Consider the following 144,179-nt stretch of genomic DNA (forward strand, 5'->3'; position numbering starts at 1 on the left):
TGCAGAAGTACATCCAGCGCTTCAACAACGCACGCCTCAAGATCCCCAAGGTGACTGAGGAGGCCATCATCTCAGCTTTCTCTGACGGAGTACGCGATGTCAAGATGAAGGAGGAGCTGGCGATGCATGAAGACCTGTGCACTTCCTTGGAGCTGTTCAACTTGGCAAACAAGTGCGCCAGGGCTGAGGAGGGGCGTCTCTCCCTCCTCGAGCTGCCTGCCGCAGACCCAAAAGAGAAGAAGCTCAAGGCCAAGGATGTGAAGCGCAAGGGGGCTGCAGTGCTCGCGGCAGAACCAGACACCAAGCGGGGCAGAGATCAGCCCGAACCTCCCAAGGGCAGCCGGTACTGTGTGTACCATGACCTCCACACCCACAACACCAACGAATGCCAAGAACTCCGAGCCATGCGTGAAGGAAGGATCGGCCGTCGCCCCGACTGCGGTGACCGGGGCTACGGTCGAGGAGGAGGAAGAAACGCAGGACACTGGGAAGACCGTGGGCCGCGCCAAGGGTGGCGTGATCAACCTCGCAAGGATCACTGGCAAGACCTGCCTCGCGAGAGAGGATGGAGAGATCAGCCTCGCAAGGGAGACTGGAGGGATCAGCCTCGCGAGGATCGCCCGCCAGGCAACGCAGGCCTCCCACCGCTGCCGCCGCAGCCAAGGAGAAATGAGGACCGCCATCAGGACGAGGAGGCTGGGGGCTTCCAGGAGCCGCGCGCGATCGCCTGCATCCTGGGCGGAGCTCAAGCCCCAGCCTCTTAGCGCATCTTCAAGCAGTTCGCCCGCGAAGTGAACGCAGTACTCCCCAGGCTCGAAGCCACATGCCCTCTCAGGTGGTCGGCGTGCGCCATCACGTTCAGCTCAGTAGATCAGCTCAAGTGTGCGGCAACAGCCGGAGTCCTCCCGATGCTTTGTTCCCCAATCATCAGCAACGTGGTGGTCACCAAGACCCTCATCGATGGCGGGGCAGGGCTCAACGTCCTGTCCGTGGAGACATTCAACAACCTCCAAGTGCCCTACAGCCAGCTTCAGCCAACCAAGCCCTTCTTTGGTATCACCGACGGCTCCACGGTCCCGATTGGGCAGGTCCGCCTCCCTGTCACCTTCGGGGCACGCGACAACTACCGCACCGAGCTCATCGACTTCACGTCGCTCACATTCGCCTGTCGTACAACGCCATCCTTGGGTACCCAGCGCTAGCCAAGTTCATGGCCGTAAGTCACCACGGCTACAACGTCCTCAAGATGCCAGGAAGCGGCGGAGTCATCACGGTGCCATGTGAAGAGAAGGACGCGGTGTGTTCCCTGGAACGAGCCTTTCAGGCCGCATCACTGGAAGACCCGGATCGCGGAAGCAGGAGGCTTCCTGAGGCCACCCCAAGAAGAAGAAGACATCGTCCGGCTCGACCACTCAGGAGGCAGGCCCCTCTGGGCCCGCGCCTGCCTAGGGGGAGCCTCCCTCCATCGCATAGGAAAGCGCGCCCGGCGCCCTCCTCAGGCAGGGCTCAGGGGCTCTCCCCTGGAGAGCCACCGACCTAGCCAGGGTCATGAAGGAGGCGCTTGGGCACCACATGGAGGCATGCTTTGAAGCACGTTTCCCTCAAGAAGGAGCAAGGCAAGGAGATCCAGACCCACAGGAGTTTGTCAGTAAGGCCATTCAAGAGCTATAGGAGTCAAGAGTCATGAGAGGCGCCCGCCACCTACCAGCAGTGGCCCCCCATCCAGGCGAGGATGGTGCTGCGCGTCTGCATCGACATACCAGGGCTCAACCGAGTCATCTCTCTGGAGCGCCTCTAGCTCTCGCGAGTGGGGCGCTGCGGAGGTCCACCCCACAGCTACGTTCGCATGCCTTACGGCTTGCCGAACGCGGCTGACGCGTACCAGCGCCTCATGAGGGGCATCACGGAGGCACGAGAGGCCAGGCGTTCCGCAGCCCTGGCAGAGATGGAGATGGCCCGCGAGGAGCCGCCAGCGCCTCCGGAGCCTCCCGAGGCCCCTGGGCCTGGGGGCTCGTGAGGATCGGCTCCCGCAGCCCCCCGAGCCTGCTACACCAACACCCCTTCGTCCTCAACATCATCAGGTGACATCTTTCAAGTTTTACTTCCAGCTGGGAGCGCCCCCAGGGCTGCATTATTCCCAGGCCGCGTGGGTCTGTCCCCGCGGTGTATATCCCTTTATTCCATGTTGTTAGCTTACCTTGTTGGGGTCGCCCCTCAGGCTGCATCACCCCCAAGTCGCTCGGGCCTGACCCAGTGATCTCCGCATTCCCAGCATCTATTCGAACGAATCCACTCCTTCGTGGCTAACGTGTTTTATCTAGTTGCCTACTCAGCTGACGCCAACTAACGGAACTGCTCCCTAACGGCACGACGCTTGCGCATGGGTCCGTCCCTGCAATGCCGACAAACCTGGATGGCTGAGCTCTGGCCGTGGCAGCCCCGCACAGCGTCACCTCGTCAAGCCTTTCGTGCCTCACTACCCCTCGGAAGCAACCAATGGCTGACCGTCAATTGTATAGCAACCCCTTGCTTTTTTCTATGATGGACCTGCAGGACCTCCTGAAGGAGCTGCATGAGGCGAGGCTCTCGTTGTGCCTCCTTTGCTCTCGTCCGCGCGAACCGCTTGCACGTTAAAGGGGGGTGCCTGAGCATCGCGACTCAGGGCTCCTACTGGCTCTCCAGCCCTCACCCTCTGGCCTTGACCACGGCATCACGACCTGGCATACCAGCGACGGCTGAGATTCGCTCGAGGGCTGGGACCCGAGGATGTAGAGCAGAAAGGGGAGCTAAGGCGAGGGGGAGGAGACACACGAGGACCTCGCCAAGCAACCCCGCTCCTGCCCACGCACGGACCCGGCCACACACCAGAGAGCGGCCCCTGATCCTTGAGATAAGTTATCGCCCGGAAGCGCCAGCTACCGTGGCACCATCCCTGCACCTAATGCTATCCCTTGTTAGCGACGCCACTCCCCTTTCTCACCAAACGACGGCTGCTTGGGCGCCAAAGGGGACCTCCTGAGCATCGCGACTCAGGGGCTCTTATCGGACTCCGGCTCGCTCACCTCCTGGCCTTGACCACGGCATCGCGACCTGGCATACCAGCGACGGCTGAAGCCGCCTTGGGACTAGGACCTGTCGACGTAGAGCACCAAGCCCTCGTGAGGTTCGAAAGGGAGGACTGAGCTAAGATGGAATGAGCAACTCGCGCAATTCTACGACAAGTGCTATATATACAAGACAGGATCACAGGCACCTTACAAGCCCCAACGGGACGCGTTTTTGATTCCTCGCAGGGAATGGATCCTAAAGGGACACAAACTACGCGCGTCCCTGCAAAAGACGCCATCATCAACAGTGGGCCGTCAAGCACCGACGCCAACCCCATCCAGATCAGAGTTGGCGGGGGCTCGTAGTTGTCGTTGCTCGTCTCCGGAGTCGCGAAGAGCTCGCCGGAGTCGCTGGAACCTCCGACGCCTCCACCACCTGAGGAGCCTCCAAGGGAGTGGGTGGCGTGCCCAGTCCTCGTCGCAGCAGGGCCCTGGCCACCTTCCCCGGGGCAGCACTCCAGCCGGCGCCCGCTCGCATCGAAGACCTTGAAGAGCATCACCGAAGCACTGTCGTAGTCCAAGTGGATCGCGAAGACTCCCCTTGTCTTGCAAACCCGGGCGATCTTCCTCCAGCCGCGGGTCATGTAGACCTCGCCCGGGGCGACGACCGTGACCTCTGCCTCAGTCGCGAGGGTGCTGCAGCTGGCATGCTGCAGCCAGAGCTCCAGGGGCTCCCCCTGCAGGATGATGGAGGCGAAGAAGGGAGGCAGGCGAATCCAAGACTGAAGAGGAATGGCGATGTGGAGCACGAACTCTTGGGAGGAGCCCTCGGTGTGGACCCCAGGGGGGACGACCCACACCTTCGTGACCCGTCGGCGCCGACGACGGCACCGCCCATGGCGGTCAGCATCAGCTCCTTCGGGGCCCTCGACGTGGGCGTGCAATGGAAGCGGGAACCCCGACGGCGCCCGCTCGCCCCAAGGCCTCGGCACCACCTGAAGGGCCCCTTCGTCCGGGCCACGGGGGATGAGCCGTTTCTTCGGCGGGAGGGGGTCTGGCCCCTCTCGGGGAGCCTTTCCCTTCTCTGCCGTCGAGAACCGGCGGATTGGAGCCATCGCGGCAAGACGGAGCAAGGATCGGGAAGAAGGAGAAGCGAGGAGGAGTGGACTGGAAGGGCGCGCGCCGTCCCGTACTTATGGCCGGCGAAGGCCAACCGCCGGCCTCCACTATCGCAGGTAATCATGACCCGTTTTTGCATGCAGGGACTTGTTCCATCCGTGTAGTTGCCGAGGCGTCGTGGGGAAGTGGAGACGCCCATGTCCAATCAACCGCCACGCGGCGCCCAAGGCCGCAGGCTGTTAGGGCCCGCGGCGCTTCGCTCTTGCCCTTCCGCCTCCCTGCACGGCCAAGTCCGGGCGCGCCTTGGGCCCGGGGGCTACTGTCGGTGTTCTGGGAACGGGGGTCCCCAGACTTGCCTGCCTGCGGCCTGCGGCGTGGCTCAAAGGGGGGCCCAGCACGGCCCATCTTCACCAACACAAACCCAAGACCCTCGCGAGGGGCCAAGCCTCGCGAGGCGGATGACGCGAAGCTTCCTCAGGCACGGCCTCGTCAGGCTGGCTCACGAGGAGGCGGAGAGATCAAGGCGGAGTACCTCACGAGGTGCCCATGATGCAAGCCATGACAACTCAAGGCGCCAGGCGGGTGCCAGCCCGCGCAGCGTCCTCCTTTCCTCTTTGGTGCAAAGGGGGCAAGCGCAGCCGCGGAGTACCGAGGCATCAGGCAAAGGTTGCCATTTCGGTGCAACGAGACCAAGACCAGGAGGACTACGAGACGGAGGTCACCGTGGAGCCCAAGACGGTGTCATCACCAGAGCTTTGCGCAGGCGAAGACTACTTTTGTCAGGATAGCTGATACTTGCTGTCCCCCTTCAAATTAGCCCGCCATTGTTGGCTCCCTTCCCGCTCAATATTTGGGAAGAGGACCAGGGCCTCTATAAATAGGACCAGCCACCCACACAGCAAGGGGGTTCCGGTTCGGTAGGTCAGAGAGAGAGAGAGAGAGAGAAAGGTGGCTGAACTCCTCCCAGCAGTTCGTCGCCTCAGCCAAGAACAGACCCTCGCGAGGCTGTTCTTCCTTGTATTGTTCATCATCACCAGCCCAAGAGGCAATCCACACACCGCACACTGGAGTAGGGTATTACACCACAACGGTGGCCCGAACCAGTATAAACCCTGTGTATCTTGTGTTGTTCTTTCCTTAGTTTAGATCCTAGCACGGCGGAGGGGTGCAGGTAGGTAGGAGGCAAAATCTCCGCGCGCACCCTAGTGTTCGAACCTCAAGGGTCTGCCGGAACCCGAAATCCGACAGTCTCGGTGACGTGCTCTTCGAGGTCCGCCTCCGCCTTATCCACTGCTGCCATCCTGGACTTGGCCTTGTCCAGGCGGGCACGGTGAAGTGCCTGAAGCTTGTGGAAGCTGGTGCTCATGCTTTGGAGGAGCCACTCTTCCTGGGAACCGCCTCCACTGACGCTCGGTCCGTCAATGACCTCAAGCCCAGGGGGGGTAAGCACCTCATCGTCGAACATCTCCCCCTCGGTGGGCGCCGTGGTGCTCGCCGTCCATGGGAGGTGTCATGGTTTTGCCACGGCAGATGTCCTAGAGAAAGGACTTAGTCGTGGAGCCATTGCTACGGGTTAGCTTGAAGGGGTTAAAGCGGACACAAGGACGCAAGAGAGTTTATACTAGTTCGGCCCCTTCAATGAAGGTAAAAGCCTATGTCTAGTTGTGATGGAATTGATGGGTGTTTCGATGACTAGGGAGCAAATAAGCTTCGCCTATGTCTCGAGTTGTTGTCTGTCCTTGAACCGCCGCCGGGTCGTCCCCTTATATACATGGGTGACGCCTGTCGGTTTACAGAGTCCCGATACCGGCTCATAGATGCGTCCGGTTCGGTCTCCACTATTCCTAACTTATAGCACAAGTTACATACCGACGCCGGTTTATAGCTATAGGCCTTAAACTGATTATGGGCCTTTAGCCCTCATCTGCCCTCATGGGCTTTTATCACACTCAACTACTGATGAAGTTAACCCGGCTTGTCCTGGGCGGTTTACGCCCAATAGTAATATCCCCAACATTAGGCCCCAAATTGATTTGAACAGGTTCATGTCAATCCTTAGCAAAAATCTTCATCTTCAACATCTTCTTGTATTTTTTTGAACCGTCGTGATGTCATCTTCTCTGCTCGCAGTAGACCGGTGTGACGTCACTGGTTATAAAGAACCTTATCCTGTTAACAAGCCTGCGACAATTAAGGCCGCAGCTTTGTTTCCAAACTCGCGGCTCCTTGATTCTCGCGCCTGACATATCCCTTTCTTTATAAATAGGACCGAAGGGTCATTTCCTTTCTCTTTCCCTCCGACCCCTTCTGCTTCATCTTCCTCGCGTCGCCCAGCTTCGGAGCTCCGCCGCCACCGTCGACCTCTGCATCAACCTTGGCCGCTGCATCAACCTGAGCACACCAGAGCATCGCGGCGACCTTCCGCTTCTTCCTCAGCTCCGGTAAATCTTCTTTCCTTTCCCCCTAAGATCTGTTCTAGGGTTTCCTCGTTCGTCGAAGTTCATCGAGACTCTGGCGCTGTTCTTCCTTTGTTTCTTCTTTAGTCCATGAATAAAACTTCAAACCTGATGTATTCTCCGTAATGGCTTATCTTCTGTTACCAAAGCAAACCTTTATGCGCATAAAACACTGATCTGGTCCCTTGTGAATTGCTTTGAGATTGACCTTTTAGGTCTAAATCCTTTTATTTTCCTGTCTTACGGTAGATCCAAAATTTCACTGCGACCTTATGAAATCTGTTTTTGCCTTCCTTAGTCATTCTTGCCTTAGATCTGTATCCTCTTTACCACATAGGCGGTTCACCTTTGAAAAAGCAATCTATCATATATCATTAGTCCCCTTGTTGAACTGCCGGGATGCTGTTGCTTCATAAACCCCGGTTTAGATAGATCTGCTTCCGGTTTAACATTGCATATATCAATGTACTTTGTAGATTTCATCATGGCCAAGCAAGTGTATGAGTGCAATTGGGTCCCTTCTCGCATCACAGAGGATCAACTGGACGATTTAGTCCTGATTGGCGCCTTGGGAAGCAAAGACACCATCCATTGGAGGGCTCCTGGCAAAGAATGCCCCCCATACCTCAAGAAGGAGAGGTTGTTGTTTTCGTAGACCACTTAGCCCGGGGTTTTAAACCGCCTGGTTCTAAATTCTACCAGGATGTTCTAGCTGATTTCCAACTCCATCCGCAAGACACTGGCCCCAACTCTGTTACAAATATGTGCCACTTCCAAGTGCTCTGTGAGGTGTTCTTTCAAGAGGAGCCCACAGTGGAATTATTCAGAGATCTTTTCCATCTAAACCGCCGTACTGAGTTTACTGATGGCTCTAATACGGAGTTGGGTGGCATGGCAATTCAAAAAAGGAAAGAGGTCACATACCCTCACGCCAAGCTACACAGTCACCCCAAGGAGTGGAATTAGACATGGTTCTACTACAAAGATACCTCCCCTGCTGGTGAGAATCCCTTGCCTGGCTTTTGTCCGGAGCGGCTCAGCAATACCCATCCTTTTCCTCAATGATTGACTGCCCAGGAGAGAAGCAAATATGCTCCTCAGCTGTCAAAGCTCAGAGCCTTTATGGCCAACGGTTTAACAGGGGTTGACCTTGCTCGCTGTTGGATATCATGGAGCATACTGCCCCTTAGTCAGCGCTCCGGTTTGATGTGCGAATATACTGATAGTGTGGATGACCCACTGCGACATTCAAGACTCCAGCTCTCCAGTGAAGAAATCACAGAGGCTGTGCGTAAGATACTGAATGAACCGGAGCACATCTGCGCTAGAACCGGCCTGCTTCCCTTCTGTGCCACCAACAAACCGCCAGCTGTAAGACTTTGATTTTTCTCTTTGCTGAATCTGTTATTGATATGTCTGGTCATTGTTTTTAATATCAGTGTCTGCATAACCAGGGCAATGATCCGTTTTGGAGCAAAAAGCTGCCGCAGGAGAAACCAGAGAAAACAGATAAACCAGAAAGAGCAACCCGGCAAAAAACTAAAGCTGTGAAGAAGACTGCCCATCGGAAAAGAACCACTGCCTCTTCTAATCCGGCCCCTGATGACGAGGTGGATAATCCGGACTTTGAGGTAGAGCTTGACTCACTTGGTTTATTTTTCATGCATCTTATTGATGATGATATTTGTCAGGATGATGCCGAAGCCAGCCATGCGGATGTTGCAGAGGTAATTATTCTCTCTTCCGATTCAGAAACTTTGCCTTCACAAAAAATCCGTCAGGCAAACCGGAAAGTTAAATTTTCTCATCCTCTTGCTTATTTGGATCCTAAACTTCTTATGAAGACTCAACAACACGAAGCTCGCCGCACCACCCGGCACAGCGGCCAGGTAGTTACCTCCGCCGGTTTACCGAACAGTCCGGTTCGGAAACGTCATTCCGAGGTCTCTAATTCGCTTGTCAGTGCTTGTCCTAAAGCGGGCTGCTTTCGTCAACCTCTTAATCCGTCTGACTCCAATTATCAGGTTATTTCCCACTCATCTTCTAGCGAGTCGTCGGCTACTCAGCTCCCACCGCTCAAAACGGTGCTTGGGTAAGCTATATTTATTGTGATGTTAGCAGTATATTGCCTTAGAACATATGCTGTATTTAATTTTGTTATTCTTCTCAGGGCCAAACCTAGGCCGAGCAAGAAGGCCCGCCTGGATAAAGCGGCCAAAGAAGATGTCATTCTTGAACCAGGCACCACACCCAATCTTGAAGCGACTATTCCTGAGGATATTCCCAATGATCCACCGCAGCCAGATGATGATCTTAGTGCTGAGGAAAGACTTACTGATACCTCAGGTCCTATCCATCAGCCCATAGGTTCCCTCCGGGTTGAAAGCTCCATCGGTCCCGCAAAACCTACTGACAAGCCAACAGCTCCAGTGCAAACCGGCGGTACCAATGATGATGAAGTTGTCATTACTGGCACTGGCCATACTAAGCCAAGCAATCCTATCGCTTTACCCAAACATTTTGCCAAGGAAGAATTAGCTGCTTTTGGCAAAGGCAAGTGGAATGCTAATCTGACGGCTTACGCTGCTCTGAACGCCCAAGATATCCATTCCGGCTATCTAAACCGGCTGTATACCAGCCGTGACTATGAAGCCGGTCTGGTTAACATGATGAAGGATAAATATGAGGTAGCTTCCATATGCTCCTTCCTGCTTGTATGCTTTCATTCTTGCTGACTCTCCTAGCCCCTAAGGGCCGATTTGAAATATCCTTTCAAACCGGGACTTAATAATATGAATCTTGATACTTTGAAATTTGCTGATGTAGTCCCCAAGGGCCGGTTCAACTTAGCGTAGTTAAACCGGTACTTTAAGTAATTGAAACTGCCGCATCAGAATACATATGATCAAATAGCCATTAGCCCCCAAGTGCCAAGTTGAATACTTGTATTGAGCTTGGGACTTTGTAAACAATTGAAAGATGCAGATCGAATATGCATTAGCCCCCAAGTGCTAAGCGCATAACTTGTTATGTGGTTGGTACTTGAATCCTTCTACCGATTTGTTGAAACATATGTCTGTATGCCTGCAGGCGGAGCTGAAGGCGAAAGAAAGCCAAGTCATCGATCTGCGAGAAAACCTGAAAACCCAATAGCCTGAAACCTCCAAGGAAAAAGAGGAATTGGCCAGTGCCTTAAGCGCCATGGAACAACTTAAGGAGAACTTCAAGAAGAAACAGGCAGATTGGGCCACTGAAAAGTCCGCTTTGATCAAACAAGCCGAGGATGCCGAGGCTGCACTGAAACCAGTGACGGATGAACTGACCAGCATAAAGCGGCATGTTCATGCCATGACCACTGCTATCTTTGGTAAGCCAGCTTGCCTTCTGAATTGGTTCTGCCTTCTTACAGAGTCGCCGGTTTATTAACCTTTTATGGTATTTCAGGGACACGCATTGGTCACTTGGGGTCAGATGTGCGGAAGAAATTGAAATCCACCTATACCTTGGTTGAACAATTGTATACTGGTGCCGAGCGGATCATCTGTACCACGTCTCATAACAAACCGGCGCCTACTTTGATTCAAGATACTTTGATGAAACTGTCAGTGCTTCCTGCCCGGGTTGAAGAGCTGAAGAAATCTGCTGCTCAAACCGGTGCAATCAATGCTTTAATCCGAGCAAAAGCCTGGGTGCCGGATTTTGATCCTATTGAAGCGGCTCAAGGTTATCCCAGTTTGAAGGAAGACGGGTCAGAATTTGGTGAAGCGGATCTGCGAGCCATAAACCGGGAGGTACGTCCGTTAGCTTGTCAATTGGCTGAGGAAGCAGATTTGTCTCATTATCAAGCCCAATATGACAGCCAGAACAAGCGAATAGCTGCACCAATCCATGAATCGGAAAACCTGATCCCTCCAATCCGTAAGCATACTTACGCTCCCGATATTGACCCGTCTTCGCTAATCCATGACGAAGCTGTTTTTCAAGCATTGATGGGAATCGACTGGACAACTGTGGATTTTCAGCCACTGGGTAGAGAAACGGAAGCTGAAGCGGCGCAGGATGACCCACAACCATCGGGCCAGGCTGGTGGCCAAGCTTAAACCGGAAGCCGGTTTTAAAACTGTCTCTCCTTTGTGCAAAACAATTATGTTATTATGGGCACCATGTTGCCTTGTAATAGGCTAGCTGATACCTTTGATGTTGATATGCCTTCGCGCATAACTTGTTCTTCCTGTGGTAATGAACTTTCCAAAATACTTTCTAAAATAAGAAATTCGTTAAGTGCCACCGCGGTTGTACCATCAGGCGGAATATGATGTTTGTATATATAAAGTCAAAACATCCAAAACAAAATTTTAAGTATATGATCAAAAAATTTGAGATACATAATATCTGCCACCATTGAGTGTGAAGTTGGCTTGGCCAACCTTGAAGCGGAGCTTTTGCAAACCCACACTGTTGGAGGAAATAACAACTCCTGTATATGTATATGACACTGGTTACCATGTAAACCGTGCCGGGTTATAATGAACACCGTGTTACTCCATAAGAGGATGTTAACAACAAGGATCAAACCGGACAAATAGTCTCCGGATTGACGTGAACTGTGTTCCGTCAATTGATTGGTTAAAAAACTTTGTCGGTTTAAAGAACACAATAAAAAGCAAAAAAACCCCTTTCAAAGAAAAGTATGAAGCAAAAGCAATGAAAAAAAACGTTTGCCAAAAAAGATTTATTTAAGCTGATCAAATGGCGTAACCATGGCCAAACATGACCAAGCTCCCGTTAGGTGTAACTATGGTTCTAGTTAGCCAGGTTCCTAAGTGATTCTTGTGGCATTTTATGCCGACCAAATGGCGTGGTCATGGTTCGGGTTCGACCAAGGCCCCAAGTGATTCTGTGGCCTTAGGCCGATCAAGAGGCATGACTGGTTCAGACATGACCAAGTCCCCAAGTGATCTGGTGGCTTTCGCCTATCAAGAGGCATGGTATTGGTTCGGACACGACCAATCCTCCAAGTGATATAACACAATGCTTTTAGCAAAGCGAACTCAAGGGGTAAACCGGAGGCCGCTTTAGAGCAACTCCGTGTAACCTCACATGATGTAAAAGAACAGATACCCCGCTTTAGCTGAGGTTCCGGTTTATTTTACTTAATCATAATATATACATTGTATGTACATAAGTATAGCCAATGGCTCAGGTATAGTAAGGCCGAAGATGAGCTATATTCCACGGCCTGTTAGTCTCCTCCTCTGATGTACGTGAGTCCTTATGCTCTCGAATATCGATCAGATAGTACGACCAGTTGTGCAGATTCTTGCTGACCATGAAAGGCCCCTCCCAAGGTGGGGATAGCTTATGCATATCAGTCTGATCTTGGATGAGCCAAAGCACCAAATCTCCTTCCTGGAAGGCTCTGGTTCTGACTCGGCGACTGTGTTAACGATGAAGATCCTGTTGGTAAATCGCCGACTGGGCGGCTGCGATGTCACGCTCTTCATCCAACCGGTCCAAAGCATCTTGTCGTGCTGTCTCGTTGTCCGCTTCAACATAAGCCGTGACACGAGGTGAGTCATGACGGATATCACAGGGGAGAACCGCCTCCGCTCCATAAACCATGAAGAACGGTGTGTATCCTGTTGATCTGTTGGGTGTTGTATTGATGCTCCATAACACAGATGGTAATTCTTCTACCCAACAACCCGGCGTTCTCTGCAAAGGAACCATGAGCCGGGGCTTGATGCCTCTCAAGATCTCTTGATTAGCTCTTTCTGCTTGACCATTGGACTGTGCATGTTCCACTGATGAAACGTCGAGCCGGATGTGCTCCCGTTCGCAGAACTCCTTCATAGCACCTTTGGATAAATTGGTACCATTATCTGTGATAATACTGTGCAGAAAGCCAAACCGGAAAATCACCTTTTTGATGAACTGAACCGTCGTGGCCGCATCACACTTGCTAACAGGTTCTGCCTCCACCCACTTTGTAAACTTGTCCACCGCCACCAGGAGGTGGGTCTTCTTATCTTTGGACCTTTTGAAAGGCCCAACCATATCTAGCCCCCAAGTCGCAAATGGCCAAGTAATTGGAATCATCCTCAATTCTTGAGCCGGTACATGAGCACGTCTTGAAAACCTTTGGCAACCATCACATCGTCTGACCAGATCCTTCGCATCAGCATGAGCAGTTAACCAATAGAAACCATGGCGAAACGCTTTGGCCACCAAAGACTTTAAACCGGCATGGTGACCACAATCTCCTTCGTGGATCTCCTGCAAAATTTCACGGCCTTCTTCAGGAGACAGGCAACGTTGAAAAGCTCCTGATACACTGCAATGATGCAACTCACCGTTGATGACAGCCATGGACTTGGATCGCCGGATTATCTGTCGGGCCAGAATCTCATCTTCTGGCAACTTGCCCCGGTTCTTGTACGCCAGATAAGGAAGCGTCCAATCCGGAATAACATGAAGAACTGCCACCAATTGAGCCTCCGGATCAGGAATGGCCAAATCCTCTTCACCAGGGATCTTCACCGACGGGTTGTGCAGCACATCCAGAAAAACATTGGGTGGGACCGGTTTGCGCTGAGAGCCCAGCCGGCTTAAAGCGTCTGCTGCTTCATTTTTCCGCCGGTCCACGTGGTCCACCTGATAGCCTCTGAAATAACCCGCAACAATATCCACCTCACGACGATATGCTGCCATGAGTGGGTCCTTGGAGTCCCAAGTGCCAGACACTTGCTGAGCCACAAGGTCCAAATCAACGAAGCACTTAACTCGACTTAGATTCATCTCCTTAGCCATCCGAAGACCATGGAGCAAGGCTTCATACTCAGCTGCATTGTTAGTACAAGGGAACATTAAACGGAGAACATAACAAAACTTATCACCTCATGGGGAAGTTAATACGACTCCAGCCCCCGAGCCTTCCAACTGCCTGGATCCGTCAAAATGGATGGTCCAATACGTATGATTCGGCTTTTCTTCAGGTACTTGCATTTCCGTCCAATCATTGATGAAATCAACAAGTGCTTGAGACTTAATCGCTGTCCGAGGCACATATTTCAAACTGTACGGCCCCAGCTCTATAGCCCACTTTGCAATCTGGCCAGTTGCTTCCCGGTTCTGAATGATATCTCCCAAAGGAGCAGAACTGACCATCGTAATTGGGTGCCCTTGGAAGTATTGCTTAAGCTTCCGGCTTGCCATAAAAACTCCGTACACCAGCTTCTGCCAATGCGGATACCTTTTCTTGGACTCAATGAGTACCGCGCTGATATAATAGACTGGACGTTGAACTGGATGCTCCTTACCTGCCTCCTTTCGTTCCACCACAATAGCCACGCTGACCGCACGAGCATTAGCAGCAACATATAGCAGTAACGGCTCCTTGTCAATGGGAGCGGCGAGCACAGGCGGATTGGCCAATTGCCTCTTTAAGTCCTCAAATGCTTCATCAGCAGCAGAACTCCAGACGAACTGATCCGTCTTCTTCAACATCTGATACAAAGGGATCGCCTTCTCACCAAGGCGGCTGATAAACCGGCTTAACGCGGCAATCCGGCCTGCCAGGCGTTGAACATCATTGATACACTTCGGTTTAGCCAGGGAGGTGATGGCTGTGATCTTCTCCGGATTAGCCTCAATTCCCCTGTTGGACACCAGAAAACCCAATAACTTGCCCGCCGGTACACCAAAGACACACTTGTCCGGATTAAGCATCATCTTGTACGTCCTTAGGTTCTCAAAGGTTTCCTTCAAATCATCAACCAGAGTCTCCTTCTCCCTGGATTTAACCACGATATCATCCACATAAGCATGCACATTACGGCCAATCTGCTTGTGAAGACAATTTTGTACACACCGTTGATAAGTTGCCTGGGCACTTTTGAGCCCAAAGGGCATAGACACATAGCAGAAGGCTCCAAAGGGAGTTATGAATGCCATCTTCTCCTGGTCCTTAACTGCCATTTTGATCTGATGATAGCCAGAATATGCATCCAAAAAACTTAAACGCTCACAACCCGCCATAGCATCAATGATTTAATCAATACAGGGGAGGGCAAAAGGATCTGCTGGACAAGCTTTATTAAGATTTGTGTAATCCACACACATATGCCAGGTGCCATTTTTCTTAAGGACTAGCACCGGATTGGCAGGCCACTCAGGGTGAAAAACTTCAACAATAAAACTAGCTGCTAAGAGCCTGGCTACCTCTTCTCCAATCGCCTTGCGTCTTTCTTCGTTAAACCGGCGGAGGAACTATTTCACCGGTTTGTATTTAGGATCCAAATTAAGTGTGTGCTCAGCGAGTTGCCTCGGTACACCTGGCATGTCAGAGGGCTTCCATGCAAAAATGTCCCGATTCTCACGGATGAACTCGATGAGCGCGCTTTCCTATTTCAGATCCAAGTTGGCACTAATGCTGAACTGCTTGGACGAATCGCCAGGTACGAAGTCAACAAGCTTAATTTCTGCTGCCGATTTGAACTTCAGGGCCGGATCATGCTCCGTAGTTGGCTTCTTCAACGGAGTCATGTCCGCCGGATCAACATTGTCTTTATAGTACTTCAACTCCTCGGTGGCACAAACCGACTCTGCATAAGACGCGTCTCCTTCCTCGCATTCCAAAGCGATTTTGCGGCTTCCGTGAACCGTTATTGTCCCCTTGTGACCCGGCATCTTGAGCTGCAAATACACATAACAGGGCCGAGCCATAAACTTGGCGTATGCCGGACGCCCAAACAGGGCATGATATGGACTTTGGATTTTCACCACTTCAAACGTTAATGTCTCCGACCTGGAATCATGATCATCCCCAAAGGCCACTTCAAGAGCTATCTTACCAACGGGATATGCTGATCTGCCATGCACTACACCGTGGAATACGGTATTGGACGGTTTGAGATTCTTATCTGTAAGTCCCATACGACGGAAGGTCTCATTGTTGGGTTTCGTAGTAATTTCAAAAAAATTCCTACGCACATGCAAGATCATGTGATGCATAGCAACGAGAGGGGAGAGTGTTGTCTACGTACCCAACGCAGACCGACTGCGGAAGCGTTGACACGACATAGAGGAAGTAGTCATACGTCTTCACGATCCAACCGATCAAGCACCGAAACTACGGCACCTCCGAGTTCGAGCACACGTTCAGCTCGATGACGATCCCCGGACTCCGATCCAGCAAAGTGTCGGGGAAGAGTTCCGTCAGCACGACGGCGTGGTGACGGTCTTGATGAACTACAGCAGCAGGGCTTCGCCTAAACTCCGCTACAGTATTATCGAGGAATATGGTGGCAGGGGGCACCGCACACGGCTAAGGAATAGATCTCAACGATCAACTTGTGTGCTTCTGGGGTGCCTCTGCCTCAGTATATAAAGGAGCCAAGGGGGAGGGGGGCGCCGACCAAGGAGGAGGGCGCAGGAGGAGTCCTACTCCTTCCGGAAGTAGGACTCCCCCCCAATCCTATTCCAACTAGGATTCCCAAGGGGGAAAGAGGGAGAGGGGTGGCCGGCCACCTCTCCTAGTCCTAATAGGACTAGGGGAAGGGGGGAGGCGCGCAGCCCTTATGGGCAGCCCTTTCATCTTTCCACTAAGGCCCATGAAGGCCCATATGGCTCCCGGGGGGTTCCGGTAACCTCCCGGTAACCCGGTAAAATCCCGATTTCACCCGGAACACTTCCGATATCCAAATATAGGCTTCCAATATATCAATCTTTACGTCTCAACCATTTCGAGACTCCTCGTCATGTCCATGATCACATCCGGGACTTCGAACAACCATCGGTACATCAAAATGCATAAACTCATAATATAACTGTCATCGTAACCTTAAGCGTGCGGACCCTACGGGTTCGAGAACAATGTAGACATGACCGAGACACGTCTCCGGTCAATAACCAATAGCGGGACCTGGATGCCCATATTGGCTCCTACATATTCTACGAAGATCTTTATCGGTCAGACCGCATAACAACATACGTTGTTCCCTTTGTCTTCGGTATGTTACTTGCCCGAGATTCAATCGTCGGTATCCAATACCTAGTTCAATCTCGTTACCGGCAAGTCTCTTTACTCGTTCCGTAATACATCATCTCACAACTAACATATTAGTTGTAATGCTTGCAAGGCTTATGTGATGTGTATTACCGAGAGGGCCCAGAGATACCTCTCCGACAATCGGATTGACAAATCCTAATCTCGAAATACGCCAACCCAACATCTACCTTTGGAGACACCTGTAATGCTCCTTTATAATCACCCAGTTACATTGTGACGTTTGGTAGCACCCAAAGTTTTCCTCCGGTAAACGGGAGTTGCATAATCTCATAGTTACAGGAAGATGTATAAGTCATGAAGAAAGCAATAGCAACATACTAAACGATCGGGTGCTAAGCTAATGGAATGGGTCATGTCAATCAGATCATTCAACTAATGATGTGACCTCATTAATCAAATAACAACTCTTTGTTCATGGTTAGGAAACATAACCATCTTTGATTAACGAGCTAGTCAAGTAGAGGCATACTAGTGATACTCTGTTTGTCTATGTATTCACACATGTATTATGTTTCCAGTTAATACAATTCTAGCATGAATAATAAACATTTATCATGATATAAGGAAATAAATAATAACTTTATTATTGCCTCTAGGGCATATTTCCTTCAGTCTCCCACTTGCACTAGAGTCAATAATCTAGATTACACTGTAATGATTCTAACACCCATGGAGCTTTGGTGCTGATCATGTTTTGCTCGTGGAAGAGGCTTAGTCAACGGGTCTGCAACATTCAGATCCGTATGTATCTTGCAAATCTCTATGTCTCCCACCTGGACTAGATTCCGGATGGAATTGAAGCGTCTTTTGATGTGCTTGGTCCTTTTGTGAAATCTGGATTCCTTTGCCAAGGCAATTGCACCAGTATTGTCACAAAAGATTTTCATTGGACCCGATGCACTAGGTATGACACCTAGATCGGATATGAACTCCTTCATCCAAACTCCTTCGTTGGCTGCTTCCGAAGCAGCTATGTACTCCGCTTCACATGTAGATCCCGCTACGACGCTTTGTTTGGAATTGCACCAACTAACAGCTCCACCGTTTAATGTAAACACGTATCCGGTTTGCGATTTAGAATCGTCCGGATCAGTGTCAAAGCTTGCATCAATGTAACCTTTTACGGTGAGATTTTTGTCACCTCCATATACGAGAAACATATCCTTAGTCCTTTTCAGGTATTTCAGGATGTTCTTGACCGTTGTCCAGTGATCCACTCCTGGATTACATTGGTACCTCCCTGCTAAACTTATAGCAAGGCACACATCAGGTCTGGTACACAGCATTGCATACATGATAGATCCTATGGCTGATGCATAGGGAACATCTTTCATATTATCTCTATCTTCTGCAGTGGTCGGGCATTGAGTCTTACTCAACTTCACACCTTGTAACACAGGCAAGAACCCTTTCTTTGCTTGATCCATTTTGAACTTCTTCAAAAAAATTTCAAGGTATGTGCTTTGTGAAAGTCCAATTAAGCGTCTTGATCTATCTCTATAGATCATAATGCCTAATATGTAATCCAGAAATTTCAAGGTATGTGCTTTGTGAGGTCCTTCATTGAAAAACTTTTATTGAAGTATCCCTTTATGCTATCCAGAAATTCTATATTATTTCCAATCAGCAATATGTCATCCACATATAATATCAGAAATGCTACAGAGCTCCCACTCACTTTCTTGTAAATACAGGCTTCTCCGAAAGTTTGTATAAAACCAAATGCTTTGATCACACTATCAAAACGTTTATTCCAACTCCGAGAGGCTTGCACCAGTCCATAAATGGATCGCTGGAGCTTGCACACTTTGTTAGCTCCCTTTGGATCGACAAAACCTTCCGGTTGCATCATATACAACTCTTCTTCCAGAAATCCATTCAGGAATGCAGTTTTTACATCCATCTGCCAAATTTCATAATCATAAAATGCGGCAATCGCTAACATGATTCGGACAGACTTAAGCATCGCTACGGGTGAGAAGGTCTCATCGTAGTCAATCCCTTGAACTTGCCGAAAACCTTTTGCGACAAGTCGAGCTTTGTAGACAGTAACATTACCATCAGCGTCAGTCTTCTTCTTAAAGATCCATTTATTCTCAATTGCTTGCCGATCATCGGGCAAGTCAACCAAAGTCCATACTTTGTTCTCATACATGAATCCCATCTCAGATTTCATGGCTTCAAGCCACTTTGCGGAATCTGGGCTCACCATCGCTTCTTCATAGTTCGTAGGTTCATCATGATCTAGTAGCATGACTTCCAGAACAGGATTACCGTACCACTCTGGTGCGGATCTTACTCTGGTTGATCTATGAGGTTCAGTAGTATCTTGATCTGAAGTTTCATGATCATTATCATTGGCTTCCTCACTAACTAGTGTAGGTGTCACTGAAACAGTTTTCTGTGATGAAGTACTTTCCAGTAAGGGAGCAGGTACAGTTACCTCGTCAAGTTCTACTTTCCTCCCACTCACTTCTTTCGAGAGAAACTCCTTCTCTAGAAAGGATCCATTCTTAGCAACGAATGTCTTGCCTTCGGATCTGTGATAGAAGGTGTACCCAACAGTTTCCTTTGGGTATCCTATGAAGACACATTTCTCCGATTTGGGTTTGAGCTTATCAGGTTGAAGCTTTTTCACATAAGCATCGCAGCCCCAAACTTTAAGAAACGACAACTTTGGTTTCTTGCCAAACCACAGTTCATAAGCCGTCGTCTCAACGGATTTTGATGGTGCCCTATTTAACGTGAATGCAGCCGTCTCTAGAGCATAACCCCAAAACGATAGCGGTAAATCAATAAGAGACATCATAGATCGCACCATATCTAGTAAAGTACGATTACGACGTTCGGACACACCATTACGCTGTGGTGTTCCAGGTGGCATGAGTTGCGAAACTATTCCACAGTTTTTCAAATGTACACCAAACTCGTAACTCAAATATTCTCCTCCTCGATCAGATCGTAGAAACTTTATTTTCTTGTTACGATGATTTTCAACTTCACTCTGAAATTCTTTGAACTTTTCAAATGTTTCAGACTTATGTTTCATTAAGTAGATATATCCATATCTGCTTAAATCATCTGTAAAGGTGAGAAAATAACGATATCCTCCACGAGCCTCAATATTCATCGGACCACATACATCGGTATGTATGATTTCCAACAAATCTGTTGCTCTCTCCATAGTACCGGAGAACGGTGTTTTAGTCATCTTGCCCATGAGGCACGGTTCACAAGTACCAAGTGATTCATAATCAAGTGGTTCCAAAAGTCCATCAGTATGGAGTTTCTTCATGCGCTTTACACCGATATGACTTAAATGACAGTGCCACAAATAAGTTGCACTTTCATTATCAACTCTGCATCTTTTGGCTTCAACATTATGAATATGTGTATTACTACTATCGAGATTCAATAAGAATAGACCACTCTTCAAGGGTGCATGACCATAAAAGATATTACTCATATAAATAGAACAACCATTATTCTCTGATTTAAATGAATAACCGTCTCGCATTAAACAAGATCCAGATATAATGTTCATGCTCAACGTTGGCACCAAATAACAATTATTTAGGTCTAATATTAATCCCGAAGGTAGATGTAGAGGTAGCGTGCCGACCGCGATCACATCGACTTTGGAACCGTTTCCCACGCTCATCGTCACCTCGTCCTTTGCCAGTGCCCGCTTATTCCGTAGTCCCTATTTCGAGTTGCAAATATTAGCAACAGAACTAGTATCAAATACCCAGGTGCTACTGCGAGCTCTAGTAAGGTACACATCAATAACATGTATATCACATATACCTTTGTTCACCTTGCCATCCTTCTTATCCGCCAAATACTTGGGGCAGTTCCGCTTCCAGTGACCAGTCTGCTTGCAGTAGAAGCACTCAGTTTCAGGCTTAGGTCTAGACTTGGGTTTCTTCTCCTGAGCAGCAACTTGTTTGCTGTTCTTCTTGAAGTTCCCCTTCTTCTTCCCTTTGCCCTTTTTCTTGAAACTAGTGGTCTTGTTAACCATCAACACTTGATGCTCCTTCTTGATTTCTACCTCCGCAGCTTTCAGCATTGCGAAGAGCTCGGGAATAGTCTTGTTCATCCCTTGCATATTATAGTTCATCACGAAGCTCTTGTAGCTTGGTGGCAGTGATTGGAGAATTCTGTCAATGACGCAATCATCTGGAAGATTAACTCCCAATTGAATCAAGTGATTATTATACCCAGACATTTTGAGTATATGCTCACTGACAGAACTGTTCTCCTCCATCTTGCAGCTATAGAACTTATTGGTGACTTCATATCTCTCAATCCGGGCATTTGCTTGAAATATTAACTTCAACTCCTGGAACATCTCATATGCTCCATGACGTTCAAAACGTCGTTGAAGTCCCGATTCTAAGCCGTAAAGCATGGCACACTGAACTATCGAGTAGTCATCAGCTTTGCTCTGCCAGACGTTCATAACATCTGGTGTTGCTCCAGCAGCAGGCCTGGCACCCAGTGGTGCTTCCAGGACGTAATTCTTCTGAGCAGCAATGAGGATAATCCTCAAGTTACGGACCTAGTCCGTGTAATTGCTACCATCATCTTTCAACTTTGCTTTCTCAAGGAACGCATTAAAATTCAACGGAACAACAGCACGAGCCATCTATCTACAATCAACATAAACAAGCAAGATACTATCAGGGACTAAGTTCATGATAAATTTAAGTTCAATTAATCATATTACTAAAGAACTCCCACTTAGATAGACATCCCTCTAATCTTCTAAGTGATTACGTGATCCAAATCAACTAAACCATAACCGACCATCACGTGAGATGGAGTAGTTTTCAATGGTGAACATCGTTTATGTTGATCATATCTACTATATGATTCACGCTCGACCTTTCGGTCTCCGTGTTCTGAGGCCATATCTGCATATGCTAGGCTCGTCAAGTTTAACCTGAGTATTCTGCTTGTGCAAAAACTGGCTTGCACCCGTTGTAGATGGACGTAGAGCTTATCACACCCGATCATCATGTGGTGTCTGGGCACGACGAACTTTGGCAACGGTGCATACTCAGGGAGAACACTTCTTGATAATTTTAGTGAGAGATCATCTTATAATGATACCGTTAATCAAAGCAAGATAAGATGCATAAAAGGATAAACATCACATGCAATCAATTTAAGTGATATGATATGGCCATCATCATCTTGTGCTTGTGATCTCCATCTCCGAAGCACCGTCATGATCTCCGTCGTCACCGGCGCGACACCTTGATCTCCATCGTAGCATCGTTGTCGTCTCGCCAATCTTATGCTTCCACGACTATCACTACTGTTTAGTAATAAAGTAAAGCATTACATCGCGATTGCATTGCATACAATAAAGCGACAACCATATGGCTCCTGCCAGTTGCCGATAACTCGGTTACAAAACATGATCATCTCATAAAATAAAATTCAGCATCATGCCTTGACCATATCACATCACAACATGCCCTGCAAAAACAAGTTAGACGTCCTCTACTTTGTTGTTGCAAGTTTTACATGGCTCCTACGGGCTTAAGTAAGAACCAATCTCACCTACGCATCAAAATCACAACGATAGTTTGTCAAATAGACTCCGTTTTAACCTTCGCAAGGACCGGGCGTAGTCATACTTGGTTCAACTAAAGTTGGAGAGACAGTCGCCCGCAAGCCATCTATGTGCAAAGCACGTCGAGGGAACCGGTCTCGCGTAAGCGTACGCGTAAGGTTGGTCCGGGTCGTCTCGTCCAACAATACCGCCGAACCAAAGTATGACATGCTGGTAGGCAGTATGACTTGTATCGTCCACAACTCACTTGTGTTCTACTCATGCATATAACATCAACATAAATAACCTAGGCTCGGATGCCACTGTTGGGTTTCGTAGTAATTTCAAAAAATTTCCTACGCACACGCAAGATCATGTGATGCATAGCAACGAGAGGGGAGAGTGTTCTCTATGTACCCAACGCAGACCGACTGCGGAAGCGTTGACACGACGTAGAGGAAGTAGTCGTACGTCTTCACGATCCAACCGATCAAGCACCGAAACTACGGCACCTCCGAGTTCGAGCACACGTTCAGCTCGATGACGATCCCCGGACTCCGATCCAGCAAAGTGTCGGGGAAGAGTTCCGTCAGCACGACGGCGTGGTGACGATCTTGATGAACTACAGCAGCAGGGCTTCGCCTAAACTCCGCTACAGTATTATCGAGGAATATGGTGGTAGGGGGCACCGCACACGGCTAAGGAATAGATCTCAATGATCAACTTGTGTGTTTCTGGGGTGCCTCTGCCTCAGTATATAAAGGAGCCAAGGGGGAGGGGGGCGCCGGCCAAGGAGGAGGGCGCAGGAGGAGTCCTACTCCTTCCGGGAGTAGGACTCCCCCCCAATCCTATTCCAACTAGGATTCCCAAGGGGGAAAGAGGGAGAGGGGTAGCCGGCCACCTCTCCTAGTCCTAATAGGACTAGGGGAAGGGGGGAGGCGCGCAGCCCTTATGGGCAGCCCTTTCATCTTTCCACTAAGGCCCATGAAGGCCCATATGGCTCCCGGGGGGTTCCGGTAACTTCCCGGTAACCCGGTAAAATCCCAATTTCACCCGGAACACTTCCGATATCCAAATATAGGCTTCCAATATATCAATATTTACGTCTCGACCATTTCGAGACTCCTCGTCATGTCCGTGATCACATCCGGGACTTCGAACAACCTTCGGTACATCAAAATGCATAAACTCATAATATAACTGTCATCGTAACCTTAAGCGTGCGGACCCTACGGGTTCGAGAACAATGTAGACATGACCGAGACACTTCTCCGGTCAATAACCAATAGCGGGACCTGGATGCCCATATTGGCTCCTACATATTCTACTAAGATCTTTATCGGTCAGACCGCATAACAACATATGTTGTTCCCTTTGTCTTCGGTATGTTACTTGCCCGAGATTCGATCGTCGGTATCCAATACCTAGTTCAATCTCGTTACCGGCAAGTCTCTTTACTCGTTCCGTAATACATCATCTCACAACTAACATATTAGTTGTAATGCTTGCAAGGCTTATGTGATGTGTATTACCGAGAGGGCCTAGAGATACCTCTCCGACAATCGGAGTGACAAATCCTAATCTCGAAATACGCCAACCCAACATCTACCTTTGGAGACACCTGTAATGCTCCTTTATAATCACCCAGTTACGTTGTGACGTTTGGTAGCACCCAAAGTGTTCCTCCGGTAAATGGGAGTTGCATAGTCTCATAGTTACAGGAACATGTATAAGTCATGAAGAAAGCAATAGCAACAAACTAAACGATCGGGTGCTAAGCTAATGGAATGGGTCATGTCAATCAGATCATTCAACTAATGATGTGACCTCGTTAATCAAATAACAACTCTTTGTTCATGGTTAGTGTAAGTGCATCTAGTGCCACCCCTAGTTGGTTTTGGAGTATTGACGACAAACCTAGCTGAGGGACTAATGTGTTTGTGAGAATTGCAGGAAAACACAGGTAGAAGTCCCTCATTGATTCGGTTTTACTACCAGAGATGACCCCTAAAAATGTACGAAGACATTGAAGACAATGGTGGTTTATGAAGATATTCATATTGAAGACAATGACATGAGAAGACTCCCTATGAAGCTTTTGGAACTCGAAGACCTAGATCCTTCGTAGTTTTATTTCATTCATGTTGTGTCATAGGAACCACCGTACTGTTAAGTGGGGTCGAAGAGAACCAGTCAGAATGACTGAAGTGATGCCTAATTCAAATCCTATCTCTTCGAGCGAAGACTTTGAGAGAAAATCTTGTCCAGAGTCAGACAAGTCAGCTTTACTTGTAGCCCAAGTAAAGTTGCCGTGTGAGTTCAAAATTCGACCGTTGGTACACGTGTCAGTTCCTTAGTGACCCAGGGTCATTTCGGACAGATCAGGTCGGGTTGCCAAGTGGCTATAAATAGTCCACCCCCCACAACCATAAACGGTTGGCTGCTCAGATTTCAGTGCACGGCTTTTGTCGTTTGAGAGCAACCCACCTCGAAGCCTTTGAAAGAAAAATTCCCAGTGAGGAGAAAAGCCCTAACCACCCAGAGCCAGAGTAAATTGGGCATCACTTAAGTCTTCGTGTCTGTGTGATTTGAAGACTTATTACACTTGAGGACTGTGCATCCTCCAGACGGTTAGGCGTCGCGCTCTGAGCATCCAAGAGAAATTGTGGATTGTCAGTGAACGAAGTCTGTGAAGGTTTGGGAGTCTACCTTGAAGACTTACCTGAGTGATTGGGCGAGGTCTGTGTGACCTTAGCTCAAGGAGAAAACGGTGAGGACTGGGTGTCTTGGACTAACTAAGTGTCCTTGACTGGGTGTCCGGGACTGTGTGTCCTTTGGTTTAAATACCTAGCCGCTCCAACCAGACGTACAGTTGTCACAGCAACTGGAACTGGTCCAACAAATCATTGTCTTCAACGCGTCACTGGTTTCATCTTCACTTCCTTTCACTTACAGTTATTCATTGTGAAGCCATTGCATGCTTGCTTTATCTTTTGTCTTCACAACATGAATGTATGATCTGTTCGGCTTCATAACTTCTTCCTACCTGATCCTTATTACACTGAAGCTGTTTGTCATTGCGTCACTCTATTGAATACATGACCATGGCTGGCCTAGTGTAATCTAACTTCCGCTGCATAGTAATAGGCATAATCTTCACTGTTTGTCTTCATAACTCTCACGTTTTGAAGACTTTCATAAAAATCGCCTATTCACCCCCCTCTAGTCGATATAACGCACTTTCAATCAATTGGTATCAGTGCTAGGTGCTCCCTTGTTCTGTGTGATTCGGTTTAACAACCTGGAGTTTTAGTTATGTCGACTGCAGGGATAATCAAAGTCTCCGCTGCTTGCCCTGTCTTCGATGGAACTGAATATCCCTACTGGAAGAATAAGATGCGCATGCATCTTGAAGCCATTGACGTCGACCTATGGTATGTCGTCGAAAACGGCGTTCCCAAGGCTGGAGAAGGTGTCACTGCTGCTGATGTCAAGAAGTTCGTTCAACTGGACTCTACTGCCAAGAATATCATCTGTGGTCATCTGACCAAAGGACAGTATGGCCGTGTGAGTGCCTTGAAGACATCCAAACTGGTCTGGGATTGGCTCTCCAAAGTTAATGAAGGCATATCAACCCAGAGAGATCAAAGAATCAGTGTCCTTCGCAATCTCTTCAACCGCTTCAAACGAAATGACAATGAGAATGTCTAGCACACCTTTGATCGGCTCACTGACATCACAAATGAGCTTCAAGCCCTCGGCGCTACTGAGATCACCAAACATGAAATCGTCAAGACGCTGCTGAGATCACTTGATAGTTCGTTTGACATTCTGGCCCTGATGATTCAAGAACGTCCTGATTTCAAGACACTCGATCCGTCTGACATACTTGAGAGGCTCAACACACATGAGTTTCAGCTTTCTGAGAAAAGAGATATCTACGGTCCAAACTATGGGCGAACTCGTGCCTTGAAGGCAAAAGCTGTCTCCTCATCTGAAGAAGAATCTGACTGCAGTTCTGATGATCCTGAAGACATTGGAAGAGAACTTGCAATGCTAGTGAAGAAGTTTCAAAAATTCACCAAGAAGAAAGGCTTCAGAAAATCTTCACGATCAAGCTCAAGGAATGATGAAGCTTCTGCTCATGACTACAAGAAGAAAACATGTCACAAGTGCAAGAAAACTGGGCACTTCATCTCTGAGTGTCCACAGTGGGACTATGAGAACAGAAGGAAGAAGAAGAGCAAGGAATATGATTCTGACGACAAGAAGAAGAAGAAACACTCAAAGTCTTCTTCCAAGTCTTCATCAAAGTCTTCATCACACAAGAAGAGCTCATCTGGCAAGGCGCGTGCGTTTGTAGGCAAGGAGATGGATTCAGAGGAGGAATCCGCATCTGAGGAGGCAGAGGTGGAATCTGAGGAGGAGTCTGATTCTGGCACTGCGAGTCTGGCTACAGCATACGTCGCCAAGTCCATCTTCAACACGAAGTCAATAATTGCATCACCGACACCGACGCAAATGACAAGAACGACTCCACTCCTACCTACTGCTTCATGGCACGCGGTGCCAAGGTAAACACACGAACCACTCGCTATGAAACATCCAGTGACGATGACTCTGAATGTGATTCAAAACCTAGCTACAAAACACTTGCTAAAATTGCAACTGAACAATAGAAAGCTATGGAACATATTCAAAAACTGTTAGACAGAAGCGATGATCTGTTGGGTGCTGAAATGACTCGATCTGAATCCTTAATTGAAGACATAAAAAACCTTCACATTAAGTATCAGGAACTTGAAGATCGTCATGATACTCTCTCAACAACTCATGAAAAGCTTTCCTATGACTATCTTCAAAGGAAGCAAGAACTCGAGAAATTGAGGGTGGCTCATGAAGATCTTCAAAAGGAAAATGAGTCAATTCGCGCCGAACAGATCAGTCCCGCTCAGGAAGGATTTGAACCACCATGTCTTAAATGCATTGAGCGTAATAATGCTAATTCTGTTGCTGAATGTTCCACTGCTACTACTGTTCCAATATCTTCAACTGTTGATGTGGCAACTAACCCCTCTGCTGAGGATACCACTACTATTGCTGATGAGAATGCTAGGTTGAAGACATTGCTTGAAACAGGGATGTACAAAAGTCTGAAAGGGCATCAAACATTATGTGATGTCCTTAAGAAGCAGATTCTGAACCGAAACCCTAGGAAAGAGGGTGTTGGGTTCGTGAGGAAAATCAATGCAGATGGCTCTTACTGGAAACCTGAGCAGTACCCCAAAACTACATGGGTTGCTGCAAAGGAACTTTTAGTAGATCCATCCAATTTATCTGGCTTCACTTGTGCTAACCCAATTATCATTGATGAATCCTTTGATGCAAACTATAAACTGTTTAAGAATCAGAATGGTGAAGTGTTTGCCAGGTACATTGGTACTAACTGCAGGAATGGACCGGCTATGAAGAAGATCTGGGTTCCGAAAACATGTCTGGAAAATCTTCCTGTGAATGTCTTCATGACACCTCACTTGAAGAAGACAAACCTCAGTCCAAAGGCTTCATACAGACAGAGGACTCACCTGAGTCACACTAACGCAAATGTTTTGCAGGGAAACCATACTCAGGCATATGAATGTGAGAGCGGTTCATCGAACCGTCATATTCATATGACCAAAAATTATTCTGCTTATTCCTATGAGTACTATTGTCCACCTGCAAGACTGTTTGCTAAGGCTTCAAAGCCAAAATTCTCAGATGCTGCACTTAGACTTATTGCTTCTAAGCCACCCTTGAAGATGTGGGTGGTTAAGAAGGCTTAACTCTCTTTTGCAGGGAAAGGTCTCCAGCAGAAAACCAAAATCTTCTGACGCTATTGCTGGGGACCTTAAAAATCTTGTAGGGCGCAAGATAAATTGCCCAAATGGCATCATTATGTACTTCGTTCCTGAATCGCATGCTACTCTCCCCATTAGTCCTAATCTGGATCTAAGTTTTCATAACCCACTGGTTCGTCAAATGTTTATGCTTCACAACACTCTTCGTGAAGCCTATCCCCCTAACTGCACTGTAGGGTACGATACCAGCGACTTCAAAGTCTTCAGAATGGATTATTGACAGTGGGTGTACAAATCACATGACTGGCAGAAGAAGCCTTCTTATGGACTCAACTTTACGTCCATCCGACAAGAGCCACATTACATTCGCTGACACTGGTAAAAGTAAGGTATTGGGTCTAGGTAGAGTTGCAATCTCAAAGGATCAACACATGGATAAAGTCATGCTTGTTGAATCCCTTGGCTTCAACTTAATGTCTGTCTCAATTCTTTGCGATTTGAATATGATTGTAATGTTTGGCAAATATCGCTGCCTGGTGCTAATGGAATATGAAAAATCTCTAGTGTTTGAAGGGTATAGGAAAGGTGATTTGTATGTGGTAGATTTCTCAGCAGGACCACAACTTGCAGTATGTCTTCTTGCAAAAGCTTCAGAATGCTGGCTTTGGCATCGAAGGCTTGGGCATGCTGGCATGAGGAACCTCCACACCCTTGCGAAGAAAAAGCACGTCATAGGCATCGAGGGCGTCAAGTTTAAGAAAGATCACTTATGCGGTGCCTGTGAAGCAGGGAAGATGACAAGGGCAAAACATCCTTCGAAGACAATCATGACTACTACACAACCCTTTGAACTGCTTCACATGGATCTTTTCGGTCCCACTCACTACTCAACTTTTACTACTTCTGCATGCCTCTATGGCTTCGTAATTGTTGATGATTATTCTAGATATACTTGGGTGCACATAATCCTTTACAAGACTGAAGTGCAGGATGTCTTTAGACGCTTCGCAAATCGAGCTATGAACAATTTTGGCGCCAAGATAAAGCACATCAGAAGTGACAATGGCACTGAATTCAAGAACACTGGCCTTGATGCATATCTGAATACCTTGGGCATCACACATGAATTCTCAGCTCCATACACGCCACAGCAGAATGGCATCGTCGAACGCAAGAATAGAACACTCATTGAGATGGCCAGAACAATGCTAGATGAATACAAGACTCCAAGAAAATTCTGGACTGAAGCCATTGATACTGCATGCCATACAATCAATCGTGTTTATCTTCACAAGCTTCTAAACAAGACATCCTATGAACTCCTAACTGGCAAGAAGCCAAATGTCAGTTATTTCAGAGTATTTGGCGCAAAATGCTGGATCAAGGACCCACACCACACCTCAAAGTTTGCACCAAAAGCACATGAAGGTTTCATGCTTGGATATGGAAAGGATTCGCACTCCATAGAGTCTTCAATCTCTTCCACTACAAAGTGGTTGAAACAGTGGATGTGTGATTTGATGAAACCAATGGATCACAAAGAGAGCAATTGCCAAATGTGCTAGATGAAGTTCCAGCAAATGAATCAATCAAGCTTATGGGAACTGGAGAAATTGTACCTTCTGAAGCTCAACCTGAAGAAGAACTTATCATCTCAGCACCTGATCCACATGAAGACAATGCTCAGCCTGAAGATATACCTTCAAATGACCACATAGATCAGCAAGAGCAAAGTCTTCGCCCCACACACCCTCGTGTTGCAAATGAAGTACAAATTGACAAAATACTGGACAGCATCAATGCACCTGGTCCACTCACTCGTTCAAGGGCAACTCAGCTAACAAACTTCTGTGGGCATTTCGCATTCGTCTCAATATCAGAACCCAAGAAAGTTGAAGAAGCCTTCATGGAACCTGAATGGATTCAAGCTATGCAAGAAGAGCTTCAACAGTTTGAGCTGAATAATGTATGGGAACTGGTTAAGCGTCCTGATCCACGGAAGCACAACATAATAGGCACCAAATGGATATACCGCAACAAGCAAGATGAGCATGGTCAAGTTGTCAGAAACAAAGCTCGTCTAGTTGCTCAAGGATATACTCAAGTGGGGGGCATTGACTTCGATGAAACATTTGCTCCTGTGGCTAGGCTTGAAGCCATACGCATACTGCTGGCCTATGCAAATCATCATAACATACTTCTATATCAAATGGATGTGAAAAGTGCCTTTCTCAATGGCAAGATTGAAGAAGAAGTGTATGTTGCACAACCACCTGGCTTTGAAAATCCAAAACATCCTGATATGGTATACAAGCTCAACAAGGCACTGTATGGCCTCAAACAAGCCCCCAGGGCCTGGTATGATACACTCAAGTACTTTCTGAAGAGCAAAGGCTTCATACCTGGTTCCCTGGATCCCACACTTTTCACGAAGACATATGATGGTGAACTGTTTGTGTGCCAAATATATGTGGATGACATTATCTTCGGCTGCACCAATCAGAAGTATAGTGAAGAGTTCGGATATATGATGCAAGAGCAATATCATATGTCCATGATGGGTGAGCTGAAGTTCTTTCTCGGTCTTCAAATACGGCAACAACGCAATGGCATCTTCATATCTCAAGAGAAATATCTTAAAGAGTGCCTGAAGAAGTTCGGTATGCAAGACTGCAGAGGCTTCACAACACCAATGCCAGCCAAGCATCATCTGGGTCCCGACGACAATGGTAAAGAGTTCGATCAAAAGGTATACCGCTCCATGATTGGGTCTTTGCTTTATTTATGTGCATCTAGGCCAGATATCATGCTTAGTGTTTGCATGTGTGCTCGATTTCAAGTGACACCAAAGGAGTCGCATCACTTAGCTGTGAAGCGAATTCTTCGATATTTGGCTCACACCCCAACTCTAGGATTATGGTATCCAAAGGGCTCAGAGTTTGATTTAGTTGGATTTTCGGATGCTGATTATGCTGGTGACAAAGTTGATCGCAAGTCTACATCAGGCACATGTCACTTTCTGGGACGATCACTTGTATGTTGGTCTTCAAAGAAGCAGAACTGTGTATCACTCTCCACTGCTGAATCTGAATACTTTGCTGCTGGATCTTGCTGCGCTCAGCTTCTGTGGATGAAGCAAACACTCAAGGATTATGGCATTCATCTGAAGCAAGTGCCACTTTACTGCGACAACGAAAGGCCATCAAGATTGCCAACAACCCAGTTCAGCACTCGAAGACAAAGCACATTGAAATTCGTCATCACTTTCTCAGAGATCATGTTGTGAAGGAAGACATTGATATCATACACGTCAACACTGAAGAGCAATTGGCAGATATCTTCACCAAGCCCTTGGATGAGAAGAGATTTTGCAAGTTACGGTGTGAGCTAAATATCTTGGAATCCTCAAATGTCCTGTGATCAGGCACACATCCTAACACTTAAGCATATTGATGACTTAGATGTGCAACACACGAAGTAGCGTATATCTTCAAACAATGAAGACATACATTCTTAGTGTGAATACATTAATGTGGAATTTGACTTCGGAGCGCCACGATAATTGTGCGCCGTGTCTGGGTCTAATACTTCCTATACGGTGGGTAACGCCACCACCAAACGTTCCATTTTGAAGTGTTTCTCTCATGGCGTTACCTCTCAATGTCTTCACAATTGGTTTGGTTTCATTCTCAATATGTCTTCATGATTATCTTCACTGCGTTGATTATGTGGATACATATGTACTGATGTTCTGTCCTCTACAGCATTCACTTATAGCTATGTCTTCTTGGTTGAATCTTTTTGAACTAAGTGAATGTGATCGGACCCTAACCTCTCTATGCTTTCTATCTCAAACTCTATCTCTCCAAGTCATATGCATTCTGTTGAAACTGTCGAATGTCTTCACTGTGTCCTTGTCAGCCGAAGACATTGAGACAACCATAAAAGTCCATTTTTTAATGCTCATTCCTCCACATAAGATCCGGAGAAGCAGGAACGACCGTCCGACAATTTAGGCGTGCGTGGGACATGGAACAAATCCCAATCTTCCTCTAACTGACCACGCGTGCCCCAAATGTGAACCGCCAGGGGCACCTGGGTAATAGCACAGTGCCTCCTCTGAGTGTATAAATTCACACTGACCGCGTCATTATCTCCTTCCTCCACCCTCGCACGAACCCTAGCGCCACCGCTAGCACTCGACGACGCCGGCGATGAAGCGCTTCACTGCCGCAACCTCTCCGACGCCGTTTTCACGTCGACAGCGGACATCGCTCTCTCCGCCGTCGCCGTAGGTGTCTTCCTTCGCCAAGTTAGGGCACGGAGGATCGAACTGCTCGGCCTCAACTCTCACTTCGTCTAACAGTTCCAAGTGTGAGTACTTGCAGCATCACATCAACTCGCCTGAAGCCAGTTCTTGCAAAAGGAAGCCTTTGAAGCCTTTGAACATCTTGAAGCCTTCCAAGTTATTCATGGCTTCAGAAACAGCAGCAAGGAAGGGAGGCAGACAGCGACGTGGTGAAACGTCCAAAGATCTTCCTGATGAATTGGCAGAGATGTACAAAACTGATCCTGAAGAAAGCTATGGTCAGCGCAAGACACGAATCCAATGGATTCGAAGATATTGGGCAGAGCAATGGTTCCACTACCGCTTCGTCACTCAGGAATATGCGGAGAAGTGCGCCATCCAGAGACCGTGGGGAGATGTATTATACAAAAATCTCGTACCCAGGTCCAAAGACGAAGCCATTGCTCAAGGCTTCTATCCATGCATGGTGAGAGGACCACAGCCAACTGAGGCACATCCGTCATCACTTCTCTGGTGCCGTGATGATAATCTCTTCAAGCGCAACTTTCAGTTTGCACAACAGTCAGCGAAGATAAACAAGAAGAAATTTGGGCTTGACTTCAACCCTGGTCCCTCCTCACCAAGGGCAGATGGCACACGCAACACCGATCCCAATATCATTGGGCCGTATGCCAATCTTGCAGGCCTCATCACTCGCATCCTAGTCCAAGGGACTGCTGTGAATGACCCTCCAGCAGATACTGAGTCAGATGACGCCCCTGCTGCTCCGAAGCCAAAGCAGAAGAAGCCAAAAGCTCCAAAATCTTCAAAACCAGCCGCTTCTCCCAAGATCGCAAGAGTGAAGCCTTTAGCAACTGCACCTCCTGAAGCCAGTGTGCAGTCAGAAGGCTTATCACGAGTGTCCAAGCCCCAAGAAGCCAAGAAGCCTCAGCCACACACAGGCAAAGAGCTCACATCTGCTGACATTCTGCGCTGCGAGGCCATTGATCTCTCAAGCGATGAAGATCTTGGAGATGATGCTCTTGAGCAGCTCATCAAGAGCAAGGAGGAGGCTGAAATCTTCAACAATCTGCCTCTGTTTGATGTCGCCATCATCCACAACTTCATCGATGAATGGTTTGACACACCAGACATAAGCTTCAATGATCTGCAGCTACCCATAGGCCTCAGCGTTGCCTTTCAAGGTGCAATTGCTTCAGAACTTGCAATAGCCCAGCGAATTGTAGAACTGAAGCAGAAAATTGATCATGAAAAGGCTCAGTTCAAGAAGCACGTGGCCAAGCTCAGTGTGCAAGAAGTGAAAAACTTCAAGATCATGTTGCACGAGCTGAAAGAGAACTTCCTGAAGACGCGTGCCGAAGCTCAAGGCTCGCGAGAACGCATGAAGACTTTGGCTGATCGTTGCGTGCAAGCCTACAATGAGGCAGAAAAGCGCAAGGCACTTGGGCGTCCCGGCATTGACCCCAGGATGGCCGCGAAGAAGAAAAAGAAGGCGGCTGTGCCCGAACCTGAAGCGCCAAAGTCAGAACCTGATGCTCCGATTGTCTTCCCCGCTGCAACGACTGGCTCGAAGCCAAAGAGTCGATCAACCGCCTCACAGCACAAGAAGACACGGACTGCAGAGGCTAAAGCTAAGAAGAGAAAACATTCTGAAGCCTCTCCTTCTGAACCCATCATCAAGAAGCGCAAGACCAAGAAATCTCGGGCTGCTCCCACAGAGCCCCTGATAGTTGAACCACTCTGCGTCCGCTATCCTGACGCAGACCGTCAGTTGACAGTGCATGAGCTTGCTTACATAGAGGCTCCGCACGCTGAAGACATTCCAGCAGCCAACCCAAATGCTGCTGAAGACATTGGTCCCCAAGACAATGTGCAAGGTGATGCAGCCCTTCCTCAGCTTGAGACAAGCGAACAGATCAGTATTGGTCGTCCATTGACGCCAATCACACAAAATGCTTCGTGGGAAGATCGCCCACAGGAGGAAGATGAGCCCCAACCCAATGCAACTCCACCAGCGCCTACACTCCATAGGCTTCGCAAAGGGCCAAGGGCTCAGGCTGCTGAAGACATTCCAGCTGCATCAGCCGAAGAGCAAGCAGAAATACCACAAGCTCCAACTCCCCCGCACCAACAAGAAGCAGTTCTCAAGGAGAACGTGCCTGAAGCTGAAAATGTTGAGGCTGCCACAAACAACGCCGAAGCAAGTGTGGAGCCCTCCCCAACAACAGCTTCAGAAGACACCGAAGCTACTGCTCCTGAACATTCTATGCCTGTGTCTGCTGCCGGACCACAATTCAACTATCATATTGCGCACAGGCCCCAGGTCCAGAAGCCGATCCCACGATTACCAAGGTTCCCAGGTCCTGCATCAGCTCCTGGTTCCTTCAACATCAACGGCTTCAGGGCAGATAACACATTTTTCGACCGCTCCAAGAACCCTTATTCAAGGGAACGGATTGTATCAGATAGGTTCTGGAACCATCAACAGCGCAGCTATTATTCATGCATCCTTTACAACCAAGGCCGCATCTTTCCTCACAAGCGCCTTGAGGTTGAAGCTGTTGCTGGTCTGCCTGGTCTGGAAGAAGCACTGGATTGCTTCAAGCAAGTGGGTTTGCTGCCATTTATCACTGATGAAGAGCACTGGAACGAAGAGCTTCTGCTCCAGTTCTATGCCACTGTGCATATCAAAGGCTATAACAGAGATCCGAAGACATGGATTCTGGAGTGGATGACAGGCAATATCCATCATGAAGCCAATGCTTTCGACCTAATTGAGCTTACCGGCCTTCCCACTCCTGGCGAATTCTTTGAAGAAGGGTGCCAACTCCATGCTGAAGCAATTGAGAGCATATTTCAGCGTCCTGAGCCAGATATGAGTCAGATGCTCTCAATGATGAAGCCATTTCCTCCAAATGCACCCTATCCAACTAGGTTCTTCGTTGAAGACTTAGGTACCTGCCCAGAACAATATATCACATCATACGGCGGACTCTCTGGCCAGTCAAGGGACACTCTCGATATGCAACGATTGATGGTGCAATGAAGACTCTCATCTTCTGCATTCTTCACGGCAAATGCTTCAATACACAGGATCTCTTCATCCGTCAATTTGCAGCGTCTGCTTCAGAACTGTTTGGATTAAAGTTTTATGCTCCTTGGGTTATGAGGCTGATCAAGCTTCACTCTACAATCTCCTATCAACCCTCAACCCGCAATCATAGGATATTTTTGCCAGATGTGGACACATCTGCTGAAGCAATATATCCAGAGCCGGCCAAGCAACCACTAAGTCTTCAGAATGCAAAACACCAGAGCTTCACTCAAAATATTGAAGGTGTTGAAGCTCTCTCCCGAGTGTATCCAATGGCCGGCACCACACGTGCCCCTGCATCAACTGAAGCCACCAACAGCACAGCTGCAAAGAGACCCAAGAAGCACGCTCGTGCACTCAATGACAGAGAGCTTCTTGTGGCTCTTCACCAAAAGCAAGATAGGCATCACGACTGGCTCAAAAGGCAGATGAGAAGCATCATGCAAGACGTCAATCGCATCAGAAATCTGGCAACCAAGAATGCATTTGTCACACACGAGACCTGTCGCCGCACTTGGAAGGGCCTCACTATGATGTGCCCTGAAGCTGAACTGCATGAGGATGGCTTCACAGAGCACTTCAAATTTGACTCCACGCCTCCAAGAAGAGCGGTGATGCGCAGCACACCATCACTTGAAGAGTCAGAGTTCTGTTCTTCTGCTGCCACCGTGTCTGCCCGGATTATTGAAGAAGAAGACGACGCGACATCATCTCCACCTGCTTCAACGCGCGTCGAATCTGCACCAAGCTCGTCTGCACCACCGCCAAACAACTCCACCAACCCTGCTGCGCCTGGGAACGCGTAGAAACCTCTATGTCTTCAAACCTTTTTGGTCATCACTGACAAAAGGGGGAGAAGCATATGATGGTTATAGTCTTCAAGCGGGTCACTATGGGCGGGTGCCTTCATATTTTGCTACATTTTGCTTCGTGCTTACAACTCCCGTTTTTTTTGCTACATTTGCTTCATTGAGTTGTAACACTTAGCCTTGATGGTCGTCTGCTACCTGTTTGTCACTCCATTTTGCGAAGATAAATTCCGCACTCATCTCATTCTGCAGACGTCCATTATGCATGTCATTATCTTCATATACTTTCACATGCATAGTGGATTGTCATAAGTTGAAGTGGATCTCCACAAGTACAACCTGCCATGTGCATTTGCATTCAAGAAGCAAATTACTTATATGCACATCTTCAGGGGGAGCCCTTGGAACTTATGAAGACAATTCTTTTACAATTTCACAAATTATGTTTCCCGTTGAAAACTTCAACTAGTTTGTCATCAATCACCAAAAAGGGGGAGATTGTAAGTGCATCTAGTGCCACCCCTAGTTGGTTTTGGAGTATTGACGACAAACCTAGCTGAGGGACTAATGTGTTTGTGAGAATTGCAGGAAAACACAGGTAGAAGTCCCTCATTGATTCGGTTTTACTACCAGAGATGACCCCTAAAAATGTACGAAGACATTGAAGACAATGGTGGTTTATGAAGATATTCATATTGAAGACAATGACATGAGAAGACTCCCTATGAAGCTTTTGGAACTCGAAGACCTAGATCCTTCGTAGTTTTATTTCATTCATGTTGTGTCATAGGAACCACCGTACTGTTAAGTGGGGTCGAAGAGAACCAGTCAGAATGACTGAAGTGATGCCTAATTCAAATCCTATCTCTTCGAGCGAAGACTTTGAGAGAAAATCTTGTCCAGAGTCAGACAAGTCAGCTTTACTTGTAGCCCAAGTAAAGTTGCCGTGTGAGTTCAAAATTCGACCGTTGGTACACGTGTCAGTTCCTTAGTGACCCAGGGTCATTTCGGACAGATCAGGTCGGGTTGCCAAGTGGCTATAAATAGTCCACCCCCCACAACCATAAACGGTTGGCTGCTCAGATTTCAGTGCACGGCTTTTGTCGTTTGAGAGCAACCCACCTCGAAGCCTTTGAAAGAAAAATTCCCAGTGAGGAGAAAAGCCCTAACCACCCAGAGCCAGAGTAAATTGGGCATCACTTAAGTCTTCGTGTCTGTGTGATTTGAAGACTTATTACACTTGAGGACTGTGCATCCTCCAGACGGTTAGGCGTCGCGCTCTGAGCATCCAAGAGAAATTGTGGATTGTCAGTGAACGAAGTCTGTGAAGGTTTGGGAGTCTACCTTGAAGACTTACCTGAGTGATTGGGCGAGGTCTGTGTGACCTTAGCTCAAGGAGAAAACGGTGAGGACTGGGTGTCTTGGACCTAAGTGTCCTTGACTGGGTGTCCGGGACTGTGTGTCCTTTGGTTTAAATACCTAGCCGCTCCAACCAGATGTACAGTTGTCACAGCAACTGGAACTGGTCCAACAAATCATTGTCTTCAACGCGTCACTGGTTTCATCTTCACTTCCTTTCACTTACAGTTATTCATTGTGAAGCCATTGCATGCTTGCTTTATCTTTTGTCTTCACAACATGAATGTATGATCTGTTCGGCTTCATAACTTCTTCCTACCTGATCCTTATTACACTGAAGCTGTTTGTCATTGCGCTTTCACTCTATTGAACACATGACCATGGCTGGCCTAGTGTAATCTAACTTCCGCTGCATAGTAATAGGCATGATCTTCACTGTTTGTCTTCACAACTCTCACGTTTTGAAGACTTTCATAAAAATCGCCTATTCACCCCCCCTCTAGTCGATATAACGCACTTTCAGTTAGGAAACATAACCATCTTTGATTAACGAGCTAGTCAAGTAGAGGCATACTAGTGATACTCTGTTTGTCTATGTATTCACACATGTATTATGTTTCCAGTTAATACAATTCTAGCATGAATAATAAACATTTATCATGATATAAGGAAATAAATAATAACTTTATTATTGCCTCTAGGGCATATTTCCTTCACTCATAGTATAGGATGTTAATGCTGCTCCCTCCATCCATGAGCACCTTGGTGAACTTATAACCTCCCACCTGAGGCGCCACCACCAGAGCCAACTGACCCGGATTATCGACCTGGAGTGGGTGATCCTCTCTGCTCCATATGATTGGCTGTTCAGACCAACGTAGATAACGGGGTGTGGCCGGTTCAACAGAGTTGACTGCCCGCCTATGAACCTTCCGGTCTCGCTTGTCCAAGCTAGTGGTAAAGACATGGTACTGCCCATTACTCAACTGCTTTGAGTTGCTTTGGTAACTTGACTGTTGCTGTTGTTGGTTGTAACCACCCTGGTTGTTCTGACTATTTTGACCATTATGTCCGCCCGGATTACCATTAAATCCTGAACCGGAACTTCCTCCACCGTAACCCGGCCCGGACCCTGAGCCACCGCCAGATCCGTGATCGTACCGGAAATTATTAGAATTTTTGAACACCTGCATAATAAAGCAATCCTTCGAAAGGTGGTTTGCTGGCTCCTCCTTCGTCCCATGTCTTGGACAGGGCTGGCTTAGCAGATAGTTCAGGCGGTTTGGGTTGGGGTTGGGCGCTCCACTATGATTTTTCGGCCTACCCTTGCGCCGCTGGCCATTGTCCTGTACGTTGGTATTAGCCACAAAATCCATGTTGCCATCCGCTTTACGCTTGCCTCCTCCGCCATTGCCTACCCAGTGATGCTGCTGACCTTTGGAGCTGCTATTCTTTCCCCTTCCCTGTCTTGTCATCATCAGATTCGGGATCCTTGGTACTATCAGAATCAGCATATTTTACCAAAGCGGCCATGAGGGTCCCCATGTCGGTGCAATGACGCTTCATCCATCCCAATTTCAACTTCAGGGGCCCAACCCGGCAGTTGCCTTCTAGGGTTAATACTGCGGTGTCAGCGTTGATGCGGTCTGAGGAGTGCAACACTTGTGAAACCCGGCGCACCCAATGAGTCGTTGACTCTCCTTCCTCCTGGACGCATGCAGCTAAGTCCACTATCGACATAGGCTGTTTACAGGTATCCTTGAAATTGTTCATAAACCGGGCTCGTAATTGGGCCCATGAACTGATAGAATTAGCGGGCAAGCTTTTTAACCAAGTACGGGCCGTTCCTTCAAGCATCATGGTGAAGTATTTCGCACACGCCGTGTCATCCACATCAAGCATCTCCATGGCCATCTCATAGCTCTCTACCCATGTCTCTGGTGGTTGATCCGCCTTATAATTTGGTACCTTGCGTGGGCCTTTGAAATCCTTGGGCAAGCGCACGTTGCGTAAAGCGGGGACGAGGCAAGGCACCCCCAAAGAACTAGAAGTAACACCAGGTTCGATCGAAATGGTTGGACGAACCGGCGTGAGCTGCCGAGCCTGATGCTGTGCGGCTAATTCGGCCTCCCTACGCGCACGGGCCCGGTTCACCACTTCCTGAGCGTCATCAGCACCACCCATTGGGTTGTTACAACGGGGTGCTCCGCGTCGTTCATTACTCGACACTGCTGGTTCATCCATATGTCTGCTATAGCTCCGGCTTGGACGGGGGGTCGAATGGATTCGGTCGCGGCTGTACGAGTACGCCCCCTGTTGGGCCAAAGCTGTCCTCAGAAGTTCCTTGACCCGTTGCGTCTCTACTGCTTGCGGCGAGTCACCTTCAACTGGAATGGCCTCCAGTCGTGCAGCAGCGGCAACAAGATTGTCCATTGGGTTGGAGTAGTGACCCGGAGGTGTTAAAACATCCCGAGGTATAATGGTGTTTTGACGAGGCGGGTCCATCTGACGGGGCTGAACCGGTGCACCGGTCCCAGGGGCTTCTGCCAGGTTCCCCTCTAGCGGATTACTGGCTCTTGGTCCTGGAGTGTTGAAAAGGTCTCTGGCCTCGAAAACCGGAGGTAAGCGGGACCGGTGCTTCCTCCTCATGACTTCATGCGACGCGCTCTGGTCCAACATAAGCCTGTAGGCCTGTGCGTCTAAAGCGGCCCGCTCTGCGGCCATCCTGGTGTCCTCAGCCGCCAGATCCGTTTTGGCCTGGGTGATTTGTTCCTTTACCTTTGCAATCTCCGCGTTCTGAGCGTCCTGATCTGGCAGATTAACTTCTGCCATAAGCACAACCAACGCATCAAATAGTTCTGATAGAACCTGAGCCGGTGGGCGCACAGGGCCTCCCGCCCCGGCAACCGTTGCCGCTGCTGAACCGGAGATCGTTGCCGCGGCTGTCGAAGAGTGAAGCGCTGCTTGTGTTCCGGTCATGAATATTCCAACCTGGTTAGGCAGATCAAAGGGGTCCGGAATACTGTCGCCATCGGAATAGCTCTCAATCCGGCCATCTTGTAGCTGATAAAGAGATTCGGTTTCTCCGGTCGAAGATTCGTCACCGGAACGAACGACAGTCGCCCCGCAAAGCTCCGATCCATCCTCATAACTCCCTCCATGGATCATTCCCATGAAGGCATGCTTCATGGCCGGTTTAACCCGGGCGGATCGCGTACGCTGAGCCGTCTCGACGAGGTCGGTGCAGATGTCCGGCTCAGGGCCCGGTTCACCGATCTTGCCAATGAAAACGTGAATGCTACCAAAGGGGACCCGGTACCCGTACTCAATTGAGCCGACCTCGGGGCCCCAGCCTGCGTCGTCGATGTAGAGTTTGCCGCGACGACTCTTAGTCATCCGTCCTACAGCGTAGCCCTCGAGTCCTTCAAAGCGGCCCTCCAAGAATCGGAAACCATCGTGCGATATCCCCAAGGTGGGCGCCAACTGTCGTGGTTTTGTCACGGCAGATGTCCTAGAGAAAGGACTTAGTCGTGGAGCCATTGCTACGGGTTAGCTTGAAGGGGTTAAAGCGGACACAAGGACGCAAGAGAGTTTATACTAGTTCGGCCCCTTCAATGAAGGTAAAAGCCTACGTCTAGTTGTGATGGAATTGATGGGTGTTTCGATGACTAGGGAGCAAATAAGCTTCGCCTATGTCTCGAGTTGTTGTCTGTCCTTGAACCGCCACCGGGTCGTCCCCTTATATACATGGGTGACACCCGTCGGTTTACAGAGTCCCGATACCGGCTCATAGATGCGTCCGGTTCGGTCTCCACTATTCCTAACTTATAACACAAGTTACATACCGATGCCGGTTTATAGCTATAGGCCTTAAACTGATTATGGGCCTTTAGCCCTCATCTGCCCTCATGGGCTTTTATCACACTCAATTACTGATGAAGTTAACCCGGCTTGTCCTGGCCGGTTTATGCCCAGTAGTAATATCCCCAACAGGAGGTGGACGAACAAGTCGTCGCCCACCTTCAGATATTTTCCCGAGCCAGAAGCGACGGAGGAGGAAGGCTGGTCATTGACCACCTCATCCTTGGCAGCGGCCTTGCTGGCCTCCCCGGCAGGCCCCTTATCGTCCCTCTCGGCACTGGCCTCGCCAGCCTCCCCGGCAGGCCCCTCAGCGGCGTCCTCAGCAACGTCCTTGGCGGCCTCCTCAGCGGTGATCTCGCCGGCCTCGGCCACGGCCTCTCTGGCGACCTCTCCGATGACGGTGTCCACGTCCTCCCAGCCCGCCGAGGAAGGATCTGGGTACCGAGAAGGAGAATGAGGCGAAGTCAAGATCAAAATTTGAAAGAAGAAAAACGAGCGAGAACGGGAGGCAAACAACTCACCTGTGCCAAGCTGGGACGGAGTGGCCCCCTCCCCACCGACATTTAATGTTGGCACGGAGCCGTCGGCGCCCGGGTTCACCTCCTCCTCCTCCATGCGCATGGGCTCGGTGCTTGGCGCCCTTGCCGGGGACGCCCCTCGGGGCGGCGTGGTCGATGGGGGCGGCATGTTGGGGGTGGCCCTCAGTGGCTCCTCCTGCTGCCGTTCTCCTCCTGCAATCATGGCAAGGTCAGCACCAAGAAATCGTGCCCCAGCACACGTCAATGGGGAGCGAGTGATGAATGCACACTGGGGGCTGCGCCGGGGGCTGCTCTCCACCACCACCAGCGGTGTACTCGAGGTGCCCGCCGGGGGCTGGCCGCCCGCTGAGGCCTTGGCCCTCTTCGCCACCCTCTGGGCCAGCGTCTCCCTATCCCTGCGAAGATGAAGACAAATCAAAAGAAGTGGCATGGTCCGAGGGGCGGAGATGACAAAAGACGAGACACTTACTCATCCTCCGCCTCTTCTTCCGCGGCCTTACTCTTCCTCCTCGGGCTAAGAGACCCGAGGTCTAAGAAGACCTCCGTTTCGTCACCCGCGGGAGGAGGGGAAGCAGGTGGATTTCGGGGACGCTTGGACGGAGAAGGGGTGATACGTTCATTTTGCATCATTCTTTTATATCGATATTTATTGCGTTATGGGCTGTTATTACACATTATGTCACAATACTTATGCCTATTCTCTCTTATTTTACAAGGTTTACATGAAGAGGGAGAATGCAAGCAGCTGGGATTCTGGGCTGGAAAAGGAGCAAATTTTAGAGACCTATTGTAACGCCCTCGATGCGGCAATATCTCCCACGTGTTGAAGCACGACTTAGAGGCATAACCGCATTGAAAGCAATGTCGCAAGTGAGGTAATCTTCACAACAACCCATGTAATACAATAAGGGAAAAGGATACATAGTTGGCTTACACTCGCCACATCACACAAATATCATAAATAACATTACATTCATCCAAATACACTCAAGGTCCGACTACGGAACCAAAATGAGGATAAACCCCAAATGCAACATAGTCCCCGATCGCCCCAACTGGGCACCACTACTGATCATCTGGGAAAGACACGTAGTAACGACGAGAGTCTTCATCGAACTCCCACTTGAGCTCGTTCATATCATCTAGAGCGGTATCATCGGTCCCTGCATCTGGTTTTGGAAGGAATCTGTGAGTCACGGGGACTCAGCAATCTCACACCCTCGCGATCAAGACTATTTAAGCTTATAGGGAAGGAAAAAGGTGTGATGTGGAGCTACAGCAAGCGACTAGCATATATGATGGCTACCATACACAAATGAGAGCGAGAAGAGAAGGCAAAAGCACGGTCGAACAACTATGATCAAGAAGTGATCCTAGAACAACCTACGTCAAACATTACTCCAACACCGTGTTCGCTTCCCGGACTCCACCGAGAAGAGACCATCACGGTTACACACGCGGTTGGTGCATTTTAATTAAGTTAAGTTTCATGTTATCTACAACCGGACATTAACAAATTCCCATCTGCCCATACCCGCGGGCATGGCTTTCGAAAGTTCAAATCCCTGCAGGGGAGTCCCAACTTAGCCCATCACAAGCTCTCACGGTCAACGAAGGATATTCCTTCTCCCAAGACAATCTGATCAGACTCGGCATCCCGGTTACAAGACATCTCGACAATGGTAAAACAAGTCCAGCAACACCCCCCGAATGTGCCGACAAATCCCGATAGGAGATGCACATATCCCGTTCTCAGGGCACACTCAGATAGGTCAAGCTACGAGTAAAACCAGCCCTCGAGTTACCCCGAGGTGGCCCCGCAGGCTTCCCATTTCGGACCAACACTCAAGCGAGCACTGGCCCAGCGGGTTTAATAAAGATGACCCTTGGGCTCTGGAAACCCAAGGGAAAAAGAGGCTAGGTGGCTAATGGTAAAACCAAGGTGGGGCATTGCTGGAGGAGTTTTATTCAAGGTGAACTGTCAAGGGGTTCCCATTATAATCCAACCGTGTAAGGAACACAAAATCCGGGAACATTACACCGACATGACGGAAACTAGGGCGGCAAAAGTGGAACAAAACACCAGGCATAAGGCCGAGCCTTCCAACCTTTACCAAGTATATTGGTGCATTAAGATAAAGAAGATAATATGGTGATATCCCAACAATAAAAGATGTTCCAACAAGGAACGAACTCCAAATCTTCACCTGCAACTAGCAACGCTATAAGAGGGGCTGAGCAAAGCGGTAACATAGCCAAACAACGATTTGCTAGGACAAGGTGGGTTAGAGGTTTGACATGGCAATATGGGAGGCATGATAAGCAAGTGGTAGGTATTGTAGCATAGGCATAGCAAAAGAGTGAGCATCTAGCAAGCAAAGATAGAAGTGATTTTGAGGTTATGGTCATCTTGCCTGCAAAAGTTCTCAGAGTTGCCTTGATCCTCGTAAGCGTACTCAAGGGCTCCTCGATCACGTACTCGTCTCCCGGCTCTACCCAAGCAAGAACAACAGCAAAAAGGAACACAATCAACCACGTGCAATGCACAAACAACATGATGCAAACATGGTATGATATGCTGGATGTGATATGTGATGCATATGCATGAGTTGGAAAGGAAATGATTGAACCTGGCCTCAACTTGGAAATCCAAGAGTGCCACTAGAAAGGGGAGTTGATTTTGGTTGAAATCGATATAAAGATCACCGGAATCGGATGCACGGTTTGGAAATGGCAAGCAAAACAAATATGGCACCGGTCCGCGATTAACAGCAAGTAGCCTTCTAAATGCATCAAGATAAATAAGCTACTGCACTCAGACATGGCAAAAAAAATACATGACAGGGATCCACTCATGATGCTTGACAAAAGATGAACACTGAGCTATGGCTAATTCACTCATTAACAGGTTCAAACAAACATGGCAAAAGTGCAAATGATAACAGGTTTCAGACTTAGGGAAATTAACAGCATGTCAGGAATTTATCATCAGGAAGCAATGTTTATAGCACGATAACTACATGCTACAGGAACATATCATGGTAAAGCAAGGCATGGCATGAAGCTACTCAAAGCATACAACAAAAGCCCCTTAGTGATCATGAGCCAAAAGGGATCAGAAAATACAATTGCAAGCATGTGAACATAGCAAAAACATAAACATATTCAGACTTAGCGAAAAACTGGAGCATGGCAAAACAGATAACGAGTAGGCATGTTTACGAGCTCGATGCACTCATTACGAGGCATTGCATGACAATCTTAGCATACAGCCAGCAAATAGACATGGCATAGAAGCTAGACATGGCAAGAACAACATCATAGCACGCACGGATCAACAACAACAAGCTCGGCAAAATTGCAAAACATGTTAACAATCTGCCAGGAACATTTTATAGCAAAAGTAGATCTCGATTGACTCAAGCTAGGGTCCTCCATAATTGCAAACAAAGACATGTATGGAGAGAGCACAACATTATCTACAAAACATCCTTACTGATCATGCTCAAAAGAGGCACGGATCACTAGGAAACAACATGAACATATGGCATAAAAATAATGACAGGGCAAGGACTTAGTGAAATTCGATGTCCTTGAAATCAGCATCATTGAGTAAGCTACTTTGCATGCTTGTGCTAGTCACCACAAAGATCACAAAAATACATGGCATACACCCCTGTAAAGATGGCATGTCATTCTTCAAAACACATGTAGAGCTCAGGATCATAGCATGCACACATTAATCATGGCAAAAATGACAGAAGTGCATTTGCTGAAACAGATCTGAAACTATCCTCACATAGCCCTCTTCCAACAGCATTTCGGGCATCGAGATGAGCTCAAATGAAAATGATGCAATGAGATGAAATGATGTACTCGTCGAGACGAACATTTTGATATGCTACACGCACGAATCGGAGCTACGATGAGGAAGTTATGATGCATGAAAGATTGCAAAATAATTAGGTTTAGGAGGGAAAAAGTCAACCGTGCGGATCTCAGATCCAGATCGGGCATTGTAGCTTCACGCGACGAGGTTCGCCGGAAATGGCCGCGGCGGTGGTCGGACTTGCCGAGGAGAGGAGGGGCTCCCCGGGGCACCGGGCGGCGAGGGCGGCGGTGCTCGGGGAAGCCGGAGCGGGGCGGCACCGTCCGGTGAGGAGGCGGCGGTCACGGTCGTCGACGCCGGCAAGGGACGCGGTGGCCTACGGCAGAGGGAGCGGCGGAATGCAAAACGGACAACGGGGAAAATGCTCGGATGCATGAGACAAACACGTATGTAAATGCAATGCACATGATGACATGATATGAGATGCATGACAAAGACAAAACACGCGGAGAAAAAAACCCGACAACGAGGAAATAACATAACTTAGTGCCGGAAACGGCAAGAGTTGGAGTACAAATAAGGTAGGTTACATCCGGGGTGTTACAACACTCCACCACTACGAAAGGATCTCGTCCCGAGATCTAGGACTGGAAAAACTCCGGGTACTCAGAACGGAGGTGATCCTCGCGTTCCCAGGTGGCTTAACGGTCGGAATGATGTGACCACTTGACTTTGAGGAATTTGATAGACTTGTTGCGAGTCTTGCGCTTAGTTTCTTCAAGAATAGCAACGGGGTGGTAACGATAAGAAAGGTCTTCTTTGAGATCAATGTCTTCGAAGTTGATGGTGCGATCAGGAGTCTTGAAGAACTTGCGGAGCTGAGAGACATGAAACACGTCGTGCATGTTTGCAAAGTTGGAGGGAAGCTCAAGTTGATAGGCGAGATTGCCTCTCTTGCTGATGATCTTGAAAGGACCCACGTATCTAGGGGCAAGCTTCCCTTTGATACCGAAGCGACGAGTACCTTTCATTGGAGAGATGCAGAGGTAGACATGGTCTTCGATCTCGAAAGCCAAGTCACGATGCTTACTATCATAGTAACTCTTCTGGCGCGATTGCGCGGCTTTGAGATTACCACGAATGACTTTTCACATCTCTTCTGCCTCTCTGATCAAGTCATTACCAAGAAGTTGACGTTCACCAGTCTCTGAATAGTTAAGAGGAGTACGGCACTTCCTGCCATACACAATCTCGAACAGGGCCTTACCCGAACTCGCTTGGAAGCTGTTGTTGTAGGAGAACTCGGCATATGGAAGACAATCTTCCCACTTCATATCAAAAGAGATGACGCAAGCCCTGAGCATATCTTCAAGAATTTAATTTACTCGCTCGACTTGGCCACTAGTTTGAGGATGAAAAGCTGTGCTGAAACGGATGTTGGTGCCCATGGCCTTCTGAAAAGAATCCCAGAACTTGGAGGTAAAGATGCTGCCACGATCTGAAGATATCAACTGCAGAATGTCGTGCAGAGAGACAATCCGGGAGGTATATAGCTCTGCCAATTGAGCTGCTGTGATAGATTCTTTGATAGGAAGAAAATGAGCCACTTTAGTGAGCTTGTCGATGACAACGAAGATAGCATCATTGCCACGCTTGGACTTTGGAAATCCAGTCACGAAGTCCATCTCAATATGGTCAAACTTCCATTCTGGAATGGCAAGAGGTTGGAGGAGACCAGCTGGTCGTTGGTGTTCTGCTTTCACTCTTCTGCAGACATCACATTCATTCACGAACTGAGCAATCTCGCGCTTCATTCGAGTCCACCAATATGACTGCTTGAGGTCATGGTACATCTTTGTACTTCCAGGGTGAATAGAGAGGAGTGAATTGTGAGCCTCGTTCATGATGACTTTATGGAGGTCACCTTTAGGCACAACAATGCGATCCTCGAAGAATAGAGTATCCTTGTCATCAAGACGATAGCACTTGTACTTGGGTTGACTCTTGGCAATCCCAATCTTGACCTTCTTCACCATAGCATCAAGAAGTTGAGCCTCACGAATCTGATCTTCCAAAGTAGGAGAGACTTGGAGGTTGGCGAGGAAACCTTGAGGAACAACTTGCAGATTGAGTTTGCAGAAAGCTTCACAAAGCTCTGGTTGGTAAGGCTTGAGAATCAGACTGTTGCAGTAAGCCTTCCTGCTCAATGCGTCAGCAATTACATTGGCCTTGCCTAGAGTATATTCGATACTTGGATTATACTCTTGAATCATCTCGACCCAACGAGTCTGCCTGATGTTGAGATTAGGCTGAGTGAAGATGTACTTGATACTCTTATGATCAGTGAAGATGTCCACTTTTCTTCCCAATAAGAGATGTCTCCAAGTTAAAAGAGCATGCACAACTGCCGCCAACTCGATGTCATGAGTGGGGTAGTAATTTTCGTTGGGCCTCAACTGGCGAGAGGTATAGGCCACAACTTTCTTCTCTTGCATCAACACTGCACCAAGACCTTGAAGAGAAGCATCACAAAAGACCTCAAATGGTTTGGATTCATCAGGAGGAGTTAGAACTGGAGCAGTGACTAACTTCTCTTTCAGGGTGTTGAAAGCGATGTCACATTCAGGCGACCATACGTACTTCACATGCTTCTAGAGAAGGTTGGAAAGAGGCTTCGCGATCTTAGAGAAGTTCTCAACGAACCTTCGACAATAGCTTTCAAGACCATGGAAGCTGCGGAATTGCTTCACATTCTGAGGTGGTTCCCAATTCACAATTGCAGACACCTTCTCAGGATTAACCGCTATGCCCTTGGCAGAGATGATATGTCCAAGCACTAGTAGAAAAAGGGTCAAATGTGAAGCACATTAGTGCCGGTTTGAATTTGAGCCGGCACTAATATGACCATTAGTGCCGGTTCCAACGGCTAGGCGGGCGGGCATCATTAGTACCGGTTCGTGGGCAACCTTTAGTACCGGTTCATGCCACGAACCGGTACTAATGAGGCCAGTGCGGCCGTTGTCAGGCTGGGGCCCCCACGAAGACCTTTAGTACCGGTTCATGGCATGAACCGGTACTAGAGTTTCTTAGTAAGCTGATTTTTAGTCCCACCTCGCCAAGAGAGAGGCAGTATGAGCGGTTTATAAGCCGTGAGTGCAGAGACAATGACGAAGAGGCGCAATGCTCACCTGCATGTTGATTAGCTTCAAGCCTTTCGGAATAGCATATATTGCACTGAGCTATGTGCAGTAGAGTCTACACTATTCCGAAAGGCTTGAAGCAAATTAACCAGCATGCACCTATTTTTTATTTTTAATAACTTATTTGAACTCCGGACTTCTTGTGTTCCGTATGCAGCATTCAAAGCGACGTCATCAACGTCCAACATGTTCTGACATCATTTGTTGTTTTTAAGTCATTTACCGAATTGTTTAAAGAGCTAAATGACCGTGAAATTGAAAATCTCGACAAAATGAACTGTGAAAATGTTGAAATTTAGCATGGTATCATCATTTCACCTGCATAGCATGTGCGAAAGAGTAGAGAGGGTCACGGCAAAAACTGGACGCACTTCGTGTACAAACTGGACAATCTCTTTCGGAGTATCAGGATTTCGGACGAGAACTCATCTGTTACACGGGCACTTCAATGTTTTTTAAACTTATTTGAACTCTGTAATTCTTTTGTGTTCAGCATGCAGCATTCAAAGCGACGTCATCAATTTCCAACATGTTCTGACATAATTTGTTTTTCAGTCATTTACCGAATTGTTTAAAGAGCTAAATGATCGTGAAATTGAAAATCACTACAAAATGAACTCTGAAAATGTTGAAACTTGGCATGGTATCATCATTTCACCTGCATAGCATGTGCGAAAGAGTAGAGAGGGTCACGGCAAAAACTGGACGCACTTCGTGTACAAACTGGACAATCTCTTTCGGAGTATCAGGGTTTCGGACGAGAACTCATCTGTTACACGGGCACTTCAATGTTTTTTAAACTTATTTGAACTTCGGACTTCTTTTGTGTTCAGTATGCAGCATTCAAAGCGACATCATCAATTTCCAACATGTTCTGACATCATTTGTTTTTCAGTCATTTACCGAATTGTTTAAAGAGCTAAATGACCGTGAAATTGAAAATCACTACAAAATGAACTCTGAAAATGTTGAAACTTGGCATGGTATCATCATTTCACCCGCATAGCATGTGCGAAAGAGTAGAGAGGGTCACGGCAAAAACTGGATGCACTTCGTGTACAAACTGGACAAACTCTTTTGGAGTATCAGGGTTTCGGACGAGAACTCATATGTTACACGGGCACTTCAATGTTTTTTAAACTTATTTGAACTCCGGACTTCTTTTGTGTTCAGTATGCAGCATTCAAAGCGACGTCATCAATTTTCAACATGTTTTGACATCTTTTGTTGTTTTTCAGTCATTTACCTAATTGTTAAAGAGCTAAATGACCGTGAAATTGAAAATCACTACAAAATGAACTCTAAAAATGTTGAAACTTGGCATGATATCATCATTTCACCCGCATAGCATGTGCGAAAGAGTAGAGAGGGTCACAAAGAAACTAAATACAGAAAAAAACTACTCAGAAATAAATAGAAGAAAATAAATAAAGCAGAAAAGAAAAAACTATATAAAAATTACTCAAAAATAAATAGAAGAAAATAAATAATGCAGAAAAAAACTCTATAAAAAATTACTCAAAAATAAATAGAAGAAAATAAATAATGCAGAAAAGAAAAAACTATATAAAAAATTTGTTGGGGCGCTGCCCAGTGGGCCTGCCAGACCTAGGGTGTGCAAATGCAGGCCCAGAAGGGCCAGCAGACTCACAGGGCAGCGCACCATAGTTAGGCCCAGAAGCCTGCTATATAGAGAAGTTCGAAGGAGTAGCCGCGGCTGGGTTTATAAACCAGTGCGGCTGCCCTTCGCTTGGCGAGGTGGGACTAAACATTATGCACCGCAGGTGGCAGCGCACAACCTTTAGTACCGGTTGGTGGCTCCAACCGGTACTAATGATTGGGCCTTTACTACCGGTTCGTGGCATGAACCGCTACTAAAGGGGCCGTTTCCCGCCCCTTGGCCTGGCGAAAATTGGCCTTTAGTACCGGTTGGTGGCTCCAACCGGTACTAAAGACCCCTCCTATATATATGGCACTGACGAAAAATTCAATTTCATCGACCACCACTTCTTCTCAATCCAACTTCTTCGCGCGACATCGCCGCCGTCACCGCACCCGTCGCCCATCGCGCGCCGCCCTCGCAGGCCCCGCCGCCCCCGCCGCCCGTCGTCGCCGTCACCACCGTCGCCCCCGCCACCCGTCGTCGCCGTCACCGCCGTCGCCCCCGCCGCCTGTCCCCATCGCATCGCCCGCTGCCGCCCGTACGCGGCCGCCCCCCGCTCGTACACACACACGCATACACACAGACAGACAGACACACACACACACATACACACACACATATACACACACAGACACACACACACATTGTTTTTACTTATTTTCTATTTTCTGTTGTTTAGATTAATGTTAGATAAATTACGTAGATAATAATGTTAGAATGTTAATGTTATATGAATTATATGGAAAAGATGTTAAATATTAATGTCAATTTTAGATGAATTAGCTAGATATTAATTAGGTATATATATGTGAGATTTGAACTAGTTGAATTAATATAACTAGTTTATTTTTAGTATGAAAATTAATAGAACAAGTTTATTTTTAGTAAGAAAATTTAGGTATATGGGATTTGATGATCTAATCAAAATATTACTATATAGAACTACCTACTTTATTTTAGTAAGAAATTAATAGAACTAGTTTATTTTTAGTAAATGCTTAGTTGAATTAATAGAACTAGTTTATTTAGTTGAATTAATAGAACTAGTAAGTGTTTAATGCTTCACCTATATATGAACATATGTTAGATATTAATGTCAAATGTTAGATGAATTAGATATAAATTATATGTTAGATATATATTTAATTTAGTTATATGAGATTTCATTATCTAATTAACATTTTATTATATAGAACTAGCTACCTTATTTTTAGTAAGAAAATTAATATAACTAGTTTAGTTGAATTAGTTGAATTAATTAGTTGAACTAGTTAGTTGAATTAGTTCAATTAATTAGGTATATTTTTCGTAGGTGCTTAGTTGAATTAGTTCAATTAATTAGTTGAACTAGTTGAATTAACAGAATTAGTTGAATTAATAGAACTAATAAGTGTTTAATGTTTCACCTATGAACATAGGAATGTCGTCTGACGACGAACACGATTTCATTATGTGCGAATACTGCGAAGACCGGCGCGGCCCGTGCGGCAGAAATTTTCTAGTTGATGATAGACGCTTCAGCATCAAGCTGGATGAGAACTTCGAAGTGTATACAGTAAGTCACAACGACAAGTCTTTTTTCGTAATTAAGCATGACTTATGCTTCATTTGCTTCAACTTTTAATTTTAATTTTTCACTATTCTACTAGCGTATCCCCTGCCATGCAAGAATTTTTGTCTTGGATAAGATAGGTTTCAGTCCTAACGAAACTATGGAGGTAAAAAGAGTTTACTTGAAGACCGAGCATGGTTATACCATCAACGTCAAATTATACAATGCAGACACATACACCTATTTTGAATGCAAAACTTGGCAAGCACTATGCAAGGCTTATGCATTTGAGCCTGATATGGTTATCACCTTTGATATTCGTCCGGAAGATGATATTGAAGGTAATAGAGACATCTGGGTCGATGTGCAGACGCCTCCAGTTCTACCATTATGTGAGTTTCTCAACCATATTTATGTCTTTGATATGAGATTATTTGAACCAGTTGAATAATTAATAGATCTCAATTTATATTGACAGCTTACTTCCAATCAAGCAAACATGTCCGGCGCTTGGTAGACAGGACCGTCCACTGTCCAGGGGCTGAACTAAACTGCAAGGAGAAAAGTCATTATGTTTCATGGCTTAAGGATCTTGATGCTGTCAAGACAAATTTCTTTCCTGCACTTAGAAATGTTAGTACTCAAAACGTGCGACCAATAGTGTTCGTACTGAACTACGGTCACATATATTTAGGAAAGATGGTAAGATTTGTACTATTTCTCCTCAGTGCATCTTTTGCATACATTATTTTTTAAGCTAAACTTCATTGCTAAGTATGTTACTATATGATGTTCTTCAACAGGGACTCCCGATGAATGTTGTGCCTGATTGGATTGAGACTAAAGGTACCATGAATATTGTTAGCTTACGGCCAAGATATCCTACAATGCACTTTAGTGCATTCAGGATTTCTAATAGCGAGGAATGCTTAATAGTAAAAGACTGGAGCAAAATTGTGAACGATCACAGAGAAGTACTAGGGGCAGCTATCAGAAGCGCAACCCACGATTAGGAGACAGGTTCATCTGCATGCTCCGATATGATGAATCAGCAAAGCTATACATGTTCTATGCTATTTTACCTGAGAGAGAGAGCAGCAGGAGTGATTAATTAGCTAGTTCATGCTCTTAGTACTTGTCCTCTCATGTCCGTGTTCTTCATCCTGAACTTAATCTCAAAGAGTGATTCGCTTTTGTGGTGTTATGAACGCTTATTATATCATTACCATGTTGAACTCGATGATATCTTTGCTATGAAAACTGTTGCTGGTGATGATATATATGATGCAAGAGTTTTCATATTAATATGATGATGATGATGATGAGTTATTATATCATTTATGAAAGAAACTGCGTATTAGTTTCAACTGGATGGATTCTAGCTAAGTGATCAAGTATATGCCATATCCATATTACCTCGATCACTTAATTAGGTGATCAAGTATATATAATATGGATATGACATATACTTGATGACTTAGCTAGGATCCACGCATCCAGTCAAACTAATCTGCGGTACATTCACCTAATGATTTAACAACTCATTATAATGTAAAACAATCACTAAATTAAATTGAAAACACAAAATTAAAGTAAAAATAAAAAATAAAACCAAAACACACCCAAACATTTAGTACCGGTTGGTGTTACCAACCGGTACTAATGTCCTACGCGCCCACGGAGCTGGCTCGTGCCACGTGGTTGCCCTTTAGCACCGGTTCGTGCTGAACCGGTACTAAAGGGGGGGCCTTTAGTGCCCACAATTTAGTGCCGGTTATCGAACCGGCACTAAAGGGCCTTACGAACCGGTGCTATTGCCCGGTTCTGCACTAGTGAAGGTAGAGAACATCATCGAGCCAAAACTCACACTTTGGAAACTTGGCATAGAACTGATGTTCTCTGAGCTTATCGAACACCAAACGCAAGTGCTTGGCATGATCTTCCTTGTTCTTGGAAAAGACCAAAATGTCATCGAGGTAGACCAAGACGAAGTCATTTGTGTAGGCGTTACAGATGAAATTCATCATGCGAGAAATGTTGGCGGAGCATTGACAAGGCCGAAAGACATGACAGTGTATTCATATGAACCATAGCTTGTTCTGAATGCTGTCTTGGGGATATCTTGTTGACAAATGCGAATCTGATGATAGCCCATACGGAGATCAAGCTTGGAGAATACTTGAGCACCTTTGAGTTGTTCAAACAGCTCGTTGATGTTGGGAAGTGGGTACTTGTTCTTTATAGTCTTCTTGTTCAATGGACGGTAGTCGACACAAAGTCGGTCCGTTCCATCCTTCTTCTTCACAAAAAGAACACCACAACCCCATGGAGAAGAACTTGGTCGGATGAGACCCATTCTCTCTTGAATATCGAGTTGCTTCTTCAGCTCCTTCAACTCTTCAGGTCCAAGCTTGTAAGGACGTTTGCAAACAGGTTCCGTGCCAGGCTCAAGATCGATGATGAATTCAACTGGCCGGTGCGGAGGCTTTCCTGGAAGCTCTTCTGGAAAGACGTCTTGATATTCGCAAACGACTGGAATCTGAGAAATGGCATCCAACTCACCCTTCTCATTGAGAGAAAATAGTCGGATGGTATCATCACGAGCGGCAAAGACAATTACATCCTCAGACGAATGAGTCAATTGAATCTGCCTGGCAGCACAATCAAGCTGAGCCTTGTGCTTAGAAAGCCAGTTCATTCCAAGAATAAGATCGATATCCGAGTTACCGAGGACCATTGGGGAAGAAAGAAACTTATAGTCGCCCAACATGATAGTAACATCTGGAACCTCCAAACTGGCACTCAAACATTTGCTGGGAGAAACGATATCCATTGATTTACCCAAATGAGAAGAAACGAATTCATTCTTGGCAAAAAATGACTTTGACATGAAACAATGCGATGCACCATATCAAAAAGTACTTTTGCAGGAACATCGTTAACAGGAAGGTTACCCATAATCACATCTGGCGAGTCCTTTGCCTGAGCTGCGTTCAACAAGTTGACCTTGGCGTGCTTGGGGTTATGCTTGACCACTACGGTACTGGAAGATCTCACAGGACGAGGAGGAAGACGCCTCTGATTGAAGCATTTGTTGGCGTAGTGACCCTTCTACTGACACTTGTTGCACATGACCTCTGAGAGAGGACGGTGATACGGAGCACTTGATCTTGGAGCTTGAGACGAAGTCTTGTTCTGAAAGCCTGGGTTGGGTGGGTGGGAAGATCCATTGCCACCTTTTCTCTTCTGCTGATAAGGCTGACAGAACGGAGGAGGAGGCAGCCAATACTTTTGCTGCTTAGAAGCCACTTGAGTTGAGGAAGAAGGAGTTGCATCTCTGACTCGCTTCTTGGAAGCATCGCACTTGAGTTGAGCAGTCTCTTGCTTCATTGCCATATTGTAGAACTCATCGTACTTCTTCGGCTCAAAAAAGGACGAGAGCTAGTTAAAGATCTTCTCTGAGGCCACCCCTGAACTGATAAATCGTGCTCTTCTTGTCAGGGACGTCTTGCTTGGCAAAACGAGTGAGCGTCTGGAACAGAATGTTATACTGGTAAACAGACAAGCTGCCTTGCTTTAGGTTGCGGAATTCCTCACGCTTGCTCTCAACAACACTCTGAGGAATGTGATGAGCTTTGAAGTCTTGACGGAATTCATCCCAGGTAATCACACGGCCTCCTCTGGAATCTTTGTATTGCTGAAACCATTCTGCAGCTTGGTCTTTGAGTTGGAAGGAGGCAAACTTGACAAAGTCCTCAGGCCTGACATTGCTGCACTCGAAATGCTTGCAGATATCCACGAGCCAATCATCAGTGTCTGAGGCCTCGACACAGTTGCTGAAGGTCTTTGGCTGATTAGCGAGGAACTGGTTGAGTGTAGCAAACTGATTCTGATTGTTGCCATGGCCATGATTCCCTTGGTTGCGCTCTTGCAGAATTTGCATGATCAGCTGCGTGTTTGCATTGGTAGCGGCCATCACAGCTTGCCATGCCTCCAGAGGTGGAGGTGGTGGTGGCGGATCCTGATTCTGATTCTGACCCTTAGCAGGAGCCATCCTGAAGAGGGTGACATCCGTTAGCATCTTGACAGACAAATATTTAAGCTGAATCAAATGGATCAAAATTGCACATATAGTCTTCACATCCAAACAAAATGAACGAACACATTCCAATCGACATGGTCACACTTCCATAAATTGAGAAGCCACTTAGATAGAGGTAGAAGAATAAAACAACAAGGTACGGACAAGAACAAATACTTAGTGAGGATTACCCAATCCCAAACCAAGTATTCACGGAAGAAATGCTAGAGCTACAGAATTCCCACCTATGAAACTCCCGAACCTTTCCAGTTATGCAATCAGGTGTTGGGGATACAGGGGAAGCATAATATCTCACCCAAAGCTAGCAAATCCTACATCCAGCTGTATCCATCCTTCAACAAATAACCAAGAAAACTTCGGAAATCATTTACCTCAACCTTCGAAAAGCATTCGTTATACAAGTTATGGCAATACTCCCGAACTCCTGCCCCAGTACTGGGTGGCATCGAGGTTATCTCACCAACAACTGCATAAAAGAGATTTTTGATGTCGGCGAAACTCAGGTATTCCAGAATCTCAACGATAAAATTGTGACTACAACACCTCGGAGCTCAACTCCTCGGGACACTGCCACAACCCCTAGATGTCAGGAGGCACCAAGAACAATGTTCTCGTCACAAAACCATCGGAACGATTCCAAGATACCCGCGTGATCCTAATTTTTTTAGTGAAATTTGAGAAGAGAAGAGTAAAAACTCTACGTCAAGATGCCTCGCCAGAGCGACAAAGGGACTGAGGAGTAAAAAGAATTCCTAACTCTCCGATATATATAATCCTAAATGACTCAAAACATCTTTCTAGACTCAACAACGCCAATGATTCGATCAAGCAGGGGGCTCCCAAGGTCGGGGGAAGCTCTGATTACCAACTTGTAACGCCCTCGATGCGGCTATATCTCCCACGTGTCGAAGCACGACTTAGAGGCATAACCGCATTGAAAGAAATGTCGCAAGTGAGGTAATCTTCACAACAACCCATGTAATACAATAAGGGAAAAAGGATACATAGTTGGCTTACACTCGCCACGTCACACAAATATCATAAATAACATTACATTCATCCAAATACACTCAAGGTCCGACTAGGGAACCAAAATGAGGATAAACCCCAAATGCAACATAGTCCCCGATCGCCCCAACTGGGCACCACTTCTGATCATCTGGGAAAGACACGTAGTAACGACGAGAGTCTTTATCGAACTCCCACTTGAGCTTAGTCATATCACCTAGAGCGGTATCATCGGTCCCTGCATCTGGTTTTGGAAGGAATCTGTGAGTCACGGGGACTCAGAAATCTCACACCCTCGCGATCAAGACTATTTAAGCTTATAGGGAAGGCAAAAGGTATGATGTGGAGCTGCAGCAAGCGACTAGCCTATATGGTGGCTACCATACGCAAATGAGAGCGAGAAGAGAAGGCAAAAGCACGGTCGAACAACTATGATCAAGAAGTGATCCTAGAACAACCTACGTCAAACATTACTCCAACACCGTGTTCGCTTCCCGGACTCCGCCGAGAAGAGACCATCACGGTTACACACGCGGTTGGTGCATTTTAATTAAGTTAAGTTTCATGTTATCTACAACCGGACATTAACAAATTCCCATCTGCCCATAACCGCGGGCACGGCTTTCAAAAGTTCAAATCCCTGCAGGGGAGTCCCAACATAGCCCATCACAAGCTCTCATGGTCAACAAAGTATATTCCTTCTCCCAAGACAATCCGATCAGACTCGGCATCCCAATTACAAGACATCTCGACAATGGTAAAACAAGTCCAGCAACACCGCCCGAATGTGTCGACAAATCCCGATAGGAGATGCACATATCTCATTCTCAGGGCACACTCAGATAGGTCAAGCTATGAGTAAAACCAGCCCTCGAGTTACCCCGAGGTGGCCCCGCAGGCTGCCCATTTCGGACCAACACTCAGAGGAGCACTGGCCCAGGGGGGTTTAATAAAGATGACCCTTGGGCTCCGAAAACCCAAGGGAAAAAGAGGCTAGGTGGCAAATGGTAAAACCAAGGTTGGGCAATGCTGGAGGAGTTTTATTCAAGGCGAACTGTCAAGGGGTTCCCATTATAACCCAACCGTGTAAGGAACACAAAATCCGGGAACATTACACCGACATGACAGAAACTAGGGCGGCAAAAGTGGAACAAAACACCAGGCATAAGGCCGAGCCTTCCAACCTTTACCAAGTATATTGGTGCATTAAGATAAAGAAGATAATATGGTGATATCCCAACAATAAACATGTTCCAACAAGGAACGAACTCCAAATCTTCACCTGCAACTAGCAACGCTATAAGAGGGGCTGAGCAAAGCGGTAACATAGCCAAACAACGATTTGCTAGGACAAGGTGGGTTAGAGGTTTGACATGGCAATATGGGAGGCATGATAAGCAAGTGGTAGGTATCGTAGCATAGGCATAGCAAAAGAGCGAGCATCTAGCAAGCAAAGATAGAAGTGATTTTGAGGGTATGGTCATCTTGCCTGCAAAAGTTCTCAGAGTTGCCTTGATCCTCGTAAGCGTACTCAAGGGCTCCTCGATCACGTACTCGTCTCCCGGCTCTACCCAAGCAAGAACAACAGCAAAAAGGAACACAATCAACCACGTGCAATGCACAAACAACATGATGCAAACATGGTATGATATGCGGGATGTGATATGTGATGCATATGCATGAGTTGGAAAGGAAATGATTGAACCTGGCCTCAACTTGGAAATCCAAGAGTGCCACTAGAAAGGGGAGTTGATTTTGGTTGAAATCGATATAAAGATCACCGGAATCGGATGCACGGTTTGGAAATGGCAAGCAAAACAAATATGGCACCGGTCCGCGATTAACAACAAGTAGCCTTCTAAATGCATCAAGATAAATAAGCTACTGCACTCAGACATGGCAAAAAAATACATGACAGGGATCCACTCATGATGCTTGACAAAAGATGAACACTGATCTACGGCTAATTCACTCATTAACAGGTTCAAACAAACATGGCAAAAGTGCAAATGATAACAGGTTTCAGACTTAGAGAAATTAACAGCATGTCAGGAATTTATCACTAGGAAGCAATGTTTAGAGCATGATAACTACATTCTACAAGAACATATCATGGCAAAGCAAGGCATGGCATGAAGCTACTCGAAGCATACAACAAAAGTCCCTTAGTGATCATGAGCCAAAAGGGACCAGAAAATACAATTGCAAGCATGTGAACATAGCAACAACATAAACAGATTCAGACTTAGCGAAAAACCGGAGCATGGCAAAACATATAACGAGTAGGCATGTTTACGAGCTCGATGCACTCACTACGAGGCATTGCATGAGAAACTAAGCATACACCAAGAAAATAGACATGGCATAGAAGCTAGACATGGCAAGCACAACATCATAGCATTCACGGATCAACAACAACAAGCTCGGCAAAATTGCAAAACATGTTAACAATCTGCCAGGAACATTTTATAGCAAAAGTAGAGCTCGATTGACTCAAGCTAGGGTGCTCCATAATGGCAAACAAAGACATGGATGGAGAGAGCACAAGATTATCTACAAAACATCCTTACTGATCATGCTCAAAAGAGGCACGGATCACTAGGAAACAACATGAACATATGGCATAAAAATAATGACAGGGCAAGGACTTAGTGAAATTCTAAGTCCCTGAAATCAGCATCATTGAGTATGCTACTTTGCATGCTTGTGCTAGTCACCACAAAAATCACAAAAATACATGGCATACACCCTTGTAAAGATGGCATGGCATTCTTCAAAACACATGTAGAGCTCAGGATCATAGCATGCACACATTAATCATGGCAAAAATGACAAAAGTGCATTTGCTGAAACAGATCTGAAACTATCCTCACATAGCCCTCTTCCAACAGCATTTCGGGCATCAAGAAGAGATCAAATGAAAATGATGCAATGATTTGAAATTATGTACTCGTGGAGACGAACATTTTGATATGCTACACGCACGAATCGGAGCTACGATGAGGAAGTTATGATGTGTCAAAGATTGCAAAATAATTAGGGTTAGGAGGGAAAAAGTCAACCGCGCGGATCTCAGATCCAGATCGGGCACTGTAGCTTCGCACGACGAGGTTCGCTGGAAATGGCCGCGGCGGTGGTCGGACTTGCTAAGGAGAGGAGGGGCTCGCCGGTGCGCCGGGCGGCGGAGCTCTGGGAAGCCGGAGCGGGGCGGCGCCGTCCGGTGAGGAGGCGACGGCCGCGGTCGTCGACGCCGGCGAGGGACGCGGCGGCCGATGCGGTGGCCTACGACAGATGGAGCGGCGAAGCGCGCCGGCGCCGAGGGCGATGGCGGCGGGGATCCGAGGAGCGGGCGGCGTCGGGCGGTGGGAGGAGCCGGGCCGGGAGGGCCGGCGCTGGGCCTCGCAGGCCCGCGGGGTCGACGGCAAAGTCGGGGCCGGCTCGGGACACGTGGCAGTCCCCGGTTGGCGGCGGCAGCGATGTCCGGCGCGCTGCGCGGGAAATTGCTAGGGTTAGGGGGGAGGAGACCCGGGATTTCGAGGAGGGATCTATTTATAGAGGTAGGAGGAGCTAGGAGGCTCCAAATGAGGTGCGGTTTGCGGCCACGAGATCGTGATCGAACGCTCTAGATGATGGAGGAGGTTTAGATGGGTTTTGGGGCACTTTGGAGGGGTGTTGGGCTGCAACACACACAAGGCCTTTTCGGTCCCTCGGTTAACCGTTGGAGTATCAAACGAAGTCCAAATGGCACGAAACTTGACAGACGGTCTGCCGGTAGTAAACCAAGGCCGCTTGGAAAGTATCGGTCCAATCCGAAAATGTTTAACACCCACACACGAAAAGAGATAGAAAGGACCACCGGAGGACATAGGAGCGCCGGAATGCAAAACGGACAACGGGGAAAATGCTCGGATGCATGAGACAAACACGTATGTAAATGCAATGCACATGATGACATGATATGAGATGCATGACAAAGACAAAACACGCGGAGAAAAAACCCGACAACAAGGAAATAACATAACTTAGTGCCAGAAATGGCAAGAGTTGGAGTACAAATAAGGTAGGTTACATCCGGGGTGTTACACCTATTCTACACAGCTCCAAAAGTCCTGAAACTTCACGGAAGTTATCTCCAGAATATATAAAAAATATTGGGCGAAAGAAGTTCCAGAGGGGGCCCACACCCTTGCCACGAGGGTGGGGGGCACACCCTACCCCCTGGGCGCCCACACCCCCCCCTCGCCTCATGGGCTCCCTGGTGGCCCTCCGATGCCCATCTTCTGATATATGAGGTCTTTCGTCCGAGAAATAAATAATAAGCAAGCTTTGGGGAAGAAAATCCGCCGCCACGAGGCGGAACCTTGGCAGAACCAATCTAGGGCTCCGGCAGAGCTGTTCTGCCGGGGAAACTTCCCTCCGGGAGGGGGAAATCATCACCATCATCATCACCAATGATCCTCTCATCGGGAGGGGGTCAATCTCCATCAACATCTTCACCAGCACCATCTCATCTCAAACCCTAGTTCATCTCTTGTATCCAATCTTTCTATCCAAACCTCAGATTGGTACGTGTGGGTTGCTAGTAGTGTTGATTACTCCTTGTAGTTGATGCTAGTTGGTTTACTTGGTGGAAGATCATATGTTCAGATCCATTATGCATATTAATACACCTCTGATTATTAACATGAATATGCTTTTTGAGTAGTTACGTTTGTTCCTGAGGACATGGGAGAAGTCTTGCTATAAGTAGTCTTGTGAATTTGGTATTCGTTTGATATTTTTATGAGATGTATGTTGTCATCCCTCTAGTGGTGTCATGTGAACATCGACTACATGACACTTCGCCATTGTTTGGGCCAAGAGGGAGGCATTGGGAAGTAATAGGTAGATGATGGGTTGCTAGAGTGACAGAAGCTTAAACCCTAGTTTATGCGTTGCTTCGTAAGGGGATGATTTGGATCCATATGTTTCATGCTATGGTTAGGTTTACCTTAATACTTCTGCTGTAGTTGCGGATGCTTGCAATGGGGGTTAATCATAAGTGGGATGCTTTTCCAAGTAAGGACAACACCCAAGCACCGGTCCACCCACATATCATATTATCAAAGTATCAAACGCGAATCATATGAACATGATGAAAACTAGCTTGACCATAATTCCCATGTGTCCTCGGGAGCTCTTTCCTTCATATAAGAGTTTGTCCAGGCTTTTCCTTTGCTAAAAAAAGGATTGGGCCATCTTGCTACACCTTATTTACTTTTATTACTTGCTAATCATTACAAATTACCATATCACAAAACTATCTGTTACCGATAATTTCAGTGCTTGCAGAGAATACCTTACTGAAAACTGCTTATCATTTCCTTCTGCTCCTCGTTGGGTTCGACACTCTTACTTATCGAAAAGCTACGATAGATCCCCTACACTTGTGGGTCATCAAGACTCTTTTATGGCGCCGTTGCCGGGGAGTGAAGCGCCTTTGGTAGGTGGACTTTGGTAAGGAAAAATTTATATAGTGTGCTGAAATTTACTGTCACTTGTTACTATGGAACATAATCCTTTGAGGGGCTTGTTCGGGGTATCTTCACCCCGACCAGTAGAGCAAAGAGTTGCTCCTCAACCTACTGAACCTACTGAAAATGTTTACTTTGAAATTCCTTCGGGTATGATAGAGAAACTGCTAGCTAATCCTTCTGCAGGAGATGGAACATTGCATCCTGATTTACAATTAATCTATGTGGATGAAGTTTGTGGATTATTTAAGCTTGCAGATATGCCCGATGATGTTATCAAGAAGAAGGCCTTCCCTTTATCTTTGAAGGGATATGCATTGACATGGTATAGGCTATGTGATGATATGGGATCATGGGACTACACACGATTGAAATTGGAATTTCATCAGAAGTTTTATCCTATGCATCTTGTTCATCGTGATCGTAATTATATATATAATTTTTGGCCTCGCGAAGGAGAAAGCATCGCTCAAGCTTGGGGGAGGCTTAACTCAATGTTATATTCATGCCCCAATCATGAGCTCTCAACAGAAATGATTATTCAAAATTTTTATGCTCGGCTTTCTCTCAGTAATCGTTCCATGCTCGATACTTCTTGTACTGGATCTTTTATGATGAAGACTATTGAATTCAAATGGGATTTATTGGAAAGAATTAAACGCAACTCTAAAGATTGGGACCTCGACGAAGGTAAGGAGTCAGGTATAACACCTAAGTTAGATTGTGTTAAATCTTTTATGGATACCGATGCTTTTCGTGAATTTAGCACTAAATATGGACTTGACTCTGAGAATCCTTTGCTACTAATGTTGATCTCCCTAAGGAGAAGTGGTTTAAATATAATCCTCCCATTGAAGTAATAGTAGTTGCACCTATTAATGTTGAAGAAAAGACTATCACTTATGATGATCCTATTGTTCCTGCTGCTTATATTGAGAAACCACATTTTCCTGTTAGAATAAAGGATCATGCTAAAGTTTCAACTGTGGTTAACAAAAGTAATATTAAGACACCTAAACCCCCTGTGCAAATTAAAGTTGAACCTAGTATTGCTATGGTTAAAGATCTCTTGGCTGATAATATTGATGGGCATGTTATTTACTTCTGCAATGAAGCTGCTAGAATTGGTAGACCTGATGCTAAAAATAAACATAGACCTGTTGTAGGCATGCCTGTTATTTCTGTTAAAATAGGAGATCATTGTTATCATGGCTTATGTGATATGGGTGCTAGTGCAAGTGCAATACCTCATTCCTTATACCATGAAATTGTGCATGATATTGCACCTGCTGAGATAGAAGATATCAATGTTACCATTAAACTTGCCAATAGAGATACTATTTTACCGATTGGGATTGTTAGAGATGTTGAAGTCTTGTGTGGGAAAGTTAAATATCCTACTGATTTTCTTGTTCTTGGTTCCCCACAAGATGACTTTTGTCCCATTATATTTGGTAGACCCTTTTTGAATACTGTTAATGCTAAGATAGACCACAATAAGGATATTGTTTTTGTTGGTTTAGGGGATATGTCTCATGAGTTTGATTTTGCTAAATTTCATAGACAACCCCATGATAAATAATTGCCTAGTAAAGATGAAATTATTGGTCTTGCTTCTATTGCCGTGCCTCCTACTGATCCCTTAGAACAATATTTGCTAGACCATGAAAATGGTATGTATATGAATGAAAGAAGGTAAATAGATGAGGTATTCTTTAAACAGGGTCCTATTTTGAAACACAACTTGCCTGTTGAAATCCTAGGGGATCCTCCTCCAGCCAAGGGTGATTCCGTGTTTGAGCTTAAACCATTGCCTGATACTCTTAAATATGCTTATCTTGATGAAAAGAAGATATATCCTGTTATTATTAGTGCTAACCTTTCAGAGCATGAAGAAGAGAAATTATTGAAAACTCTGAAGAAGCACCGTGCTCCTATTGGATATACTTTTGATGATCTTAAGGGCATTAGTCCCACTCTATGTCAACACAAAATAAATTTGGAGAAAGATGCCAAACCAGTTATTGATCACCAACGGCGGCTAAATCCTAAGATGAAAGAAGTGGTAAGAAAGGAAATATTAAAGCTCCTTGAAGCAAGTATAATTTATCCCGTTGCTCATAGTCAATGGGTAAGTCATGTCCATTGTGTCCCTAAGAAGGGAGGTATTACTGTCATTCCTAATGATAAATATGAATTGATTCCGCAAAGAATTATTACAGGTTATAGGATGGTAATTGATTTCTGCAAATTAAATAAAGCTACTAAAAAAGATCATTACCCTTTGCCTTTCATTGATCAAATGCTAGAAAGATTATCCAAACATACACATTTTTGCTTTCTAGATGGTTACTCTTGTTTCTCTCAAATACCTGTGTCAGCTAATGATCAAGAAAAGACTACTTTTACTTGCCCTTTCAATACCTTTTCTTATAGACGTATGCCTTTTGGTTTATGTAATGCACCTGCTACCTTTCAATGATGCATGATGGCTATATTCTTTGACTTTTGTGAAAAGATATGTGAAGTTTTCATGGATCATTTCTCTGTTTATGGATCCTCTTTTGATGATTGCTTGAGCAACCTTGATCGAGTTTGCAGAGATGCAAGAAACTAACCTTTTCTTGAATTGGGAGAAGTGCCACTTTATGATTAATGAAGGTATTGTCTTGGGGCATAAAATTTCTGGAAGAGTTATTGAAGTTTACAAAGCTAAAGTTGATGCTATTGAAAAGATGTTGTGTCCCAAGGACATCAAAGGTATAGGAAGTTTCCTTGGTCATGCCGGTTTTATAGGAGGTTCATTAAGGACTTCTCAAAATTTTCCCAGACTCTGACTAACCTATTACAAAAAGATATTCCTTTTGTCTTTGATGATGATTGTGTACAAGCGTTTGAAATACTTAACAAAGCTTTGATTTCTGCACCTATTGTTCAGCCACCTGATTGGAATTTACCCTTTGAAATCATGTGTGATGCTAGTGATTATGCTGTAGGTGCTGTTCTAGGACAAAGAGTTGATAAAAATTAAATGTTATTCAATATGCTAGCAAAACTCTAAACAGTGCTCAAAGAAATTATGCTACTACTGAAAAGGAATTCTTAGCAGTTGTATTTGCTTGTGATAAGTTCAGACCTTATATTGTTGATTCTAAAGTAACTATTCACACTGATCATGCTTCTATTAAATATCTTATGGAAAAGAAAGATGCTAAACCTAGACTAATTAGATGGGTTCTCCTGCTACAAGAATTTGATTTGCATATTATTGATAGAAAGGGAGCTGAGAACCCCGTTGCAGACAACTTCTCTAGGTTAGAGAATATTCTTGATGACCCACTACTATTGATGATAGCTTTCCTGATGAACAATTAGTTATCATAAATGCTTCTCATACAGCTTTGTGGTATGCTGATTATGCTAATTACATTGTTGCTAAATTTATACCACCTAGTTTCACATACCAGCAAAAGAAAAAGTTCTTCTATGATTTAAGACACTACTTCTGGGATGACCCACATCTTTATAAAGAAGGAGTAGATGGTGTTATTAGACGTTGTATACCTGAGCATGAATAGGAACAGATCCTACGCAAGTGCCACTCCGAGGCTTATGGAGGACACCATGCTGGAGATAGAACTGCGCATAAGGTATTGCAATCCGGTTTTTATTGGCCTACTCTCTTCAAAGATGCCCGTAAGTTTGTCTTGTCTTGTGATGAATGTCAAAGAATTGGTAATATTAGTAGACGTCAAGAAATGCCTATGAACTATTCACTTGTTATTGAACCATTTGATGTTTGGGGCTTTTATTATATGGGACCTTTTCCTTCCTCTAATGGGTATACTCATATTTTAGTTGCTGTTGATTACGTTACTAAGTGGATAGAAGCTATTCCATCTAGTAGTGCTGATTATAACAACTCTATTAAGATGCTTAAAGAAGTTATTTTTCTGAGGTTTGGAGTCCCTAGATACTTAATGAATGATGGTGGTTCACATTTTATTCATGGTGCCTTTCGTAAAATGCTTGCTAAGTATGATGTTAATCATAGAATTGCATCTCCATATCACCGGCAGTCTAGTGGTCAAGTAGAACTTAGCAATAGAGAGCTCAAATTAATTTTGCAAAAGACTGTTAATAGATCTAGAAAGAATTGGTCCAAGAAACTTGATGATGCATTATGGGCTTATAGAACTGCATATAAAAATCCCATGGGTATGTCTCCATATAAATGGTTTATGGTAAAGCATGCCACTTACACTACAAAAAATACACTTCCGTGATGATACGTGTTTGTCACAGTAGGTTGCATTTTCTGTCATGCATGTCCATCCATGACGATTTTATGACAGAATCAAGATAGTCATACCTGTGCTGTCGTAGAAGTGTTCCATGACATTACCAAAATTATCATCACGGAAGTGTCCACTTCCATGACGATAAATCCCGCATCACAGAAGTGCTTTCGTCAAGGGTGACCGACACATGGCAACCACCGTAACGGAACGCCATTAAGCTATCGGGTCGGGTTTTGGATCCGATAACCCGTTAACAGCCCCGACCAATGGGGATTTTCCACATGTAAAATCATCATTGGCTGGAGGAAACACGTGTCGGCTCATCGTTGGGACAGATGTCATCCACTCATTGGACAGAAGGCGCCTATGATACATCGACACGTCACACGGCCCAATAGAGGCCCATTCCTGTCAAAAGGCCGGCCCATTTGACTTGGTCAAAAGGTGGCGGGCCGGCCCATGTAAAGCCTGTTAACGGCATGTTCGCATATAGCCCATTTACAGCCCGCTAACCCAAGGCCCGTTACGCCCTATCCGAATTAGGCCCAGTAGCGTCATCTGGGCCACCCAATATGATTCCATCCGGTTTTCACTTCTGGCCCACGTATGGCCCATGACGTCTTTTGGTCCATATGAGGCCCTATGTAACTCTTGGCCTATTAACGGCCCGTGGTGAAACTGGCCCGTAATGAACAGTGTATCACTTTACACTAGGGCTGGAATTCGAGCCGAGTCGAGCCAGCTCGGCTCGACTCGCTAGAGCTCCTTTCGTTAACGAGCTAGCTCGACTCGACTCGTTACTATAACGAGCTTAAACCCAAGATTAACTCGACTCGTATAACTCGCGAGCTGGCTCGTTTAGCTTGTTAAGCTCGTTAAAGATATGAACATAAAACCCTCAAAATGATAAAAAATGATTATGTATATATTAAACATATATATCACTAAACAATTGTAATTTCCTTGTAATGCATGAGTCTCCTAGGCGGGTGGGTCTTCAATGGCTGGGCCTTGTGTTGTGCGTCTGGAACGTAGGGTGCTGAGTGGCTTATCTTTTTTTGTATTGAGAGTGGCTGATCTTTTGTACCGAGCCTAACGAGTTACACGAGTACTCGTGAGATTGGCTCATTTAACTTGGTCTATAAACGATCTTAAACTAAAGCTTGGCTTGACTCGTTATTCTTCGAGTTCGAGTTGATTCGAGCCGAGTCACGAGCTACTCGTTTAGCTCGCGAGCTTCGAGCTTTTTTCCAGCCCTACTTTACACCCATTAACGGCCCGTGGTGAAACTGGCCCGTAATGAACAATGTATCACTTTATACCCATTAACGGCCCGTTATTCTGTTGGGTAGTTTCCAGCCCATGCTATCTTTCGGCTTTCTCAGAGCACATTTATTCTTGGGCTCATTTCCAGTATTCGTTTACTTATGGCCCGTTACTGTCATTTTCTGCTTGTGGGCCAAATTCAGCCCGTGGTTACAGTCGGCCCGTTTGTGGTCCGTTAATACGTTGGGTGTTTTCATAGCGTCATCAAATACGGCCTATTAACGATGGCCCATTATGGTCGGCCCATGAACAGACGATTCCAACTCTAGCCCGTTTACGGCCATAATGCGGTCTGTTTGGCCCATGTTTGGCCAATCGATCATACGGCCCGTATAAGGCCCATTGATGATACGGCCCGCAGAAGGCCCATTGTTTCTACGGCCCGTAGAAGGCGAAGGCCCATTGTTTCTACGACCCATAGAAGGCCCACTGTTTCTACGGCCAGTAGGAGGCCCAGTGTCACTACAGTAAATATTAGCCCATGATTATTGTGGCCTAGTTTTAAAAAATAGGTTATTGCAGCGACTAGCTAACCGCGGAAAAAGAACTACAATGACTACAAGCAAACAAATAAACAAGAAAACAAGGAAATAAATAAGAAAGCAACTAACACTAGGCTATCACGGCTATTACACATATTACATCCACTGGGCATCATAGTTCGCCACCAATGCAAATATAGGGAACAAAGCAGCATATCATATACACCGGTTGTCAAAGTTGGCGACCAGCGCAAATAAACACCGTAGCAAAACAAATCCAGAACTGAAACCACTTCAGAAGATCTCAAGAAACAATATCCTGGGTACCCATAATGCTGGCAAGATGCTTAGCAAGCTTATTAACTTTCTCTTGTTTGGCGCTTAAATCCTCGAGCGCTTGCTATTGCACCAGAAAATATGCATCTGAATTCTGCAGGGACTTCCTCATTCCTTCAGCTTCCTGTCGCAGCACATCTGATCGATGTCTTTCAACTTGAAGTTGAGACTCAAGAAGACGAACTGATTCAGGCAGCGAGTTTGAAGAGCTTGTGCCAGCAGTGGTGGCCAGTAACTCGAACACTACATCAAGACATGACTTTTGGATTCCCTCACTGTCGTCAAGATAGTTTTTATCTGCTTTCTTGGAGACCAACAGGGATGTCTCACTATCTTGAACCTTATCTGCATTACTTCCTTTACCATTGGATAATGCGGTACTATTCTCCAATATTTTGTCCGCATTCTAAAAGAGAAACAAGAAGACACATCACATGTTTACCATGTTGTATATGAAACTTATTTTGGTAAATGAGTTCAGTAGTAAAGTGGACAGGATAACAACATGAAACAAACATATATCTATGTACCATGGTCACTTTATGGTCTATATCATTCTAGTTTTTGTTACCAAATCAAGATAGAGACACAGTTCAAATAATATTTTTTCAAGACAAAGCAGAATAGACAGAATATAAGCGTGGGTAACTATAGAGCAATAACAACACTTGTAATGTGCATGACATGAGAACATAACTATTTATTCAATTGAAACTGAAATCAACATAGAGCAGGTTACAACAGCAAACCAGTTAAAGAAACAAGTTTAAAACATACCTGTTGCGCCATTGGAGTTTCAATTCCATCCTTCAAATTTGAAAATAGTTGGTATGAGTAAATACAATAATGCAAGAGCAAAGGAGTATGAACCATAGCTACAGAACCTGACCTGAGAACAAATCTTCTTCTTCTTTAAGCGTTGAGTTGGGACTCGGAGTGGTGGTCCTCGTGCTTTGGGCACTGCAGTTCCCTTACTAACTGCTCGGGTTTGGGTGCTTTGTGGTGGAGACGGTGTTGTGTCATCTAGAACTGGGTTACTATCTGCCAGGGTTGGGGTTAGAAGGGGTGTAGCTGGTTCTCTGTCCAACTGGGTAGGGGTACAATCTGCGAGAGTCTGGGTTATGTGTGGTGGATCTGGTCCTTGGGCAAGTACAACCGTGGTTCTATCTGCATCAACTGCTAGCACTATCTTTTCTGAAGACCGAGTTGTTACTCCCTTAGATACTGCCATCACACTCTCCAATTCAAATGGCTGATAAACAAGAAAAGTAATTGAAAGTATAGAAATAGTATGATAGACAGGTGCAATGGATAGTGGGGAATAAAAGAGGGCATGAAATAATTCATATTTATGTTGTCTAACCAAACAAGATAGCATGACACAATTTAACCTATATGATGGCTAACTAAACAGGATAGCATGACACAATTTCACATTATGATGGCTAACTAAAAAATATGGAAAAGACATAGTTCAAAATATGAGACTATGTAAACAGGATGACATGACATAACTATATAATGTGTTTATTAAATAGGTTGGCATGCCATAATTCACATACATTCACGGATAGAATGCCATAATTCAAAATATGATGACTGTAAACACTAAACAGGATGAGATGATATAACTATATGATGTCTTTATTAAATGGGTTGCCATGCCATAATTCAGATAGATGATGTGTATGTACTATGTAAACATGATGGCATGCTATAATTCAAATATATGATTTATATAGTAAGCAAGTAAGCAGATGGCAATCCATATATGATGTAAAAACTAAGCAATGCAAGACAACATGCATGAAATGGGTAATATAAACCTGCCAAGTTTGAGCAGAGACCTCAGGGGGAAAATAGGACTAGGCATCAGTCTCTGAATCCTCCTCTGAGGAGCTCTCTGTAACCAGCAAGATGTCTACTTCAGCAGGTAGCACTGTCTGCTCTGAATACCTTGTTTTCACTCCAGATACTTCCATCACCGCTTCAAATGGCTGATGCACAGGAAGAGTAGTTGAATATACAAACGTTGTCGACAAATGGAACACGTAATACAAAAAATGATAGCATGATACAATTCACATACATGATGATTGGCTAAACAGCATGGCATTGCATAATTCACATATATAATGCCTTTGCAACAAGATAGCATTGTATAATTCACATATATAATGTCTTGCAACAAGATGGCAATGCATAATTCACATATATGGTAATTAGACACTGAACATGTGGCATTCACACAAAGCATGTCTAAACTAATCAAATGACATAGCAATGCGTGACACCATACGCACGATATGAGCAACATAACCCTGCCAAGTTAGAGCATACACCTCAGGGGGGGGATAGGACTGGTCATCTGTCTCTGAAACCTCCTATGAGGAGCTATCCGTAACCAGTGAGATATGCGCTTCGTCAAATAGCATAGTCTGCTCTGAAGACCTTGTTTTCACTCTAGAATTTGCCATCACCGTGTCAAATGGCTGATGCACACGAAGAGCAATATGTAACGGAAAAAAAGGATGGCCTGATATAATTTACATATAAGATGATGTGCTAAGCAGGATGGCATTGCAAAATTCACATATATGATGCCTGGCTAAACAAGATGGCGTTGCATAATTCACATAAATGATGAATAAACTAAACAGATGGCATTCGCACAAAGGATGTCTAAACTAAGTAGATGACATATTTGATGTATAAAGTAAGCAATGCAAGACACCATATGCATGATATAACCAACATCAGCATGCCAAGTTAGAGCAAAGACCTCAGGGGGTAAATAGGAGTTGTCTTCTCCTTCTGAATCCCCCTCAGAACAGATATCTTCCTCTCGATTACAATCCGAAATGCGTGGAGGGGGGCTGCCTTTGCGCCTACCATGGAGCGACGTCTGCATGAAATTTTATTGCCACGCAAGGCTCGTCTCTTTTGCTCTACATGTTCAGTTCCATTGTTTACAATAACTGTCATGCATAGGAATAAAACATAGTGAGATTATGTAAGGAGTGCATGCAGAAATCCAGAGTGATGGTAGCAACCTGTGGATAGACCCAAAACCAATAATAGCAGGCAGATAATGGCTCCAGTTAAAAAATACAGATAATGGCTTCTTTACTGTCTGTTTCCCACCCAACATGAAACTCATAGTAGACACCGGAAATTAACCAGATAGTAGATAGATACTATTGATAGCGTCCCTGATATGTACCCCACAACTATTTAAAAACTCAAGTTTGACCATTAGTTTGGAGCTGACTCAGAGTCTAATCGGTGAACAGGACGATAAAGTAGCATGTAATATTAAGCGATGCATAATGTAAGCAGACACGAAAGAGTGCGACCTCTCTTGCGGACCCGTGTAGTCATCAAGGTCATCTGCTCGGTTGATGATGGCAATGCAGTTTTCATGGCTGCCAGTGGCGGGGAAGAAGATCTGAGGCGGCGAAAGACAGTATGGAGGCCGGATCCCTGCTGCGCTGGACCCTTCTATCGTTGGAGCAGCTAAGCTGGGGTGGACGACGGTGCAGCAGGAGCGGGACAAACCATGCAAGGTTTTCTTTGACAACTATCTGTAACAGAATTAATTCTGTAAGGGCTCGTTTGAATTGGAGGATTCCAACAATGTAGGGATAGGAAATAGACAGGAATAGGATAGGAATGCACGTGCAAAACAGAGAATTTAAAAACACAAGATTTCTGCCAATCTGGGTGTTTGATTCACAACAATTGGAAGATCACAGGATGCAAAGAAGCATGGTGAGATTAAGTCAAACCACAAGAAAATGTATGGTTATAATGCTATTATGCTACTATCTCTTAGTCTTGTGCTTCATGAATAGGAATTTGAAAAGGAGGACAAGTGAAAATTAAAATTCCTATGTTTTTTCTTTCAAGGAGACACTAAAGGAATAAATCCGTGTGCCTAGTGGACAATATATATAACATGTAGAGTAAAAAAGAGATGCAACAAGTGTACAACCTCTTTGGCGAAGCCATGTCGATCTCAGCGTGATTGGGTTGGCCGGTGAGGATGCTCCAGCTGACTTTGCTGTTGGAGGAGGGGAAGAAGATCTTAGGCGTCTGGAGATGGAGCCCGAGATACCGCTCCGCTGTGATGGAGGGTTTCGTCGTTGGAGCAGCTCCGGTGAGTTGTTCGACGCCGAGGCTGAAGCAGGACAAGAGAGACAACGAACAACGTTAACCTGAGTGGAATTCTAATAGCATCTCCAATACATGACGTAAAATACATAACCACAAAGTGCTAGATGTAAAATACATCGGCCGCTCATCTTTGAACTTAACTGCCGAAACTGAACTTAACTGTCGAAACTGAACTTAACTGTCGAAACTAAACTTAACTATCCAACTGAACTTTGTTGTCGAAACTGAATTTTGCTGTCGAAACTGAACGCACTAGCAAGGTGAGGCTACACGTCGGTCGACTGACTTTTTCATCTCTGGTCAGTCGATTTTGCAGCCGTTGGATACGAAATCAAGGGCCTACGGTTCATCTTCAACATCCACCCCCCTGAGCCGCCAGCCACCACCGGCCAAACAGCAGCCCCTCGCCGCCCGCAGCCGGCGGTGCACCGCCCCGCCCGCCCCGAAAACACTCCTCACCGTCGGTCCGCCGCCTCCCCGGCCATCCCTCTAGGCCCCCCGTGCCGAGCTTTTTCTTCGGCGATCCCCACGCCACCGCCCCGCGAACGCCCCGCCACCGCCGGTGACCACCGCCCCGATCCTGAACCCTAAGATAGATAGTGGGGTACCTCTCCGGCGAGCCCCCCTCCCTGCTGCGGCTGGTTCTTTCTTCACCCCGGCGACCCCCCCACCCCTGAAAATCGACTAACCCAAAAGTCGATTCAGTCGACTGAAGTGTAGCTAAATCGGAGCAGCATCACAAGCAAGAGCAAGAGCAGCAGCGCGAGCAAGAGCAATAGCAAGAGCAGACCAGACAGGGAACCGAGAGCAAGAGCAGAGCAGCAGCATGAGCGAGAGCTAAAGCAGCAGCAGCTCCTACTGATGTGGACGTCGCCGCCGTGGGAGCGACGCCATGGAGGAAGTGGCCGGCGACGCCGCCGTGGATGGAGTCGCACCGTGTCGGCTCGGAACCGAGCGCCGGCAGCACCGTGAGATCGAATCAAGAAGAAAATGTGGCGATTAGTGTACAACCTCTTTGGTGGCGCCGATTAGGCCGCAGCTTCATCCGAGGAAACGGTGATGATGATGCTCTTCCGGTGGTGCAGGTGAAGACGGCGGTGTGGGAATGGAGGTGGCACGAAAGACGAGGGGAACGTCGGGGCAACTCCTTGGAGGTGGAGGACGGGGTGGCTGAACCGACAGGACGATGAGATCGACAACGGATCCTCATCCGGTACGGTGGATGAGGGACGTCAAGGTGTTGGTATCGACGATGTTATCGAGGAAGAGGCTCCGGCTGGGTGGCGGACGGAGCAGGGTGTGGGGTTTCGTCGCGGGTTTTCGCGGCCTCGGTGTATGAATGGGTGGGCAGATGGGATGGCAGTGGGGAACCATGGCTTAGAGACGTGCTTGTCCGGAATGTGGGGTAAGTTACGAAAGCACCCCCACTGATTTGAGGCGGTTCTTTCGGTTCAGGGGTACCACGGGCATTTCGCGTGTCGGGATTTCACAGGAGGTGGGAGTTTTCGCGCGCGTTGTAATTTCGGAATAGCAAGGCGCGGGATGAGATGGAGGGAGTTGTCGGAGCACAACGAGACAAAGATATATCTTAAATATTTCGGGCTAACAAGGCGCGGGTTGAAATTTCCGGACAAGCCTAACGTGTACTGTACCAAATCAATGCGCACTACAAATGTCATTCAAAACTTTGAATTCATGTTATGTTCAATTAAAATATTTCGCTACGTGTATAATGCATGCAACCTACTACTCAAATGAACGTTTTAGTGCATTCCAAACGTATATACTACCGCTTCAATATGAACTAAATTTGAATTCGTTTCTCTATTTGAATAAGATCTACAGTAATGATTGTTGTGAAGTCAAAGCATTTGAATTCATTTCTCTGTTTTAATAAGATCTACAATCATCATTATTGTCAAGTTAAACCATCGTTTGTGTATTATCTTCACAGCACACCACATGATTAGTCTCGAGTTACATATGAATATGTGTACTATATGAACTCGAACTAGATTTTTTGAATCCACTTTATTTTGATTTCAAGTCACATTACATTTCTAGCTCTAGCTAGATCTTCATAATCTAAACCATGTCTCATATGTATAATGTGTTTATCACATTATGTATGGTGCCCCTCCCCCTACGCCTACAAGTATTTAGATGTGAGTTGCAAACACCACACATTACCACAAATTCAAATAAAATGTGAGAATGTTCGATATATAGTATTGTTTAGATTGTTCGATATTTAGTTGTAAGCTTCAAACGCCACACATTATCATAAATTCAAATAAAATGTGAGATTGTTTTTTGTATAGTATGGTTTAGATTGTTCGGCATTTAGCTGTGAGTTGCAAACGCCATGCATTATCACATTATGGTATAACATGTGCACATCATGTGTATCACCGCTATATTCATGCATGCAATGTTTAAAACACTATGATCTCCTATTCGAATATATGAATCCGCTTTCATATCCAATTATGATTTTTGTTAGTCTCTTACACCCACACAATCCTCTAACCTTTGTAGCTATCACTAACTTTCTCTCGTGCATGCACACGCCCTCCTCGTCCTCCCCTCCCTCGGCATTCTATACACTGGGCACATTCATTTTTTTCTTTAGGTCATTCTCCCAGAGTCTCCACAACTCCTTTTCGACACACACCATTCGATAAACCTCTCCAGCAATGCCTGCCTACAACATACACACACCTTCAATCTCCTCCTTTATGTGTCCTTGCCTCGTGTCTCTCATACGGTCAGACACACGTGTAAACTCTCACCCCTCTTTCCATCGATCTCACAACCGCACACTCCTCCCCGTATCTAGCTAGTAGTTGGGCCTCTCGCACCACCTCCTAGCTCCATTCTCTCTGTCTATCCGTCTCGCTGGGCCTTATTTGCCTCTAACAAATGGACGTACACCGACCGATCTCTCGATATACATATAGCTAGCTATGTCCTTATAACTCGTTTTTACCCACACGTCAATCGATCTACCTCATTAGTTGTGTCTCTCCCTTCCTTCGACAAATAACAATTGATCTACCGATCTAGTTAAGTTTGCTTACCAAACACATGGTTCCCCTTCATCATCCATGGATGCGTCCCGACAGATCTATCACGCACAGGCACACACAGAAACACATCCCCATTCTTATTGATAACATTGCAGTTCCACCCTCAGTTTGTCTAGTAGGCCTCTCCCACCATCTTCGAGAAGCAACTCCATCACCCATCCAGCACTCTACCCCTCTCCCTCCCTCTCTCTCTCCTCTCTCTCTGTCCCATCATATTTCCCGTCCTTCAGTTATGTATGGATGTCGACCGATCTCCCTCAAGACATAGCTGGGTCTCTCCTTCTCAACACATATACGAGTCGTTCTACCTCTATAGTTAGGCCTCTTCCTACCCCTCCCCCACCCCCTCCCCCCCACACACACCGATACATCAAGCGCTCTAGTCATGTCTCCCTGCCACACACAAACTTGACATGTGCCCTCTAACGTTCCGTTAGGCCAGTCGCCATATATCTTTGACTTGCACACACACACATACAATTTTGATGGCTCTCTTCATCGATCTCGCACCCACCCACTTGATCCTCTCTTCGACTCTATTGATAGCTATGACCCCTCCCTCTCTTCTCGTGGATTGTCCGACCCTCTATGTATGATATGGATAGGCCTCCATTTCACACCCATTACATGCAAAATTTTGTTTGAGATGTCATTGACACATATTCCCACAAATAATTCATGAAATCAACCCCCACCCCACCCCCACCCCAAAACAAAAAACACTCACAAACATGTTTTGTATCTCTCACACACACCCACGTAGGTGGGGGACGTGCACGAAGATAAGAGGTGCATGCACGGCGCACGTACTCCCGTCTCTTTCCCAACCACACCCGCGCGGGTACACTGTGGAGCTTGTTTCTGTACAAAAAAGGCAGCCCACATGGTAATTTGGCACGTGTACTGGTTGTCCACTTGGTGGAGGGAGGATCGTCTACCACGGGTGAACAAACAAATTGCGACTTGACGTGTTAAGTTAAAAAAGAGGCAAACCATGTGGGGCCTACCTTAGAGGCAAGGCTCTATACACTGGAGTACTTTTGATGTGTCCCGTCAACTCGCAGAACGAGGAGAAGCTTGCTTAGTATGCTGTCTCCCCCGTTCCTAAATATAAGTCATTGTAGAGATTTCACCATGAACCACATGCGGATGTATATAGATGCATTTTAAGTGTAGATTCATTCATTTTGTTCCGTATGTAGTGGAATCTCTACAAAGACTTATCTACTAGTAATAGCTAGCCCCCACTACTAGGAATTCTCTATCCTCTCCTTGAGCCACATCATCAAAATTGATGTAGCCATTAGATGAAGTAAATCAGTCCATAATAGCCGTCTGATCTAGACATTGAGAGGCTCCGCACTAAGCCACATGCAAGCATGCAGAAATACCGTGGCACATGCATGTGAGTGGGTTTTAAATCACATCAACATGTCTGCATGCAAGCATGCACCGGTAGCATGCATGTAAGTGAGCTTTTAAGTCCCATTAACATGTCAAAAAGAAGTTGGCTGATCTTTTTTCCTTACGAGGGATGATCTAAATGATGATGGGAGTTTATTTAGTTTGGCTACCACATTTGTCATGCGGTTATAGAGTTTTTTTAGTTCTATGAAATCGATAATTTTGCGCAGATAGATATACCACTATTCCGCGGCAACGCGCGGGGACTCATCTAGTACTCCCTTCGTTCCTAAATATTTGTCTTTCTAGATATTTCAACAAGTGACTACATACGGAGCAAAATAAGTGAATCTATACTCTAAAATATGTCTACATACATCCGTATGTGGTAACCATTTGAAATCTCTAGAAAGACAAATACTTAGGAATGGAGGGAGTAATATTTAGGAACGGATGGAGTACTATGTAAAGAGTTAGGTGTCGTTCTGTGATAGTGTGAGGTGGGCCATGTAATCACTGAGCCTGCGTGTTTTCACTGCTCTTGCACGCCTTCGCTGTAAGAATGGAGAAAATTGTAATCTAGTAGTAGTACCTCCTTTCGTCGAAAGTGTGGGACATCCAGCAGTCCTACCACCTTAGTAATAAAGACCAATGAGCCGTCAAATCACATAGACCCAGCAGTAACCATCACTCTTGCGCCAGTGAGAGGTCGCGTCCGCTCTGCCCGGGCATGAATGCGGCACCGATTCTTTGGAGCGGCGCTGACCGTTTCAGGCGGGAAGCGCGCGCGGGCGATGGAGGGGCTTTGGGTGGGCCAGGCTGGTCAAGAGCGGGCGTGGCAGCTGTCCGCATGTCCCTACCGGACACGCCCGGAAATGAGAGGATGCACCAACTCTCGCGGCTAAAATCGTACACTACACAACATCTCTCTGTAGGAGTAGGTCGATCTGTCGCTCTCTCTAACACACACATGTTGTTACACACACACACACACACACATGCACGCACCTTGGTCCCGTTGCACCTTCTAACTTGAGGTCTCGGGTTCGATAACTACACTTGAGCATAATTTGTGCCAGGAGGATTCTTTGACTGGTCAAAATGTTTTCTAGGGTTTGCATGTTTCACACTCTCTCTCCAGTATATATACACGCTGGAGCCTCAGCGCTTGTAGTTGCTCTCTTCACACGCTCTCGCCCTCTCCCTCCGCTCCGAACTACTTGTCGCAGGTATGGATGTATCTAGATGTATTTTAGTTCTAGATACATCCATTTCTTCGACGAGTAATTTGGAACGGAGGGAGTTGTTGCTCTCTTCACACTCTCTCGCCCTCTCTAGATCTAAACAAGACTTCGTTGGCCTCTCTCTCCCCTTACTACTGCTCAAAGAGCCGGCAGGATCCGTCCGCCGGGAAGGTAAGGAGGCTTAACACTGTCGCCGTCGGCGAGGGACTACCGGCGTAGCTATTCACTTTCCACCCAGCGGTGGCGCGGGAGGGCCTCCGACCCCTTCTTCTTTGTCGTCGTCCCGTCGCCCACCGAACCACGCCCCAAGAACCTTAAGGTATAATTTACTTACTCCACATGCATTGCTCTAGCTGCATGTATACCATGAATCTAGGACGTGGTTCAAAGAGGAAAGGAGTGGGGGAAAGTAGTGGGAAAAGTTGTATATAACATGAATCTAGGACGTGGTTCAAAGAGGAAATGAAGGGGGAAAGTTGTATAGCATGAATCTAGGATGTGGTTCAAAGAGGAAAGGAATGGGGGAAAGTAGTGGGGAAAGTTGTATCGCATAAATCTAGGACGTGGTTCAAACAGGAAAGGAAGGTGCGAAAGTACTAGTTCAAAAAGGAAAGGAAGGGACAAGGCTGTAGAGTTTGAGCAGGACTAGATTTGCTGCGCTCACATAGGGAAAGGTGTCTAAAGATAACAAAACTGGGACCAACACAAATATGCTCCTTGGTTGTTTGTTCTTTGTTGCAACAGACTGTGCATGACCACAGTACATCGGTAGATGCACATGGTGCTGGTGCGTCCACTGTCCCGTGCAACTCATTAGCTGTTGTTAATCTAAGGCCCTGTTTGGTTAAAAACTACCTAGTCCCTACCTGCTTGGTTCCAGGGACTAAACATGGACTAGAGGTTATTAAATGACATGCTAAAAGACCATGTTACCCCTTGTAATGAACTAATAGAGACAAGGTGCGATGCGTGGCAGGGGCAACTGTTGGAAAAAGTCCCAAAAAGACTCCCTCGGGGTCTTCTTTCTTTAGTCCCAAATGCCCACTTTTAGTCCCTAAAAGTCCCTCCTGTTTGGTTTAGATGGGACTGACACGGAGTTTTTTTAGTCCCTACACCAAAATGTCCCTGTAAACAAACACCCTCTAATAATGCCGCTGGAAAATTGATGCAATGCCACAGTTAAAAGCAAATTACATGTTTAACGAATTTTATTGTTAATATAATCTCTATGTTAATATTAATCAATGCCACCATTTGAGAAATGCTAATGTGTTGCTTTCTTTCCCATTTAGATAAGGTAGATGCTTTGTTTTGTTGGCTTCTGTGTCATCCACCGTTATTGACCACTAATTGTTTCCTTTGCACCTCTGTGTAAACATGGTTATCTAATTCACCTCGTTACCACTGTGACCTTTTGTTGCACTGCACAAAACACTTTTGTTTTAAGAGTGTTTTGTGCAGTTCAACCAAAATGTCGCACCGAAAACGTTGCTTGATTGCTTGATCTTAGTGGAACTGCACAAGAGGAGATCTTACTTCCTATCTGTTAAGGCGAATTTGGTTCAGGAATTCCGCATCATGAGAGGTCAGTACTAGCCTTCTTTCACATGATTCTGCAGTGTGCTTTCATATGTTGTGCTACTTGTACGATAATGTTGCTTGATTTTAGTGAACTGCACAAATGGAGACACGACTTCCAATCTGTATGTGCACTATAATATCCCATTGAGGTAAGATAAGGATATTTCACAACTGCTGGCCTGTATTTTGCCACTTTCATCAGAAAATTAAGTTTAGTACTATACTTGTGCTCCCTAATTGACATGCCAAATCTTACATTGAAGGTGAAGCTTGTCTGTTATTGAACCAAGTGATGAAGGGGAAGAACAAGCGGAAGAAAAATAAAAATCAACTCCCGATGCTGTAATGAAGCACTGGAACTGTGATGACACAAGTAATGATATAGTTTTGCATCTTAATTTATTGCTATGGCTGGAACGAGCAATTGTTTTGCCACTGATTTGATGCCACTCTTAATGTAATATGTAATTATCTCAACTTGTGCAAACAAGGATCTTCTTTGAAGATACCATATATTTTAGTGGAACTACACAAGAAGATGTTGGAAACATTAAACTAATCGATGAGTATATAGTAAGCATGGCCACCACCGTAGATAGCAACAGATGGTTCTGGAGAAGTGCTTCATCTGTATGCTCTACACAATAAGCCTCCTGACAAAGGTTGGTACTCGCCCACTGATTTCATCCATATGATTGAGCTTTGTCATCTGTATTGGTGTTGTGCTACTGTTTAGATACTGTCATGAAAAAGTGGTATTGTCCTTGAGAAGTGCTTCATCTGTGCTGTTTTTAAATATTTCCTTTCCTTTTTTCGAGCAAACAGGGATGCTAGCATTTAGTAGTCCTCTTGTCTTTGCACAATAGGATCATCTTCCTCTGAAGAAGAATATGAAGTACGTGAAGTGATTAGTTCCGATTATGCCAGGATGAAGAAGCCATGTCTATCTTCTCATCAGAAGGAGCAGTAGAAGGATGGTTACATTACTCCCCACAAGACCAAACTAACGTCAGCTCAGAAGGACTGACAAATCTCCACCTTTTTGCTGTGATGCACGAGTACAATATTGTTCTAGGATTCTTTCTGGTGAGTTCCATTTTTCTAAAAGTGTGCTCTACAAGGAACATGTATGTGCCTGTTGAAACTGTCAATTCATAGTACAGTTTGCTTTATACTAATCACTTTTTTGTATTTGTGCAAACAAGGGTGCTCAGCTTGATTTCAATGGGAACTGCATAAAATGTTCATGAATACATCGAATCATTCATTTCCACCACAAGAAAGGAGGTGCCGATAAGTTCAAGGAGTTGTAACATATAAGGGCGAAATCATGCAAGCTACGCGCGAATTTGGTTGATTTTGGTGGAACTGCACAAAAAGAACAGCTGGTTTATTTAGCACGAGGTGCCATGTCAATGTCCGAACTGATGGCAAACCCTGCCCATTCCACAATCGTAGGCATTTGATATTTTGGAATGGGACAACCTTGTCAAATTTTGCTCATTGATTTTAGCAAGACATGCGTTTGATATTTTCAAATGGGACGCCCTTTGCTGTCAGCAGCGTCGATCATTTTTTTCTTTATTCTTTAGTTGTAAAGTAAATATTTCTCTGACATGTGAGTTGCTGAGATGCATAATCATCGATTGTTTTGAATGTTCTCTATGAATTGCAAGGCCTGTGTGTTTGATTGCAATGTACAGAAACGCTAAAAAGCTGCTCAAACTCTTTGTACTCCTTCTGTTCCTTTTTACTTCGCACATTGTGAAAGTGCATACTTTTTTGTATAATATTGGTCAAAGTAGAGATACTTTGACTGCAGACAAAACTTGTATGCAGACTAGAAAGGACCAGAGGGAGTACATGTGAAACTGCTGCAAACGAGGTGATCACCCTGGGAATAATGCTAGTACGTATTGTTTTGCATGTTCATCCAATGCCAGTGATACAGGAATTCGAACTAATCGAAATAAATTCATTCATACACGGTCGGATTTCATATAAACATGCAGGATTTCATTACGTTTCATACATTCTTCAACTAAAAAGGGGTGCGCTGGAGGTATAATTAATTAACCGAAGCTACCCACATGTGTCCCGCTGAGCCGAACAGAAGCTTCAGTGACTTAACTGCAGGTGCAGTTGCATAACTGACATGTGGCCTGTTGGGCCCACGTGTCAGTCAGCCAACTGCACCAGCAGTTAAGTAGAAGCAGTGTTCTTCTCCAGCGCAGCTCTCCGACTCCACGTCACCGCCAAGAAGCTAACCGGCCATCAATGGTCAACCCGCCTAGCTTGGCTTCAACCGGAGGGTAGCAGCGGTGGCCTTACTTGGACCCGAGCGGCGGCGACCTACCGTGTTCTACTCTTCCTCGTTTTCTATGTGGCACGGCCTCGTTGGCAGCGGGGCGGGGCCTCGGCGGAGCCGGCGATGTCCTCTGCCTCGTTGTTGGTGGGGCGGAGCCGGCGGTGTCCTCTGCCTCGTTGTTGGCAGGGCGGGTCCTCGGCGGAGTCGGCGGTGTCCTCTGCCTCATTGTTGGCGCCGCGGGGCCTCGGCGGAGCCGGCGGTGTCCTCTGCCTCATTGTTGGCGCCGCGGGACCTCGGCGGAGCAGGGCCTCATCGATGCCAGCGGAGCGGGGAATTGTCGGAGCCGACATTGTTCTCTGCCTTGTCCTCGGTCTCGCCAAACAGTGCCTCGCCCGCTTCATCGCCCTCTTTGCTAGCCTCTTTGTAGGCGGCCGCAGCCTCCGCCACCTGCATGCGGTACCACGAGTGCTCGAGGCGGCCCTTGCGGGCAGAGCGGTACGAGTTGAGCAACGCCTCCTACTCCGCCCGCTCTGCGGCGATGTGCTCCTCTGCCTGCAGGTGCTCCTCGAGGAGATGGTGGTTGTAGGCGGCGTCGGCCTGCGCCTCCCGGAACTGCTCCTCACGCATCTGCCTCGCCCTATCCATATATTGGGCACATGCCTCGCCGATGGTCATGGTGCAATGCACCGGCGAGGATGGCGCGGGGGAGGGGGTTGGCGCCTGATCGTCAACTACCATGTTCTCCATTGGGACGTCGTCGTCCTCCGGCTGCCTGCCGGCCAGCCGGTCGGCAGCAATAGCTGCCATCTCCTTGTGGTCCGTCGTCCGCCCATCCCAAAGAGCGCTGGAGCGCAAGGAAGCCATGGTGGGCAGTAGTGGTGTGGACAGGAGAAAGGGAACGGATGCGGATGACTGCGGCTATGGCCGGCGCAGCAGTTTATATAGAAATGGTGGGCGGGCGGAGGGACGGACGTGTGGCGCCGGAGTAGCCATCTCGGCAACCGCATATCAGTAATGTGGGCGGCAGATGGATGGACGGACGACACTTGTGTCGTTTGAAGGCGGAGCAATCGCCTGCACCGGGAAGCGGGGAGGGCGGCGCTGACTGTTTCGGGCGGAAAGCGCGCGCGGGCGAGGAGATGACTTTACTTGGAGAGGATGACAATGGGGACCCACCAGGTCCATAGCCTCACGTACGCAAGTGCCTCCTTATTATATATATATATATATATATATACATATATACTAGTTGAATGCTCGTGCGTTGCCACGGGCTAATAAATGAACCTATCATATATCTCTAAGCTTCAAGTTCAACATATTATTGATGCCCCTAATCTACGAAAAGAAAAATTAATCTATTATGAGGCCCTCGATCGCCTTCAACTCTTCAGCCATTACATCTCCGCAATGCTACATTGTCAAAATACTCGAAACCCGCATGTATTTTCTTTGAGCTCTGCTATAGTCATTCCTATCGTCCATAACTTCGGATGGCTTGTAGCATTTACCATCCGCTCCTTCCCTACAATTCTGATAGATCCAACATTTCCTCAAAGGAAAATGGTATGGATGGGCGATCGATCCAATCACTTCATGGCCCGCTTCGCCCTAGTGAATTGTTGCTCGCAATCCCTAGTTAATTGCTCATGTGTTGCAACGAAGCTATGAATAGGTAGTTGTTAAATCGTGGCAAACATGTGAAGAGGGTTCTGTCCATCACAATACAGCCGAGGTCGCCTCCACCTTGCGTCTCAACCTCATCCACCTCGCACAACTCACTGGCCTCCCCAATGTAGGCCATCGTGAAGTTCGCTCCCGCACCCCAACCAGCAATTTGTGCCCATAACTTTCTTTTACATGTTTGCACTACTTCCAACATTTCGTTCCAATTGTTAGTCATCAAAGGGAAATTGCATAGTGCACATGACCATGTGTGATAAAACATACTCCATACTGCACATGAACTATGAAAGGGAGTACTACACTTGTCACTACATAGATAGAGCAACATGACAAAAATTGCATTATACGCTGGGATCGTGGTGGTTGTTGTCGACCCCGTACCTGGCACAGGAGCCGGTGCACATGTCCTTGCGATGGCGCACGATCTGCTTCTCATCCTTGCCGACGCAATCGTCCAGGTCCAGCTCCCGGCATCTAGAAGGCTTCACACAGAAATTGCAATATGGGCATACAACTTGTCCCGGCTTTTTGTAGAAAAAAGAGAGGAAGCATTCAGTACTTTACTAACATGCTACTGATTGGCAACACAACTTCGCATGCTCTCTATTAAATGTGATGCTTTTTTCGTAATATGTAAAGGCATGTATTGCCCAGCTCCCGTTGCAATTAGAAAGCCATTACAAGCCAAATCACAAATGAATGGAGGGTCAAGCCACGTTCAAACATTACTAATCCTATCAGCCTTCCAAAAGGAAGTGCACGCATCAGCTAGTCAAAAGCAGGAGTAGAATAGAGGATGTAACAAGGAAATTATGTTTGGTTTTATGAAATGTGACAAACCTGCATCTCTATCAGTCATAAGGTTTTTCTTAATTGGTTGGCCTCATCCAGAACCTGAAACAAATATATTTACCAAGGGTCCATCGTACTGCAACCATATAGCATATACATAACAAGAAATAGTACTCTATTTACTTTACGACTCCCATGTAGTAGTTCTGCAGGAAAATCTGTAGGAAGAGGTATGATGCGAGAGCTTCGTGTTTGCTTTGTGTTTTACGCTGCATGTTTACTTCGCATACCTTGTAATGCTACTACCCTTGAGCAACCAAGTATCACTAAAGCAAACTGATATTTAACATACACCAAGTAAAAGGTCTGCGATAAAAAATGTAATTAAGCGATGTGCAGTTTAGTGGACAAATTAAGCAGCCGATCGAGTGGTAGAATGTGCAAATTGTCACATAAGTAAATTTCGCATAAGAGCTTTGTTAATTTTAGTGTAACAGGTTACGTTGATGTAATTCGACAAGAAGGTGTGTTGTGTAGAACTACAGATACACCATTAAAGAAAAGACAAAATTCTATAACACCTACTTAGTGCATGAAATTAGCCACTACACTATAAATTGGATACATTCATTAGCAGGATAACACAACGGGATGTACGTCTCATCGTAATGGGAAGTGCAAGAACCTAAGCATCTGAACTGACATATTGAGCGATAAAAGTCTTGCTATGAGTATAGATTGTACTTTCAAATTAGGCATGCAGATCAGCAAATTTTATGATCTAGCTATCACCTTTGCTATACAAAAATGTTATCCATGGATACTAAGGTACAGGGTAAAATTATTTAACACTAAGATGGCAAGAAAAGAAACAATAAATTGTCCATTTTTTCTCTAATCTATGCAACCATCAGAATGTCATGGATTATAGGCCAAGTAAAGTTCTGAAGTAGCATCATCAGATCTCTTGTCCAAGTGGCTGATCAAGAACATTTATCTTCAGTAGTATTAGATAGATATTACCAGCCAACAATCTACCACCGATACATCTCTCCTTTGCATAGATATTACCAGCCAACAATCTACCACCGATACATCTCTCCTTTGCTGAAGACATCTCGGCATGCAAACCTGAAGAATTCTATTAAAACTGAACATGCATAAATACTACGACTATCCAAAAAATAGTAATATTACACAGGAAGAGTAGAATAAGTAATATAAAATGATTTGCTAGCTACTATGAGAATGATGAGTTATTTGCAGCACTGCATCTTCTCCTGAACATTTCTATTTCTTTAATTCAGTTAAGTATAGAAGTCAAAAGTATAAGACATAAAACCTATACAGGTACATATGTCTCCACACTGAGTTCAATAAGATGAGATTAATCCTTGTGCTTCCATCAAAGTAATTCCCAGGATCCACACAGATCAAAATTTATAGTAAAACTTTCATTGTTTTTCAGGACCAAGAAGCTCATGCCTAGCATATACTACTACTTAACAAGAACAGCAGGTCACTTCAGACAAGGATGTATAAAAGAAACAAGAAAGATAGAGAGAGAGGGGAGATGCGAACCTTGCTGCTGGAGAGATGGTGTTGGAGAAATATGTAAGGTTCGTTACCCACGTAGTTTGTGTGTTCGATTGGTTTTGCTCATTAAAGAGCATGCAGAACGGAGTGGGAGGATAGGGTGTTTGTTACCGGACGTTAAAGAACATGCAGAGTGCGGTGTGGGCGCTGGCACAGAGAGCGGCGGCAGGACAACGTCGACCAAAAACTTCAAACGAGCTAGCGATGAGCACGCGCTGTTCTTGTCCGATGCGGCGTCGACACCCATACCGTACTCGCCGGAGATAGACGGGTGATGGAGGTCGAGTAACCAACCCCATCGAGATGGGCGAGGCCATCGACGCAGGGAGGGCGAGGTTTAAGTCAAGGGACTCCTCGACCTCATTGACGCGACTGAAACCATCGTCTATCCATGGGCGTCGCTTGAGCGGTAGGAAGGAGGTCAGACTTGTAGATCCATGGACGCCCGCATGAGCGCTGGCCCGGTGCGGGAGCGAAGAGGAGGATTAGTCGGGCCATGGCCGTGGGAGCCGCGGGCGCATGGAGGAGGAAGGCCGAACTGATCTAGGAGGGAAATCCTGTGAGTGGCCGTCGGCTAGTAGCGCAATGGAGAACGGCTGCGACAGCGATGGGGGGTTTTTCTCGGGAGAGATGGGATGGGAGGAGCGATGGGGTAGTTTGGTGAGGAGAGTTGGGGACGTGGGCGCCTGGTCGTGGGTGTTTTTTTACGGAGGTTGTTTTTCTTTTTCTTTTGATCCGGAAAGTGGGAATCCAGGGGGACGCTGAACGAAGGAAGGTAACGAGGTGGTCGAACCATCACGATGTTCGATTCTTTTTTAATAGTAGAGATATATAACTATAATTTATTTTGCTTCCTCCTGGTTTCCTGACATCACGGTCTCACACCATTGTCAACCTATGTAGTACTCCCTCCTTTCCGCTTTATAGAGCTTATCTCAAAATTTTAGGGCATGTTTGGTTTCAATAAGTCACCTGACTTATAAGTCAAGTGACTTAAAACCAGTGACTAATAAGTCACGTCCGTTTGGTTGTCACCTGACTTATAAGTTACCTAAATCACACCTTCTCATCTTGCTTTTTAATGTTAAGGTGATGGGACCCATGCAAAAGAGGGTGACTTATAAGTTTTAAGTTGGGGTGGAGCAACTTATGACTTATAAGTTGGGTCCGTTTGGCAAAATAAGTCACTTTTTTCACTTTTCGACTTATAAGTTGGTGACTTATTTGGAACCAAACAGGGCCTTAGTTTTTTCATTTTATAAGGCTCAATTTGGTTGTTCCCCATTACATGTTCAGACTTCAAGGTGCATTAAATCATTGCATGCAAGTATTAAGAGAAAACTGACCAATGCATGCACTTTATGCATGCATGCATTGCAATTAATGCATTCGTAAACAGAATTTTTTGAGGAAAACAAGAGCATTAATTGGGTGCTTTTGCAAACTACAAAAAATATTCCACCACTCATCATCTACCTTGGTTGGTGAGATTTTTGAATTGAGCCTTATAAACCAGAAACGAGAGAATTACACAAGAAGCGGCCGACTGGTGGGACCAAGCAGCTCGAGCAGTATTTGTGTTTTTGAGGTGTGAGCACTGCAGAGTTTTTCGATGTTTAGCCCAGATATTAATTTTTCTTCTCTGAACAACAACGAAAACATCGCTGCAGGTATTAACTGGGCGGGCTGTGGCTCGCCTAGCCCAGGCCAGATATCCAACCCAGATATTAATTTTTTTCAAGTTGAAAATGGCTAGCCCAGCTATACTTTTTTTAGGAATACCCACGCAAGGTCAAGTTGTTATTCTCCGCCCCGCTGGGCTGCAAATCTTTTCTAGGAGGGATGCATTAGGCTTAACAAGAAAATGGGCTTTAAGAAATAATAAATGGGATGTAATTATAAAAACTGGACAATAACTATAAAAAATGCACCAAACACGTGATTACTTTATAAAATATTATTTTTGGATATTGAAAATTTTAATTTCATTAATTGTTGCGAGCGCAATGTTTCATTAGATTTTTACGTAATATAAATTTATATTGAAATTGTATTTAATCTAACTAGAAATTTCGGGATAAAAATATTTCGGATCCCATCAAAATGTGGGAAATTTTATTGAGTTCTGTTTTGAACGGATGGTTGAAATGGGCTGTACTTTTAACAAACTATAAATGGGTTGTAGTAAATTTCATTAGAATTCAAAAATGGGCTACACATTCTTACAAATCTCAAATGGGCTATAAGTTCTCTGTCACACATTTCTGGCCTTATGTAACACCCCGGATGTAACTTTCCCAATTTGAACTCCAACTCTTGCCGTTTCCGACGTTAAGTTATATTTATTTTTCGGGTTCGGGTCTTTGTCTTCGTGTGTTGTTTTCGTTTTCATGCATCTCATATCATGTCATCATGTGCATTGCATTTGCATACGTGTTCATCTCATGCATTCGAGCATTTTCCCCGTTGTCCGTTTTGCATTCCGGCGCTTCGTTCTCCTCCGGTGGTCAATTCTAGCTTTCTTTCGTGTGTGGGGATTAAACGTTTCCGGATTGGACCGAAACTTGCCAAGCGGCCTTGGTTTACTACCGGTAGACCGCCTGTCAAGTTTCGTATCATTTGGACTTCGTTTGATACTCCAACGGTTAACCGAGGGACCGAAAAGGCCTCGTGTGTGTTGCAGCCCAACACCCCTCCAATTTGGCCCAAAACCCACCAAACTCTGCTCCATGTCCTAGAGCGTTTGATCACGATCGCGTGGCCGAAAACCGCACCTCATTTGGACTCTCCTAGCTCCACTTATGCCTATATATACACCCCCCCCCGTTTTTCGGATCTTCCCCTACCTCCGAACCCTAAAAAAGATCCACCGCGCCGGCCGAACACGTCCAATCCGACCGGACGCAGCACCGCAGCCAGCCAGGTGCCGCCACGTGGCGGGCGGACCACATCCCCGCGCCTCCCAGCCGCCGGCCCGTTCGGCCCGAGGCCGGCCCCCGCCTCCGCGTTCCGGGCCGAGTCGCCTCGCCACCCGTGCCGCCATCTCCTCCCTCTCCGGCCGCCGGCGCCGCCCCGCTCCACCGCCCGGAGCCGGCCGGACCTCGCCGCCAAGCCGCCGGAGCCCCGGTGCCGCGCCGCCCCGCCGCCTCCTCCCGGCCCCGAGCGCCGCCCCACGCCGCTCCGTCGCCTGCCGCCATCGCCGGCCCCGCCTCTCCTCCTCACGCCGGCCGCCGCCCTTCCCGTCACCGGCGAGCGCCGCTCCGGCCGCCTCGGTTCGCGCGCGGGGTAAAGGAACCCTAGATCTGATCTGAGAGAGGGTTTTTTTTCACTAAGTCCCTAAAATTTTTACTCCATATGCTTCTGTTCGAGGCCCCGTAACTTTGCATCCGTAGCTCCAATTCATGCATATGATATATCAAAATGTTCGTCTCGACGAGTACATCATTTCATTCCAGTGCGTCATTTTCATTTGAGCTCATCTTGATGCCCAAAATGCTGTTAGAAGGAGGCTTCATGAGTTAATTGTCAGATCTGCTAGTTCAGCTTAGACTTTTGTCATTTTTGCCATGATTATTGTGTGCATGCTATGCCTGTGAGTCCTTCATATGTTTTGTTAAGCATTTTGTCTTCTTTCCAGAGGTGCAACTCATGCATTTTTAGGATGTGTGTGGTGACTTGTGCAAACTTGCAAAGTGAGGCACCCGGTAAATCTGTTTTCAGGGACTTAGTCGTTTTCACTAAGTCTGGGATATTTTAGTTCATGATGCCATATGTTTAGCTTGTTTCCTAGTGATCCGTGCCTCTTTAGAGGATGATCAGTAAAGGAGTTTTTTTAATCATGTTATGCTCTATCCATCCTTGTCTTTGTTTGCAATTATGGAGTACCATAGCTTGAGTCAATCGAGCTCTACTTTTGCTTCATGGTGAATCTGGGCAGATCGTCAACTCGTTTGCGATTTTGCCGATGCTATTGTAGTTGATCCGTGCATGCTATGCCATTGTTCTTGCCATGTCTAACTTGTATTTGGTGCCTTCTTAATGGATGTATGCCTGCCTTGCCATGACTTGCACCGTGGTGAGTGCATCGAGCTCGTTTGCATGCCTTCGTGAGTTATATTTCAGCATGTCTCAGTTTTTACTAAGTCTGAAAACTGATTGTGTTTTAGCTATGTTCGTGTGCTCGTTTATATATTTTGTGACCCCTTTTGGCCCCAGGTAACTTTGGGTATTTTGTTAAGCTTGATGAGTAGCTCCATGCCATGTTCTTACTTGTCATGTTCAGGTCATGTATCATGTCGTTTTGCTGCGTGATCTGAAATTTCAGACTAGTGTTAATTTCACTAAGTCTGGAATCTGTTTTGCATTTGCATTTTTGCCATGCTTGTTTGAACATCTTAATGGATGAATTGGCCATGGCTCAGTGCTAGTATTTTGTTAAGCATCTTGTGTGCATCCCTGCCATGTCTTTTGTTGTCATGTTTGGTGGCTGTAGCATGTTCATTTCGTTGCATTTAGATGCCTACGTGCTGTAAATCGCAGACCGGTGTCATATCTTAAAACGCTTGCCATTTCCAAACCATAACTCCGATTCCAATGATCTTTATATCGTTTTCAAGCAATTTCATCCCCTCTATCCAGTGGCACCCTTGGAATTACATGTTGAGGCCAGGTTCATGCGTTTTCTGTCATATCTTGCATTTTGCATCCCGCATCGCATCCCGCATAGCATATCATCAGTTTATCATATTGCTTGGTCTTCCACGTGGTTGATTGTATCCTTGTTGCTTGTTTGTCTTGTTGGGTAGATCCGGGAGACGAGTTCGCTACCGAGGAGCCCGTTGAGTTTGCCTGTGAGGATCCAATCAACTCTGACAACTGTGCAGGCAAGATGATCATACCCTCGAAATCACTACTATCTTTGCTATGCTAGTTTGCTCGCTCTTGCTATGCCAATGCTATGATGCCTACCATTTTCTTGTCAGCCTCCCAATTGCCATGTTAACCTCTAACCCACCATGTCCTAGCAAACCGTTGTTTAGCTATGTTACCGCTTTGCTCAGCCCCTCTTATAGCGTTGCTAGTTGCAGGTGAAGATTGGAGCCGTTCCTTGTTGGGACATTTATTTACTTGTTGGGATATCATTATATCGCTATGCTATCTTAATGCATCTATATACTTGGTAAAGGGTGGAAGGCTCGGCCTCTCGCCTAGTGTTTTGTTCCACTCTTGCCGCCCTAGTTTCCGTCATATCGGTGTTATGTTCCCGGATTTTGCGTTCCTTACGCGGTTGGGTTATAATGGGAACCCCTTGATATTTCGCCTTGATTAAAGCTTTTCCAGCAATGCCCAACCTTGGTTTTACCATTTGCCACCTAGGCTTTTCTTTTCCTTGGGTTCTGCAGACTCAAGGGTCATCTTATTTTAACCCCCCCGGGCCAGTGCTCCTCTGAGTGTTGGTCCACCTGTCAGCTACCGGTGGCCAGCAGGGGCAACTTTGGGCTGGCCTACCCGTACCTAGGACAATCTGAGTGTGCCCGGAGAAAGAGATATGTGCAGCTCCTATCGGGATTTGTCGGCACATTCGGGCGGTGTTGCTGGTCTTGTTTTAACCTGTCGAAGTGTCTTGAGTTACCGAGATACCAAGTCTGATCGGAACGTCTTGGGTGGAGGTCTATTCCTTCGTTGACCGTGAGAGCTTGTCATGGACTAAGTTGGGACTCCCCTGCAGGGATTGAACTTTCGAAAGCCGTGCCCGCGGTTATGGGCAGATGGGAATTTGTTAATGTCCGGTTGTAGATAACTTGAACCTTAATTATTTAAAATGAATCAACTGTGTGTGTTACCGTGATGGCCTCTTCTCGGCGGAGTCCAGGAAGTGGACACGGTGTTGGAGTAATGCTTGCGCAGGTTGTTCTTCTAGATTCTCGCTCGTGCTTTGCCTCCTCTTCTCGCTCTCTTTTGCGGATAAGTTAGCCACCATACATGCCAGTCGCTTGCTGCAGCTCCACATATATTTGCCTTATCCATTCCTATAAGCTTAAATAGTCTTGATCACGAGGATGCGAGATTGCTGAGTCCCCGTGGCTCACAGATACTACAACTCCAGATGCAGGTCCAGGTGATTCCGCTCCAGGTGACGAGTACGAGCTCAAGTGGGAGTTCGACGAGGACTCTCAGCGTTATTATGTTTCCTTTCCCGATGATCGATGATCAGTAGTGGTGCCTAGTTGGGGTTTGATTCAGGGCCTTGTCGCATGTTTCTTCTATTTTGGCGCCGTAGTCGGGCCATGAGTGTTTGTATGATGGATGTTATTTATGTACTCTGATGTGACGTGGCGAGTGTAAGCCAACTATGTATCTCCCCCTTTTATTATTATTACATGGGATGTTGTAATGATTGCCTGACTTGCGACATTGCTTTCAATGCGGTTATGTCTCTAAGTCGTGCCTCGACACGTGGGAGCTATAGCCGCATCGAGGGCGGAGGGCGTTACAAGTTGGTAATCAGAGCCTTCCCCGACCTTAGGAGCCCCATTGCTTGATCGTTTTTAGCAGCCGAGTTGTGTCTAGAAAAATGTTTTGAGTCTTTAGGAATTTTATATCGGAGAGCTTAGAAATTCTTTTTACTTCCCAGTCTCCTCATCGCTCTGGTAAGGCATCCTGACGTAGAGTTTTGACTCTTCTCTTCTCAAATTTCACTAAAAAATATTTTAGGATCACGCGAGTATCTTGGATTTGTTCCGATGGCTTATGATGAGAACATTGTCTTGGTGCCTCCTGTCAGGGGTTTAGTGGAAGTGTCCCAGGGAGTTGAGCTCTGAGGTGTTGTCATCATAATTTTATCGTTGCAATTCTGGAATACTTGAGATATGTTCGCCGACATCGAAAATCTCTTTTATGCAGTTCGTTGGTGAGATAACCTCGACGCCACCCAGTACTGGGGCGGGAGTTCGGGAGTATCGCCATAACTTGTATAACGGATGCTTTTCGAAGGTTGAGGTAGATGGTTTCCGAAGTTTTCTTGGTTATGTGTTGAAGGATGGATACAGCTGGATGTAGGATTTGCTAGTTTGGGTGAGATATTATGCTTCCCCTGTATCCCCAACACCTGATTGCATAACCGGAAAGGTTCGGGAGTTTCATAGGTGGGAATTCTAGTAGCTCTAGTTCTTCTTCCACGGATATTGGTTTGAGATTGGGATTTCTTACCGATAATTCGTTCTTGGTCCGTACCTTGTCGATTTATTTCTCTACCTTAATTCTACGTGGCTTCTCAATTTATGGATATGTGACCATTTGAAGAGAATGCATTCGTTCATTTTGTTCGGATGTGAAGACTATATGTTGCAATTTTCATTCCGTTGGATTCAGCTTCAATATTTATCTGTCAATGTGCTAACGGTGGTCAACCTCTTCAGGATGGCTCCCGCTAAGAGCACCAGTCAGAACCAGAATCAAGATCCGCCACCACCTCCACCTCCTCCAGAGGCATGGCAAGCTGTGATGGCCGCAACCAATGCAAACACTCAGCTGATCATGCAAATTCTCCAAGAGCGCAATCAAGGCAGTCAAGGGAATCAAGGCAGCAATCGGAGTCACTTTGCTACACTCAACCAGTTCCTTGCTAACGGGCCAAAGACTTTCAGCAATTGTGTTGAGGCAACCGATGCTGACGATTGGCTTGTGGATCTGTGTAAGCATTTCGAGTGCAGTAACGTCAGGCATGAGGACTTTGTGAAGTTCGCTTCCTTCCAACTCAAAGATCAAGCTGCAGAATGGTTCCAGCAGTACAAGGACTCCAGAGGTGGACGTGTTATCACTTGGGATGATTTCCGTCGAGATTTTCGAGCTCATCACATTCCGCAGAGCGTGGTTGAAAGCAAGCGTGAGGAATTCCGCATTCTGAAGCAAGGTTCTTTGTCTGTCTATGACTACAACAAATTGTTCCAGAAGCTTGCCCGCTTTGCCAAGCAGGACGTGCCTGATGAGAAGAGCATGATATATCAGTTCAGGGGTGGTCTTAGAGAAGATATTCAGCTCGCTCTTGTCCTCTTCGAGCCCTTGAGATATGATGAGTTCTACAACATGGCACTGAAGCAAGAGGCTGCTCAGTTGAGGTGTGATGCTTCCAGGAAGTGAGTCAGAGATGTTACTCCTTCTTCCTCTACTCAAGTGGCCAATCAGCAGAAGTTTTGGCTCCCTCCTCCTCCGTTCCGTCAGCCATATCAGCAGAAGAGCAAAGGTGGCAGTGGTTCTTCCCACCCACCCAACCCTGGCTTTCAGAACAAGGCTTCGTCTCAAGCTCCAAGATCGAGTGCTCCGTATCACCGTCCGCTTTCGGAGGTCACGTGCAACAAGTGCCAACAGAAGGGTCACTATGCCAACAAGTGTTTCAATCAGAGGCGTCTTCCTCCTCCTCCTCCTGTGAGATCGGCAAGTACAGCTGTGGTCAAGCATAACCCCAAGCATGCCAAGGTCAATTTGATGAATGCAGCTCAGGCAGAGGACTCGTTAGATGTGATCATGGGTAACCTTCCTGTTAATGATATTCCTGCAAAAGTTCTTTTTGACACGGGTGCATCGCATTGCTTCATCTCGAGACCGTTTACAAATAGGCATGAATTGGTTTCACAAGTTTTGCCTAGTCCTTTAGCAGTTGTCTCTCCCGGTAAGCACATGCAGGCTAACTCCATCGTTCCGGATGTTTCTATCACTTTGGGTGACTACAAATTTCTATTTTCTCCAACGGTTCTTAGTGACTCGGATATTGATCTTATTCTCGGAATGGATTGGCTTTCTAAGCACAAGGCACATCTTGATTGTGCAGCCAGGCAGATTCAATTGACTCATTCGTTTGAGGATGTAATTGTCTTTGCCGCTCGGGATAATACCATTCGTCTGTTTTCTCTTAATGAGAAGGGTGAATTGGACGCTATTTCGCAAATTCCAGTCGTTTTCGAATATCAAGACGTCTTTCCAGAAGAGCTCCCAGGAATGCCTCCGCACTGGCCAGTTGAATTCGTTATTGAACTTGAACCTGGCACGGAACCTGTGTGCAAACGTCCTTACAAGCTCGGACCTGAAGAATTGAAGGAGCTGAAGAAGCAACTCGATGAGCAAGAAAGAATGGGTCTCATCCGGCCTAGTTCTTCTCCGTGGGGTTGTGGTGTTCTTTTTGTGAAGAAGAAGGATGGAACGGACCGACTTTGTGTTGATTACCGTCCGGTGAACAAGAAGACCATCAAGAACAAATACCCACTTCCCAACATCAATGAGCTGTTCGAACAACTCAAAGGTGCCCAAGTATTCTCCAAGCTTGATCTCCGTATGGGTTATCACCAGATTCGCATTCGTGAAGAAGATATTCCCAAGACAGCATTCAGAACAAGCTTTGGTTCATATGAATACACTGTCATGTCTTTTGGCTTCGCCAACGCTCCTCCGACGTTCTCTCGCATGATGAACTTCATCTTCAATGCCTACACCAATGACTTTGTTTTGGTCTATCTCGATGACATTCTGGTTTTCTCCAAGAACAAGGAAGATCATGCCAAGCACTTGCGTTTGGTTCTCGATAAACTCAGGGAACATCAGTTCTATGCCAAGTTCTCCAAGTGTGAATTTTGGCTCGATGAGGTTCTTTATATTGGTCATATCATCTCTGCCAAGGGCATTTCCGTGAATCCTGAGAAGGTGTCTACAATTGTGAATTGGGAACCTCCTCAGAACGTGAAGCAACTTCGCAGTTTTCTCGGTCTCGCTAGCTATTGCCGAAGATTCGTTGAAAACTTTTCTAAGATCGCGAAGCCTCTCTCAAATCTTCTCCAGAAGCACGTCAAGTATGTTTGGTCTCCGGAGTGTGATATTGCTTTCAACACTTTGAAAGAGAAGTTGATCACTGCTCCAGTTCTGACTCCGCCCGATGAATCCAAGCCGTACGAGGTCTTTTGCGATGCCTCTCTCCAAGGTCTTGGCGCAGTATTGATGCAACAGAAGAAAGTTGTTGCTTATACATCTCGCCAGTTGAAGCCTAATGAGAAGAACTACCCCACTCATGATCTCGAGTTGGCGGCAGTTGTGCATGCTCTTTTGACTTGGAGACATCTTCTATTGGGAAGAAAAGTGGACATTTTCACTGATCACAAGAGTCTCAAGTACATCTTCACTCAGCCTAATCTCAACCTAAGGCAAACTCGATGGGTCGAAATGATTCAAGAGTATAATCCAAGAATTGAGTATACTCCAGGCAAGGCCAATGTGATTGCTGACGCTTTGAGCAGAAAGGCCTACTGCAACAGTCTGATTCTCAAGCCTTATCAACCCGAGCTTTGTGAAGCTTTCCGCAAGCTTAATCTGCAAGTTGTTCCTCAAGGTTTCCTCGCCAACCTTCAAGTCTCTCCTACCTTAGCAGACCAGATTCGCCAAGCTCAGCTTCTTGATGCTATGGTGAAAAAGGTGAAGATTGGGATTGTCAAGAGTCAGTCCAAGTACAAGTGCTACCGCCTTGATGACAAGGACACTCTCTTCTTCGAGGATCGTATTGTTGTGCCCAAAGGTGACCTCCGTAAAGTGATCATGAACGAGGCTCACAATTCTCTCCTCTCCATCCACCCTGGGAGCACGAAGATGTATCAGGACCTCAAGCAAGCTTATTGGTGGACTCGAATGAAGCACGAGATCGCTCAATTCGTGAATGAATGTGATGTCTGCAGAAGAGTGAAGGCAGAACACCAAAGGCCAGCTGGTCTCCTCCAACCTCTTGTCATTCCAGAATGGAAGTTTGACCAAATTGAGATGGACTTCGTGACTGGGTTTCCAAAGTCCAAGCGTGGCAATGATGCTATATTCGTTGTCATCGACAAGCTCACCAAAGTGGCTCACTTTCTGCCTATCAAAGAGTCAATCACTGCAGCTCAATTGGCGGAACTCTATACCTCTCGCATTGTGTCTCTGTACGGTATTCCTCAAGTGATCTCTTCAGACCGTGGCAGCATCTTTACCTCCAAGTTTTGGGATTCTTTCCAGAAGGCCATGGGCATCAACATCCGCTTCAGCACTGCTTTCCATCCTCAAACAAGCGATCAAGTCGAGCGTGTCAACCAGATTCTTGAAGATATGCTCAGGGCTTGTGTGATGTCCTTCGGCATGAAGTGGGAGGATTGTCTTCCTTATGCTGAATTCTCCTATAACAATAGTTTTCAAGCAAGTTCGGGCAAGGCCCCTTTTGAAATTCTGTATGGCAGGAAGTGTTGTACCCCTCTCAACTAGTCTGAAACCGGTGAACGTCACCTGCTGGGTAATGACTTAATCACAGAAGCAGAAGAAATGTGCAAAGTCATTCGTGATAACCTCAAAGCAGACCAATCCCGCCAGAAGAGCTACTATGATAGTAAGCACCGTGATTTGGCTTTCGAGATCGGAGATCATGTTTACCTCCGTGTCTCTCCTATGAAAGGTACTCGTCGCTTCGGTATCAAAGGGAAGCTTGCCCCTAGATACGTGGGACCTTTCAAGATTGTCAGCAAGAGAGGCGACCTCGCCTATCAACTCGAGCTTCCTTCAAACTTTGCAAATGTTCATGATGTGTTCCACGTCTCTCAGCTTCGAAAGTGCTTCAGGACTCCTGACCGCACAGTCAACTTCGAGGACATTGAGCTCCAAGAAGATCTCTCCTATCGTGAGCACCCAGTTGCTATTCTTGAAGAGACTGAACGCAAGACTCGCAACAAATCAATCAAATTTCTCAAAGTCAAGTGGTCACACCATTCCGACCGTGAAGCTACCTGGGAAGGCGAGGATCACCTCCGTTCTGAGTACCCGGAGTTCTTTCAGTCCTAGATCACGTGACGAGATCTTTTCGTAGTGGTGGAGTGTTGTAACACCCCGGATGTAACTTTCCCAATTTGAACTCCAACTCTTGCCGTTTCCGGCGTTAAGTTATATTTATTTCTCGGGTTCGGGTCTTTGTCTTCATGTGTTGTTTTCGTTTTCATGCATCTCATATCATGTCATCATGTGCATTGCATTTGCATACGTGTTCATCTCATGCATTCGAGCATTTTCCCCGTTGTCCGTTTTGCATTCCGGCGCTTCGTTCTCCTCCAGTGGTCAATTCTAGCTTTCTTTCGTGTGTGGGGATTAAATGTTTCCGGATTGGACTGAGACTTGCCAAGTGGCCTTGGTTTACTACCGGTAGACCACCTGTCAAGTTTCGTATCATTTGGACTTCGTTTGATACTCCAACGGTTAACCGAGGGACCGAAAAGACCTCGTGTGTGTTGCAGCCCAACACCCCTCCAATTTGGCCCAAAACCCACCAAACTCTGATCCATGTCCTAGAGCGTTTGATCACGATCGCGTGGCCGAAAACCGCACCTCATTTGGACTCTCCTAGCTCCACTTATGCCTATATATACACCCCCCCCGTTTTTCGGATCTTCCCCTACCTCCGAACCCTAAAAAAGATCCACCGCGCCGGCCGGACACGTCCGATCCGACCGGACGCAGCGCCGCAGCCAGCCAGGCGCCGCCACGTGGCGGGCGGACCACATCCCCGCGCCTCCCAGCCGCCGGCCCGTTCGGCCCGAGGCCGGCCCCCGCCTCCGCGTTCCAGGCCGAGCCGCCTCGCCACCCGCGCCGCCATCTCCTCCCTCTCCGGCCGCCGGCGCCGCCCCGCTCCATCGCCCGGAGCCGGCCGGACCTCGCCGCCAAGCCGCTGGAGCCCCGGTGCCGCGCCGCCCCGCCGCCTCCTCCCGGCCCCGAGCGCCGCCCCACGCCGCTCCGTCGCCTGCCGCCATCGCCGGCCCCGCCTCTCCTCCTCACGCCGGCCGCCGCCCTGCCCGTCTCCGGCAAGCGCCGCTCCGGCTGCCTCGGTTCGCGCGCGGGGTAAAGGAACCCTAGATCTGATCTGAGAGAGGGTTTTTTTTCACTAAGTCCCTAAATTTTTTACTCCATATGCTCCTGTTCGAAGCCCCGTAACTTTGCATCCGTAGCTCCGATTCATGCATATGATATATCAAAATGTTCGTCTTGACGAGTACATCATTTCATTCCATTGCGTCATTTTCATTTGAGCTCATCTTGATGCCCAAAATGCTGTTAGAAGGAGGCTTCGTGAGTTAATTGTCAGATCTGCTAGTTCAGCTTAGACTTTTGTCATTTTTGCCATGATTATTGTGTGCATGCTATGCCTGTGAGTCCTTCATATGTTTTGTTAAGCATTTTGTCTTATTTCCAGAGGTGCACCCCATGCATTTTTAGGATGTGTGTGGTGACTTGTGCAAGCTTGCAAAGTGAGGCACCCGGTAAATCTGTTTTCAGGGACTTAGTCATTTTCACTAAGTCTGGGATATTTTAGTTCATGATGCCATATGTTCAGCTTGTTTCCTAGTGATCCGTGCCTCTTTTGAGGATGATCAGAAAAGGAGCTTTGTTAATCATGTTATGATCTATCCATCCATGTCTTTGTTTGCAATTATGGAGTACCATAGCTTGAGTCAATCGAGCTCTACTTTTGCTTCATGGTGAATCTGGGCAGATCGTCAACTCGTTTGCGATTTTGCCGATGCTATTGTAGTTGATCCGTGCATGCTATGCCATTGTTCTTGCCATGTATAGCTTGTATTTGGTGCCTTCTTAATGGATGTATGCCTGCCTTTCCATGACTTTCACCGTGGTGAGTGCATCGAGCTCGTTTACATGCCTTCGTGAGTTATATTTCAGCATGTCTCAGTTTTCACAAAGTCTGAAAACTGATTGTGTTTTAGCTATGTTCGTGTGCTCGTTTATATATTTTGTGACCCCTTTTGGCCCCAGGTCACTTTGGGTCTTTTGTTAAGCTTGATGAGTAGCTTCATGCCATGTTCTTACTTGTCATGTTCAGGTCATGTATCATGTCGTTTTGCTGCTCCGAAGAGGGCTTCGTGATCTGAAATTTCAGACTAGTGTTAATTTCACTAAGTCTGGAATCTGTTTTGCATTTGCGTTTTTGCCATGCTTGTTTGAACATCTTAATGGATGAATTGGCCGTGGCTCAGTGCTAGTATTTTGTTAAGAATGTTGTGTGCATCCCTGCCATGTCTTTTGTTGTCATGTTTAGTTGCTGTAGCATGTTCATTTCGTTGCATTTAGATGCCTACGTGCTGTAAATCGCAGACCGGTGGCATATCTTAAAACGCTTGCCATTTCCAAACCATAACTCCGATTCCAATGATCTTTATATCGTTTTCAAGCAATTTCATCCCCTATATCCAGTGGCACCCTTGGAATTACAAGTTGAGGTCAGGTTCATGCGTTTTCTGTCATATCTTGCATTTTGCATCCCGCATCGCATCCCGCATAGCATATCATCAGTTTATCATATTTCTTGGTCTTGCACGTGGTTGATTGTATCCTTGTTGCTTGTTTGTCTTGTTGGGTAGAGCCAGGAGACGAGTTCGCTACCGAGGAGCCCGTTGAGTTTGCCTGTGAGGATCCAATCAACTCTGACAACTGTGCAGGCAAGATGATCATACCCTCGAAATCACTACTATCTTTGCTATGCTAGTTTGCTCGCTCTTGCTATGCCAATGCTACGATGCCTACCATTTGCTTGTCAGCCTCCCAATTGCCATGTCAACCTCTAACCCACCATGTCCTAGCAAACCGTTGTTTGGCTATGTTACCGCTTTGCTCAGCCCCTCTTATAGCGTTGCTAGTTGCAGGTGAAGATTGGAGCCATTCCTTGTTGGGACATTTATTTACTTGTTGGGATATCATTATATCGCTATGCTATCTTAATGCATCTATATACTTGGTAAAGGGTGGAAGGCTCGGCCTCTCGCCTAGTGTTTTGTTCCACTCTTGTCGCCCTAGTTTCCGTCATATCGGTGTTATGTTCCCGAATTTTGCGTTCCTTACGCGGTTGGGTTATAATGGGAACCCCTTGATATTTCGCCTTGATTAAAGCTTTTCCAGCAATGCCCAACCTTGGTTTTACCATTTGCCACCTAGCCTTTTCTTTTCCTTGGGTTCTGCAGACTCAAGGGTCATCTTATTTTAACCCCCCCGGGCCAGTGCTCCTCTGAGTGTTGGTCCACCTGTCAGCTACCGGTGGCCAACCAGGGGCAACTCTGGGCTGGCCTACCCGTACCTAGGACAATCTGAGTGTGCCCTGAGAAAGAGATATGTGCAGCTCCTATCGGGATTTGTCGGCACATTCGGGCGGTGTTGCTGGTCTTGTTTTAACCTGTCGAAGTGTCTTGAGATTACCGAGATACCGAGTCTGATCGGAACGTCTTGGGAGGAGGTCTATTCCTTCGTTGACCGTGAGAGCTTGTCATGGGCTAAGTTGGGACTCCCCTGCAGGGATTGAACTTTCGAAAGCCGTGCCCGCGGTTATGGGCAGATGGGAATTTGTTAATGTCCGGTTGTAGATAACTTGAACCTTAATTATTTAAAATGAATCAACTGAGTGTGTTACCGTGATGGCCTCTTCTCGGCGGAGTCCGGGAAGTGGACACGGTGTTGGAGTAATTTTGCGCAGGTTGTTCTTCTAGATTCTCGCTCGTGCTTTGCCTCCTCTTCTCGCTCTCTTTTGCGATAAGTTAGCCACCATACATGCCAGTCGCTTGCTGCAGCTCCACATATATTTGCCTTATCCATTCCTATAAGCTTAAATAGTCTTGATCGCGAGGATGCGAGATTGCTGAGTCCCCGTGGCTCACAGATACTACAACTCCAGATGCAGGTCCAGGTGATTCCGCTCCAGGTGACGAGTACGAGCTCAAGTGGGAGTTCGACGAGGACTCTCAGCGTTATTATGTTTCCTTTCCCGATGATCAGTAGTGGTGCCTAGTTGGGGTTTGATTCAGGGCCTTGTCGCATGTTGGGTTTTCTTCTATTTCGGCGCCGTAGTCGGGCCATGAGTGTTTGTATGATGGATGTTATTTATGTACTCTGATGTGACGTGGCGAGTGTAAGCCAACTATGTATCTCCCCCTTTTATTCTATTATACATGGGATGTTGTAATGATTGCCTGACTTGCGACATTGCTTTCAATACGGTTATGTCTCTAAGTCGTGCCTCGACACGTGGGAGCTATAGCCGCATCGAGGGCATTACACCTTACTAAGTTGATGTGTCCTCTAAAAAACAGAGTTGACACATTATAGTCAACGTACGGTTCTAGTAGCAGTGGCCGTTAGATGTCCATCCAACGGATGCCGTGCTTCTTCTTCAATCTAGGACATTCTAGCTTCACCCACCCAAAAATGATTCCTCCCCCTGACATCTAGGGTGCACCATTTCGGAACCTGACCTATGGGCCTACTAAGTTGACGTACCAAGGGCTTTGTCAACTTAGTCAATATAAACGATTCTAGCTGCAGTGACCGTACGATGTCCATCCAACGGCCGTCGTGCGTCTTCAACCTCTGGTCTTCTTTTGCTCCAGCCGCCCAAAGCAGCGCCGGTCGTGCTGCCTGCTCCTGCCTCCTGTGGCCAGCTGTGCTGCCGCGGAGGCCTCACCGCCCCCTACTACTCCCACCGCTGGCCAGGCCATCCCTCCACTCTCCCACACCCCATGTTATTCTGCGGCGACGGCAGCGCAGCCGAACCAGTGAACCCTCGTACTCCTCTCCACGCGTGCATCCACTGCCGTGTCTTCCCCGGCTCCGCGTCGTCCCCTTCCTAGGCCTCGCCGTCGTCCACCGCCCTGGTGCTCTCGGCGTGGCGTGGTCAACATGGTCAAGGAACGACTTCCATCGGACGTGGACTGTACGTGGAGAGGCTGACAGCTGGGTCCACGGCAGCCGCAAGGAAGTGGCTCCTTATTACGCGCAAAATAATTATTCCTCCACCTGACAGTGGGGACCCACCGAACGGGCCACCGTATTTCATGAAAAAATGATTCGCCCCCTGACTGCTGGGACCCACGAGCTACATCTTCGCACGCAAGGAAGTGCGTCCGGGAAAAAAAGGATTCGCCCCCCTGACTACTGGGACCCACTAGCTACATCTTCGCACGCAAGGAAGTGCGTCTGGAAAAAAAATGATTCTCCCCCGACTGCTGGGACCCACCAGCTACACCTTCGCACGCAAGGAAGTGCGTCCGGGTAAAAAAAACGATTCACCCCCCTGACTGCTGGGACCTAGCAACTACACTTTCGCACAAAAGGAAGTGCGTCCAGACAAAAAAAACAAAACGATTTTCCCTCCTGACTGCTGGGACCCACCAGGTACATCTCCGCAGGCAAGGAAGTGCCTGACAGTCGGGATCCACCTGGTCGAAGCGTACGTAGCGTTGTTATTCTGGTCGCGAACGTCTACGTACATACTGGTCGATGTAGAGGCGCGCACATGTCGTAGTAGAGGCGCACACGTGTCGTAGTAGAGGCGCGCACGTAGCATGTACACATACGTACAGCGGCCAGGGTGCAAGAAAGAAAAGACGGCCACGTATGTGTACATACGGGTGGGATCTCGAACGCCTACTCGCGCAGACGTACGGCCAGGGCTCGTGTAAATGGCTGTGTCGGAACGGAGAAACAGCGTCGTCGTCGTGTTCATGGGAAGGCAGCATCGTCGTCGTGTTCATGGGGAGGCAACGGAATGCGTCGTGTTCATGGGGAGGCAACGGAGTGCGTCGTGTCCTTGGGGAGGCAACGGATTGCGTCATGTTCATCGGGAGGCAACGGAACGCGTGGGAGCCAACCGGCTGGGTCGGAACGGAATGCGTGGTCATCTTCATCGGGAGGGCTTGGACGGAACAGGCGATGGAAATGAGACCTGAACGGGGTCCTGTTGATCGGGAGGGGTCTGGCGTACCGCAAAACGGAGGAAACGGACCTCCTACGGTCAAAACGGGGGTCCTGTTGATCGAGAGGGTTGTGGCGTACCGCAAAATGGACGAAACGAACCTCCTACGATCGAAACGGGGGTCCTATTGATCGGGAGGGGTGTGCCGTACCGCAAAACGAACGAAACGGACATCCTACGGTCGAAACGGGGGTCCTGTTCATCGGGAGGGGTGTGGCGTACCGCAAAACGGGACTCCATGGGATACTGTTCATCTCCACCGTCGACCTCCTCCAGCCTCCACGGGCTACCGTCGACCTCCTCCAGCCTCCACGGGCTCCTGTTCATCCAGCCTCCACCACGCGCTACTCCACCGGCTACTGTTCAACCACCCCTCCACCATCTACTGTTCATCCAGCCCTCCACACCACGGGGTCTTGTTCAACCACCCCTCCACGGGCACCCCTCCAGCGTCTACTGTTCATCCAGCCCTCCACCACACCACGGGGTCCTGTACATCCAGAGGCAACGCCACCGCTCACTGTTCATCCAACCCCCCCCCGAAACACTCACTATTCATCCCAAAGGCAGCATCGATCGGCTTCAGTTAGCAGCAGTAGCGAAGGAATCGCTCGATCGGTTTCAGTTAACATCCATCGATCGATCGCTCGGGTTCAGTAACGCGTAGCCTGCAGTGCAATCGCTTGGGTTTAGTTAGAGCCCAACGCCTCGCTCGGGTTCAGTTAGAGCCAACGCATCGCACACACGCGCGTACGTGTATGAGAGAAACGCGCATCGCTCGGCCCCCGACCTCCTACCGTAACCGGGAACTCCCCGAAATTTTCCTCCCCCTCGCTTCTACCATGGTTTTTTCCATCAAGGACGGCCCAAAGAATGTCATGCAGCTGCGTCTCCGGCCCGCCCAGGACGAAAAGCCCATTTTCTATCATGATTTTTTGTCATAGAAGTAGGAGCCCACCACATCTATGATGATACCCGGTTTTGTCACAATTATCGTCATAGAAGTGTCATATGTATGACAAAAAAAAAAATTCGTTCGGCCCAAAATGTCATGGATGTGTCTTTTTTTTGTAGTGTTACCTCTTGAATTAGAACATAAGGCATATTGGGCTATTAAAGATCTCAACTACGACTTCAAACTTGCCGGTGAGAAGAGGCTTTTTGACATTAGCTCACTTGATGAATGGAGAACCCAGGCTTATGAAAATGCCAAGCTGTTTAAGGAAAAAGTTAAAAGATGGCATGATAAAAGGATACAAAAACATGAGTTTAATGTAGGTGATTATGTATTGCTATACAACTCTCGTTTAAGATTTTTTGCAGGCAAACTTCTCTCTAAATGGGAAGGTCCTTACGTTATCGAGGAGGTCTATCGTTCTGGTGCCATAAAAATCAGCAACTTCGAAGGCACAAATCCGAAGGTGGTGAATTGTCAAAGAATCAAACATTATATCTCAGGTAATCCTATAAATGTTGAAACTAATATTATTGAAATCGTAACCCCGGAGGAATACACAAGGGACACTTTCCAGAATGTTTCAGACTCTGAAAAGGAATAGGTACGTGGTACGGTAAGTAAACCAACTCCAAAACAGTTGTAATGGCAATATTTCTCCGTTTTGGAATATATAAAAAATAGGAAAATAAGAAGCAGTCCGGAAAGGACACAGGGTTTCCACGAGGGTGGAGGGCGTGCCCTACCCCCTGGGCGCGCCCCCTGCCTCGTGGGCACCCCGTGTGCTCTCCGGGCTCCGTTTTCTTGCACGATACTTCTTTCGGTCGTTAAAAATTCATTATATAATCTCCCAGAGGTTTTGACCACCGTATCATGCAAATATCTCTTGTCTTTGTTTCAAGCTGTTTTTCTAACAAATCTAGGTCGCCATGCTGTCTTCAAGTGCCCCCAAGGACAAGTTCTTCGAGAAGGTCATCAACCCCTACCTCGCGGAGGTGCTACAACACCCTCAAACCATTGAGATGCGTGATGGGTTGTTGCACATCCGTGATATGGAGGGGCCAAGGAGGACCGGAAGCATGGAGACAAGGCTTGAGGCAATGGAGCAACAAGTTTTCACGTGTCAGGAGATGGTGGAGCATGGACTCGACTCCAATCACATAATGATCACGGAGTTCACCAACAACCACAAGTTGGACGCCAAGGACATTGGGGAGGCCATCTTCAAGCTTCATGAGAAAATCGAGCACCTCCATGCCCAGATCTATGACCTGCAAAATCAAAACGGTGAGTATGAATATAGATCCAAGAGGATGAGTTTGGCTGCAGATTTGAGGATTCTGGAGACTCGATCATCCTTCTATGATGGTGAGCTTATGCCTTGGAAGAGGGACGACAAGCCTACATCATCAACAACTCCATCTCCTTCACCGGCAAAAGAGATATAATCACATCGGGTATGGGCACTCCCCTTGGCAACTGCCAAGCTTGGGGGAGTGCCCCGGTATTGTATCACCATCATCACTTTTATCATTACCGTTTTTCTTAGTTTGATCCTTTTGATAATATCTTGATCTAGTAGAATAAAGTTTTAGTATGATCTAGTTGTGAGTTTTGCTTTATGATCTTCTTGTGTAATTGAGTCCGTGAGCTATATATGATAAAGATTAGTGTTGAGTCAAGGGCTTGATTATTTTGCTATGATCTTGAGGTAATAAAATAAAAGAGAAGAAATAAAAATAAATAAAGAGATCATATGGATCTTATGGAGAGTAATGAGCTCACATATAAAGAGTATGATGAATAAAAGTTGTTGAGAGTTGACAAACATAGTTTTGGTCATTGTTGCAATTAATAGGAAGTAATAAAGAAAGAGAGGTTCACATATAAATATATTATCTTGGACATCTTTTATAATTGTGAGCACTCATTAAAATATGACATGCTAAAGAGTTGATGTTGGACAAGGAAGACAACGTAATGGGTTATGTTTTCTTACATCTGAGATAAATCATATTGTCATGGATCATCCAACATGTTGAGCTTGCCTTTCCCTCTCTTGATAGCCAATTTCTTTGCACCAAGTAGAGATACTACTTGTGCATCCAAATATCCCTAAACCCATTTTTTCCATGAGAGTCCACCATTCTACCTATGGATTGAGTAAGATCCATCAAATAAGTTGTCATCGGTGCAAGCAATAAAAAATTGCTCTCTAAATATGTATGACTTATTAGTGTGGAGAAAATAAGCTTTATATGATCTTGTGATATGGAAGAAATAAAATCTATGGACTGCATAATAAAGGTCCATATCACAAGTGGCAATATAAAGTGACGTTATTTTGCATTAAGATTTCGTGCATCCAACTATAAAAGCGCATGACAACCTCTGCTTCCCTCTGCGAAGGGCCTATCTTTTATTCTTGTCTTATACTTCATGCAAAGAGTCATGGTTATATTCACCTTTCCTTTTTACATTTTATCCTTTGGCAAGCACAATGTGTTGGAAAGATCCAGATATATATAGCTAATTGGATGTGAGTTTTCACGAACTATTATTGTTGACATTACCCTTGAGGTAAAAAGTTGGGAGGCAAAACTATAAGCCCCTATCTTTCTTTGTGTCTGATTAAAACTTCATACCCATAAATATTGCGTGAGTGTTAGCAATTGTGAAAGACTAAATGATAGTTGAGTATGTGGACTTGCTGAAAAGCTCTTATATTAACTCTTTCCTATGTTATGACAAATTGCAATTGCCTCAATGACTGAGATTAGAGTTTGGTGGTCCTCAATGAAGTTTATGATTCATACTTGAAATTGTGATTGAATTGTTACTTTAGCATAAGAGATCATATGACAATATATATATATATGTGTGTGTGTTGCTGCTCTAAGAATGATCATGATGCCCTCATGTCCGTATTTTATTTTTATCGACACCTCTATCTCCAAACATGTGGACATATTTTTCGATTTCGGCTTTTGCTTGAGGACAAGCGAGGTCTAAGCTTGGGGGAGTTGATACATCCATTTTGCGTCATGCTTTTATATCGATATTTATTGCATTATGGGTTGTTATTACACATTATGTCACAATACTTATGCCTATTCTCTCTTATTTTACAAGGTTTACGTGAAGAGGGAGAATGTCGGCAGCTGGGATTCTGGGCTGGAAAAGGAGCAAATATTAGAGACCTATCCTGCACAGCTCCAAAAGTCCTAAAACTTCACGGAAGTTATCTCCAGAATATATAAAAACTATTGGGCGAAAGAAGTTCCAGAGGGGGCCCACACCTTGGCCACGAGGGTGGGGGCGCGCTCCCTGCCTCGTGGGCTCCCTGGTGGCCCTCCGATGCCCATCTTCTGATATATGAGGTCTTTCGTCCGAGAAAAATAATAAGCAAGCTTTGGGGAATAAACTCCGCCGCCACGAGGCAGAACCAATCTAGAGCTATTCTGCCGGGGAAACTTCCCTCCGGGAGGGGGAAATCATCACCATCGTCATCACCAACGATCCTCTCATCGGGAGGGGGTCAATCTCTATCAACATCTTCACCAGCACCATCTCATCTCAAACTCTAGTTCATCTCTTGTATCCAATCTTTGTATCCAAACCTCAGATTGGTACCTGTGGGTTGCTAGTAGTGTTGATTACTCCTTGTAGTTGATGCTAGTTGGTTTACTTGGTGGAAGATCATATGTTCAGATCCACTATGCATATTAATAGCCCTCTAATTATGAACATGAATATGCTTTGTGAGTAGTTACGTTTGTTCCTGAGGACATGGGAGAAGTCTTGCTAAAAGTAGTCATGTGAATTTGGTATTTGTTCGATATTTTGATGAGATGTATGTTGTCATCCCTCTAGTGGTGTCATGTGAACGTCGACTACATGACACTTCACCATTGTTTGGGCCTAGAGGGAGGCATTGGGAAGTAATAAGTAGATGATGGGTTGCTAGAGTGACAGAAGCTTAAACCCTAGTTTATGCGTTGCTTTCTAAGGGGCTGATTTGGATCCATATGTTTCATGCTATGGTTAGGTTTACCTTAATACTTATTTTGTAGTTGCGGATGCTTGCAATGGCGGTTAATCATAAGTGGGATGCTTGTCCAAGTAAGGACATCACCCAAGCACCGGTCCACCCACATATCAGATTATCAAAGTACCGAACGCGAATCATATGAACGTGATGAAAACTAGCTTGACAAATTCCCATGTGTCCTCGGGAGCACTTTCCTTCATATAAGAGTTTGTCCAGGCTTGTCCTTTGCTACAAAAAGGATTGGGCCATCTTGTTGCACCTTATTTACTTTTATTACTTGCTACTGGTTACAAATTACCTTATCACAAAACTATCTGTTACCGATAATTTCAGTGCTTGCAGAGAATACCTTACGGAAAACTGCTTATCATTTCCTTCTGCTCCTCGTTGGGTTCGACACTCTTACTTATCGAAAAGCTACGATAGATCCCCTACACTTGTGGGTCATCAAGGGGCATCCGCTCTCTTCTTCACCACCGCAACCTTCATCGCCTCCCCCGTCGCCGCGGCCCACGTCTGACGCATGGACGCCTCCGGAGGTTGTTGCGGTTGTGCGGTCCTGCCAGGGCGGACCGACTCTCCAGAGACGGCCCGCCGCAGGACACGCCCTCTCCTTGTGGCTGGGGGCTCGACAGCCTCGGCCTCCTTCTCGGACGGCTCATTGACGTCATCTTCGATGAGAGGGGCACCGGTGCCGGCGCTGTTGGCCTTCCTAGTGGATTCCGCCCACTGGGCGAGCTCCTTCTCCTCCGCGGCCGCCGCGGCCTCGTCCTCCACGTCACCGACGCTGCCGGCCTCCTTAGCGAGCTCCGCCTCTGCCGCCCTGGCGCCGATGTAGTCCAGCTCTGCCTGGGTGGTGTCCTTGATAAGCCGCGGCTCCTCGCAGACATACTTCTCCACCAAGGTGTCGAAGAACTCCTGCACCTGATCCTCCTCCGGCTCGGCCCAATTTGGGTCAAGGTCGTGCGCATTGAAGTCCGGCACCATGGCGATGATGTCGGTCTAGCGACAGTTGTTGCTCAGCGGGACCACCCTTGCCGGCAACCCAAACAAGGGCCCCTTGGCGACCTTGCCGACCTCCGCGGCCTTGCCGGCCCTCTCGGCCCTGCCGTCGCGACTCACGTCGAGCTGAAATAGCCGCTGGTAGAAATGGGCGTTCCCCATCACCGTGAAGTTGTGGTTCAGGCCGGGGCGAAGTCTCATGAAATCAGCCGCATTGCTAAAAAGACAGGCCGGCCTCCCCTTGTTGTGAAGTGGAGCTATTCGGCGGCGGATGAAATCCGCCCCAATCATCTCCAGGGTGAGCCCGAAAGCGGCGAGGCGGTGGATCCTGGTGGTGGCGACCGTGAGCCTCCCGTCCTGGGCGTTGACGTCGCCCCAGTCATCTCTGCGAACCGGCGGCATCTGGCGAACTTGGCAAAATTCCTGTGGGTCCTTCTCCTCAATCCAGCACCACCGGCTCCACCACTCCTTCCACCTCTCCTTCTGAGCGCCCTTCAGATACGTCCCCTTCTCAAGGGGCCTTGGGATCCAAGTGACACAACCGGAGATGGCGCCTCCCTTCTGGATCCGAGGATAAAAGTAGTGGCGGAAGAGTGCCGTGCTGGGAAGCACTTCGGCGAAGCCCTCACAGAGATGGGCAAAAAGAGCCATGCACGCCATGGCATTTGGAGTGAAATCCAGAAGATGGAAGCCGTAGGTGTGCATGATTTCGTTGAAGAAATCAGAGAAAGGGGGGCAGAGGCGGCAGGAAAAGTAGTCGACGAAGAATGGGTACCAATTCGGAGCGGCCTTGGCGCAATCAGCGGGGATGACGCGCGTGGCCGGGTGCCCCGTCGACTCACCCCCTGTATTGCACCCCCAAAGGGGCCTGAAGTTTTCCCGGAGGTGGACCGCGTCGACTGTCGAGGGAAAGTAGGCGAGCTGCGTCCGCCGCGCCGCCGACTCGCTCTCCGGCGGCTCCGTCCCCCGACATCCTTGGCCACTCCTTTGCATTTGCTGGTTTTGGCTGCCATGGCAGCTGCGGGAGGTGGAGGAGAAAGGGCAGCGAAAACATGGCAGCAGCGAGCGAGGGCAAAAGCTTGAGGAGGAAGAAGGAAGGGACGACGGTTCCGAGATTGGAGAAGACACGGAGGGTAAATGAGCCACGCCTCTGCATTTTCCTCTTTTTACGAGGAAGGCGCGAGCCGCTTCTTTACCATGATGTGACGCATGCAAGTGGAAACTGCCCATGCATGACCCCCACGTCACACATGACCCTCCACGTCACGCCTTCAACGCGGGTCGTGGGGAAGTGCAGCGGACGGAGAAGTTACTGCAGTAAACATCCGCCTACCTGCCCGCACACCGTTCTGGGCCTAGCCCAACAACGTGTCGCGCTTATGTGTGGCCCAGGCCCGGGGCTCCTGTCGATGTACAAAAGTAGGAGCTCTCCTTTTGCACCCCTTTACTTATGCACGGGCAGTCAGAGCCGCGCCCACGGCCACACTAAACAGGGCAGAGGAGGGAAGCCAGAGCACAACACGACCAAAGCAACGCCAAGACCAGAGATGCAAAGAGAGCAAGAGGGCGAGGTGGACTCCCCCGGCAAGACCCTTGCCGGGGTGGCTTCCGCAGCCTCGGCAAGATCCTTGCCAGGGCAACTTGCCTGACGCCAGCAGAGCACGCCACCCTTGAGCCCAACGGGTTCCAACACCATCAACCATATTGGAGCCAAGGCTCGGGAGGAACCTCCATGGTGGCATGCAGATCTTTGTAGAGATCATAAATACACAAGATCAGATGAGAACCACAGGACGATGATCCTTGGCGAGATCCTTGCCAAGGAAATCCACGAGACCCCCGGCAAGATCCTTGATGGGGACGACCGCGGTGCCGCAGCGAGACCCTTGCCGAGCCCTGGCAAGACCCTTGCCGAGGATGCCTGCGGGGCCGCAGCCAGGCCCGCGTCTGCCAAGACTCCACCGCCACTCCCATACAGCTGCCAGCTCGACCAGCTGGGCAGGCATCTGCGTGGCCGCGCTTGGCCTCTACACCAACTCAGCAAGCACCTGCATGGTGGCATGCAGATCTTCGTGAAGGCCCCACCACCGCGCCAGCCCAGCAGCCAGCCAACGTGGCGCTACAACGCCTCGTCAGCTTGGATGTGCATCGGAGCCAGGCGAGGCGGCAACAGCTGGGACGAGCTCCTTTGTCGTCCCCAATAAAGCAAGAGGGGCACGTCAGCAGTGCATTAAATGCGTTTATCCCACGATGCCAGGGGATACACTCAGCCCATGTACACCTTTCCACCTCCTGTGTGCCACTGTGGCGACCCCTTTTTGTATATAAAAGGAGGCCCGAGGCATACTGGAGAGGGATTCAGATCTTTTGGACTAGAGAGCCACCGCAGCTAGTTCAAGAACACAAGAACACCTAAATATACATCAAAGCAGGACTAGGGTTTTACGCGTCTCCGCGGCCCGAACCTGGGTAAACGATTTGTGTGCTGACCGCCAGACCCGCTCTTTGCACAACCCCGCGCCCGCCAACCGTAGAAGGGATCCTAGTGACCCCATATGTGTCATTTCCCACCGACACCGTAGCTTTTCAACGGTATATTATTCGCCCCATTCTGACAAAGTTTGTAGAAATTACGGCGAAAATACGTTTTTAGCCATTTTCAAAATTGACTTAAAACCATAAGGAACTGGGAAAAACAATATACACCAAAAAGTTTCGCATTTCCTCAAGCTTTCCGACGCCATATCATTTTTTTGAAACCTGTGACAGTGGGAGAGGCTCCCACTGTGATATATTACTTTTCAAAATTTACATAGTACATTGTACAAGAGGTATACATAGGGCACCCCTTACCACTTTGTGGTTTTGGGGGGAGAAAAGACTAGAAAGCAAGACTAGTCAGAAGGTAGGGAGTCTAGGAGTAGGAAGATGAAATCCTTCATGTTATCTTTCACTCTATACTGAAGTAAGCCAAAATCTGGTTTGAATCTTGCTAGCCAGGAATTGTAGGAGGGGCTGATATTTCTGAAAAGCTTGTCATTCCTCTCCTTCCATATACTCCAAGATGCTTGTAGAAAGGCCTCCATGAACATGGGTTTGTGCCAATTGCGTTTGGCTGTTTGCAACCAAGTCAGCCATGTGGTATGATGTTCAGGGTTCATCCCAAGTTTTGACCAACAATACCTGCTGAACGGGCAGTTCAGGATCATGTGGTCCACATCTTCTTCTGTTTGCCCGCAAAGGAGGCAGGTTAGATCATCTCCCACATTATAGTGTCTTCTCTTGAGCATTTCTCTTGTATTAAGGCGATCTAAGAGGAGAAGCCAACCGAAAACTTTTATCTTGATTGTAACTTTGGATTTCCACAGCCAATGGTATGTCTTGTGTGCTTTGACATCCCTGAAGCAGAACTTATAAAACCTTCATGCAGTATATTCTGTAGAGCCCCAGGAATAAGACCAGAAGTCTCTAGTGGTCGGGTCATCATTTAAGACAATATGGGCCACAAGGCGCTGGATGTCGCGAACTTCTGCATGGGCCTCAATGGAGAGGGGTAGTTGAAACGCCTCATCTAAGGAAGAGATACGCAGAAAATTTTGAACTAAGACATCCTCATTCTTGGCAAACGAAAAGGCCCGCGGGTGTGAGTCTGCTAGGGGTTGATCAAGCCAGAGGTCTTTCCACATGAGCACTTTATCACCACGGTTAACCTCAACTTTGGAGATGCCATGATAGATTGGAGTTAGTTTGAGGACATCCCTCGACCAAAAAGAGCCACATGGATCAGAAGCATACGGAATCTTGTCTGTGTAGTATGTAGACCAAATGAGATCAACCCAGGGGAGGTCATGCTGATTATAGAATTTGTGCAAATGTTTAAGGAGAAGAGCGTCACTTTGAATTTTTAAATTGATGATCCCGAGGCCTCCACTTTCTTTTGGGCGACAAATCCTATCCCAGGCAACCAAAGAGTTGCATTTATCCCCCTGCTCTGTCTTTTTTTTCCAAAGACATTTCTGCCGAAGCTTATCCAGTAATTCCAGGATTTTTGGAGGAAATTTGAGTGTGCATAGAGCAAAGATGATGAGCGAGGTGATGACAGTGTTTAGTAGTGAAAGTTTGGCCCCATACGACATCATAGATAGAGTAGAGGATAATCTTCTTTCCACAGAGCATACCATCGGCATTAGGTCTTGGACAGAGGGTTTACCAGTCCCCAAGGGAAGGCCTAGGTAAGTGAAGGGCATAGTGCCAACTTTGCATTCAAAGACGACAGCAAGTCCATTTGTAAGGGCATCATCACAATTCATCGGTATGAGTGTGGACTTATGGAAATTTATCTTAAGACCAATGGAAGTGGCGAAGTCATTAAGGACCCCTTTCATAATATGGTTAAAAAATTTATTGCATAACGCCATATCATTTGCTGCATTCGAATGTATGTTAAAAAATTAACTCGAAATTATGAATTTGGTGGAACTTGTGCTGTTTTCTAAATTACTTTTAAACCATTCAAAATTAGAAAAACTTTCAACATGAGAAAGTAGCGCATTTTCATAAGCTTTCCAACACCATATCTTTTGCCTCAATTGGATTAGCCATTTAGAAATGACATCAAAAATACGAACTCGCCTGTTCGGTTTGCGAAATTTTATGATTTTCCATATTACTATTTAACCATAGCGAATTAGAGAAACTTTCAACATACGGAAGGAGCGGTTTTGCAGCAGCTTTGCAACGCCATATTATTTGCCTCATTCCGATAAACGGTTTAGAAATGCGATCGAAAATACGATTCACGTTTTTTGTATGAAGAAAAAACGGTTTTAAAAACTGCTCTTAAACCACTTACATTTTGCCAAAAAATTAACTTCGGTCATGATACTCGTGTCCATAGCTTTCCAACGGTATATTGCAATCCCCATTTGGGCAATTTTGACGGAAATTCAACCTAGCACCTGGGGAAGTTCATGTCGAACAACTCAAGCAGTAAATTTGCAAAAAACGCAATTTCATCACGACGCGAGAGAAAAATCCACCAACGGGCGAGATTCCTATTTAAAACGGGAATTTAGTTGCTAAAACCATTTCTAGATTACACTTACATCATATAGAACACGACTAACCAGAATAATTTGTGCGGGGAGATACGGTTGCGAAGATAGCCCGAAGGTCGGGTTTCTACAGAGGGAAGTTCAGGTGTGTAACTCAGGTAGTTCAGGTTGTGATCAGAATAATATTCTGATCCCGTGATCAGAATAGTGTTTGTGTGTGTGTGTGTGTGTGTATAATAAATGATATACTACTTTGTGTCATGCATGGCCATAAATACGGTCATCTATGATGTATACCCCCTCCATAAACTAATATAAGAGAATTTAGGTCACTATTTTTGTAATCTAAACACTCTTATATATATATATATATATTAGTTTACAGAGGGAGCTAGTACTACTCTATGATACTATATATGCACTATGAAGGTACATACGTACTCTATGATACTATATACTACTCCCTCCGCCCCACAATGTAAGATGTTTTTGCAAGCCATTTTAGCTTGTATAAACATCTTATATTATGGGACGGGGAGAGTATTAGTTTACAGAGGGAGCTAGTATATGACACTCTGCACCATGCTCGTGATTTCTTACCATGGAAAAAAATTAGAGGCGAAACGATGAACTCATGTTTTCATTTGAACAAAAATATGATGTTAGGTAATGTACATGTTTTCAAAGAGCACACGGTTCACTCATGAAAGTCGTGTTTCCACTAAACTGTGGCCGATGCACCCCCGACCCCTCTGGCACGCGTGCGATCTGAGTCGTGTTTTCTGATTGGCCAGAACCCAAACCCCACGGATCGTACGTCTGCACCGTTGGATTCTCCTTGATCGAACGGTGATCCTCATTCCTTTCGACAACACATGCACATGTTTTCAAATAGCCCCTCCCAAAAAATGTTTTAAAATAGCACACGGTTCACACACGAAAGCTATGTACCTACCAAACCGTGGCCGATGCCCCCTCCTCGCTGCGCGCGTGATCTGAGTCGTGCGTTCTCATTGGCCAGAACCCAAACCCCACGGATCGTACGTTTGCACCGTTGGATGCTCCTGGATCAAACGGCAATCCTCATCCCTTTTGATAGGAAATGCAATCTGGCCAGGAATTGATTTATATGCCAACATGCGCGGTAAATGCCAAAAAATGTCTTACATATAGCACGCGAGACCTGAAATGCGCCAGCAAATCAAACCCGTGATAAAATTGTGATTGGTTTACGTGGGAAAAATTTAGAGGCAAAACGATGAACTCACGTCTTCATTTCAAACAAAATTATTCTGTGTGTGCACACGAGCGCCTAGAGGCAACCGTTTGCATAGGCCTTATCGCCTGCGCGGCGACCGGGGATATTTTTCACCCTTTTCACCTAGGCCGCCAACACCCGGAGTCCCCAACACCCCCACCGCCCGCCCACGTTTCACTCAACTAGTCCACCCAATCTCCTTCGCCAACTCCCCCCTCCCACCAGATTCACAGCAGAACCCTCTCCGGCGCTGCCGTGCTCACCCTGGCCATGTGCCCGCTCTTCGGCGTCAAGCCTACCTCCACTGCCGTTACCAACATGCGGCGGCCCGCGCCTCGCCGTCTTCGTTTGCTCGCCAGCCACCCTCGAGCATATCGATGCAGTAACCCTCGCCTCTCCTATGGTCCGGCCGGGTTTCCATCAAGAAGCCTGTTAGTTACTGCTCTCCATCGCGGTGAGGCATATTTACTTGCAATCCCTCTTCCAATTTCGTTCTGTATGTCCCAAAATTGGCTATAAAATAACGGAGAGTGTATATATGTTTATTATCTACCTTCCTTACTACATATAAGCTATATTTGTTCCAATAAGTTACTGCCTATTTACAGATCGCGGGCGCCCGAGTCACACAAACTTAACAAATTAGCCGTATATTTTCTAAATTATTGCATGGCATGTTTAGAAAGGTTGATACCAAGTTGTTACTTTTATGCTTATCCTCCTTTCCTGAGTTTCGCATGTGTTCTCTGTAGGTGCCAAGTAGCAACGACAGCACTCATTCAGGCCATGTATCTTCATCTGATTCGGACAACCCCAGGTCTTCAACAGATTGTGACGGATCAAGTAGTCTTGAATGGGATAGAGCTGCAGCAATTACCCTTCTGGTTAGGACACGGAGGAACGCTCCAAGGAAGCCCACACACCAGCCTAAAGGTGTATATGAAGTTACCGAGATTGACTTAAAGTCTTGGGCTCCAACTAAACCAGATAAAGCACTCATGAGGTTCAGGTGTGTGTGTGGATTTGTTGGCAGAGCAAGGCTCAACATTAATCTATCGGGGTTTCGGAAGGCTGACACAGAAACACGGCGAAGGATAGTCCGGGAGATCATGGATCACTTCAATGTTCCAGAGCAGTGGAGAATGCAGGTGGAACATGCTGCACTGAAGAAGGCTAGGGATGCTTGGAGAAATTGGAAGCACGTGTTGTACAAGAAGTACTTGAGTGAAGGCAAGGACCCAATCCCCGCATACCCCCAAATTCCAAAGGCAAACTGGGCAGAATTCAAAAGGGTCGGGGCAACTCCAGAGTTTGTTGAGAAGAGTTTCAAGCAATCAGAACTTCGGAAGAAGAACATACACCCCCACCGTATGGGTGTGGCAGGATACAATGGCATGAAACTGATATGGGAACAGGAGGACAAAGAAGCAGTAGCGGTGGGTGGGAATATGGCCTTTAGTGAAAGCAGGGGCGAACGCGCCAGAGACTACTTGCGGGCACATGCAAAGAGGCTTGATGACGGAACTTATTACTTTGAAAACGCACTTGACGCCAAACTGTATGAAGTGATGGTAGAGGCTTCCAAGATCCGTGGAAGGTTCTATAGGAACTCAGGGCCATGTGACATTTTGTCCATTGATCTAGAGACAAAAGAGCCCCCTGGCCATGCAAGGGGTATAGGTGTTAGTGTCCCGCACAAGAGGGCTTTCACACTCAGCAAAGAAGAGAGGCTCAGCATGAAAAAACGAGGAGTGAAATGAAGCAGAATGCATTGTTTGAAAAGTTGAAGAAGGATATTTATCCGGCTATTTGAAAGGATGTTGAGGAGTCAATGATGATGCAGAAGACTCTAACATTGACAGATAGCCAGCAGATGGGAGGGGAGGTGGGCATGGATGATGATGCTTGTTGCCCGACAACACTGCACAAGAGTAGTTGTGCATCAGCTGACCCCAGCGACACTGAGACTGCAGCTGCTCGTGATGATGCTATATCTGATCTATCTGGAATGAAAGACAGACTGAAGGGCGTGCTTACACATTATGAAGGTTCATTAAAATGTGCAACAGCCTGGGTTTGCCCACCCTTCTTGGAAGACGGCCTCTTCTTGGACAATGTGCCATTGAAGCGGGGTTGTGTGAAGTGCTACGTGACTGAAGTAAAGCCCGGATTCAATTAATTTGCCCTGAAGAATGTCCTAGGAGACTTCAATGAGCAAAGGAACTTGGGAGAAACACGGTTACATCACATCCAGTGGCCACGAAAGGAAATAGAGTTCATCGATGAGATTCCTGAAGCCCCGCCAAGAGCAACCATTGTCGCCTCTCAACCGGTGACGCTCTCCTTGCCACAGCAGCTCTCGCGGGCTGATGCATCAACCTGTGATCAGCCGGCCCGACTTTGTGGCATACAGGCCATGTCATCCTCCGCCCAAAGACGCAAGTGGCAAGGCCTACAACTCCTGATCACACACCACCGCTTCAGATGCCAGCCACTGAAGCAGCGGGGGGAGACCCAGCTGCAGCACATGCTCAGCAGACCAACCTGGTGGAACAGACTGCTAAGCAGTCGGATGCTTCGGAACTGCCTGCTAAGCAAACTGTTGGTCCAGAACTGACTGCTCATCAGTCCATCGGTCCGCAGGCGCGTGATCAGCATACCAATGCGTTAGCACTTCCTGCTCAGCAAACCAACGCATTGGCACGGCCTCCTCAGCACACCGACAAGTTGGCACCACCTGCGCAGAAACCCGACATAGTTTCAACGCATGATCAGCAGTCCGATGCCTCTGCTCCTACAGCCCAGCAGACCGTTACAGCAGTGTTGGGGAACGTAGTAATTTCAAAAAAAATCCTACGCACACACAAGATCATGGTGATGCATAGCAACGAGAGGGGAGAGTGTGTCCACGTACCCTCATAGACCGAAAGCGGAAGCGTTAGCACAACGCGGTTGATGTAGTCGTACGTCTTCACGATCCGACCGATCAAGTACCGAACGCACGACACCTCCGAGTTCTGCACACGTTCAACTCAATGACGTCCCTCGAACTCTGATCCAGCTGAGCTTTGAGGGAGAGTTCCGTCAGCGCGACGGCGTGGTGACGATGATGATGTTCTACCGACGCAGGGCTTCGCCAAAGCACCGCTACGATATTATCGAGGTGGATTATGGTGGAGGGGGGCACCGCACACGGCTAAGAGATCCAAGAGATCAATTGTTGAGTCTCCAAGGGGTGCCTCCCTCCCCGTATATAAAGGAGTGGAGGAGGGGGAGGGGGCCGGCCACCCTAGGCGCCCCATGAGGAGTCCTACTCCCACCGGGAGTAGGACTCCCCCTTTCCATGTGGGAGTAGGAGAGGAGAGGGAAGGAGAGAGGGGGGGAAAGGAAAGGGGGGCGCCGCCCCCCTCATTGTCCAATTCGGATAGGGGGGAAGGGGGCGCGCGGCTGCCCTTGGCCGCCCCTCCTCTTCTCCACTACGGCCCAATAGGCCCATTAGTCTCCCGGGGGGTTCCGGTAACCCCCGATACTCTGGTATATGCCCGAAACTCCCTAAAACCATTCCGGTGTCCGAACATAGTCATCCAATATATTGATCTTTACGTCTTGACCAGACTCCTCGTTATGTCTGTGATCACATCCGGGACTCCGAACTACCTTCGGTACATCAAAACACATAAACTCATAATATAACCGTTATCGAACTTTAAGCGTGCGGACCCTACGGGTTCTAGAACTATGTAGACATGACCCAGATATGTCTTCGGTCAATAACCAATAGCGGAACCTGGATGCTCATATTGGCTCCCACATATTCTACGAAGATCTTTATTGGTGAAACCGCATAACAACATACGTTGTTCCCTTTGTCATCGGTATGTTACTTGCCTGAGATTCGATCACCGGTATCTCAATACCTAGTTCAATCTCGTTACCGGCAAGTCTCTTTACTCATTCCGTAATACATCATCCCATAACTAACTCATTAGTTACAATGCTTGCAAGGCTTAAGTGATGTGTATTACCGAGTGGGCCCAGAGATACCTCTCCGACAATCGGAGTGACAAATCCTAATCTCGAAATATGCCAACCCAACAAGTACCTTCGGAGACACCTGTAGAGCACCTTTATAATCACCCAGTTACGTTGTGAAGTTTGGCAGCACACAAAGTGCTCCTCCGATAAACGGGAGTTGCATAATCTCATAGTCATAGGAACATGTATAAGTCATGAAGAAAGCAATAGCAACATACTAAACGATCAAGTGCTAAGCTAACAGAATGGGTCAAGTCAATCACATCATTCTCCTAATGATGTGATCCCATTAATCAAATGACAACTCTTTGTCTATGGCTAGGAAACATAACCATCTTTGATCAATGAGCTAGTCAAGTAGAGGCATACTAGTGACACTCTGTTTGTCTATGTATTCACTCATGTATCATGTTTCCGGTTAATACAATTCTAGCATGAACAATAGAAATTTATAATGATATAAGGAAATAAATAATAACTTTATTATTGCCTTTAGGGCATATTTCCTTCAAGCAGCACCGCCAGCTCAGCGGTCTGGCATAGATAAACCGTCTGCTAAGAAGTCCGTCCAAGCTTCACTGTCTGCTCGGCAGTCTACCTTGCAGGCAACCAGATGTTCTGCCAGAAATGCTTCAAGTACCGAGAAGGAAGTGGCCAAAAAGTCTACAACCACGACCACGAGGAAGGGTAGCGGGAGAGTGAAGAGGAAAGAGAACGATTGCCTCTTACTTAAAGCACTCATCGCCCAGAACCAAATTAATAGCAGCTTGTTCGAGTCGGTGAGAAATATTATTTCTGACGCCATGGATGATGAAGAAGTAGAATTGTTGCTTGCTAAAAGTAAAGCAGACGTACTTGAAGCATTCAATTACGTCCATGGCCAGGCATTTCTTGTTGGCGAATACTTTGATGAGTGCAGCTCCAGTTGCCGCGAGTTACATGAATATTCACTACAAAAAAAATACACTTCCGTGATGATACGTGTTTGTCACAGTAGGTCACGTTTTCTGTCATGCATGTAGATCCATGACAAATGTATGACAGAATCAAGATAGTCATACCTGTGCTGTCATAGAAGTGTTCCATGACATTACCAAAATTATCATCATGGAAGTGTCCACTTCCATGACGATAAATCGCACGTCACAGAAGTGCTTTCGTCAAGGGTGACCGACACGTGGCATCCACCGTAACAGAACGCCGTTAAGCTATCGAGTCCGGTTTTGGATCCGATAACCCGTTAACAGCCCCGACCAATGGGGATTTTCCACGTGTAAAATCATCATTGGCTGGAGGGAACACGTGTCGGCTCACCGTTGGGATAGATGTCATCCACTCATTGGACCCAAAGCGCCTATGATACGTTGACATGTGGCACGGCCCAATAGAGGCCCATTCCTGTGAAAAGGTCGGCCCATTTGACTTGGTCAAAAGGTGGCGGGCCGGCCCACGGCAAGCTTGTTAACCGCCTGTTCGCATATAGCCCATTTATAGCCCACTAACCCAGGGCCCGTTTACGGCCTATCCGAATTAGGCCTAGTAGCATCATCTGGGTCGTCCAATATAATTCCAGCCCATTTTAACTTCCGGCCCATGTATGGCCCATGACGTCTTTCGGCCCATATGAGGCCCTTATTACTCTCAGCCCATTAACGGCCCATGGTAAAACTGGCCCGTAATGAATAGTGTATCACTTTATACCCATTAACGACACATGGTGAAACTGGCCCGTAATGAATAGTGTATCACCTTATGCCCATTAACGGCCCATTATTCCGTTGGGCCGTTTCCAGCCCATGTTATCTTTCGGCCTTCTCGGGGCCCATTTATTCTTGGGCTCATTTCCACATTCATTTACTAACGGCCAGTTACTGTCATTTTCTGCTTGTGGGCCAAATTCAGCCCGTGATTACAGTCGGCCCGTTTGTGGCCCGTTAATACGTTGTGCCGTTTTCATAGCGTCATCAAAATACGGCCGATTAACGACGGCCCGTTATGTCGGCCCATGAACAATTTCAACTCTAGCCCATTTATGACCATAATGTGGTCTGTTATTGACCCATGTTTGGCCAACCGATCATACGGCTTGTAGAAGGCCCATTGATGATACGACCCATAGAAGGCCCATTGTGTCTATGGCCTGTATAAGGCCCATTGTTTCTATGACACGTAGAAGGCCCATTGTTTCTACGGCCCTTAGAAGGCCCATTATTTCTATAGCCCGTAGGAGGCCCATGTTAACTACAGCCGGTGGGCATCAAAGTTCAAAGTTCGCCACCAGTGCAAATATAGGGAACACCCTACACTATACAAAAATGGCTTGCTATTTTCTTCAGCCGGTGGCTGCATGTTAAGAACAAATTTTGTATCGCACCAAAACAAATTACAACTATAAAACAAAAGGAAGGTTATCATAAAAGTTAATAATCTAGCAGATAAATGCACCACCAGAAGTTCAGAAGCTCAGTTCATTTGACCTGACTATTACGTTCTCATGTTGTATTGTCTGATGGAGCACCATAACCATCGCCTTCAGTTCTCCTAGGCTCCTGAACAACATAGCAAATGTCTGATTGTCTGGTTTCAAAACCATGCATATCTTGACAACATCGAACAGTGTCTCTCCTTGTTTCACAAAGGGTCTCTGTTAGGGAATGGACTTCTGTCTGGAGCGTAGATACAACATTGTTTTGAGCTTGCATATCTTGGTCATGAGGCAGTTTGGACGAGATTGCCTTAACAACCAAGCCAGTATTACGCAGGAACGTGCTTTTGGCACTGTTAGTGGACAAGTACTGACCCACTACAGCAAGAGCTGACATTGCGGTTATAGTTGCCTCGCCACCTTCAGAAGGTGGCGGTTCCACCATTTTTCCATAGCTCGCTGAAAAGTTGTGGTTTTACATTAGTAGTACCAGAACAGAAGATATTAAGGAGGCAGCAAAACCAAATAAAATAGCTTTGGTCTATATACAGAACTTATTCTGGTGAACCCGTGTAAAATAATAGTTGTATTTTATTGCAAAGTACATAATAAAAACAGGTTCCAAACATATGACCATGTACCATCGCTAATGTATTGTCTATTTCTTCACATTGTATTGAGGGCTAAGGATAAAGAGATGAAGTTTATAATACTGTAAGCATAGTATAACATCATTCATATCACAAAACAACTGAGAACACACAAACACGCAATTGTAACGTTGTGTGGGCAAGTCCAGCACGGAACTAGATTACAGGTCAAGATCAAAGGAACATCACTCCTCTCTTTTAAACCTTGTCAGGTGCAATGATACGCTAAGACAATTGTGTATAAAATTGAAAAGACTAATAGACATTGGCTGCAAACCATGCAGTTCAAGGCACAAGTTAGTGTAATTAGTAGTTAAAAGGCATGAGGATTAAGGACTTACAACAGCGGCTTTGATTGGTGTAGTCGTGCCCTTCTTCTTGTTGGTGTGACAAGCCTTGAAGATTTCCACAGCATTTGGTTCAGGTACTTTTTGGTCCTTGCGGGCTTTCCTCTGCATTTGGAACAAGTCAATATAGATCTGATAATATGGTACAGCGAAAAGAGTGAAACAACAGCTAATTACAAGAGCCTCGCAGTGTGCAATATAGCTACGAGATCCTGTCATCGGTTGGAATTTCACTTTGTATGGTTGGCCTTGTTCTTTGAACAGTTCACCTACAAGAAGATAGATTTGTGTGGCACATGCGTAAATAGGACTTCAACATCTGATCTAATCACATATATATATATATAATGTACCTGATACTTCGGATTGGACCAGTGTTTAACGAGGCCTCTCTAGTCTTGATCAGATATATTTTCCACTGGAGACGTTTGGGCAAGTTCACTGTTAGCCTTGCCTTCAAAGTGAGTTTTCCTCAAGTTATACTAATATTGTCTCATAGCAGACTTGAAAACATGGGTGCAAGCTTGTCTGGTTGCATCATCCTGGCTATCCAACTTGAACCTCATATGTTGAAAATTATGGGAGTCTCGTTATCAGCAACCTAGAAAGTATTGGACAGAGCAAGACGATATTACTAGTTTCCATACATAACCATACTTACAGATAAATGGTCGAGGAAGGTGTTGAACTGGGTTTCGTCTTTGTCATTCCTGTACTGAATCCATGTTGGGTGGATACGTACATGACACCTAACAGCAACCGTTGCCTCTGATACTAACTTGGCTGATTCTGTAGCATCACGTGGCCTTTTTAAACCTGCCTCAAAACAGATCTCCATTCTTCCTCCTCTAGATTTAGTTAACCTATCGAGCATTATCCCTGATGTTTGTTTCCTCTTTGCGCCTAGGTGCTAGTCCAACAACAAACATAGGAAGTGTTAGTGTACATCAAACTGTGAGACTACATATAAAGAAGCATGCAACTGTAACTTGACTCCAACAACTACCTTCTTGCTGTTGGAGCTCACAAAGTTCATCTGATCTTACCAACTCATCTTGTGTCAAGAGTGCTTCAGAAGTAGTGTCAGGTGGCAAGGGAGCTTGGGAACGTGCTGCTAGCTGAGTTGACCAACGAGTAAATCATGCAGCTGGTGGTACTGTGGAAGGTGTTGCAACAACTACGGTTGTCTCTACTTGTTTGGTTGCAGCTATTTGTTTCTGTTTGAATTGTTCTGCAGCTCGTGTAGCACGGGATACCATGTCGGTACAATTTTCCGCTCTACTTCGACCTTCTATTGCACCATCAGTACCAGCAGAATCTGCAGGATTGTTCCACTTCCCTTTCCCTGTCGTTATGTCTTGCTTCCTCTTTCTCTGTGCCATGTTAAGTCAATCCAACAAGAAAAACGAATAACAATTTAGTTCTTCAGAACAAATGTACTTTGATGTAAGAACATGGTGTGATAGACAGATATTGTATGTTCTAGAAACAGGAACACGTGTCTTAGTCACAAGTATAATGTGTAAAGTAAGCATATGAAATTCAACAAAATTAGAAGCAATACAAGCTAGACATCATAATAACATGCAACCACATATAACAGTGCAAAGTTAGAGGGAGCACCTGTGATGGTGCACTAGGGGAGACGTGCTCATCACCAACACAGCTACGTTGAGTGTCTATGGATGTGTTGTCTTGGAAATCATCTTGGGGGGATGGAGGAGTAGAATCTGTAGAGGCCCTCCATTTGGAAGGAGCACCTTCATCCATTGCCTTGCTAACTTCCTTCCGCTTTATTGATTTTGAATTTTCAAGTAAAACCGACAAGAAAAAGCAATAAAATTCACTCTTCAGAACTCATTCGTGCATGATACTGACAATCACTACTTTGATGTAAGGCAAACACATGATTCCAGGATGGAATAATACGAAAAACAGGACGGCATGGCATATTCACAACTGTTTGTGTAAACTAAGCAGAAACCATTTCACCAAATAGGAAGCAATGCAAGCTAGACACCACATGAAAGATGCAACCAATATGACTCTGCCAAGTTAAAAGTGTCCCATCATAAATGGCATTCCAACAAATTAGAAGCAGTGCATGCTATAAATCATATCAAAGATGCAACTAATATCACACTGCATATACTGAAGGTGTCTCGTCATATTGATTTATGCAGGATAAAAAAACAATAGTTTTATGTGAGGACATACTTAATAGACAGATGTACTATGTACTAAATACAGGAAGGCATGTCACATTAATAGGTATAATGTATAAGCTAAGCAAAATAGCACATGCAGCTTAACCAGTTTGGAAGAGTTACAATCTAGACACCATATGCAACATGCAACCACATATCACGCTGCGAAGTTAGAGCAAGCACCTGCGATGCTAGTGTAGGGGAAATGCGGTAATCAACTACAGATCTACGTTCACTATCTTCATCTAGCCTTGCTGTTTCTTGAGAATCATGTCCGGAGGCTGACGCTGCATTCTTTAAATGAGGAGTAATCCACTTGCCTGACTGCCTCATCATAAGTGATTGATGAGGGATACACAAGAATATTAGTTTGATGTAAGAACATGGTTAATACACAGATGTACTAGTATGTACCAAAAACAGAAAGGCATGTCATATTCAAAGGTATAATGTGTAAGCTAAGAAGATGCAATTTAACCAAATTAGAAGCAATACAATCTAGATATCCAACTGGAGTGGTGAGCATGATCATCTAGGACCTGAGAGCCTGGTGGGAGGCGGGCTGCTTCGCCATCATCACAGCATTTTAGTTGGCTTCCAGGTGATGCCTCTCTTTGCTGGGCTTGTCACTGGCTCGGCCAGTGCCCTGACTAGCTATTTGTCTTCTGGTGCTCACGAGATGGTGGTTCATGTAAAAAATATCTTTCCTTATCTTAATAAAGACTAACTTCGGCCTTTCGAATACAAGCTAGACACCATATGGAACATGCAACCACATATGACACCGCGAAGTTAAAGCAAGCACCTGGGATGGTGGTTCATTGCGAGTGAGGTCATCAACTCCAGAGCTACGTTTACCGTCTCCATCTGCTGACACTGCACCTATTATAAGGCTGAAACGTGTCTGGCCTATCCACGTACGACGCTGGAGCGACTTCTCTCTTTTCTTTTTTGCTTCTCTCATAGCAGCAGAGTCTGAAATACCCTTGCATAAAAACACAATAGTGAGAGTATGGGTGAAGTGTGTGCAGAACTAGTGCACTGTAAAAGTAGCAGATAGCAGGTGGCTGAAAAATAAATGACAGGAGACATACGATAACTCTACAACATTGCATGGCAAACAAAATTAGATTCTACTCCGTATGATTTTGTAATATATGACCACAGGAAATGCAGTTACTCCTCCAGCACACCACCACATGTGGTCATATCAAGATAACAGTCGACTGGAAATAAATAGGTCAGTCGATTTTTTTAATGAACCGTCTGATCTATAAGGAACGGGCAGATGGCCTTCGTCAACCTCCCGCTAGTCACTGTTGACGATCTTTCTCGAACCGTGAGCGACCACCGGCCCAGACCCCTGCCTCCGCTGCCCCGCCCTCCCCTCGACCTCACACCACCGCCGTGCTTGGCAGCGCCCCCAGGCCATCCCTTTCATCCCGGCCGACCTCCAGATCGGGCGCCAGTAGCTCTAGGCCCCACACGCCCGTAAGATAAACATCGAGGCGTTGCTTCCCCGGTGTAATAGGCGGACTAGCGCCTATTACACCGGAGAATGCTTCCGTTAATTGGGAATCAACTGACCAGGAATTGAAATTCAGGGGGCGATGGACCTCTTGCTAAGATGAAATAGTATATGAGGAGAAACCTTGTGCATCACGAGTTACTAGGAACATCTAGTATCAAGAAGAAGCGGTCAACTAATGTCTTCTGTGGGATGAATACCGTGCAAGCAGACACATAAGATTTGCGAATAAGGGAAGAGGAGTACCATTTTCGGTTACCGGTTTGGTCGCCTCCACATGTCGCACCGATCTTCTTGTTTTTTCTAGGAAACCGAGGTTCTGGAGGAGGGTGCAGGCTTGGACGAACCCATGGCAAAATTGTTGACTGTGTTGCCGTGGCCGTATGACGGCGGAGGGGAAGCAGATCCGAGGCGGCGAAGGATGGCGTAGCAGGAACAGCTCTGGTGCGGAGGAGGGTGGCGAAGTTGGAGTGGCAGCGGTGAGGCGCAAGACGACGTGGTTGAACAGGCTCAGGTACGGACGGCTCGGCCTCGGCTTCAACTACTAGCCATGGAGGGCATTGTGGTTGAGGTTGTGGTGGACGACGGCATCGGGGTATCGGCTCCAGCATGATGGAGGAGGGCGGCGGTTGATGGGTCAAATGGGGTGGCGGACGGAGGACGTCGCGGTTTCACCGCTGGTGGAGAGGTAGTTTTTGCGACCAGACCTCAAATAGTCTGATCTCTGTGCATCAGTGTCATCCCTGGATCGGTAATGCTGACACGCACAGTACCTGAGGATTTATAACAGAGTAGCAATCACACACTTATTACATTGAATGTCTCAAAAGAGAACTTATTACAATAAATATGGCTTAAGGCTATCTAATACGATAACAGCGGGAGGCGGGGAAGATAAAGTGAGTCCATCAACTCCAACGGCATCACTCAGTGAAAGACCATGACCTAAGGCTCCTTACTAGTCGTCTGAAAAGTCTGCAACATGATACGTTGCATCCCGAAACGGGCCAGCACATGGAATATGCTGGCAATGCAACATAAGAGAGTAATGAACAGAATAATGCTATCACTACATGCATATATGGCTGGTAGAGGCTGTATGGTTAATATGATTTGCGGAAAGCCAATTTTTCCCTACTGCAAAGGAATTTATTTTATTTAACTACAAAGTTTGTTGAAAAACATTGAGAATGGTAAAACCCATCTCAATCCCAATTAAAAGTAATTAATAACCCAACCAAATTTATATTAAGAGTGATGAGATCCACATGATAATCGAAGAACTAGATACTCAAGATCTCCATAACCGGGGATACGGCTAACCATGATTAGTTTGTACACTCTGCAGAGGTTTGCGCACTTTTCCCCAAGACTCGTTCTCCTCCATTAAATTTCTCGCACTACGTGATGTTTGAGAAACGGATGACCGAGACACACTCTTTCCGAAGAGGTCCCCTTAACCGATAGATAGGCCTATACACCTACAATCCCCTACATCTCCTAGCCCATCATGGAAAGGTTTCCCACAACTTACTCAACTATGCCAGAGACCATAATGGCATGTGGCTACACACGGAAGTTTCTAGCATGAATAATCTTATGATCCCTTTGAGCCTGGCTGGCAGTCCATAAGAGAATCACACGGTACCCCGGGATTTCCAAAAATACAGGCAACACTGGGTTCCCCGGGTGCCTCGATCCACCCCGATGTGTATCAAAGATGCCACCTTAAGTTAACCATTAATTAAAAATACTCACATATTTCATGAATACACTCAAACCCAAACCACGTCTACGAGCATAGCGTAGTAATATAAGCAACGTAGAAGTAACTCCCATAGGTTTGATAATAAACAGGTGAATAGGTACTACCTCATCTACTTCCCAAAACCCATATATTAATCAGATCCTAATCATGCAACTGTTTGAGGATTGATCTAATGCAATAAAACTGGGTAGTAAAGGGGTATGATCAAAGTGTTACTTGCCTTGCTGATGATCCGTGAAACCTAGAGACTCGTAGTAGCACGCTTCACACTCCGGGTACTCTATCGCAAACAAACAAGCATACAATAAGCAATCAAGCAAGATGCATGGGTAAAACCCAAATAAGAACATCTAACTAGAAAGTTCAACTTAAGAACTCTGATTTGCAAAAAGAATTAAATCAAACGAAGCAACGAAATTCAAATTGCGAAAGAAACAAGCTTCGTTTACTAATCTGGACTAAAGTCAAATTTTACAGTAGCAAAAACTTGTTTAAGTTGATTAAACAGAAAGAGGGCTTTGAGACAAAACTCTAGGTGCTTGAATCGCCTGATTCTGATAAACGAGCGAAAAGTTAAACTAAAACGAAAATCGGATCAGAAATCACGATTGAAAATAATCGCGAAAAATAAGAGAAAAAGCAAAACTGACGAATAGACTAACGAACAAACGTTCGCTATCTGCGGCTAACGGGCGAAAACCGTTTGTTAAAACGAACATACAGACGAACGTCCTCTATATAACTAAACTGAAAAAAATGATCTAATAAAAAAATGCATCTAGGTTTTTACCGAAAAACCGAACCGGTCAAAGGAAACAGGCGGCGGCGGCGGTGGGGTGGCGAGGCGACGGCGCGGGCGGCGGCTAGGGTTTCGGCGGGGCGGGCTGGTGGGCTACGGGGCTGCGGCCTCAGCGGCTTATAAAGCCCCCCCTCCCCCGGGTGGAGTCCCGGGCAGGTACGGCCCAAAGTCGGTTTCCTCTTTTTAAAAAATATTCCACACAGAAAAACGAATAAAAGAAATACTAAATGGACTCCAAAAATACTGAAATAAATTTTCCCCGTCCTCTAAAAATCTATCGGACAAGGTGAACATTTATTTGGGACTCTAATGCAATTTCAAAAATACATATTTTTCCTAATTCAAATAAAATAGCAATAAAACTCCGAATAAAAATCTTATTTGATTTTAATATTAAATATCCAATATTTCTTTATTTTGAGGAAGTCATTTTATCCTCTCTTTTATTTTTATAAAAGAAATATTCGAAGAGAAAATAATTAAAATCAAATGATCCTCTTTTCAAAATTCAAGAAAAACTCAAATATGAAAATGACGAAATCCCCAACTCTCTCTCTAGGTCCTTGAGTTGCGTAGAATTTCTAGGATCAAGCCACAATGCAATAAAATATGATATGCAAAGATGACCTAATGTATAACATTCCAAATTGAAAATTTGGGATGTTACAAACCTACCCCCCTTAAGATGAATCTCGCCCTCAAGATTCGGGTTGTCTAGAAAATAGGTGAGGGTGATCCTTCCGCAGGTCTTCCTCGCGTTCCCAGGTGGCTTCATCTTCGGTATGGTGGCTCCACTGAACATTGCAAAACTTGATAACATTGTTGCGTGTAACTCGGCTGGCAAACTCGAGAATCTTGACTGGCTTTTCTTCGTAGGTCAAATCGCTATCCAACTGTATCGCTTCCAGTGGCACTGTATCTCTCAGAGGAATATCAGCCATCTCTGCGTGGCACTTCTTCAACTGAGAAACGTGGAACACATCGTGAACTCCTAACAATCCTTCGGGGAATTCCAACTTGTAAGCAACTTCTCCCGTATGTTCCAAAACTTTGTATGGTCCCACAAAATGTGGTGCTAACTTTCCCTTAACTCCAAAGCGCTTCACTCCTCGGAGTGGTGATACACGAAGATACACTATGTCTCCGATTTTGTAAACTATCTCCTTGCGTTTAGGATCCACATAGCTCTTTTTCCTGGACTGGGCTACCTTGAGTCTATCGCGAATCAGCTTAACCTTCTCTTCAGACTCTTTAATCAAATCTGGTCCAAACAACTGTCGGTCTCCAACTTCATTCCACAACAACGGTGTCCTGCACCTCCTTCCGTACAATGCTTTGAAAGGGGCCATCTTCAAGCTGGCTTGATAGCTATTGTTGTAAGAGAACTCTGCGTAAGGCAAATTATCGTCCCAACTAGATCCATAATCTAGTGCACAAGCTCTCAACATGTCCTCAAGAATTTGATTGACTCTCTCAGTTTGTCCATCTGTCTGCGGGTGAAAAGCTGTACTGAACTCTAGCCTGGTTCCCAAAGTTTCATGCAATTGATTCCAAAACTTTGAGGTAAACTGGGTTCCTCTATCTGATACAATGGTCCTCGGAACTCCATGCAAACATACGATCGTGGTCATGTATATCTTTGCTAACTTAGCACTGGTGTAAGTGGTCTTCACTGGGATGAAATGAGCTACTTTCGTCAAACGATCAACTACAACCCCTATCGAGTCATGGCCTGAACGAGTCCTAGGCAATCCCGTGATAAAATCCATGCCTAGCTTGTCCCACTTCCATTCGAGTATCGGTAATGGTTGTAGCAATCCAGCTGGCTTCTGATGTTCTGCCTTCACTCTCTGACATACATCACAAACTGCTACATACGCCGCAATATCCTTCTTCATTCTGGTCCACCAGAATCTATCCTTCAAATCCAGATACATCTTGGTATTTCCTGGGTGAATCGAATATGGCGAATCATGGGCCTCCTACAAAATCAGCTTCCTGATCTCTTGATCATTTGGCACATATACGCGGTCCTCAAACCATAAGGTATCGTGCTCATCCTCACGAAATCCCTTGGCTTTTCCCTTGCTCATCCTTTCCTCAATCTCGCCTATTTCCTTGTCCGTATTATGAGCTTCTCTGATCTTATCCATCAAAGTAGACTGAATCTCCAATGCTGCTACATAACCCCTTGGGACTATCTCCAAACATAGCTCGCGAAGATCCTCTGCTAACACCTTGGGTAACTCTCCGGTCATGAGTGTATTGACATGACTCTTGCGGCTTAACGCATCGGCTACTACGTTAGCCTTTCCAGGATGATAGTGCAACTTCATGTCATAATCCTTAATGAGTTCCAACCATCTCCTCTGCCTGGGATTCAACTCCTTCTGCGTGAAGATATACTTCAAACTCTTGTGATCCATGTATACCTCACAATGGTTTCCGATGAGAAAATGTCTCCAAGTCTTCAACGCATGCACTACGGCTGCTAACTCCAAATCATGTGTAGCATAATTTAACTCATGGGGTTTAAGCTGTCATGAGGCATATGAAACAACTCTTCCTTCTTGCATAAGCACTGCTCCAGGTCCTCGACGAGAAGCGTGGCAATACACTTCATAATCCTTGTGTTGATCTGGCAGGATCAACACTGGTGATGTAACCAAGCGTTTCTTCAACTCCTGAAAAATGGCCTCACATTCCTCAGTCCATTTGAACTTGGTGTCCTTTTTTAACAACTCCGTCATAGGATTTGCAATCTTCGAGAAATTCTCAATGAACCTCCGGTAGTATCCTGCGAGTCCAAGAAAACTCTGGATCTCTCCAACTGACGTGGGTGCCTCCCAATTTGTTACAGTGACGACTTTGGCGGGGTCTACCGCTATTCCTTCTCCAGATATAACGTGTCCAAGGAATCCAACTTCCTTCAACCAAAACTCACACTTGCTGAACTTGGCGTAAAGATGATGTTCTCTGAGCTTCCCAAGTTCTAATCGCAAATGCTCTTTATGCTCCTCTTCATTCTTCGAGTAGACCAAAATATCATCAATGAAAACCACAACGAACTTATCCAAAAACTCCATAAACACCTTGTTCATCATGTTCATGAAATAGGCAGGTGCGTTAGTCAGGCCAAATGACATAACGGTATACTCATATAGCCCGTACCTCGTGGTAAAAGTTGTCTTAGGTATGTCCTGCTCTCAAATCTTCAGCTGGTGGTACCCTGATCGTAGATCGATCTTGGAAAACACCTTATCTCCTTGCAGCTGATCAAACAAATCATTGATCATTGGCAGTGGGTACTTGTTCTTGATCGTCACCTCATTCAATCCTCGATAATCAACAACCATCCTTAACGATCCATCCATCTTGTAGCAAGTAACGTGGCTTAGATCTTTCTTGGCGGGGGTTGCTGGGTTGGAACGGTTCTGTCCGTTGCTTCCTACATTAGCATTTCCGTTCTTGGAGCCACTATGGTTGTGCGAACTTCCTCCAGTGTGATCGTGACCTCCATGGTTATGTTGCAGGGGTCCTCCCGAGTTCGGGGTGAAACGGGGTTTCTGCTGAGCTCCAGAATTATACTTCCCTTGTCCATACTTCCTCTTGCGGTTGTCAATCTGCTATTGCTTCCCTTCAAGCATGAGAGCTCTATCTACCAACTGTTGGTAGTTATTAAAGTTTGCTACCATCAACTGCATGCTCAGCTCATCATTCAGTTCTTCCAGAAACTTATCATGTTTAGCTGCACCCGTAGCAACGTCATCTGGGTCATAACGTGCTAGCTTGCTAAAGTAATCCACATACTGGCCAACGGTGCGTTCTCCTTGGCGTAAGTTGCGGAACTCACGCTTCTTCATGGCCATAGCTCCTGCTGATACATTGGCAGTGTGAAAAGCCTGCTGGAACTGGTCCCATGTAACATTGGCTATAGGACGTGTGATAGTGTAATTCTCCCACCATGAGGCTGCTGGTCCATCCAATTGGTGCGCGGCAAAATGCACCTTCTCAGCATATGTGCATCCTGCAGTGGTTAACTCCCTTCCAATCCTGCGGAGCCAATCATCTGCCACTATCGGCTTGGTGCTACTGGAAAACACCGGCGGCTGCAACCTCAGAAAACGGGCTAAGTTGTCAACTAGGGGTGTTGGTGGTGGGTTGTTGTTGTTGTTGCCTTGGTTCTCAACTAACAACTGCATCAAGGCATTCTGCTACCGGATCAACTGAGTGAGCTCCAGGGGAAAGGTAAATCCGAGGTCACGTCTCGGAGGCATCTGAGGGTTTAGAGGGAAGAGAATAGAATAGAATGAGGTCTAGTGAGAAAACACTACCCATATGGACATGAGACAAACACAATCATATCACTCAATCAATCAAGCAAGGGCATATATACAATCGGTGTAGAACTATCGTTACAAAAGTGCTCGGACTATACTATAAACATGGTGGAATACTACTACTGATATGGCGGTCGACTAGAAAAATTGATCGGTGAAAGACTCCATAATATCCGCTCCATCTTCATCAACATAGTCATCATCGCTATCGTGGGGGTCCGAGTCGGTGTCGTCGATGATGATGTAGTTCTCCGGGCAAGTGGAATCGTCGTCTTCTCCTCCTAGCGCGGGGTCTCCCATGAATACTCCTAGCTTCCTTGTCAGCTCATTAGTCATCTCCACTAGTACCGTCATTTCCTCCTCGTATCTATCACGTGTAGACTTGAGTTCTTCCTCCAGTTCCGTGATCCTGGTCATCGCCTTCTTCAGATCTATCATGCCTGCGCACATCTGGTTCTCCTGGCGAAGAATGTGCTGGTTTAACTCCTGGATGAAAGCTGCAATGGATCTATCCTTCCTGGTGCTAATCATCCCCCATTGCTCATATCGGCGCCCACAAATCTGTTAGATAGTATCCTTGAGATCCTTGTGGTAAACTTCTCCAATGCGTCCCATGGTGATGTGGGCTGCCATACTCTTTCCTAGACTCCAGGTTGGTGCATCAAAGGAAAACTCTATGGGCTCAGTGACTGGCGTAAATGTCCTTCCTGGAACTTGAACTTGAATCATCCAGCGCTCCTCTTCTGGTAAAGTGGCATTGTAAGTCCCGGTGAAGCTTGGTATTCCAATGTTCAGGTACCTAATGACTTCCTTCAAGTGGAGTCCAAAAGGTGTGTCTTCATCTGGTTGTGCAAACTTGTTCCTTGCGTCCGCCATCCTAAAGAGGAGAAAATGGAGAGGAGTCGGAAATGAGAAGAGAGTAGTGATCTAGGGCTTTAGCTTAGTGGTCGTGTCCTACAGTCAGCGTGTGCTCTGATACCATCTTGTAGCGACCAGACCTCAAACAGTCTGATCTCTGTGCATCAGTGTCATCCCTGGATCGGTAATGCTGACACGCATAGTACTTGAGGATTTATAACAGAGTAGCAATCACACACTTATTACATCGAATGTCTCAAAAGAGAACTTATTACAATAAATATGGCTTAAGGCCATCTAATACGATAACAGTGGAAGGCTTGGAAGATAAAGTGAGTCCATCAACTCCAACGGCATCATTGAGTGAAAGACCACGACCTAAGGGTCCTTACTCGTCGTCTGAAATGTATGCAACATGATACGTTGCAGCCTGAAACGGGTCAGCACATGGAATATGGTGGCAATGTAACACAAGAGACTAATGAACAGAATAATGCTATCACTACATGCATATATGGCTGGTGGAGGCTGTATGGTTAATATGTTTTGCGGAAAGCCAATTTTTCCCTACTGCAAAGGAATTTATTTTATTTAACTACAAAGTTTGTTGAAAAACATTGAGCATGGTAAACCCCATCTCAATCCAAATTAAATGTAATTAATAACCCAACCAAATTTATACCAAGAGTGATGAGATCCACATGATAATCCAAGAACTAGATACTCAAGATGTCCATAACCGGGGACACGGCTAACCATGATTAGTTTGTACACTCTGCATAGGTTTGCGCACTTTTCCCCACAAGACTCGTTCTCCTCCATTGAATTGCTCGCACTACATGATGTTTGAGAGACGTATGACCGAGACACAGTCTTTCCGAAGAGGTCCCCTTAACCGATAGATAGGCCTGTACACCTACAATCCCCTACATCTGCTAGCCCATCATGGAAAGGTTTCCCACAACTTACTCAACTATGCCAGATCCCATAATGGCATGTGGCTGCACACGGAAGTTTCTAGCATGAATAATCTTATGATCCGTTTGAGCCTGGGTGGCAGTCCATTGGAGAATCACACGATACCCCGGGATTTCCAAAAATACAAGCAACACTAGGTTCCCCAGGTGCCTCAATCCACCCAGATGTGTATTAAAGTTGCCACCTGAAGTTAACTATTAATTCACAATACTCACATCTGTCATGAATACACTCAAACCCAAACCACATCTACGGGCATAGCGTAGTAATATAAGCAACGTAGAAGTAACTCCCATAGGTTTGATAATAAACAGGTGAATAGGTACTACCTCATCTACTTCCCAAAACCCACATATTAATCAGATCCTAATCATGCAATTGTTTGAGGATTGATCTAATGCAATAAAACTGGGTAGTAAAGGGGTATGATCAAAGTATTACTTGCCTTGCTGATGATCCGTGAAACCTAGAGACTCATAGTAGCAGGCTTCGCACTCCGGTTATTCTATCGCAAACAAACAAGCATACAATAAGAAATCAAGGAAGATGCACAGGTAAAACTCAAATAAGAAGATCTAACCAGAAAGTTCAACTTAAGAACTCCGGTTTGCAAAAAGAATCAAATCAAACGAAGCAACGAAACTCAAATTGCGAAAGAATCAAGCTTTGTTTACTAATCTGGACTTAAAGTCAAATTTTACAGTAGAAAAAACTTGTTTAAGTTGATTAAACACAAAGAGGTCTTCGAGACGAAACTCTAGGCGCTTGAATCGCCTGAATCTGATAAACGAGCGAAAAGTTAAACTAAAACGAAAATCGGATCAGAAATCGCAATCGAAAATAATCGCGAAAAATCCGAGAAAAAGCAAAACTGACGAACAGACTAACGAACGAACGTTCGCTATCAGCGGCTAACGGGCGAAAACCGTTCGTTAAAATGATCTAATAAAAAACGCATCTAGGTTTTTACCCAAAAACCGAACTGGTCAAAGGAAACCGGCAGCGGCGGCGGCGATCTCCGGTGGCGGCGGCGAACTCCGGCAGCGGCAGCGGGGTGGCGAGGCGGCGGCGTGGCTCCGGCGGGTCGGCGTCGGCGCGGCGCGGCTGCAGCGGGTGGCGTCGGCGGCCGTGGCTAGGGTTTCGACGGGGCGGGCTGGTGGGCTGCGGGGCTGCGGCCTCGGCGGCTTATAAAGCCCCCCCCACCCCGCGGGCGGAGTCCCGGGCGGGTACGGCCCAAAGTCTGGTTTCCTCTTTTAAAAAAAATATATTCCACGCAGAGAAACGAATAAAAGAAATACTAAACGGACTCCAGAAATCCTGAAATAAATTTTCCCTGTCCTCCACACATCTACCGGACGAGGTGAACATTTATTTGGGACTCTAATGCAATTTTGAAAAATGCATATTTTTCCTAATTCAAATAAAATAGCAATAAAACTCCGAATAAAAATCTTATTTGATTTTAATATTAAATCTCCAATATTTCTTTATTTTGAGGAAGTCATTTTATCCTCTCTCTTTTATTTTTATAAAAGAAATATTTGAAGAGAAGATAATTAAAATCAAACGATCCTCCTTTCAAAATTCGAGAAAAACTCAAATATGAAAATAACGAAATCCCCAACGCTCTCCGTAGGTCCTTGAGTTGCATAGAATTTCTAGGATCAAGCCAAAATGCAATAAAATATGATATGCAAAGATGACCTAATGTATAACATTCCAAATTGAAAATTTGGGATGTTACAGGAATCGGACGGGGGGGCAGGGGGGCGGGGGGGAGAACCATGTTTCGGTCTGGGACGCGCTTGTTTTTGGCTTTTTGAACAGAAGATGGGACGCGCTTGTTTGAAATTTGGGGAAACTACAAGCTTTTCCCACCTCTTAAATTTCGGACCTACTGCGGGTCGGGGTAGGATGGTAATCCCAGGTGTCCCAAATAGTGGGCGGGAGCGATTTCGGCTGCGCGCATGTGTTCTTAGGCGGCCATTGTGTCTGAATGTTTTTCGGAGGTAGTTGTGTGGCGTCATGAAGCTACAAACCTACCCCGGTTTAGACCTTTGGACGTCGGGCCGGTAGGTTTCACAGGTCGGAGTTATTAGAAAAGTAATTTCCTTGTACTACCAAACGTTGGTCTCACGCGGTTTCCGGCGAGTAGAGGCTCTTTTGGCGCTTTGTTCGAAATTTTGAAACACAAGCATTCACGTTTAGAGTACTCTTGAACTTTGAGGATTGACCTAAATAGACAACGTTAAATTTGACCTTGTATGTTTGAAAACCTCATTAAATTATCCTCTTCTTTTTGAAATTTTGACACTTGAAAATCCTATAACTACGATTATTTTAGAATGGAGGAGCTAAATTAGAATCTATTTTGTACATGACTACATATGCTGTTATGTACAAAATCAGAGCAAAGATTGGTGCCCCGCATAGTTTAGGTATGATTTACAAATGCCATGATATCAAATTCAAATAATTGAATGGACTTCATGTTGAATTTGATTTTTTTAAACCACCTTAAGTTGAATTCAAATGTATGCTAGTTCATAGGTAGCTATTTATAATGTTCATTGTGTAACTTTCATATGTATAATGTGCTTTACACACACAACACGAACTATACTCACGTTTATATTCGACTGCTAAAGCGAAGCATTGTTTGGAGTTCAAAATACTAACTATGTGGATCAATTGTGTGGAATAATAACATAGACATGCTCAAATTCGATAGAATCTAGATGTCTGATGGATCAATGACCGTTCCTTACGCGAATTGCAAATATCATGATCCCATCCTAATATTTGTATACAATTTATATCTTTCATCAATGTGTACAGCAGTCTTGTACGTGTAGTTTCACTCTCCATCAGTGGTCTCTCACACATGCTCACACACTCTCCCCCGAGGTGTCTTTCTCGCACGCATGCTCTCAATATAACCCTCCCTCCCTCTCGTAACCATTTACGACTGTTTTCACTAACCTTTATCACAAGCACTCTTCCTCTCGCAAGCATACCTACGTGTCTCTTGTACGCACAATATCCTCAACACAATCACAATTCCCATTAACCCTTTCTATATACATAGACCTACCTACGTGTCTCTTGTACGCACATTATCTTTAGGCCTGTCTCTCACGCATTGTCTCACACCTCTCTTCCTAATCGACGAGTATGATTCTAGCAGAGCATTCTATAGGATGCCCCTTAAAGTTAGGTTGGATGGATAGTAATATCAGAGATAAAGGGGTTACCTTAGTCCGAGAACCTAGGGTTACAAATCCTAGCCGGCTTTGTTAGTGGACATAGAGTCCTTCACAATTATGCTATCTTTGTCATGTCGACTAGTCATCCATGGGTCTCCCTAAATGCGTCATGGGCCGACCAATGGGGCGCAGGATGGAACCGAACGAAGGGCCTCACCTCGACCCACCGGACCACACACGGTGACACACCCTCTGCCCCCACGTCTCGTTATCTTCTCACACCCACAGATACCAACACGGACACCACACACACAAAAAATATTCTCCTGGTGCCTCTATCGACTCCCCCCTTGCATATACACACTCAAGGGAATCTCTCGCCATGACGTCATATTCGTCTCTCTCTCTCTAGACCACTCTCATTTCTCGTTCTATCTCTCCCACGCCCCCCTGTCGGCCCCTCTATCCATGCCTCTCTCGAATACGTAATACACACACATACCTCTCTAGGCCCTGGCAAATGCATCAACTACACATTCACACATGTTACATCACGTGCCCCATTGATCTAAAAAGCCCTCTCTTCATGTTTATTTTGCATATAACATTCCTTTTGAATAAAGTGTGGCCAAAAAATAGTTTAGAATTTCTACATATATACAACATTACAAAGTTATATGGAGGAGTATGAATGCTTGCATTGCATGGTGCCCACAATGATATTTATTCCGCACTGTGAATTTGTATATTTTTATACTATATATAAAGTTAGTTATAATAAAGAGAAACAAAGAGCATCTCTCTCTCCATCGCATACTCCCCCTCTACGCCCCTTTCCCGTACGCACACAAACTATCTCCGGGTCCTCTAAAAGTAAGCCCCCAGCACATTCACGCAGGTTTGATCTTTCTCTCGCGATATATACAGTGACGATCATTGTATTTGAAGCGAAAGCACAATACGTACATTGGACTTCAGAATCCACTCATTACGGTCACCATTTACGTTGTGTGGTTATTATACAGTCACGGGCTCACCGTACAACCCTGTATTTTCTCAAGACACGACTAGTTGACCAGTTAAACGCTCCACGCGGCACCTCTAGTGTTGCATCACATTATCTCACTACCATCGGGCCCACCTGTCGACTTGTATCTACTCTACATCTACACTCTTATAAAATACTAGCAAGATTCCCATGCGTTGCACGGAACATCAAGATGCATTTGTATGAGTAGTTTATCTTGTGGGAGAAAAGGATGAACAAGGGAAGGCCTTATTTGCAAGTGTGGAGAGGGGTGTGGGTATCTTTTTGCAAAATTGCCATAGTTTCCTTCCTATCCGTCAGATATAGATCGGACGGCCTATATTGCAGGATGGCAGGCACACGATCATCACCGACTATGCTTTTTATAAGAGTAGGGATAAAATACACTCTTATAAAAAACAGATTTGGTGATGATGGTGTGCCTGCCATCCTGCAATATAGGTCGTCCGATTTATATCTGACTGATAGGAAAGAAACTATGACAATTCTGCAAAAAGGTACCCACACACCTCTCCACATTTGCAAATAAGGCCTTCCCTCGTTCATCCTTTTCTCTCACAAGATAAACTAGTCATACAAATGCATCTTGATGTTACGTGCAATGCACGTGCATCTTGCTAGTAAGAATGAAAACAAACGACAAAAAAATATTGGACGGTGGTTCAAAGTCATGACCGCGGGCACAACGGACAAGGTGGCCTTGTATTGGTATGCTGAGCCGTCTATTTTAACACACATGAGCTGGTGTGGTGATTATAAACACACGCACGCATGCACACGAACTGCATGCACGCAACACTCACACGAACACATGCACCCACGCACGCACGCAACACTCACACGTACACATGCAGCCACGCACACACGCACGCATGCATGCACACACCAGTACGCCACACGACCAACACACACTCTCACGCTCAAGTGCTCAACCTACACGTGCATGCGCACACATCAGGCCCTGACAGACACATACACAACCAGGTGATTCCCGCGCACGGGGTGGAGTCTTGTCGCCCCTGTGTAAATTGTGTTTATCTGACCTTTTCCCTATGCAAACTGATAGGCGGGACCCACAAGGAACATGGTCAATTTAACTAGTCAACATGGTGCCACGCAGACTATTTGGCCGGTCAACAGAGTGCAATCCGATGCTGAACCGTGAGCAAGTGACCGTATAATCATCGCAAAACATATATAGTGACCGTAATCAGCTTATTCTGAAGTTCGGTGAACGTATGACGCTTTTCTCTTTGTAGGCCCTCCAAAACTACATCTCTACACGTTCTCGCATGTTACATCTAACAACTATGCAATACAGCACTACTACTACACTCTAACACAATAAATCATAGTATGTGTTTTTAGTTTTAATAGATATCATATTGTTACTTAATTATTCAGTTTGCATACATTAAAATTGCCTTTGAAATGTATGGCCAGTATCATATATCGCGCGGGAAAAATCCCGCCCTTTCCTGTTTAATCGGGTTTGTATCGATGGATTGTGCGAAATAGCAAAACTATAGTACTATATACCGTACAAGTGACAGTTCACTAGGATGTTATGTCGTGTACTCCTCCGTCATAAGAGTGGAGCGCTCGCTTTCATAAATCTTCTATTCCCTTTCGCCTACATGTGGGGCATCAAGCTACCAGGTCCACGTGACATGCCGGAATACAGTGCAGAGCAGCCAGGGTGAAGCACCCAGTCATGGTGCCGGCATAGTAATGAGCAATGAGGCGTCAAATCACAAAGTTGCACCTTTCCCACAGTTAAGTTGGGGGGACGAAGTAATAATGCTAAAAAAGAAGTTGGAGGGACGAAGCAACCATCATTTCACTCGTTGCTGAATCCACTTCTCCCTCATCTTCTTCAAGTTAACCACGTGTTGCTTCTGCCGTTGTTCTGCCTCATGTGGTAAGAGGGTCGGCTTGGTAAAGCACTGACACGTGGGACCACATGTTAGCAAACCGCCAGGACAACGTCCTCTAAAAATAAGAACCCCCCCCCACCCGCCGCCATCCGCGCGGCAAAATCACCTCCTTTTTACTAATCTTGATTCTATAATTTTTTATATCAATATAATTGAGATTTGTATAGATAGCACACAGGAGCAAAACCAAGTGGTACGGTTAAGGGCATCCACAATGTGTAGCCAAATGTGAAAATAGCTTTTGGCATCGTGGGAACCATTATGGACGGTGTTGCCAAAGCCAAAAGGATGGAACCGAAGCTCCTTGATTGATTGATTGATTGATTGAAGGAATAGAAAAATGCAACGTCTCTCCTCTTTCTCCTGTGCTTGGAAGCATGTACAGTATAGAGGACAGAGTCTACTCCCCTGCCCCTTCTATCACAAATCACAAAGCAGTGAGGTGTCAAATCACAAAGCACGGATGAAGCAACCATAGTTTCACTCTTCGCTGACTCCGCTTCTCCATCGTCTTCTTCGAGAAACCATCTCACAGCACTAAGCTGGACGGACGACGCTATTGTGTACGAGTAGTACTAGTACATTTACACATCCTTTGGTTCAATGGACTTCCTGGATGCAAATAAGGCGGTTGTCTCCGCTTGCAGGTGGCACTTGCAAATGACTTACCGTGGTCTCCCTCA

This window comes from Triticum urartu, chromosome 5 (assembly GCF_003073215.2).
Source record: "Triticum urartu cultivar G1812 chromosome 5, Tu2.1, whole genome shotgun sequence".
Lineage (NCBI taxonomy): Eukaryota > Viridiplantae > Streptophyta > Magnoliopsida > Poales > Poaceae > Triticum > Triticum urartu.